This window comes from Coffea arabica, chromosome 8c (assembly GCF_036785885.1).
Source record: "Coffea arabica cultivar ET-39 chromosome 8c, Coffea Arabica ET-39 HiFi, whole genome shotgun sequence".
In the NCBI taxonomy this organism is placed as follows: Eukaryota; Viridiplantae; Streptophyta; class Magnoliopsida; order Gentianales; family Rubiaceae; genus Coffea; species Coffea arabica.
In genome coordinates, this window is record NC_092325.1 from 5883619 (window position 1) to 6027797 (window position 144179).

The 144179-nt window shown below is 36.6% G+C and overlaps 10 protein-coding genes, 1 non-coding gene and 1 pseudogene across 11 annotated transcripts; 4 read left to right on the forward strand and 8 right to left on the reverse strand.

Annotated features, from left to right (window-relative positions):
• Positions 1-8465: 8465 nt before the first annotated feature.
• LOC113706585 (probable disease resistance protein At5g45510) lies at positions 8466-12240 on the reverse strand. The gene is made up of 2 exons (XM_027228509.2): positions 12025-12240; positions 8466-10901 (listed from the first exon to the last, which is right to left on the reverse strand). The coding sequence occupies exon 2, from the start codon at positions 10594-10596 to the stop codon at positions 8629-8631; it is 1968 nt and encodes a 655-aa protein (XP_027084310.1). The 5' UTR covers positions 10597-10901; positions 12025-12240; the 3' UTR covers positions 8466-8628.
• A 6811-nt stretch (positions 12241-19051) lies between these two features.
• Positions 19052-19399, reverse strand: LOC113705708 (uncharacterized). Its single transcript, XM_027227627.2, has one exon. It carries the CDS (start codon positions 19397-19399, stop codon positions 19052-19054), a length of 348 nt encoding a protein of 115 aa, XP_027083428.1.
• Positions 19400-19429: 30 nt separating this feature from the next.
• On the reverse strand, positions 19430-23137 carry LOC140013346 (uncharacterized). Its single transcript, XM_072062600.1, has 3 exons — positions 21760-23137; positions 20450-21024; positions 19430-20179 (listed from the first exon to the last, which is right to left on the reverse strand). Exons 1-3 carry the CDS (start codon positions 23135-23137, stop codon positions 19430-19432), a joined length of 2703 nt encoding a protein of 900 aa, XP_071918701.1.
• A 6405-nt stretch (positions 23138-29542) lies between these two features.
• LOC113706644 (PI-PLC X domain-containing protein At5g67130) lies at positions 29543-31751 on the forward strand. Its single transcript, XM_027228575.2, has 4 exons — positions 29543-30561; positions 30656-30793; positions 30867-30953; positions 31353-31751. Exons 1-4 carry the CDS (start codon positions 30556-30558, stop codon positions 31407-31409), a joined length of 288 nt encoding a protein of 95 aa, XP_027084376.1. The 5' UTR covers positions 29543-30555; the 3' UTR covers positions 31410-31751.
• Positions 31752-52335: 20584 nt separating this feature from the next.
• LOC113707555 (small nucleolar RNA R71) lies at positions 52336-52442 on the reverse strand. Its single transcript, XR_003452278.1, has one exon. It is a non-coding gene; the product is annotated as a small nucleolar RNA R71 (small nucleolar RNA).
• A 4105-nt stretch (positions 52443-56547) lies between these two features.
• On the reverse strand, positions 56548-58568 carry LOC113705525 (uncharacterized). The gene is made up of 3 exons (XM_072062601.1): positions 58078-58568; positions 57803-57883; positions 56548-57637 (listed from the first exon to the last, which is right to left on the reverse strand). Exons 1-3 carry the CDS (start codon positions 58566-58568, stop codon positions 56548-56550), a joined length of 1662 nt encoding a protein of 553 aa, XP_071918702.1.
• An 8463-nt stretch (positions 58569-67031) lies between these two features.
• Positions 67032-68876, forward strand: LOC113705711 (uncharacterized). The gene has a single exon (XM_072062602.1). It carries the CDS (start codon positions 67032-67034, stop codon positions 68874-68876), a length of 1845 nt encoding a protein of 614 aa, XP_071918703.1.
• A 10757-nt stretch (positions 68877-79633) lies between these two features.
• Positions 79634-85734, reverse strand: LOC113705523 (putative disease resistance protein At4g19050). Its single transcript, XM_027227401.2, has 2 exons — positions 85290-85734; positions 79634-84152 (listed from the first exon to the last, which is right to left on the reverse strand). Exon 2 carries the CDS (start codon positions 84134-84136, stop codon positions 82616-82618), a length of 1521 nt encoding a protein of 506 aa, XP_027083202.1. The 5' UTR covers positions 84137-84152; positions 85290-85734; the 3' UTR covers positions 79634-82615.
• A 2843-nt stretch (positions 85735-88577) lies between these two features.
• LOC113705713 (PI-PLC X domain-containing protein At5g67130-like) lies at positions 88578-99681 on the forward strand (annotated as a pseudogene).
• Positions 99682-109847: 10166 nt separating this feature from the next.
• Positions 109848-112260, reverse strand: LOC140013347 (uncharacterized). Its single transcript, XM_072062603.1, has 3 exons — positions 111808-112260; positions 110726-111667; positions 109848-110207 (listed from the first exon to the last, which is right to left on the reverse strand). The coding sequence occupies exons 1-3, from the start codon at positions 112258-112260 to the stop codon at positions 109848-109850; spliced, it is 1755 nt and encodes a 584-aa protein (XP_071918704.1).
• An 841-nt stretch (positions 112261-113101) lies between these two features.
• On the reverse strand, positions 113102-113485 carry LOC113705715 (protein VACUOLELESS GAMETOPHYTES-like). The gene has a single exon (XM_027227633.1). It carries the CDS (start codon positions 113483-113485, stop codon positions 113102-113104), a length of 384 nt encoding a protein of 127 aa, XP_027083434.1.
• A 22901-nt stretch (positions 113486-136386) lies between these two features.
• Positions 136387-139431, forward strand: LOC113705716 (uncharacterized). Its single transcript, XM_072062604.1, has 4 exons — positions 136387-136640; positions 136745-136905; positions 138609-138719; positions 139325-139431. The coding sequence occupies exons 1-4, from the start codon at positions 136387-136389 to the stop codon at positions 139429-139431; spliced, it is 633 nt and encodes a 210-aa protein (XP_071918705.1).
• Positions 139432-144179: the final 4748 nt, after the last annotated feature.

Sequence of the window (144179 nt, forward strand, 5' to 3'; positions counted from 1 at the left end):
TTGAGACCTTGCACTTTCAACCCTTTGTGCCTTCTCTAAAGCCTCAGTAAATGTAGAGATTTGGGCTGCAGCCAGGCCCTCTTGTATCTCCACATTAAGTCCTTGAACAAACCGTCTAATCCTTTTTCGCTCATTTGTCACCAGTTCGGGAGCATACTTTGAAAGTTTAGTAAATTTTCCTTCATACTCCGCTACACTAAGGGTTCCCTGTTTAAGTTTGATAAATTCATTCTCCCTCTTTTCTTGGATTAAGGGCGGAAGAAACTTTTCATTAAATTCCCTTGTGAAATTATCCCAAGTCCAAGGGGTTTGAGTTCTCTTCCATTTTCCTTTTATCAAATCCCACCAAGCACGGGCTACCCCCTCAAATTGGAAAGCAGCGAAATTCACTCGCCTATCCTCAGTGTAGTCTAAAGCAGCGAATATATTGATCATCCTTTCCAACCAATTCTCCGTCACCTCAGGATCAGGTTCGCCAAGAAACTTAGGCGGGTTAAATTTCAAGAATCTCTCTAAGGCTCTATCCATTCCTCTCTCCTGACCCCCAGGTTGGTTGAACGGTCCAGGGTCCTGTCTATCAGCCAAACGCTCTAGGATATCAGTCATCCTATTAATGGCAATAGCCACTTGATTACCCTCAATATTTTCCTGACCTTGGATCGGTGTAGTTGCCGATCCCTGGTCACCCCCTTGAGGTTGTGCCTGACTAGTCCCTCGCCCACGACCTCGACCACGGTCTCGACCACGACCTAGACCACCTCTTAGTCCTTCCATGACCTAGGCGTGTCTAGTGCAAGAAATAAATAATTATGCGATGCAAAAATAGAAAGCAGGAACCAATCAAGAAAACATTGGAATTAACAATAATTTACATTAATTAGCATATCCAGTTCATACAATTAGCAAGTCATGGGGTAGTCACAAAAAATATAGCACACAGGTGCCACAAGAGTACTTTTAGTCACAGAAGACTAAAGTAAAGCTAATGCCTCAGAAATAGGCCACACAATCATGCAAAATACAATGGTCTCACCACTTAGCATCACCCCTGCTAATACTAGTCAAAAAGGGTCAAAAGACGTCGATCAATCTAGACCTAGTCCGCAGCAGGACTATCAGGAGGAATCTCCTCCTCGAGATCCTCCACCTCAGCATCAGGAATCACCTCAGTAGCGTCCTCAACCAATCTAGTAGCATCAGCCAGGATCTCAAAAGCCCGGTTACGGACATCCCGTCCTAGTCTAGTGAGTCGAGCCCTAGTATCCCGAAACTCCTCATTAACCACTGCAGATGTGGCTACCTCCCCCTCAATCACCTCCTCGAGCTCGGCAATCCGCTCACCCTGAGCGCTAACCATCTGCCGAAACTCGTCTACCTCAGCCTGTAGATCGCGGTTGGCATCCACCAACTGACGACGCTCGTCATCCAGAGCAAGCACTAGATAGTTCGGGTAGGCGAAAGTCAACCTACACGAGCATCGAGGGTATCTATCATATGGTGAGTAGCGTACTCGAGCTCCTCCCGCTAGAGCTCGGTAGAAGATAGTCCTAAGAGTCTCATAATGACCATTCGCATGGTCATTCCCGTTAGCTGTCGGGGCTCCATTTCCGTCATCCATCCCTTCAAAATAACAATACTTTTCAGGTTAGAAACTTAAATCACTACCTAGTTCCAATATCCTGCAATGCATGCCTAACTTAATCATTGGTTCATCCCGATTGTCACTTGAGGTAGGACTAACTTAGTTGCTAGCTCGCCTCAAGTATCACTTAGGGTATGATTAAGTCATCCCGTATCGAGTCTTAAAGGTAGAGTATCTAATATGTCTCCCATATAGACCTCTAACCTGGCGCTCTGATACCAACTGTGACGCCCCCACTTCTCCCTAAGGCGAACCAAAGGGTATCCACGGGACGCCTGCCAAACTCTCGCCAGGACTCAAACAATTACATCCAACTTATATCCGAACCACACAACACAAATCGATAACTTAAATACAATAAATGCGGAAGTGTTCAAACTTAATAACAGTCATCCACTCTCCAAACCACACGTCAGTATACATAATACATTTCGTCCAAAGGTTACATTTCCATACCAAAAGTACAATCCAAAACCAAAGGCATAACCAAAAGTAATGGCAAGCCCTAAAACAAAAATATATCAAGAGGGCTGCTCCATTTTACCTCCGAATTCAAACCTGTTAAGGAAAACAAGTCTACAGGGTGAGCAAAACGCTCGTGAGGCCAAGAACACACATGCAGACACCTAGTTCAAATAACAAACCCAATTAACAATTCGGTAATAGCTTGCAAGTAATTAATAACGCCAACAAAAATGTAATCAGAAACAATTCAAGGATATAGAAGCTCTCAGGAGCTAAGTTCCACATTTGCCGATGTCATTTGTATATCTCCCCGTGATGGCTCTCCGTCACCCGGGTTGATATTTTCATATCCGTAGTTCACCACTTACTTCTCATCCGTTCACCATACACCACTTCGGGCCCGCACGACATTTATAAGGCGATACTTTACGAGTATGCCAAGCGAGATCTCTCAATAGATCAAGCTTATCATGTGAATCTCATGGTTCACCGAGGTTCCCGACCAATCCCATGCCGGCTCGGGTTCCAAGGTCGGCCTATGAGTTTGGGCGTCCCCCATGTATCATGTAAATGTCGAGGAGATTCACTCCATCGACGTATGCAATCGTAGCATACCATGTCATATATTCAAGCATTTGACAGTTTTAATCATGTATTTCAAGTCATATAAACCATGCAAAGCATGTCAAACATGAGTCATTTGTTCCAAATGAGAACGAGTGCGATTAAGTACACACTCGACTCCATTTTTCAAAATCCAATAGACTAAGCATGTAATCAGGTAAGTCAAACAGGAATCAAGTCTTTAGAGTTCAAGTAGGCATACACTTGACACTCACCAAGTTATGCAAGCAAGTAAATTGGAGGAAGAGTTCAAACTTCCACAGTAGGGTCCTCTTGGAGGTCCTCGTGCGTGCCTGAGCAAATAATAGTGAATTATCATCTATATCCCAAATAACGAGGAATAATTCGTTCACTAGTATTACTCTAGGGAATTCCGTGAAAATGAACCTCAATTACTCGTAAATCGAGATTCGAGAGAGGTTTGATAACATTCAACAATATTTAAGTCTTTATCTAGGAAATCGGGGATAAAACGTTTAGATAATATCAAAAGAATAAAGAGTTCTTGAAAAACTCTATTTTCTTGAAAGTTGGAAAATTTCAGTTTTGTTATGAATATTTGAAAAATCGTAACTCACTCGGCATAAGTCGAGAATTGGAAAAATTTATACCGTTGAAAACCTCTTAGAAAGTACTGCAAGTTCCTAGAAGACACTTTTCCATGAATCGAAGTGGAAAGTGCTCAAAAATGAGCCTAAAGTTGCTGTTCCAAATCACCCAGGATTGAGCCGGGGTTGGTTTTTCGCTAACTTTGAAAATTCGGAAGAATTCACTCGTTGCAAACCAGCCCTTGAAACTTATAGCTCAATTAGAGGTGCAAGTAAGGTTTAGGGAAGAACAAACAGATCGAGAATCGGAGTTTCGAGCACCAAGATATGGTAGCTCAAAGTTGGGAAAAATTCAAGACTGTTACAAAATTTCCAGATTTGGTTCCGACTTTGGACCTTTTGTTAAGTGTCGAAACGGACTTGGATTGACACCAAATTTTGCAGTATACTACTCCTATATGAAGGGTAACTCTCTATCAAATCTCATGGAAAAATACCCTCGGAAAGGTGGTTAATCAATCAACCAAAGTTTGGAAAATCCTTAAGGCAATCTGTCCAAAGCTAAGGTTTTCAAAAATGAGGCAGTTTCCGTGTATTGATCATAACTCCCTCAATTTAACTCGGAATTGGAAATGGTTGATAGTGTTAGAAAATACATTCATAGGGCTACAACTTCACAGAAGAAATCGTTTTAAGTTTCAGCATGCAACTAGTTCAAAATCAAGTCTCAAGTTGCAGTATCATCAAATCATTTCGGCAGAACGGAGAAACAGGACAGCCGAATTCAGATGAATGGTGTGGCTCACACACCTAAAACCAGAATGTGTATTATACACCGTTGGAAACATGGAAACGTCTAGTTTCAAATGCGGCAAACGGTACTTGATTTCAACATCGGAGTAAGGAGTTGTGGACAAAATACAAACACTGGTCTGGATTACGGCGAAACCGTTTTCCAGATTACTAGTTTTTGAAATAAATTCGTTTGACCCACCAAAACTCAGTATTTTTCAATGAAAATTTTTACACAACTATTACAACATATAGAAAACACAATCAAGCCATGAAATCCTCAAATTTCTGCATTAAAGTGATCGAACAGAACAGGGGTAAAATGGGAACTTTTTGCTTCAAGAGTTCAACAACGTTTCTGGCCACAATACACCTTTAATCTACTTCCTTAAGCTCTAATTCCGCAATAAAACCATCATCAAATATCATCACAGCCATCAACCCAAAGTGGGAGTTCATAGAGCCCACATTTCCAACAATACAAGCTACTAAAGTGAAGATTCCAACTCAAATGCATAGATCAACTTCCATAAGACAAGTTTAAGGTTCTTGATTACTACCTACTTTGATGGTTGGTTTGGACACATTTTTCGACCGTTTGAAGCTTGAAGAAACCGTGGATAGCTCCTTCCTTTTGCAGCTAAGTTGTTGTCCAAGTGAAAAGCTAAATGAATGTGAAGTTTGGTGAGAATCTATGGAAGTTTTGGTAAGGATTTGGATGAGTTTTGGAAGAAAGGAATGGTGAAGCTTCGGTTGTCCCTTGCAGCTGCTAGCCGTCCGTTGCAGTAGAAGAAATGAAATGAAATGAAATGCGGTTCTGAAGCCTTTGCGTACGAAAGACGCTTGACGTCAAATCTTTTAATACGTCAAATCAATTATAACTAGTACCCTACGCGCGCGTTTTGTGTTCGATTTCTCTTACGTTTGTTGTACTAGTGCACTAAACCTCTAAGACACTTACATTTATATAAATATTTTTCATTCTTAATTGTCCCAAAATAATGGTCCAAAGTCCCCCAATTAAGCGCGCACGTGAAACCACGTATTTCTAATTTAGGCGCAATAAAAATTGAAACCTTTGAGAAATTCCTATAACGATTGTACCACTAGCTATCACTTGTGTAATTAAACCTAAAATTGTCTATTTTAGGACCATTGTTTAGGTCTCAAATTTTGAGCTTATTGTACTCCCAATTGGCTAAAGTTTTGAGATACGTTTTCATTTTTTCACTAATTAAGCTTTTATGAAAATATTTATTTATTTATCTATATTTTTATTTTATTTTATTTTTTCGAAATGAGACATTTTAGAAATATGACGAAACTATAAAATCATGTACTTTGGTCTAATAAAGCTAGAAAATATTATTCGTGGCAATAATCCAAATAAATAATTATTTTAGCCAAAATTAGGGATTTAAAAAAAATAATAGAATTTTCGAATCCTCACAGAACAAACATGTAAAAGCACAGAACAATCTCCAATTTCTAAAGATCCCAACAGGGGTGATTCAATCCCAATTCTTGTCAGCTTTGGTAATCCCCACAGGTGAACTTCAGCTAGATGAGGCAATTTGCAGTTGTCTGATGTCAATCCTTCAAGCAAATTGCCCAACTCACTACAATTTCTGACTTTAAGGACCTCAAGTTTTTCTGGTACATGACGTGAAGATAGCATGTGTCCAAGCATGGGACACTCGCCTACTTCTAAACTTTGTAGAGACGGCATTATACACCCAATGCTTTCCAGTTTTGGTAGTTCCCACAAACGCAATGTTCGTAAGTTTGGCAATTTATGCTCTTCTACATAATCTCCAAACAAAGCCACCAAATTCTCACAAAATCTGACATGAAGAATTTCAAGCATCTGCAGCAGGTGGGATGAAAAGAAAACACTCAACAGCTTTGGGCAACAATCTAGATACAAGCACTTCAGATTCTGAAAGCTCCCCAACTGCAGGTTTTCGCTGTATATGCTCCTTAAACTCGATGCATTTGAAATCCATAAAATCTCAAGTTCTATCCCCCGTTCGCTACTGTCTACTGAGTCATTCGTCTCGATAACGAACTCCATATTTTCACATCCCTCAATCCAACAGCCTTTCAACGTCTTGATGTTGCCAGCACCTAAATCAGAAAATGATTTGAAAAACAAACTATCAAACAAGAATATATACTCAGCATTATGAAGTACAGCCTCAATGCCCTCGGAAAAACCACTCAGATGATGAATCTCCACTAACCGCCCTTGAGATTTAGAGCAATGCCTACTTAATAGATAGACATCTCTAAAAACCAATTCATCCTTGTGGAAGAGCATGTCCCCTGCACCATTTTGTACCTCAGTAGGATGAACAAAGAGATGGAAATGATTTGAGGTTGAGTCCAACACAGAAGGATTGCAGTCCAGAAATTCAAGAAATAGTGAACTGTTATAAGAAAGTAAAGATTTGCTAGTGTTTGGTACTGTTCGATCCACAATGGAGAAGGACCAATGTGATGCACTAGGCTTTTGCTTCCAGCTAGTTACCTCATTGGTGTCAGCTACTTGGATGTCTTCCTTCATACTGGGTAAAGCAAGATGTTGCAGCTGAGTCAATCTTGAGATTCCACAAGGGAGATTTTCAACTCCAGAAGTGTCAAGCAGCTTGTGGTTTTTAAAGTTTTCCAATTTTGAACAGTCCCTGAGCAACAGTTTATGCAGGTTACTCAAACTTCCTACAAACGGCAGTTGCCTCAGTGCTGTTTGAGAAAGATCACTAGTCTCAAGGTTGTGAAGTACTTCCAAGACAGGGAGAACCTCTAGTTGTCCACAGCCCCTCAAAAACAGATGCTTAAGGCTTTTGAGATTCGTTAAGGGCGGTAGCTCTTTAAGCAAGGTCTCGGAGAGGTTTAGAACCTGAAGTTTGCTCATGTGTTCTATGAAATCAGCTCCGGTAAATGATTTAACACCACTCAAATTTAGCTCCTCAAGATTTGAGAGGGAGTTGAGTTCTGGTAAGTGTACAATCTTTGTTTGAGAGAGGACAAGCTGATGAAGGCGAGGTAGATGCTCAAAAGATTTATCTTCTATCATTGTCATTGCCTTACAGTCAGATAGATCGAGCTCTTCCAATTTGCTTGAAGCCAACCTTGGCAACTTCTCCAGATTCAGACAACATGAAAGTAACAGCTGATGGAGGTTGTGGAGAGCAGAAAGGGATGGTTGATCTTTGTTCCTGACAGGTTGAGAACTCGGAGATTTTCTAAACATTCAAAGAACTTTCCTTCAATTTTTACAAGATTACAGGCACCTGAAAAATCAAGTATCTCTAGTTCTTTGGAAGATTCAATACAATTCATGTATTTTATCTCAGAGCATTTTTTCAAATAGAACTCACGAGGTTTACTGATGTTATAAGGTAATGAAGGAATAGCAGTTCCAGATAAGTCAAGGATCTTCAGACTTGTATTATTTTGAAATGACTTGTCCTGGAACTCTACTATGGTTGATCATGAAAGATCAAGAACTTGCGAATAATAGAGTTCTTGGCAACTCAATAATGACAATAACAGAACAAATAAATCAAACAGAGAGACATTCGGTCCAATTGACCTACGTCCACGGGCGAAGGGGTAGCAGATTTACTATAATAGAAAGAGAGTACAAAAGAGAGAGTACAAAACCTTAGGAAATAATTTCCAGGTCCAAAAGGCACCTAAACTGAAAACACAAAAGAGCCTAAATAGCACTAAATGTTTAATGGCCCAAAGGCCCATGACTTGCTCTTTTGGTTTGATGCCAAGTCAAAACCTCTCTTAAACTGGGGCGTGAGCCCCCTAAAAATTCTCTTGGACTGGTGCACATGACACTTGAGCTAGTGCCCATGGCACTTGGGCTGGTGCACTTAGCACACTCACTTAAGTGCACTATATTTATAACTACCGCAAGAAGAGCTTTCTTTGTTAAACTTCCGATGTGGGATACAAAGACACACTCAATAAATCTCCACTTTGGCATGTATCCAACATCGGCAAATAATAGACGAATAGCAAACAAGCTCCACTTTCTCCATAAAAGTCCCAACGGATCTCAACGAACCACAAAAGTCCCAACAAACCACCACGAGCCACCAACGAATCAGAATGCAAAAGGCTCAATAGGTCCCAACGAGCCAAATTTCACAAAAGGTTCAATAGATCCCAACGGGTTAAAAGCCACGAATATAGTAATATTGCTCCACCATCTTCTCCAAACCCTTGACGAGTTCCAACGGGCCAAATAACTCTTCTTCAACACCCAACAGAACTCCAACGAAAATTTTTTTTTTCTTCTTCACTCTCTGTAGCACCCAAAACTTGTTATTGTCATCAAGAACCCAAAATCTAACCATGACCCAAAACCTGAAGCTGAATCGGGAACCTGAAACTCTGATACCATGTAAACTAAAAAAAAGGGAGAGAAAAATACTCTTCTTCATCTCATTCTTGGACTACACAATATACAAATATATATACACAAGTGGATACTAGTATCATGTGATTATAGTATCATATATTAATTAGGTAATAGTATGATTATAGTATCATATGATTATAGTATCCACTTGTGTATATATATTTGTATATTGTGTAGTCCAAGAATGAGATGAAGAAGAGTATTTTTCTCTCCCTTTTTTTTAGTTTACATAAACATTCAAAGAACTTTCCTTCAATTTTTACAAGATTACAGGCACCTGAAAAATCAAGTATCTCTAGTTCTTTGGAAGATTCAATACAATTCATGTATTTTATCTCAGAGCATTTTTTCAAATAGAACTCACGAGGTTTACTGATGTTAAAAGGTAATGAAGGAATAGCAGTTCCAGATAAATCAAGGATCTTCAGACTTGTATTATTTTGAAATGACTTGTCCTGGAACTCTACTATGGTTGACCATGAAAGATCAAGAACTTGCAGATTAGTTAGAGACCGAATGCTGGGCACTCTATCCATGTTGGTACAACCACTAACTGATAGATGAGTAAGCTCTCCAGTTTCATGAAAAATAGGCAAAGATTTGATCTTGGAGCTTGAAGGATTTAATGTTTGAAGTTTCGGCAATGATTTCAAGTTCTTTTCTGGAAAAGTTGGCAAGGAGGCAGCACCAGAAAGATCAACAACCATAAGGTTTTGACACTCTTTCAGGCTCTGCAACTTTGTTAAATGAGAAAACCTTTTTAGAATGAGCCAGCTGAGTTCTGTAAGGTGATAAAAAGAATCAGGCATGACTTCAATCTGAAAGTCGGAGAAGTGGAGGCTACGAAGTTTCTTCAGGTGCTGAAAAAAGTTTTTGGGCATACTTTTCACCAAGCCAGAACCAGATACTTCAAGGACAGTTAATGTCACTAGTTCTCGAATGTCATCGATCTTTTCTAAGAAATCACGGTCCCTGAGCACAAGAACATTCAGTTTTTTGAAGTTGTTGAAAGAATGAGGAAAGGATGCAATTCTGAGGCTGAAAAGACGCAGAATCTGCAGCTCCTGATTGCTGAGTAAGAGATTATTTGGGTTTTCCCTGCTGAGACAGTTGCCATCTAGTAAAAATGTTAATGGTTGCTGCACTCTTTTATAACTGCCAAGTGTTCTGATCATACCATCCACCTTTGTGAGTTTTCCAATACCCTGCCAATCATTACTTTTAACAAGCACATTAGCCAACCCCAGATTAGCTGTTCCTCCATAACCACGACGATGATGATAAGAAACATCTCCAGTTACTCTCACCATGTGGACGAAATCATCATTCACTTCTTTCAACATTTGACAGTCCATGAGCTGCATCAAAATGCGGTGCCCCTCCTCATAAGCCTCCTCAAGACTATTAACAGGACCAAGATATCCTTCCAGTATCCAGTATGATATCAACTCACTGTAGTGAACAGATCCATTATCACGGAAAAAATGGCTGCCCTGCCAAGAAAAGTCAACTAAAACACCATCTGACACCTTTTCATATCCACTTAAGAGCAGCTGGGTGCAGTTGTAGTTATCACCATACCATGCTTCTTCCAAAGTGTGTTCCAGACCCTGCAGTTCAGAAACTTGTTGATGGTAACTTAATAGTTTTGCTAGCAAGGATACTTCACCAGGTGCAAGATCTGTTTTTCTATTGATGAACTTTGCAACTACACTTTCTACACCTGAAATTTCAAAAACTTTTGCCGCAGCTCCTTGCTTTAACAACAAAATTGACATTTCTGGAGTCAGTGGCATCATTTCAACCACTTTCTTACCCCCCTGGGTTTGGTGCCTTCCATCTTCATTTCTAGAAGTTATCAGCACCTTAAGTTTTTGCTGTCCATCTCCATCAGCAGCTGTTGTTGAATGGTGGTGGGAGTTCTGCTGGATAGAGTGAAAGACTTGTTCTAAGCCTCCATCCCCTTCCCTCATTTTGTTTCCTTCATCATCCGAAATTACAAGAACCCCCCGAAGAACATTATCAGCTGAAAGTCTTGCGCGTACCTTTTCTTTCAATCTCTCCAAGGTTTTCATCCTTACCAACATTATTCTCTACCTCCTGGATATCATAATTTTCCAGCTCCACAGAAGTGGAAAGTAGAGATAACTGATGAGCAATATGCTCATAAAGAGACGTCTCATCATGCCTAATACTCAGAGAAATCCAAAGTGTAATGTCAACTACTTTCTTTTTGACTGCCAGCAGACCAACTTTTCTTGCCATCCATGTTTTCCCACTTCCTGATTTCCCAGAAAGAACAATTGTTGACACATGTTTTTCCTTGAGAAGTTCAAGAATTCTTTCTGCCTGCAGTTCCACACTATTCTGGTCCATGGCCGCTGCAAGACCCCTGTTTGGTGGTATAAATGATTACTCATTTTAGAAAGAAAGAAAGAAATTGTAATACTATAGCATGAATTTGAAATCTGCTCAGGAATGAAACAATAATATTATCACCATCAGATCAAGTGCCTGACCAATTGATACAAGTTATTTGTCCACCAAATACTTTGTAACATGCTAACATTTATGTGCACATTAACATGAAGTACATGCCTATTAGCTCACGAGTGTGTGTACATGAACAAAAATTAAATGCCAAGTTTTCATTTTCCCCCTTTATTTATCTGCACATGCACCTTTTGGTTATCCATCGATCTGGTATAGATATTCCCCAGTTCCTTATAAAAGTCATGGATCATGCCCTTAATCAACATCTTAAACAGAGGAAGATTATAATGTAAAGCTAAACTACTGATGACAAAGCAATGCAATGAATACTTCTCCACTAGCTCATGGATTCCGGATATAATTGTTAGCATAGCTAAAGCAAGTGACTTCAAGGCTCTAGGGAAAGTGGTGCAGAAGATACGAATAAGTACCACAACAAAAACTAAACTAATTCTTGTTTCAAATGACCACTATTGCCTATGTTTTAATGATGCATTAATCTAAGATTAAAGAAAGGTTACATGATTAATGGCCATCTTTTCCAACATTAGTAATCCAATAAACTAATCCAGACCACTCTCCCTCCAATAAAAACTTTCAGATAGTCTTTATTGATGCTCATAAGTGGGATCTTTGATATTTTTTTTTTAGCCAAATTATCCTCCAATATAACAGCATTCTCGGTTACAGGGCTAAAAGGCACTAAATTTCATTTTCCAAACAGAATCGTAGCTTCCTGCAATTGAAGTTACAGCTTTAGCGATCAGATTTTACGTATAATTATTTCTGACCAAAATTTATGTATATCATGCATGTTGAAAAGATCCCTTTTGTATTAGTGATGATTTCTTCATGTTTTTGAAACTTCTATTGAACAATTAACCGCATAATTTTGCTACACAAAATATACTACGATACTCTAAAGTTCTGCAAAAGGGCACGCATACAACAGCTTAGTTGAACGATTTTAGCTGACATGAAAGTGAAATGACAAAGAAAGACCAAGAAAATTAAATACAAACCTGTGAATCTCTGTCTTCAGTTTCCAATTACCTGCTGCTTGTTGCTTTGTGCTTGATAGAATGATTCAGAGACTAAAAGAGTGCTTCTATGAAGAAAAAGTTTTTTCTTTCTTTTTTTTCGGTTTGGACAAGGAATATTCCAATATAATCAGATTTAACTATAAATGCCTTATTGCCAGAGTTGTTACTTTAATAAAGGAAAAGGGCGGAGGAGAAAAGGACTTGACGGTGCAGACCATACCATCCCCAAGGGACACCAAGCTCCTTTAAATTCAAGAAAGGAAGATTATGAATTTGGGGTATAGTGTAATTCCTCAGCTGAAGCTAACTTAGGTCAAGGAATATTCCAATATAATCAGATTTAACGAAATTCCTTAGTAGACAAAAATGTGATTGCTAGAGTTGTTACTTTAATAAAGGAAAAGAGCAGAAAAAGAAAAAATTGACTTGACAATGCAGAGCATATGATTCCCAAGATCCTCACTTACGAGTGTAAATTAATCAAACTACTCGACTTAGATTTGTGAGTAGGTTAGTCAAAGGTTCGACTTGAACTCGGTGTTGATCGAGTTCGAGTTGACTTTGAACTATTTCATAATGTAATTAAGTTGAGTTTGAATAAAAAAAAGTTAAAACTAAAACACTCATCAAGCCAAATAGTACATTTACAATATAGTTTATAATTATTTATTATAAAAAATATAAAATTTACTAGAAAATAAAATTTAAAAACTCAATTGGACTCGATCAAATTCGAGCAAAGCAAACTTAAACTTAAACTTAAACTTAAACTTAAACTTAAACTTAAACTTGATTTCAAGTACTTTTACTTGAGTAAAATACACTACTCGAACTCAACTCGACTCAGTAGCAACTCTCCCCTCACCCCCTTTGAATTCAAGAAAGGAAGATTATGAATTTGAGACATAGTGTGTAACTCCTCAGCTGAAGCTAACATAGGATCCTCCTTCCGCTCTTTTTCTTTTTGAAATGGGCCCCTGATCAACAGCTTTGACAGTTGGCTTGGAGCTAATGGTTAGAAGAGTTTTGGGAAAATTTTGATGTAACCGTATCAATAATGCAAAACAGTGAAAGTTTTGGGAAGAGTTTTTATGTAAATGCGAAATTGAAAACAATTTATGCTAATAAAAGAACATTTGATACTTTGTCAAATGCATTAATTATCTATTATCTTAACCCAGTAGTACCACGTCAGCTAAGACGAAATGTTACGTGTCACGTTGACGTAAGGAAATGAGACCAACCTATTGACATGGCATCTAACGTGGAATGACATGTGGAAGTATAGGAGACCACTAATTACATTGCAGTCAAGATTTTAAGACAAAATACTTCACATGAGTTTTAAACTCATGACCTTTTGTTTCAAAGAATGTAAGCAAAACTAAATTAAGTCAAAAAATAATAACGGGATTGAGTGAAATCTAATTTTCCTTTTCCTAATTCATTAAATTCAAAAATTTAAATTTTACACCAAGGAAAGTTTTTTTTTACCGTCTCTTTTCTTGTCATACTTAACTGTCAAGTATAAAATTCGAATTTTGAATATACTAGTGAAAAAGACTTTAAGAACCCTTCTCTTATCATTGTACTAACCTCAATAGTTTAACATTAAGGATTATTTTTTTTCTACTTTAAAGAATGCAAAGATTTCTTTACAAGAGGAAGTTGACACAAGTGATACATGTACAAAAAGAGAAATTCAAATTTGAAGACATTATCTATCACCCGTCTAATTATATGTATAAAAAGAAATATTTACACTGTTAGTGCAAGCAAAACTAGATATAATCTAATAGTTTAATTCATAGATATTAAAAGAATAAGTTACACAACAAATTGTTGTTGAGCTTTGATGTCTACTACCGTGTTAGCCATGACTTCTGTTTTCTTATTTAATTTTCCACTAAGGGAAAAAGATGAGATTTAAAAAATAAAGAAGGAGAAAGCAGAATTTAAACTCAAAACTTTTAAGATTTGATTGTGTTAAAACTCAAGATGCAATTCAATTGGTTAAGGAGGGAGGAGCAGAGGGAGAGAGAGAGAGGAAATGAAAAAGAGGAAAAGGCAAGATAGCGGTGGCGGCGTGCAGTTGAGGTGGGAGGGTGGTGGTAGAGGAGGGAGGTAGGCGTGTATTTTTGGGTATTTTAGAATGTGTATTTTAAAAATTTTTATGATTTTTAGAGATTAAATTATTAAAAAATTTGTAAAATAAAAACACCCCAAAAACTAGGGTGTCGAATGGAGCCAATATTTATTCTTGGTCATTTGTTTTGGGCATCTTTTAAAGCATGTTATATTACTTTTTCTATCGCACAATGTACTATAACCATGTGTATACTTTCATAATTCATTAATGATTAATTGAAAACTGAATTGGGGGACTTCTGTCACTTTAAAGCATGATTGGTTCAGAAGTACAAAAAAAAAAAAAAAAAAGCAGCTTTGGTTATGTATAATCGACAACGAATCAGCATAAAAAAAATGTAGGACGAAAGAAACAAGCCTAGGGAAGATATTTCAATCTTATGACATTGATCCTACAGTTTTTGTCTTTTGGGACCGCTAACTTTTCAATCTTGTTCCTTTTCTTCTTTAGGGGACTGCTAAACTATTCAATCTTGCTGAAGATAAAACCAAACTAGTCTTTTGTTTGACAAAGAAATTTCTCATGTGTCTTTGCTATCTATTATCACCTACGTCCAAGAGCAGGCCCTCACGAACCATCAATACACAAAAATTCTTCTGCTAAAAACGTTACTTAAAAATGGTGAAGATGATAAAATTGTATAAAATTGAGCAATTGTGCAATAATCACCTGGCGTAACACGTTTGGGAGAAGAAATCCAATATTGCCAGTAGTAGTAATAAGGTGACCGTCTTTGAATACAAAATAACAACTGGAATTCGATTTTTTGTGGATTTAATATCTATGAATGTCTTACCCATAGCTTCCCAATGATTGATCATAGAAGTTAGAGTTATCATAGAGCAATGCACAAATAACACATGATTTGGTATTTTCTTCCTTCCAATCATTTGCTTCTCACCTCTTCAAAAATTGAAAGTACAATTGAAACAAAACTATCCAATCTAAGAACATTAACTACAAAGACCATGTCAATGCTATCTCTTACTTAAGGATACGAATGTGTTTAGCTTTTGATCTTTATTATTGTTATAACAGATGCAACAAATAAGGAAACAAACAAGAACACAGGAACAGTTTTAGGGAAAATCAGATTTTATTAGGGTTGTAATCGGAATAGAATACAAACTGAAGATAAGGTATATATATATATACAACCAAACGGATTGGACCCAAAAATAGGCCCAAAACCAAGACCCAAAATAAAACACACCCCCGAATAACTCAGCGAAGGTCGAAGATCTAATTCAAGGCTGTAGCGGCCCCACTTCCCCCTAAGACGAACCAAAGGGTTGGCGGGTCGCCTGCCTAACTCTCCCCAGGACTCACTCACTCTAGCAACTAATATCACCAAACATAAATCGAAAATAAACCTTACTCCTCGAGCAAGTTAAGTACTTAAATAAATCATACAATTCAACTTATACAGTCCGAAAATACAATTCCAAGTACCAACGAAAACGTCGAGCTTAAAATACTTAATTTACAATTTAAAGTTCCTAATCCAGGGCACAGAAGCACCACAGGATTCACATTTTCCCAAAGGCACAAGAAAATCATCCAAAAGATATTAAAGTATCTCCCAAAGTACAATTACAAAAGTGGGCATTCAAAATATAACATTTCTTTTTTAGTTCTCCAAGGCTTCATGCATTTCAGAACCTGTCAAGGAAAAAAAATTGGAAGCGATGAGCCAATAGTTCAGTGGTGCTTCGAAACATGCAATTCACATAGGGCAATTTAACAAGTACAAATGGACAAGTAAGCAATTAACAATTTAGGAAAACGAGGTAACATGACAAAAAAAGGATACGGGGCTCTCAGGAGCCAAAGTCCTCGCGCTTGATCAAGTAATTTATAGTAGTTGACACTCCGTCAACTTTCACAACCTATTCTCCATGTAGACATTTTCCCCAATCTACACGTCTCCTATCAACGACTTCCCCCTTATTTTCGGGCCCGTCTCCAACATGAATTTTGCAAGCACTTTTACCAAGATGGCAGAGAGGTACCTCCCACTCTAATAGAGCGTGGTACGTGCATCCGTTTGGTTTATTTAGTCGACGAGACCACGCTCCAATCGACATTACAACACTTGTACTTGTGGTATTTCACGCAATCACATAGCATATAACATTTCATGGTATCTCTAGCAAGTACTTTTAACAAGTAGTTCAACTAGCAATTAAACACGATTCATGCAAAAGATACTCACCTTAAGTGAAGTGTCTAGAATTCCAAACTTTGACCGAGGTTGTGCCCTTCACCAACTCCTAAAAACATACAAATAATTCACGTAAATTTCTACTTTTGAGTTGGCGAGTTTACTCAAGTCTTCTAGCATTTAATTTCACTCAAAAATCCCAAACTAGCATTAATTGTTTTCTCAAAGTGAAATCCACAAATTTCAAGTGAAATTAAATTTTGAGGTTTCTTTAAAACAAAAAACTTGCTAAATTCGTCAAATATTCCAATAACCAAGTTCTAGAGTCGTATAAGCAATTAACATCCCTTTGGTGTCACAAGTTGAGAAAAATCACATTTAACCATTTAGAAGAATTTTCCCCTCTAATTTTCCCCAAAAATATCTTGGGAAATTCTTTTAAGAGGAAATCATATAAACCAAGTAAAACTAGCCGTTGGAATTTCTATAAAATAGAAACTCCTTAAGTTTGCCAGATTCCATTGATCAACTTGGTTCAAGAATTTTCATGAAGGCAAAAACTTGAGTTTTCAAGAAAATTTCCAAATTTAGCATATTTCTCGAAATAGGGCATTTGGTCTAATAAAATTCAAGGTTATTGACTCAAAATGGACCTAGTAACAAAGGTTAATGCTAGAAAACATTTTCGGGACAATTTAGTTCACATTTAATCAAAATGAAATCCAAACGTCAAAATTATTTCTAATTTCAAACAAAATTTCTGTTTTGGTAGTCTCGTGAAGAATAAAATTTTGGCCCACTTTTCAACGTAAACTCTACTAGATTTTGTCCCCAAATGGAGTTATACACACCCCTTAACTAAACACAAGTCAAATTGGGTTCGTGTTAATGTGAAAATTATTCAACATGTCTCATGCAAAGTTGGGAAAATTTTCAAGTGCATTCGGTACAAGCAGTCCATTTCCTCTTCAATTTGTCCAAAACTTTTCAACTACCCAAAAGCTACATTTTCCCCCAAACAATACTACACATATTGGTAAACATGTAAACAGCCCAAATAGTTCACAAATTTGTCGAAATCAATCCCCAAAAATTCGACCAAAATCTGGAAAATTTCCAGAATTTTCGGGTAGCTCAAGGGGCATTTTTCTCTTTGATTTTTCAATGAAATTTCCCATTGTACCAAAGCTGCATTTTCACCAAAACTACTCTACACATATAGGTGAACATATACATGATTTAAATAGCCCAATAACTTCACAAAATCCAGCTCAAAAATTCGGGTAAAAATGGAAGAAAATCAAGCCTGTTTGTGCGGCTATAGCAGAGCAGAATTTTCTCCTCTTTTTGCTCAACCATTTTCAACTTATAAGTCATACTTTAAGTCCATAACAATCACAACTAACTAGTCTAACCTCCCAACAAGCAATCCAGTTCATTACCTAAGTAAAAATTGCAAAACAACAACCGGTAACCAAGCTAGAATTTTGCCTTCCCATTTCGGCCAGCTCTCCATTTTCATTCTTAAAATTTCCCAAACATTTACCCACCACAAAACACACATATAAACATATAAAACACCTCTAACTTCATCAATCATTAGCTTAGAGGTTCAGTAACCCAACAAGTTTCACCAACGCAAGTTAACATTTCAAGAACCACAAGCTGCAAAATCTGAAATTTTTGGCTAAGGTGCTAAACTGGAGTTTGTTACCTTCAAGTGCGTTGTTTACTAGCTAAATGTATTGTTTAGTTCCTCAAGTTGATCCTAGAACCACAGAGGATCAGCCAGCTCCCTTGCTCTCTGTTTCCCTCTCGGTCTGGTCAATCACCGCAGCAGCACAGCAGTGACTGAAGATGAAGAGGGCTGGGGTTCTGGGGTTTTTGGTGAGATTGAGGTGGTTCTGTGGTTGGTGGAAGGAAGAAATAGGAAGCTGGTTTTTCTCCTTCATCCTGGTTCGAACAACCCAGCAGTAGTAGCAGTGGCAGGAGCAGCGAGATTAGCAGCAGCAACAACGATCCTCTCCTTCCTCTTGCTCGATCTGGACAGCAGCAAGAAGTGGAGGTGGAAGCTGAAAAGGGAAGCTTGAAGACTGGGTGTGAGTGGCTGAAGATGAGAGGCTGTTGGAGCTTGGAAGGCAGCGGTTTCTGCTTCTTCTTGCAACAGAGGAGCGGAAGTTTAGAGGGGTAAGAAAAGGGTGGTAGCTGGTGACAAGATGGGAGGAAAATTGTGGTAGTCTAGGGAGTAGTCTAATTGACTTTTGGGCATGCTAATAATGGTGGAAAAATTTTGAATTGAATCGCGTTTACGCGCGAGAATTTTCTCTACTGATAGGAATTCCCCATTTAACACATTCTCAAATTAGTTGTACATTTTTATAACCTCTACATATCTTACATTTCAACTTAGGGCTACATTGCGCGTCAATGTGCAAAAATTTACCCTAATGCTTAGTCAAACGCGAATCGTCAAATAAATTTTTAAAAATTCATGTAAATTAAAATATAACATTTTTATAAGTGAAAACATCATTACTAATATAAATACACATTATTAAATATAAATACATATTATTTAATAATTTCAACATTTAAATAATATTTTAATTTTAATTTTCAAAAATTAATGAAATTTTGAGATCCTCACATCCTTCCCCCCTTAAAAAAATTTTGTCCTCAAAATTCTTACCTGTTCAAGTGAATAACTCTGGGTATTGGTCCTTCATGTCCTTCTCTACCTCCCAAGTTGCCTTTTCGACGTCGTGATTTCTCCACAAGACTTTGACTAAAGCAATCTTCTTATTTCTCAATTCTTTAATTTCTCGATCCAAAATCTTAACTGGTCGCTCCTCATAGGTCAAAGACTCGTCTACTTCAACTTTATCTAATTGAATCACATGACTTGGGTCGGGATGATATTTCTTCAGCATAGATACGTGGAAGACATTATGAATCTTGCTCATACTAGGAGGTAAATCCAGCTGATAAGCCACTTTTCCAACTCGTTTAAGAATTTCAAAGGGTCCAATGTACCTCGGCATTAATTTCTTTCCCTTCTTGGATACTACCCCTCATTTCATAGGTTTCACTCTTAGAAAGACTTTGTCCCTTACGTCAAATTCCAAGTCTTTTCTTCGGTTATCCGCGTAACTCTTCTGACGACTTTGAGCGGTCTGAAGTCTTTCCCTAACCAGTTTAACCTTCTCGTAAGCTTCTTCGATCCATGGGATAGCTGTCGGATCTAAAACTCTTTTCTCTCCTATTTCATCCCAATGAATCGGGGATCGACACCTTCTACCATAAAGCGCCTCATACGGTGCCATTTGGATTGAACTCTGATAACTGTTATTATAAGTAAACTCTGCCAACGTCATGTATTGGCTCCAACTCCCTCCGAAATCTAATATACAGGATTTTAACATGTCCTCTAGGGTTTGTATGGTCCTCACCGACTGTCCATTTGTTTGTGGATGATATGCAGTGCTCAACTTCAACTTAGTCCCCAAAGTCTCCTGAAATTTCTGCCAAAAGCGGGAAACGAATCTAGGGTCTCGATCAGATACTATACTTACAGGAATCCCATGCAATCTCATAATTTCTTCTGTGTACAACTTGGCTAATTTCTCCAAAGAGTAACTCATATTCACCGGTAAGAAATGTGCAGATTTAGTAAGCCTATCCACTATCACCCAAACCGCATCATGTCCCCTTTGACTTCTAAGTAAACCCGTCACAAAATGCATGGTAATATGCTCCCATTTTAAATCAGGGATTTCTAAAGGTTGTAACAAACCAAAAGGCTTTTGATGTTCTGCCTTAACCTGCTGACATACTAGACAAGTCTGTACAAATTTCGCCACATCCCTTTTTAAGCCATCCCATCAATAAAGCCCTTTCACATCCTGATACATCTTGTTAACTCTAAGGTGAATAGTATACTTGGATCGATGTGACCCCTCTAGAATTTCTCTTTTCAAACCCTCTTCACTAGGTACTACTATTCGATCCCTAAATCTCAAAATGCCTTCAGGTCCTAACTTAAAATCTAGGGTTTCCCCCCTTTTTACTTTTTCCAAATAACCTTGTACTACCGGATCCTTCCCTTGAGCCTCCTTAATTCTTTCTAACAAAGGAGATTTTAAGGATAGATTTCCAAACAAGATTTTCAACTTTTCTAAACGAGAATTCCAACCACTCGTTTCTTCTAACATATCCCATTCTCTCACCATTAGACCCGCTACTTGAGCCCTTCTATTTAGTGCATCTGCAACCACATTTGCTTTTTCAGGGTGATAATTGATTGAACAATCATAATTCTCAAGAAATTCTACCCAACGCCTCTGTCGCAAGTTCAACTCCTTTTGTGAAAACAAGTACTTAAGACTTTTATGGTCGGTGAATACCTCAAATGTCACCCCATACAAGTAATGTCTCCACTTCTTCAAAGCAAAAATAACAGCAGTTAGCTCTAGGTCATGGGTCGGGTAATTCATATCATGAGGTTTCAATTTCCTAGAAGTATAGGCCACAACTTTTCCCTTTTGCATTAGAACACAACCTAACCCTTCTTTAGAAGTATCGGAATATACTACATACCCATCAACTCCCTCAGGTAGGGCTAACACTGGAGGCGTAGTCAATCGCCTCTTCAATTCTTGAAAGCTCGCTTCACATTTAGGGTTTCAAATGAACTTATGATTTTTCTTAGTTAACTCCGTCATTGGCCCAGTAATTTTTGAGAAATCTTTTATAAAACGACAGTAATAACCCGCCAATCCCAAGAAACTTTCTAATTTCAGTTGGATTCTCTGGTTGTTTCCACAAAGTAACTGCCTCCACTTTAGTTGGATCCACCGCGATTCTATTCTTAGAAATTTTATGACCCAGAAAAGAAATTTCTTCTAGCTAACATTCACACTTACTGAACTTAGCGTAAAACTTGTGTTCCCTCAACACTTGTAAAACTATCTCCAAGTGCTTGGCGTGATCCTCTCGGGTCTTAGAATATACTAGAATATCATCTATGAATACTACCACAAATTGGTCCAAATATTTCTTAAAGATTCTCTGCATTAGATCCATGAAAGCAGTTGGAGCATTGGTTAACCCAAAGGGCATTACCGCAAATTCAAAGTACCCATATCTATAATTAAAAGCAATCTTAGGTATGTCTTCTTTTTTAATCCTCAATTGATAGTACCCTTGTCTCAAATCTAACTTAGAGTATACCACTGATCCTTGCAATTGGTCAAATAATCCATCAATCAATGGCAAAGGGTACTTATTCTTAATAGTCACCTCATTCAAACCTCGATAGTCAATGCACAATCTCAAACTCCCGTCCTTTTTCTTTACAAACAAAACTGGAGCTCCCCACGGTGAGTCACTTCTTTAATAAAACCTCTTTCTAGCAGGTCCTGCAACTGGATCTTTAGTTCTTTCAACTCCGCAGGAGCCATTCTATAAGGAGTCTTTGAAATTGGGGCTACTCTTGGAACTAAATCAATTTTAAACTCTATCTCCCTTTCAGGTGGCAAAGATGTTAATTCTTCCGGGAAGACATCCGAAAAATCTCGCACGATTGGCACATCTTCGAATTTCACTTGATCACTAGGGGCGTTAATTAAGAAACCTAAGAAACCCTGGACTCCCTTGTGAAGCATTTTCCTAGCTCGAATCCCTGAAATCAAAACAGACGAAGCTAATCTACCCCTTACATCTAGCTTGAGAGTTGCCTCGCCTGGGATGCAAAATTCCACCACTTTAGCTCTACAATCTAGCTTAGCATGGTGGTAAGACAAAAAGTCTATTCCTATAATCACATCATACCCCTTAAGGTCCAAACTCACCAAGTCAACTAGTATTTTTCGATCTCCAACCCAAAATTCACACTCCTTATACACTAAACTAGTGAGCATGCTCTTATTACCCGTAGGAGTCCTAACTTCCAAATCATAGGGTAATCGTACAGGCTTTACATCAATTCCACACATAAAAGCAAGATTAACAAACGAATGAGTTGCACCAGGATCAATTAAAACCTTAGCTAATCGATGAAAGATTGGAAGTGTACCTTCGACTACCTCCGAAGGGTCAGGTACAGGTTGACTATCTAGGGCATAAACCCTGGCCGGGACCTTTGGCCGACTCCCTCCAGAAGCAGTTTGCCTAGAACTTGTGGCACCTCCTTGGCTTCCCCCATTCTCGGAAATCTTAGGACAATTAGCAATTTGGTGCTCAGCACTCCCACACTTGAGGCACTTACCATCCTTTCTCCAGCACTCATTTGCAGTATGATTGGCTTTTCCACAGTAACCACAGGTTATCTGAGGGGTTGACACTTGTACACCTTGTGGAGCACTCCTAGGAGGTCCCCTTCCACTTTGACCTCCTCTCACTCCAGATCCTCTCGCCCCAGGGCCTCTAGCTCCAGCACTCCTTGCTAAAGCACCTCTCGATGCACTAGGGATATTCACTACCTCAGTTTCTCTACCCATCTTAGGCGGTGGGGCACTTGTGAAAATTGGGTCCCTGCTACCACTAGGGGCATTCCTTTTCCTAACAAAGAATGACCTAAATTGGGCTCTAACCGTCTCAAACCTCTGAGCTTTCTCTACGGCATCACTATACGTGTTAATTTGAGCAGTTGCTCGCCCCTCTTGAATCTCCACATTGAGCCCTTGCACAAATCTTCTAATGCATCTCTGATCAGTGGCTATCAGGTCAGGGGCATATCGTGCTAATTTAGTAAAGTTGGTCTCATACTCTGCTACACTCATGGCCTCTTACTTTCACTTAATAAAGTCATCCTCCCTTTTCTCTTGAACTAGAGGTGGAAGAAATTTGGTATTAAACTCATGGGTGAAGTTTGCCTAAGTACTAGGGGTATGGTCTCTATCCCACTTATCCTTAATTAGATTTCACCAAGACCGTGTAGCTCCGTCAAATTGAAATGACGCAAAAGTCACATTCCGCGTCTCAGTGTAATCCAATGTGGCAAAAATATCAGATATTCTCTCCCACCATCCCTCAGCTATTTCAAGCTCTGACCCACCTTGAAACTTAGGCGGCCCAAACTTCAGGAACCTCTCCAAGGCCCTATCTTCAATATCTACCTGCCTCCCAGGTTGTTGATGCACTGGTCCAGGACCTTGACGGTCCGTCAAACGCTCTAGCACTTCGATTATTCTATTAATAGTGGTGGCCATTTGATCTCCGCCCCCGCCCTCGGGTCCCCGATTTTGGTTCACTTCCGATGCTCTATCGCCCCCTTGATCACGAAGGGGTTCAGCCCGTCTCCCTCGACCTCGACCTCGACTTCGGCCCCGGCCTCTACCACGGGGATCCATACCTAATTATGCCTAACGCAAGACAAGAAGTAAGTATGCAGAAATTTACGCAAAGTCTAAAGAGCAACGCAGGAAATTACGAAAAATTGAGAAGCAAAGTAGAAAATTATGCCAAATGAAGATCAACTTGAGGGCGATAAAAATAACTACAACTAACACATATATTAACATTCGAAATTCCTACAATTAGCATTTCGTTGGGATTTTACAAAAATATAGCACAAATGTGCTACAAGGTGCAACTAGTCATTCATAATTAAAAGAAGTGCAACACCACAAAAGCAAGCCATATAGTTACAAAAATACAATGGCCCAAGAGTTAGCACCATCTCAACCAATGTTTACAGATTACAAGTCAAAAGAGAGTTTAACTAAGCCTAGTCCTCAGCGGGCCCATCAGATGGATTCCCCTCATCAGGATCCTCTTCTGGATCCTCCTCCGGGTCCTCCTCTGGATCCTCCTCAGCACTAGGAGCTACCTCTGAGACCTCGTCTATCATCTTATCCACCAACATGGTAGCATCCGCTAATATCCCAAAAGCTCGCTCATGAACCATGTCTCTCATCCTAGCCAGGCTGTCCCTCGCTCTCTGCAGCTTCTCACGGTCTGCCTCAACCCTAACTCTCTCCTCTATCACCCGTCCAGTCAGCTCTGTTACCCTATTCTACAGATGAGTCACCATGGTACCTAACTCATCCACGTCCTGAATCAGGGTCAGGTTGGAATTCACCAATTGGCAGCGCTCATTGTCTATAGCCAGAACTAAGCGGTTGGGATAGGAGAAAGTCAACCTACAGTCACACCTAGGGACTCGGGTGGCGGGCGAGTACTGAAGGCGAGCTCCACCACCCAGAACTCGGTAAGAAATAGGCCTAAGAGGCGACACGTGACCATTCGCGTGCCCGTTACCATTAGCAGCATGTCCATTCCTGTTAGGGTTCTCCATACCTACAAAACAGCCAAAACTTTTAAAGTTAGACATTTGCACCATTAACCTAATCAATTACACCTAAGAACACCTAAGTATCTCATTCCTATTCCTAGGAATAAAATACCTAACAATTCTCCCAAATACGTTCTAACCTAATGTTCTGATACCACCTGTAGCGGCCCCACTTTCCCCTAAGGCGAACCAAAGGGTTGGCGGGTCGCCTGCCTAACTCTCGTCAGGACTCACTCACTCTAGCAATTAATATCACCAAACATAAATCGAAAATAAACCTTACTCCTTGAGCAAGCTAAGTACTTAAATAAATCATACAATTCAATTTATACAGCCCGAAAATACAATTCCAAGTACCAACGAAAACGTCAAGCTTAAAATACTTAATTTATAATTTAAAGTTCCTAATCCAGGGCACAGAAGCACCACAGGATTCACATTTTCCCAAAGGCACAAGAAAATCATCCAAAAGATATTAAAGTATCTCCCAAAGTACAATTACAAAAGTGGGCATTCAAAATATAACATTTCTTTTCTAGTTCTCCAAGACTTCATGCATTTCAGAACCTGTCAAGGAAAACAAATTGGAAATGATGAGCCAATAGCTCAGTGGTGCCTCGAAACATGCAATTCACATAGGGCAATTTAACAAGTACAAATGGACAAGTAAGCAATTAACAATTTAGAAAAACGAGGTAACATGACAAAAAAAGGATACGGGGCTCTCAGGAGCCAAAGTCCTCGCGCTTGATCAGGTAATTTATAGTAGTTGACACTCCGTCAACTTTCACTACCTAATTTCCATGTAGATATTTTCCCTAATCTACACGTCTCCTAGCAACAACTTCCCCCTTATTTTCGGGCCCGTCTCCAACACGAATTTTGCAAGCACTTTTACCAAGACGGCAGAGAGGTACCTCCCACTGTAATAGAGAGTGGTACGTGCATCCGTTTGGTTTATTTAGTCGACGAGACCACGCTCCAATCGACATTACAACACTTGTACTTATGGTATTTCAAGCAATCACATAGCATATAACATTTCATGGTATCTCTAGCAAGTACTTTTAACAAGTAGTTCAACTAGCAATTAAACGCGATTCATGCAAAAGACACTCACCTTAAGTGAAGTGTCTAGAATTCCAAACTTTGACCGAGGTTGTGCCCTTCACCAACTCCTAAAAACATACAAATAATTCACGTAAATTTCTACTTTTGAGTTGGCGAGTTTACTCAAGTCTTCTAGCATTTAATTTCACTCAAAAATCCCAAACAAACTCAAGTCTTATAGCATTTAATTTCACTCAAAAATCCCAAACTAGCATTAATCGTTTTCTCAAAGTGAAATCCACAAATTTCAAGTGAAATTAAATTTTGAGGTTTTTTTAAAACCAAAAACTTGCTAAATTGGTCAAATATTCCAATAATCAAGTTCTAGAGTCGTATAAGCAATTAACACCCCTTTGGTGTTACAAGTTGAGAAAAATCACATTTAACCATTTAGAAGAATTTTCCCCTCTAATTTTCCCCAAAAATATCTTGAAAAATTCTTTTAAGAGGAAATCATATAAACCAAGTAAAACTAGCCGTTGGAATTTCTATAAAATAGAAACTCCTTAAGTTTGCCAGATTCCATTGACCAACTTGGTTCAAGGATTTTCATGAAGGCAAAAACTTGAGTTTTCAAGAAAATTTCCAAATTTGGCATATTTCTCGAAATAGGGCATTTGGTCTAATAAAATTCAAGGTTATTGACTCAAAGTGGACCTAGTAACAAAGGTTAATGCTAGAAAACATTTTCGGGACAATTTAGTTCACATTTAATCAAAATGAAATCCAAACGTCAAAATCATTTCTAATTTCAAACAAAATTTCTGTTTTGGTAGCCTCGTGAAGAATAAAATTTTGGCCCACTTTTGAACGTAAACTCTACTAGATTTTGTCCCCAAATGGAGCTATACACACCCCTTAACTAAACACAAATCAAATTGGGTTCATGTTAATGTGAAAATTATTCAACATGTCTCATGTAAAGCTGGGAAAATTTTCAAGTGCATTCGGTACAAGCAGTCCATTTGCTCTTCAATTTGTCCAAAACTTTTCAACTACCCAAAAGCTACATTTTCCCCCAAACAATACTACACATATTGGTAAACATGTATACAGCTCAAATAGTTCACAAATTTGTCGAAATCAACCCCCAAAAATTCGACCAAAATCTGGAAAATTTCCAGAATTTTCGGGTAGCTCAAGGGACATTTTTCTCTTTGATTTTTCAATGAAATTTCCCATTGTACCAAAGCTGCATTTTCACCAAAACTACTCTACACATATAGGTGAACATATACATGATTTAAATAACCCAATAACTTCACAAAATCCAGCTCAAAAATTCGGGTAAAAATGGAAGAAAATCAAGCCTGTTTGTGCGGCTATAGCAGAGCAGAATTTTCTCCTCTTTTTGCTCAACCATTTTCAACTTATAAGTCATACTTTAAGTCCATAACAATCACAACTAACTAGTCTAACCTCCCAACAAGCAATCCAGTTCATTACCTAAGTAAAAATTGCAAAACAACAACCGGTAACCAAGCTGGAATTTTGCCTTCCCATTTCGGCCAGCTCTCCATTTTCATTCTTAAAATTTCCCAAACATTTACCCAGCACAAAACACACATATAAACACATAAAACACCTCTAGCTTCATCAATCATTAGCTTAGAGGTTCAGCAACCCAACAGGTTTCACGAACGCAAGCTAACATTTCAAGAACCACAAGCTGCAAAATCTGAAATTTTTTGCTAAGGTGCTAAGCTGGAGTTTGTTACCTTCAAGTGGGTTGTTTACTAGCTAAATGTATTGTCTAGTTCCTCAAGTTGCTTCTAGAACCACAGAGGATCAGCCGGCTCCCTTGCTCTCTGTTTCCCTCTCGGTCTGGCCAATCACCGCAGCAGCACAGCAGTGACTGAAGATGAAGAGGGCTGGGGTTCTGAGGTTTTTGGTGAGATTGAGGTGGTTCTGTGGTTGGTGGAAGGAAGAAATAGGAAGCTGGTTTTTCTCCTTCACCCTGGTCCGAACAACCCAGCAGTAGTAGCAGCAGCAGGAGCAGCGAGAGTAGCAGCAGCAACAACGATCCTCTCCTTCCTCTTGCTCGATCTGGACAGCAGCAAGAAGTGGAGGTGGAAGCTGAAAAGGGAAGCTTGAAGACTGGGTGTGAGTGGCTGAAGATGAGAGGCTGTTGGAGCTTGGAAGGCAGCGGTTTCTGCTTCTTCTTGCAGCAGAGGAGCGGAAGTTTAGAGGGGTAAGAAAAGGGTGGTAGCTGGTGACAAGATGGGAGGAAAATTGTGGTAGTCTAGGGAGTAGTCTAATTGACTTTTGGGCATGCTAATAATGGTGGGAAAATTTTGAATTGAACCGCGTTTACGTGCTAGAATTTTATTTACTGGTAGAAATTCTCCATTTAACACATCCTCAACTTAGTTGTACATTTTTATAACCTCTACATATCCTACATTTCAACTTAGGGCAACATTGCGCGTCAGTGCGCAAAAATTTACCCTAATGCTTAGTCGAACGCGAATCGTCAAATAAATTTTTAAAAATTCATGTAAATTAAAATATAACATTTTTATAAGTGAAAACATCATTACTAAGATAAATACACATTATTAAATATAAATACATATTATTTAATAATTTCAACATTTAAATAATATTTTAATTTTAATTTTAAAAAATTAATGAAATTTTGAGATCCTCACAAAGGCATTCCAATAATTATGTATTTAATTCTGTGCCACAAGCTATGCATGAGAGTGCATGCCCAGAAGGGGCGAACCATTAGCACTTTGAGATGCCAAATAAGTTATTAATGACATGAAAGTTGCATTCAATGGAAATTATGCCCAAAATATGGCTATATCGTTGGCATTACGTCCTTTCTTCACCCAACATTGATTGCGGAAAAAAAATTCCCTTCTATCATGAATTAATCTGTTAGTTTATTCTAATACCTAGAACATAATATTTACTTCTTGTGTTCAGACACTGACCATTTGCCTCTCTATTTAGCTTAATGACATTAGTGTGAAACCTGTGCAATATCCATACCTTATTGAGATATATCTGTCCTCATTTCATAAATCAATCTTAATTTCTTAATTTGGATTGACTTGACTGTCAATGTAGTTTCATGTGTAGTAGTGGTCTGGAGCCAAATCTTCTGATGATCAAGTTTGATGCTGGAATGAATATGAAAATACATTAAAAAAAAAAAGATGAAAAAAAGAAGCAATCAGCCTAGCCAAGGTTGGTAGGACAAAGGCAAGCCCATGTGCACGAGGCCGATATGGATAAATAACAAAGAAAACACAATAAAAGTCATCAAAGTAGAACAGCTGCAGGCAAATCTGTAGGCTGGAGAGAGCAAGAAACACACACACACACCCCCACCCCCCCCCCCCCAAAAAAAAAAAACACAAAAATAAATACACTCTAATTGCAGCAGTGGCTGTCACAATTTGCACTGTTCATTTCCCTTTGGCTACTTCCAATTGTAGGTAAGCAAAACTATATATCCATCAGTATAGCTTGGTGGGGTGTTTTGCAGAAGACTACTGCCGCAGTATCAGTATGGGCAAGAGGTGCAGCAACTTCAACATCATCAGCAGCATCGGCAGAAGGGCTGTCAAAACCTTTGCTGAAAATGGAAACAGAAACCAACCCTTTTTTATTTTGCTACTTGTCCTACTTTCGTCTGTCGCCTTTATCAGCTCCAACGCTTGCTCCACAGGCAATTACCAAGTTTACTTAGTTCCTGGTTTTGATTTTTCAGTTTCCAATTCAGAATTTGCAGCTGAATTTTGCAACATTTGACAGCTTTTGGACTCTTGTACCACTTCAGCTGATTGTGGGCCTGCCTTACATTGTGGAAGCTGCCCATCAATAAGAAAGACTCGATCATTCTGCGCCAGGGGAAAAGCCATCATCCCTACTTCAATTGTAATAATCCAATGCCTCATCCCCTTTTTTCTCTCTTTCCATGATTGTAGCACTTGTCTTTCCTAGTTCACATTATTTGTTTACAAGTCTTGTTGTCTTGTGAAATTCTCTTAGAGCAATGGGCTTCCATTTAACAAGTACACATGGCTGGTGACTCATAATGTATTCTCAATTGTGGATGCAGCATCTTTAACAGATGCTGAAAGAGTCACATTTTACAATCAAGAGGATAGCATTACTATTTACTAATCAATTGAGAGTATGTGTTTCTTATTCCTTGCTCATTCTTCACTAAGATGCAAAGCCACATTTTTATTAGTGTATTTTGAATTTGATTTATTGTTGTTGTGTTTTTTTAATGCTCTTTAGAATGGAGTGAGGGGATTGATGTTGGATGCTCTTTAGAATGGAGTAAGGGGATTGATGTTGGATATGTATGATTTCGAGGATGACATCTGGCTCTGCCACTCGTTTCGTGGCCAGTGTTACAACTTCACCGCTTTTGTGACTCTACTAATCATACTCTCTGTGTTCATGATTTGACTGGTTTAATTTGGTTGTTGATTATGTATATCTTGTGATAAGATTATATGCATTTCTCTTAGGAGCCTGCAATTGTCACATTAAAGGAAGTGGAAGCATTCTCGAATGCAAACCCAACCGATATTGTTACCATCATAATTGAGGACTATGTTCATGCCCCCAAAGGCTTGACAAAGTGATTTGCCAATGCTAGCTTGGACAAATATTGTTTTCCTCTTTCTAAGATGCCCAAGATTGGCTGGGGCTGGCCGACTATTACTGACATGAAAAAAGCAAATTACCGGTTTCTAGTTTTCACTTCTGATCCCTCCTAGGAAGAAACTGAAGGAATTGCTTGTCAGTGGAATCACATGGTGGAAAATGAACGTATGTGTTCTATTTGTAGGAATGTTGTTCATTGTAAATGTGGTCTGTATTTCAATTTGTGCATCAGCAATTTACTAATTCGTAAAGGTTTCAGCCAGAGATCTGGGAGTGGTGCCTGGTTCATGCCCAAACAAGAAGGAATAAAAGCCACTCAACTCGAACAGTTCATCCCTTTTTCTCCAAAGCAGCAGGCAACATCATGCCAAATATTTTGGCCATCAATTTTTACTTGGTATGTAAATTTTATTTCAACGAATTTCTTGATCCTGATAGAGGACTAAGAATTGGGACTGGAGCTTTTGCAGCGTAGTGATGGAGGAGGTGTATTTGATGCTGTGGACAGGATGAATGGCCAAACATTATGTGGATGCACTACTGTAACTGCCTGTCAGGTTTGTCAATATATTTTCTGCAGAAGGTCTTGATTTTGCAATGATAAAAGTAAAATTTTCAGGGAAAACACAATTACACTCATTTAGGACTCTGATTTGATTATCAGACTGCAATATCAACTGTATTGATTATTGGGCTGTGAAACATATTAGGAGATTTATATTATCTCATGTAAAACACTTCACAGAGCAGATAGTTGACTCATATTAATTCAAAATGACTTTGCCAGAGTTTAAAACCATGGTTTTGATTTGTTTCAGCATCCTTTATTGCTGAGAGAGGAAAATTACGAGAAGGGATTATCTATTTTCCTGTTCAATTAGCTGCTAATATAGCATCTGCAATTGCACTTGCTCTAAAACTCTTAACTCTCAAAGATCTAAAAGACAACCTTGCAGGCAGGGGCGCGCCTTGTGGAAGTTGCAAGAGTTTTCCTGCATCTAATACAACTCTAGCTGCTATCAGTTCTGCTGCAAGTTTCCTTAAGCCTGTGCGGTCAACAGGAACTGCTGCAACTATCCAGTTTTCCAGTGTTATGGCAACGTTCTTGTATGCTATGGCCATCATGTTTTTGCTATTTTTAAAACTGGACATGTTTCAACAGAATATTTGCAAGAACTGAAAAGTCACCTAACAAGGACTAGAACAGAACTGCTCAGAGGAACCCAAAGAAAATCAGCAAACCCAAAAATCCTGTTAGACCTCAAAATGTATTCATTTTAGGCTTTTCCCACTCAATGTTCTTGTTTTGGGTCACAAGGGTTTGCTGAAGTATTTTTCTACTTAATTTGTTTAAATGCTGCAATTAATAGAATAATAGTAATAAATAGATGAGTTTGCATTCTCTGTTTGACTCTGCTTGATAAGATAATTTTGAATAGAATAAAGACGATCATGAATTCGTGTGTTCTATTATCAAGTTGCTGAACTGTTCAATGTTTAATGGCTTCCAATTGCTGAATGAAAATTGAGTGATTCATCAATAAGGCGTGTATATCTCAACTCACTTATTTACACGAGATGAACAAGTCCAGCCCCCAAAACGAATTTAAGTTTCCCCAAACAGAAACGTAAATCAGTATTGAAAACTCTATGCATCATATTGCATATAAAGCTCAATTAGACAGTGTTCTGTTGAGTTATCAATAGCAATTGTTGTACACGTGCAAGCTGTAAAACTACTTCTATGTAGTTTCAAGTGAGTACTCAAGGATTTAGAACTGCCCTTTTGCAAGCACAATCTGCACAGAGACAATAGCTGCACTCTGTGCATTGAAAAGCCTCTTCCCCATTATCAAAACTATTATCACAGCCATAGCAGAATGCTTGGTCATATGCCTCGGGCATATGGGAGAGAGGGTGAGAGTGCTCATCTACATACATGGCACGCCAAACTTGGTATTTTGATGAATCTGGGGAATGCACCAAGGATGAAACAATTGGTCACATTCGTGACAGTGGTACATCCATTCATTGGGATTCATTTGGAGGTCACAGATCGCACAGCAAAATTCATCTGGATGCTCAACAAAAGGAGGATAAGTTAACACGAGCACATGCTCGTCCCATTTCTGTTTGGTTGTAGGCAGCATCAGGGCACACTCGCAGTCCAAATAAAAATGGCAATCTTCACAACCAAATCCAAAACTACCTCTGTCAAAGCCACAGGCATTGCACGTTATCCGATTTGTGTTTTCAACCTGAGTTAAGAGATGCTTATGAGAATTGTGCAAAACAGCTGATGTCAAGCTCGCACTCACGCACTTGATACAAATGTAGAATTTACAGCATTTGCATTCATAGTAGAGACAATTTCCCTCCTTTAGACAGGCATGACACCTAAAGTAGCCAGCAACAGCCAATACTGTCATCGGTGTAAGCGAATGCTCGGGATGTTTTGGGGTTTGTAGTTCATCAGGAAATTGATAACAAGTCTTATGGAGAAAGTAATCGCCTTCAGCGCAAGGATAGTGAGGATCAGACAAGAGAATAGGCTCAAGCATAGTGAGGATCAGTCACAAATTGATCGTATTGCTTCTTCATGATCAGCAGCAGCAGCACTCTTAATCTCATGTTTGGTTTGCATCATCTTGGAAGGAACAAGTGGGTGATTGTGCGTAGATACTACTATCTTTTCTTCAGTACTCATTTTTCTGAGACTACTAGTAATGCTGCACTGAAGAAGAGAAAGTTTGATGAAGTTTTGTGCTGCATCATTGGAGGACAGTTTGACCAAATTTCTGCCTGGATCTCCCAAATCTGATTGTCCTTCTCTAGCAAACCTACAAGAAAAGAAAATTCAAAAATCAGAATAATATGATGCCACTTTTATCTTTTTAGGGAAAAGGGCCACCAAATAAAAGAAAAAAGAAAAAAAGAACACATAACATAATGAATAAAGGGATAATTTCAGAAACCTCCCCTGAGGTTTCTGACACTTTCACTGACATCCCCTGAGGTTCTCAAAATTTCACTTACCTCCCTTGATAAAAAATTGGGCCCCTTTTCTGACGTCATCAGGGCCAAAATTACAGATATATCCCAAGTAGTTGGGGTTAATTACTACCGTTTAGTTACATAATGGCATCTAATATGATTAATTAAGCTTAACAACAATAATAGAAACTTGATTTATATAATATTTTTAAAACCCTAATACATCTAAATTTGATTTTATTTTTCAAATTTATAAGATTTTTATTTAAAAAAATGGGATACGGATAAGATATCCGATTGGTTCGATTTGCATAGGTGCATATGAGAATATCCGAATACTCCTGAAACCCGCAAGCGGGATTCTGTGTTTTTTCTATTTCAAGGTTAGCTCGCATGCGGGTTAATGTTATATTTGAGCGCGAGAAGAAAAAATTGGTAATTAGACTCTTTGGGCATTATAAGTAAATATTTAAATTAATGGCAGTTTTATTACACCAATATTATTGTATTATCATTATTATGATTATTGTATTATTTCTTATGCAAATATAACATTTAATTATCCAAGCAGTTTGATTTTATTTTTACAATTTATAAAATTTTTATCACTTATATAATATTTTTAAAACCCTAATACATCTAAATTTGAATCTAATTTTCTACAAGTCATACTTATAAATGCGAAATCTAACAAAAAAGTTAAATACAATTTTTGCAGGTCAAATTTAACAAATGCGAGCTATTTGCAAAATTTTAAATATTTGCAACATTTTTTAAAACAAAAATTAGAAGCTTTCTGCAAATAATTCCCTACCTCTCAAAAAATACCAAAATAAAAAAGATAAGAGCTCGCATTTGCTTCCTAGAAATAATTCCCTAGCTCTTAAAAAAGGAAAAAAAAAATTGAGAAGAGCTCGCATTCGTGGAATGCGAGCTCAATAACCAGAGCTCGCATTCCACGAATGCGAGCTCTTGTAAGCTCGCATTTGTGAATTTCACAAATGCGAAGACCCCCCTGACGGAAATTAAACCCAAAATCACCCCTTTTGTAGAATTTTTTTAAAATTCATCACAAAGTTGGAAATTTCTCAATAGAAATACAACTTGTCTGGATTCCTTTCACTCTCTGATATCATTACGGTTGCTTTGCGATTACAGCGGCAAAACCTGTTTTTAATGGAGAAAGATGTAGGTGAATTCCATGATTCTCCCCTATGGCTTGAAGAGGCCATGGTTGCAGCTAAAACTTTTTACTCAGAGCTCTAATTGTAGCACAGCAAATGCACTTGTTAGCACTCCAAATTAATAGCAAAGAATGTTAATAGCTTGAAACCTCAGAGGTAGTTAAGTTGCTTTGCTTTATATGCTATTGCTACTGAAACAGCAAACCTTCTGGCCGTTGCAATTTGCAGCTAGCCGTTGCAAAATCTGCCAAATAACTGTTGCATGGCACATCTGGTGCATGCAATTTTTTGTATTGCACTTACCCCCCCTCAACTTTACTAATTAGTCCAAATCATTTATTCTTCTTTGAATCTTCTACTAATACAACTTCTGCAAAGGGTAGCTATGGAATAAAAATACCTTCTCACACATGAAAATAATATTTTAATCTGATTTGGACTGGATTGTTACCACAAAATCAAAAGCAAGGGAGGTAAGTGAAATTTTGAGAACCTCAGGGGATGTCAGTGAAAGTGTCAGAAACCTCAGGGGAGGTTTCTGAAATTATCCCATGAATAAATAGATAAATACGGGGACGTATAGTTAATGAATAAATAAGGGTAAAATACAGTTTAAGCCCTCAACGTTCTCCTTATGCCAATTTGCATCCCTTATTCTTTTGATTACATCACATATTTAACCCCCTTTAATTTTCAATGTGATTCAAGTGCCCTTCATTTTGTGAATTTTCTGCCATTTATATCAACTAAGGGAAAAATCCACTTTTCATCCTCAAACTTTGTGACCAAGACACATTTGGTCCCCAAACTTTTCGTCAGAACATATTGAGTACATGAATTAACGATTTTTCGCCACATTTAGTCAAAAAACGGGAATTTACTCAATTTGAACGGTGAAGACCACGTGGCTGTTAACAAATGTTCAAATATCAATATATAACCAACATGCCACCAAATAAAAGAAAAAAGAAAAAAAAGAACACATAACATAATGAATAAATAGATAAATACGGGGACGTATAGTTAATGAATAAATAAGGGTAAAATACAGTTTAAGCCCTCAACTTTCTCCTTATGCCAATTTGCATCCCTTATTCTTTTGATTACATCACATATTTAACCCCCTTTAATTTTCAATGTGATTCAAGTGCCCTTCATTTTGTGAATTTTCTGCCATTTATATCAACTAAGGGAAAAATCCACTTTTCATCCTCAAACTTTGTGACCAAGACATATTTGGTCCCCAAACTTTTCGTCAGAACACATTGAGTACATGAATTAACGATTTTTCGCCACATTTAGTCAAAAAACGGGAATTTACTCAATTTGAACGGTGAAGACCACGTGGCCGTTAACAAATGTTCAAATATCAATATATAACCAACACAAGTCAACTTTTTGTGGACATTGCACAATTCCTTGAACAAGTTGTCCATTTTGGTATTATTTTAAGTTCTTACTTAATAGGCATTACCTATTCAAAATACTAGCTTTTGTGGACATTTTACTCTCAAACATTCAATTTATAACAAATATATAAATATTTTTAAGTAAAATTCAAAAAGTGTTACAGTAATTTCTTACGAAAAAAACTAGTAGGTTATCTATTTAACATAAATTAAATATTTTTAAAAAAAGAAATATCCCATAAAGTACCAACTCTTTACGGTTTTTCTCTATTACATGAACCAAGTACCAGGTTTTTATCGGCATTTTATTCTGAATCATTTAATTTATGTTAAATACATAAATATTTGCAAATAAAATTCAAAAGCCGTTACACAAATATTTTTACGAAAGAAAAACTAGCATGTTTTGTATTTAATATAAATGAAATATTTGAAAGTAAAAAAAATTGTTCATAATATACCAGTTCTTTATGATTTTTTTCCATTATATGAATAAAATACTAGCTATTTATGAGCTTTTTACTTTGAATCATTTATTTTATATTAAATACATAAATGTTGATAAGTGAAATTCAAAAAGTGTTACACTAATATTATTATGAAAGCAAAACTAGTAGATTTTATATTTAACATAAATTAAATACGTGAAAGTAAAAAAAGAAATTACCCACTTTTTACTAGCTCTTTACGGGTTTCTTCTATTATATGAATAAAGTACTAGCTATTTATAGGCATTTTACTCTGAATCATATAATTTATGTTAAATACATAAATGTTTGTAAGTAAAATTTAAAAAATGATATACTAATATTTTTACGAAAGGAAAACTAGTAGGTTTTGTATTTAACATAAATTAAATAAGTGAAAGTAAAAAAAAAAATTACCCATAACATATCAGCTCTTTATGGGTTTCCTCTATTACACGAACAAAATAATAGTTATTTATGAGCATTTTACTTTGAATCATTTAACTTATATTAAATATACTGGATTGGGAAAAATTTGTTGAATCACTCCATTAACTCTGCTAATCTCAAGCAGCTTTTCACTTCATTAGCTCGGTGAGAAAGGGGGAAACTTGGAGAAGAAAAGCAGTGGATTAGAGAGAGAGTCAAGTGTGGACTTGTGTCTGACTTGTGTTGGCTATAAATTGATATTTGGACATTTGTTAACAGCCACGTGGTCTTCACCATCCAAATTGAGTAAATTTCCGTTTTTTGACTAAATGTGGCAAAAAATCGTTAATTCATGTACTCAATGTGTTCTGACGAAAAGTTTGGGGACCAAATGTGTCTTCGTCACAAAATTTGAGGATGAAAAGTGAATTTTTCCCTATCAACTAAACTAGTACGAAAAAAACTAAACCAGAACGTCCTGCCAAAAAATGAAATTTGAAATTAACATTTTTATTAAAAAATCTCGCAAAAAAAAAGTGCACTTATTTCTATAGCTGTTGGAGGTAGTCAACCTTAAATAGGGGGAAGTCAGTATAGGTAAATTTGCCCTGGGAGCTAACATCGGTAACAAAGACCAGTTCAGATAAACTTATTAATGAATCATTGACAAACTATGTTAGATTCATCAAATTTTAAAGTTAAAGAGGGGTTAAATATTGCAATTTGAAATAATAATGGGGCAAAATTGAAATTTAGAGATCTTCTAGGGCCGCTTACTATATGTTACCCCAATGGCCCCCAAAAAAAAAGAGGTGAAAAAAATGACAATGAATACTAGTAAGAAGTAAGAACACAACAAATTAAATTACCAAAAACATAAAACGCAATCGATAATGAAGACTCAATCAATATTGCCTCACCGATCTTGAGAAGCACACGATATATCGAGATCAAATTTGCAAAAGGAACAATTGTAGGTGAAAAATTTCCAACCCTTTTGGCCACAAGCATGACAAGTACAACTACCAGAAGAATAAGGTGGCTCCCTATGGAGGACTAATGGATGCTTGGGATGCATCGGATGAGTAATCTGCAAAGGAATTTCTGCACATGGTTTGTGGAGAAAGAAATTGCAGCTGAAGCAACAATATGCTGTAGGCTCCAAAATTTGTTTTTGACACCCGTAGCAGATTTCTACTTTCTTATCATCTCCATCACCATTATCATTGTTTTTCTGCACTTCAATCATGATCAGAGGGTGCTCATCATGACTGAAATGTTGAATTCCCTCTTCCTCCATATACTTGAATCTTTGGAGTAATTTTGTACTTGTGGTATGGTATCTTCTTGAAAGATTTGATGGAAGAATTCAGACAAGAACCAGACAAGGGGAATCAAAATCTTTGAATTAGCAGTTAGCCGTAGAGTCAACGGATAAATATCAGTATAAAAATTTGTGGGCTGTATTGACTCATTCTTCGAATAATCCGTCTACCACATCTAAGCTTGACGCAGTAGACGTTCAACACAAGGTGGATTACTTTGTCTTGAACTGCTTCAAAACTGAAATTAATTGATCTTATATATACAGCTGTTTATGAATTAATTACATGAAATGCAACTTGACAGGAAAAAAAAAACATTATTCTAGTTAGAGTACTTAATCTGGATTGAAAATTTATTATATACAATTGGGATATCATATTACTAAGTATTAATGCATCTACTAGGATTATTCTCAATAGTCACAGTATGATTATAAATTGATTGAACGTACGCTTTGTTTTAAATTGATTGAATGCGTCCAACTTGGAGGCTGCGGGGAAAATGCTTTTCATTCTTGTATTTAAATATAGATAGTGTAATCATTTGGCAATCATAATGATATTTGACAAAAAATTTCCAAGCAAAGTATGGGACTTAAGAATCGAAGGGGACAGAGAAATTTGAATTTAAAACCTCTAATTCTTGGAATAATTACAATGATATTTAGGCCCTCAACAATCCCTTTTCTTTTTTAATTTAAAAGAATGACGTAAGCACTTGCATGTATAATATTGCCCATCTGTATCTTAATCCTTTTTCCTTGTAATGGTGAAATATCTGTAAATGCTTTTAATTTGTGGGCTTACAAGTTAGGCTGTTAATTGACTTATTCTTAATGATGAAATATCTGTAAATTTTTTTAATTTGTGGGTATACAAATTAGGATGTTAATTGACTAATTCTCCGCATAATCCGTCACTAGATAATACTAGATCTAATTTACCAAAAAAAAGAGAGATAATAATACATCTAAGCTTGGTGAATTTTCAACACTACTTGTATTACTATTTTGTGAACTGCTCTAATACTCAAATTTGATCTTTATACAACTGCATTTACTGTAATTTGATAGGTAAAGAACAAAATTGTTTTAGCCATACTTCTTCTGCATATAGTTTAACTGCATTACCTGTAATTTGACAGGTAAAGAACAAAATTGTTCTTGCCATACTTCTTAGATGGGATTGAAAAAATTATTGGTCTTAATTAGGCTATCATATTCTACTGGGATTATTGTCAATAACCACCGCATAAGATTACATATTGATGAACAGATTTTTTTTTAATAGTGTAAGTTATAGGACACGAACCCAATACCTCTCACTTACACTTTAATAGTGTAAGTTGAAGGATTCGAATCCGAAACCTCTCACGTATACTGGATTCTCACCACTCAAGCCATCCTTGCCTCTTGAAAGATAGTATAAGCTTTTTGGAATTTTACCCTTAGTTGCACCTTACCCCTCTCACCTCAATAAATAGGCACTTTGCTCCCCAACTTTATGTTTTATGACAAAAGTGCCCCATCCATATTAATTATTGTTTTATTTTTTTGGAAAAATCGTCCAAAACGTCCCTCACATTTTGTAAAATAACTTTTTTCGTCCTTCACTTTTAAAAGTGTAATTTTATATCCCTTACATATTCACATCAGATAAATTTAGTCCCTAACTAGGTTTCCGATCATTTTTTGGCCGGAATCCAACATGTGCAAGGCACATGATCATTTTTGAAGGGTAAATTTGTCAAATTATATTTTACATAATCTCATCTATAGTCCTCCACATTTTATAAAATAAATTTTTTCGTCCCTCACATTTTATAAAATGATTTTTTTCATCCCTCACATTTCACAAAATAAATTTCTCCATCCCTCACATTTCAAAAAATGAAATTTTCATTTCTCACTAATTATGTGTGTGAATACATTTTTTAAACACATATATATGTCTATTTGATTTTATTTAATAATAATAGTATAAACACATGTACGTAATTGGGCCCAACTTGTGGGCCGTCTTCTCTTTTTGTATGATTATGACTAATATTTACCAATAGAACCTTAATTTGCATATTCTTATTGTATTTTGACCGAAAATAGCTTTATTGGCCAATTGGATAATGAATGCAAGATTATTTACTAGCTAATACCAGATGAAATCAAATAATCACGTATAATATATGGTATTCGTATTGTTAAGTGAAATCAAATAGACACATACACATATTTATGCTATTCGTATTATTAAGCAAAATCAAATAGACATATATTTGTGTTTAAACAAAATGTATTCACACACATTTTTTTTTAGGGTTTCCCTCACATACATAATTAGTGAGGGATGGAAATATTCATTTTTTGAAATGTGAGGGATGGAGAAATTCATTTTGTGAAATGTGAGGGATGAAAAAAATCATTTTATAAAGTGTGAGGGACGAACAAATTTGTTTTATAAAATGTGGAGAACTATAGATCAGATTATGTAAAATATAATTTGATAAATTTACCCTTAAAAAATGATCACGTGCAAGGCATGTGATAGATTCCAGCCAAAAAATGATCGGAAACCTAGTTAGGGACTAAATTTGACCGATATGAATATGTAAGGGACATAAAATTACACTTTTAAAAGTAAGGGACGAAAAAAGTCATTTTACAAAATGTGAGGGACGTTTTGGACGATTTTCCCTATTTTTTTCTCCTTTTTTCCCTTTTTCTACTTTCTTTTTTCTTTATATTTTTAATTTGTCTCCTTTCCCTCATGTGATTGACTACCTTTTTACTTTGTTAGTATTATCCATATATTAATTTTATTTGTCTTAAACTTTTTTTTTATTTATTTCTATCTTTTTACTTTTTGTTATTGGAAGTAATAATTATCATAAAGTCTATGCTACAACACAATATATGATAGCTATGCACATACACTATTTCATATATTACTTAAATCAATAAATCTAAAATTTTTAAGAAATTAATTTTTAATAACAATAATAACAAATTCAAATTGTAATAATATAGTGGTTAATCAACTATACATCAATAAATAAATAAATAAAAATGTTACTTACTTTATTTTTTGGGATATATTTTTAACTATTAAGTAATTTAAAATTCTAGTTTGCTAATATTTTTTTTAAATAGTCAAATTGTCAGTAATATACACTTTTTGATTAGTGATAATTTGAGAAATCTCCCTTGAGATTTTTCCAACAATTGCAGAGAGCTTCCCTAAAGTCTTAAAAATTACACCTACCTCCCTTACTTTTAAGGTTTATGTAACAATATAGACCCAATAGCCTATACTTTTTAACAAATATCCTAAAATGCCATTCTTCTCGAAAACAAGACAAAACAAAACAAGCTTCAAATATTTAACTTCTTGCACGTGTCATACTCAGGCGAACAGAGTCCAGCTACTCTAATTCATCTCAAAATCCATTACTTACTAATTTTTGTCTAATGCAACTTGCTATCACCACTACGAATGCTAAACCAAGAAATGCCCTCATGTCCCTAAGAACATAATTCATCATTGTTCTAACACTCTTAGAAATAAAGACAAAATTCTACCTTTATAGTAAAACCACAATCAATAAGTAGAAATAAAAGAGACAACCAATGAGTTTTTTAATTGTGAGACTTTTTTGCCTAACAAACATAATAGCTATTTCTTTATCTTCCAACTCTCAATTTCATTTTTTTCCCTATATCACCTCCACCTTTTCCATCTTCCCTTAGTTTGACAATAAAAATCCACAATCTGCACCTTGCTAATTTGGTAACTTCAATTGGCTAACATTTGTAAAGAGTAAAATTATTGAAAAAAAAGGTCTAAAATTTTTATAGTAAAAAAGAGACAGGAAGAAAAAAAAATACATATAAATTTTAGAAATGGTAAAAAATTGATAGTGGTGTGGTTGGTAACAATGTAGCGCAATATTTGGTAAGAGATAGAAGTAGTTGTAGGAGGAAAAGGGGAGAAGTGTATGAAAGAGTGAGGAAGAGATAAAAATTAGAAAATGGATGGAGATTGTTCTTTAAGATTAGAAAATAACAAATAGAATAATAAGTATTTTTTAGTTTTAAATGCCTCTTTATGAATTAACTATTAAGTGGAGGGCATTTTAGTCATTTGATTGGACCAAAGAAGGTCTATGAAATTATTGAAACCTAAGGGGAGTTGATTAGTGAAATTGTCGAAAACCTCAAGGGGGTTTTTTGAAATTATCCCTTTTGATTATGATAGGCATATATTAATTTTTTTGATGCTATACAATTTGTCTTGAATTTTCTGATATTGTAAATAAATAAACAAGAATGAAATTATAAATAAAAAATATAATAAACATACAAATTAATAATATTAATACGAAAGTGAATCAAAATAGTGACATAAGAGAAGTGAAAAAATTAAAACAAGAAAAAATACAAAAAATAAAATAATAAGGGCACTTTTGTCTTAAAATATTAAATAGGGGTGAAATGCTTATTAAATAAAAAAAATAAATGCACTTTTCTTATTAAATAGAAGGCGAAATGCTTATTTAATGAGTTCAGGAGGGCAAAATGCAACAAAGGATAAAGTTCACAAGGGTTTAATGCATTTAATCGTAACATTTAGACATTGCATTCCATTTCTTTTTTTTTTTTATGGCCAAAAAAGAATGACTTAAGCACTTACTTATAGAGTTAGGTTACAACATTGCCCTTCTAGATCGTAATCCTTTTGTCTTGTAATGGCGAAAATAACTTCAAACTTGTTCCTAGGAACTGATGGACAAATTACCATTTTATCTAATTTTGTGAAGATACTAAATTATTAAGCAAATGAAAAAAAAATTTGATTACGTTAAAATGTTAGTAATATCAAGAATTTGTTGAAATTAAGTAAGAACTATAAATAGTGAATGCATTCTTGTTAACTTGAAGCAAGAAAACAGAATGCAGCATTTATTCATGAAAGACATTAATCTGTACAAGATGATTAGCCTAAACAAAGACTTACCTTCAAGGAAAAGTACCTAAAGATTTTCCCCTTAAGTGAAACATAAAGCAAAGCTTATTATGAATGAATTTTGAGTAGGTCATGCCCTTAAACTGTTGCAGAAGAGTACACGAACAACTTCTGATTTTCAAGCTAACCACTTTGAATTTGTCAGCTACTAAAAAGTTCTGTAGGACTGAGGCGTGTAGAACGCTCTCTTTAAGACGATATGCACCCCTACGGTATTTTTTTAAACCGATGCAAAAAAAATCTAGTGTGCCGCCTCCAGGATACAACAACCCAACTTTGTAGTTGTTGCTTCCCTTTGATCTGCACAACCAAGAAAAGCAGAAGCTTCCAATATCTTTCTTTGCCCAAAGAAAACAGAATGAGAGAAAAAGAAATGAGTGTGAGGAAAATAGTATTTAGAATGATCTTTTGTTGAGAGAAATGTGTATTAAAATTTCCAAAGAACTTCACTATTTATAGGCTATAAAAGCCTTTAGAAAAATGGTTGAAAGTCCAATGTATAACAGTTTTTTTCATATTAAATTGTAGTTAATTGATAGAATTTGTAACCTAAAAATTGATTCACATTTGAATGGCTTATAAAGACTCAATAATTCTTCAATTGACCAAATAATTCATTTGTAACTCTTATTCAAATAATTGTACAATAACTCCATTCAAAATGCATTGTAACTCCCAAAACTATAATTCCTATAACTCCCAAATAAATTCTATTATAACTTCTTGTAAAGATTTGGTCAAGAAACAATTAAGATTTTATTAAAATACACCAACATTTCCCCCACTTATTTTAATAAAATCTGAAAGAGATAAAAGGAAATTTGGACAAAGTGAGAACATCATGCATAGTGAAAGTGGCATTGCCTTGAAACCATCATTTAGTGTTTCCATAATCCTCATATTAGAGTCAAAGTAGACTAAAGCCTTGAAACTAAGACTACTTAAAGATATGTAAGATTATATCACACACATGATATTCAAGATATTAATTAACAAAATTCTTAAACCAGCACATTACGGCCTTGTGCTTTATCCCAGATTCATGAGTGCTTTAGAGAATTAGCCAAATTCTCATAGGAAGTGGCCTTTACTTCCATACTTATATAGGTGAGTCTATCAAGCATACCCCTATGTCTAAGGCATCCCACCCATAAAGGGCTATAGAACTCATTAAAAGATTTATATCAAATCTTAACCTTTTTTTCATCATAGAATCCCTTCCCATGCTTTACACCTTAGGAAGGGATTTAATAATTTTATAATCTATGCATGCTTTTCACCCAAACCATTCTATGATTCGTTTGTCCCTGATCTAGTTCTTGGGATTTCCAATCTCTAGGTAGTTGTATCCTTACAGATGATTCCAATTTAAAACTTTTTAGGCTCAAGTCCTATTCCCTTTGATGTTTGAAAATTTTTTTCTCTAGCTAAAGTTTTCGTTAATGGATCAGTGAGATATTCTTTTGATCTCACATGGTCTATATTATAACACCATCACATAAATATAATCTCATGGTACTATGTTTTTTTCTAACAGCTCTAGACTTTCCATTATAATATTTGTTATGTACTCTACCAATTGCAGTAGTACTATCATAATATAAAAGTATAGGTGGTACTAGTTTATCCCAAATGAGAATTTCAGATAATAAATCTCTTAACCAACTGTCCTCTTCACCGGCAGAAGTTATAGCCATAAGCTCTGCTTCCATAGTAGATTTAGCAATAATGTGTTGTTTTCTAGATCTTCAACACACAGCTACACCACCTAAGATAAAAATATAGCCAGTGGTAGATAATGAGTCACCAGATTGAGAATTCCAATCTACATCACCAAACCCTTCTAGAATAGCAGGGTAATTTTTATAAAGTAAACCATAATTTATAGTACCTTTAAGGTATTTCATAACATGAGTAATAGCATTCCAATGATCATAACTAGGTTTACTTGTAAATCTACTCAAAATATTTACAGCATAAGTGATATCTGGTCGAGTACAATCAGTGGCATATCTCAAACTTCCAATTATGCTTGCATATTCATGCTGATTTAACACACATGCATCATTCTTAGTTGGATATAAATGCACACTAGAATCAAAAGAGAGGAAACTGGTTTCCAATCATAATATTTATATTTTTTAAGTATTTTTTTCAATATAATGTGCTTGATCTAACATAATTCCTCTAGGGTTTCTAGTAATTTTCATACCAAGTATCACATTAGCTTCACCTAGATCTTTCACATCAAAATTATGTTTTAGTAACCCCTTGGTATTTTCAATAATATTCAAATCAGTCCCAAAAATTAAAAGATCATCAACATACAAGTATAGAATAATATGAGTATCTGCAATCGATTTATAGTAAATATATTTATCACTCTCATTTATTTTAAAATTATTTGATATCATGCTCCTATCAAATTTTTCATGTCACTGTTTAAGAGCTTGTTTTAAACCATAAAAAGATTTTGTTAACTTACAAACTTTGTTTTCATGAACAGGTTATACAAAACCTTGTGGTTGATCCATATATATTTGTTCTTCTAAATCTCCATTCAAAAAAACTGTTTTTACATCCATTTAATAAATTTTAAGATTATGAATGGCAGCAATAGCTATAAGCAATCTTATTGATGTAACTCTTGTTCCTGGTGAATAAGTATCAAAAAAAGACTACATTTTCTTTTTGCTTAAACTCTTTAGCTACAAGTCTTGCTTTATATTTATCTATTGTACCATCTGATTTTAATTTCTTCTAAGTGCCAAATTGCATCCAATAGTTTACAACTAGTAGGTAAATCAACTAACTTCCAAGTTTTGTTTGATAATAAAGATTCCATCTCTTCATTTATAGCTTCTTTCCAAAAAATAGAATCAGGTGAGTTTAAGGCTTCTTCTATAGTTTTTGAATCACCATCTACGTTGTAAACTAAATAATCTAGTCCAAAGTCTTTTTCTAATCTAGCTCTTTTGCTTTTTCTCAAATTTGCATTAGTTCCAAAAATTTTTTAAATGTGTAGAGCTAGTTTCACTTTCATTTATTATTTTTTCCTCTTCACCCCCACTGTTTCTTAATTTAATGGAAACTTATCTTCATGAAAAATTGCATCAAGTGATTCTATTATAATGTTACTTTCTATGTCATAAAATCTATAAGCTTTATTGGTTAAGGCATATCCAACAAATGCACACTTTTAGTTCTAACTCCTAATTTAGGAATTTTTGGATCAAGTAATCTAACATATACCAAACAACCCCACACACGAAAATAGTTTAAATTTGGTTTTCTTTTATTCCATAATTCATAAGGTGTTAAAAGAGTTTGTTTTCTAGGCACTATATTCATTATGTAATTAGCTGTCAAAATTGCTTCTCCCCAAAAATTCTTTGGCGCATTTGCATTCACCATTATTGCATTTATTAAATTTATTAAAGTTCTATTTTTACGTTCTACTACATCATTAGATGCAGGTAAATAAGGCAGCGTAGTTTCATGAACAATTCCTAAAGATTTAATGTAATCAATTAGTCCCAAAGTTTCATATTCATTTCCTCAATCACTTCTAAACTTTTAATTTTGCTTGTCAAAATGATTTTCAATTTCTTGTACATATGCTACAAGTATTTCATGTGTTTCACTATTATGTTTCACAAGATATACATAAGTGATAAGTGTTTATTATGTGTAATTTTTAGTAGGTTTTTAGACTCATTTTAGGTCTAATTTAGAATTTTGAAGACGTAACTTGCTCCTTAAACTTCTAAATTTTGTGAACTTCATTTGAGCAACCTAATGTGCAAAAATTGGTTATATTTGAAGGAATTATCAACGTCAAATCAAGTCGGACATATTTCGACACTATTTGAGTTTGATTCAATATAACATTGGAAAGGAAGCTACTTATTCAAGTCAATCACTCTTGGAGTAAGGCATGAATACAATTGAGGGCATCGTGTTCTAACCTTTAGAATTGAATTGGAGCAGAAATGAAGCAAGGAAACGATTAAAAAGAAGAATACGCAACCTTCAATACATGACTTGAAGTTGCGTATTGACAAGTCGTGTATTGTAGCCTGATTTCTGCAACTTACTCTACCACTTGCTCTGTTTCCACACTATTTTTCAGTTTAATTTCTGAACAGAATTTCAGCTGCACATGCTCAAGAGTCCTAAAGGAAGATAAAAGAAGTTTTATGTCTTGTCTTAACCCACTTTTTGACTCTCTTAACAAGATACATGTAAGAATCATTAGACAAGAGAGAGAGGGAGACATTAGAATTAGTTCTCATTGGATGTTAGCATTAGAGCTTAGTTTTAGTTTTTCTTGTTCTTTCTAACAAGAACTTGCAAGACCAATTAGAGTCTTCATTGTATCACTCACTTTTGTTGAAGAAATTGAAAATCATTGGGAGCTTTTTCATCACATTTGCTAAGTTTTCTTTATCTATCTTTTTACTTGTGACACAATATGTGTTTATGCTATGAAGCTATGTTCTCTTTTGCGATATTTCATATGAGCAGTTAAACTCCTAGATCTAGGGAGTAGCTGAAACTTATGACTATTTGATATGAGTTGAATATGAATTACACTTTTTACATCTTGTATTAACTTGTCTATTTATGCATACTTTATCACTTGTTGTTACTTGATCACCAATAGCAAGTTATTAGTTGTTATTATTCAATAAAAGTTGGTAATAATGATGGAACAACATAAATAGGACTTAAGTAGTTGACTCATGAGAATAGAGATACACTTAAGTGGATTAACCGTGCATTTCATGAAGGAAACAATAGTAGATCTAGTTATTCACCAAGAAAATAGGGAAAACTAGTCTAGTTTAGGCCATTTCATCATGAGAATGAGATTTAGTAATATTGGAAATAAATCCCTAATTAAACAAGAGTTGTAACAAGAGGTAAATCTATTCATTTGTATCTTTTATGCCATAAGTGAAATCTACATCCCTAGACTCAAGTATTTAGTGAATTTTCTCCATTGTTACTTTGCAAGTTATCTAGTTAAGATTAGTTAGATACGAGTAATTACAATTTCTCTTACTTTAATTGATTATTAGTCTAAATAATAGAGTAAGTATGGTCTTAATACTTGGAAAGTTGCTCCCTGTAGGATCGACCTAATATATGGCATAAACTACTAATTGACCTGTATACTTACAGTCAAAACGGGTGTAAATTGGATTTAAACTTGTACACATAAAAAAATCCGTCAAGTTTTTTGCGCCGTTACCAAGGAGCGGCAATATTAGGACCAAGTAAGCTTTATTAATATAGACACTTTCTTTTAATTTTAGTTAAAACTTTTGTGTGGTATTTGTATAGATTTTTCAATCACTTTTTGGTATAAAATTACTAATTTTGTTATTTTCTTTTTGTTTGTAGTGTATGCACCAAACTTTAAAGATAGTTGCACCTTTTGATCCAGAAATTGAAAATTGTGACGGCCCCATCGCACCCAGAGGCGTACCAAAGGGCTTAGCGCACCGTCTGCGTAACTCGCACCAGGACTCGAAAACGCAAAATAATAAAAGTTATATAAACCGAAAGAGTACTATTCATAATATATACATTGGCAAAAGAGTTCTATTTACACCCTCAAAAGTAGATATCCAGACCACTACATCACCTTATGATAATGACCAAAATTAGAAAGTAGACCCGAAGAAGGGTCCTTACACGAATCACTATAACAAGAAGAACCAGCTTAATTGTCCGGTTATTACAAACTAAACCTAGCTATACTAGTGACAGTGTCAAAGCGTCTCCCGCGTCGGCCCCTGTTAAGGAAAACAAAGGGAAAGGGGTAAGCTATAAGCTTAGTATGTAAACAGGGGTAAAAACGTAAATGGTACATCAAGATGAACAATTACGTCACAAAGATGCCAAGTCAAAAGCAAAAGAAATAACAGCACAAGTTAAGGATATAGGTTGGCTCCAAAGCCAAGTCATTTGCCACGTGTGACCTCCTATCGACACTTTGTCGACCACAAATAAGGGTTCGTAAAACTCCACTTATACTCCCACCGTACCCTTTATCACCCTCACTGGCCAGTCAACCGCACAAAATGGCTCGAGCAATCAAAACAAAATCAAGACTAGATTTGACTGATTTCGAGCAAGCCCCGGCCGGCTCGAATAGTCCGTCTAGGTCTTGAGATCAGGTCCCAAACTCATCATATTTCATAACTCACAAAAGTCACCCCGAGTGACAAGCTCAAGGGGTTCAGTCCCAAAACAATTCATATGCACATGTCATGTATAAATACAGGTGCAAATTAGGGCTTAGGTCGAGTGTGATAAAGTACACCCTCGCCTAAGTACCCTTTCATCCACATTAAAGCACATAAGCGATTTATACATACAAGCGGCCCGAATACTTACGTAAAGAACAAGTATAGTAAAAGTGCGAAAATCACGTCGCGTGCGACAGCTAATAGGTCCCACTGGCTCCGCCTAGCCTGCTACCGTCTGCAATAGAAGGTTGTACCACATTATTCCACAAATGGCTACTAAAATGTATAAATCAAGCAAAATGGCAAAACGGACACGCGCGCAGGCGGAAACGGCGAACGGAAACGGAAACGGAAACGGCCGTCACAAACAGAAACGGCAGATTTACCACCCCAAACCGTTTTGACCATAAGTTAGGCTATGAATATTGGATTAAGGTGTATGAGACACCGTTTCGAAGCTAAAAGAACGAGTCACAACTTTCATGAAGACATCAAGAGCTAAAATAGACCTCTTTATCATCAACATAGACAAAAACAATAGCCACTAGAAACTGTCTTAGGCAATTCAAACAGTTTAGAGTGTTTGGATCGTTTTGTATGCTACCAAAGTCCAAACACTCTGAAATTTAGCAGTTAGACAGATCACCCAAAGCTCTACAACTTTCATGAAGGCCCTTCAACCCAGATCTCAATGGAACTAGCGTAAAAATGCACGAAACAGTCCCAACAGTTTATGTTCAGGTTGTCGGGCAGGCCCTGTTTGAATGACCATAACTCAGGACTCGTAGATCCGAATCAAGAAATTCCAAAAGCATTGGAAAAATCAATTATAAGGCTATCACTTTTGTGTTTTGGCCAAAAGCTGAGTCAGCATGGATCCCCAATGAAAAATGGAACCAAAGCTGCAGGATCGCACTGTCCTGTTTTTCTTTTTTCTGGGTTAGTTAATTTCCGCGGCGCAAACGCGTGGTCCAAATGCAAGCATCGCATGCAAGTTTTCTAACCATTCCCACATCAATACAACACACATATACCATCTCCTAATTGTTCTATAAGAAACCTGAAATTCCTTCCCCAACTTAACCTCAAAACCTAGCAAACACTAACCATATTCTATGCTCTAACCTTACAAGCCCTAACTAACTTTGTCTATCCATATACCAATCAAACCCTAATTATTTAAACCCTAGCTAAGCCAACCTAACTCCCTTTAAACTAGGGTTTCATGACCAAATTGAATTTTGCTAAGAACCAACCATACAAGTGCAATTATCACACCAAAATTCCATTGGCAAGCCAAGTAACCACCCAAACCAACTTAAGGAATCATGAAGCAAGGAACCCTAACTTCTCCTAGTTTTAGCCAAAATTCATGCAACAAAATACCACCAAAATAAACCATTAAACTACTCTACAATCACTATGTATACCATAAGAGTTCACAACCACAACAAGAACATCACTTTCATGGCTTCAAGACTCAATCACCAAAATTTAACTTTCAAGTGAGATGTTTTACCTCTAACCAAGCTTTGCAAGTGATGGAATCACAACCATCAAGTGCCAAGGCTGTTTCCCTAAGCTCCAAGATCAAGATGAATGGCTAGAAGTAGATGAATTTGGAAGAAATCTCTCTCCTTTCTTGCTCAAGGCTCTCGGCCCTCTCTCTCTCTCTCTCCCTTTGATGTTTGTTGGCTTAATGACTTATGTTTATCTTGTATTTCCTATGATACAATATAAGTCAAAGCCCATAGAAGATATTTTCACCTCAACCAATCACACAAAAGCTTGCATTTTGCTTCTTAGCCTTTACAACTTCACTTTATCTTTCTTACTCTCTTGTCCACAAACATATGGAAGTCTTTCAATTAACTCCATAAGATACATACTTAATCTAGTTTAAAATGCTTAATCCCACTTAATCGCTTCACTAATCACCCTCCTATCTTAACCACCCCTTCTTAATCATACCTTATCCTACATATAAGCAACTAAACAACAACCTTTTTGACATTAGCAAAATTAGAGGTTTTAAACCCAACTTAGGGTTTCTAATTTATTAGAACACTAGAGGTTTTACTAGTTTAGGGTTTTCTAACTTTTTAAACCTACTTAACCTTTGTAAAATAAATCAAATCCTATACTTACCTATACAAAAACATACATTAGTATGCCTAATATTAACTCCAGCATGAATTTGTGATTAATACGAAAACTAGGGTTTTAGCAATAACCCAAATTAGGATTTTCTAAATATTTAGAACAAAATAACAGTTAAAGGATTACCACCAACCCTAAAACCACATTTTGCAGCAAAAATGACACTAATGTTCTTTAATTCACATAGTATCCAAATTAAGGACTAACTGGGGTCTCGTAAAAATGACATTGCGTTGACAAAGAAGGCGTACACTAAAACAAGAAGAAGAAGAGGTTTAACAACAAATAGAGAGAATCGCTGTAGAGCTACCTTTTGAAGAAGAAATGGCGGAAAACGAAACAAATAGGCGAGCTCGTAAAGATTTTGCTCTACCGGGGACACAAGGATCTCAAACAAGTATAACAAGACCAACGGTAAATGCTAACAATTTTAAGATTCAATTCAACAATCTCAAGTTGGACGTAATGTCATTGAGGATCCAAATGCACACTTAGTCACATTTTTGGAGATATGTGATACAATCAAAATGAATGGAGTTAGTGAGGATTCTATAAGGTTAAGGTTATTCCCATTTTCATTGAAGGATAAGGCTAAAATTTGGTTACATTCTCATGCTCCTAATACTTTCACTACTTGGGATGATTTATCAAGGGTATTTTTGAATAAATACTTTCCACCGGGTAAAATGGTTAAGTTTAGAATAGATATAACTAGTTTTAGTCAACTAGAGGATGAATCATTATATGAAACATGAGAAAGGTTTAGAGAGTTATTTCGGAGATGTCCACATCATGACTTCTGGATTGGCTCATTGTGCAAACTTTTTATAATGGTTTATATTTTTCTACTAAAACTTGTAGATACCAAAATTTTGCGTCATTTATTTTATTCATATTATTTTATTTTATTTTATTCTATTTTTATCTTTATTTTTTGTTTTTATTTCTTAATTTTTCTAAAAGAAAGTCTTGTCACTTCATTTTTTTCAGTTTAGTTTTAGTTTTATAGAAAAATTAGAAATCAGAAAGAAAAGAAAGAAAAGGAAAGAAAAAAATCAAATCAAAATCCGATTTTCAAAAAAACAGAAAAAAGGAGCCACGCATGCGCGCGCTGGTTTCTTCTCCGGCAATACATGGCCATGGACGAGGCCATAGTACAGAAATTGCAGCTACATTTTCATCCAATTTTCATGCATTTTTTTGCATTTTTTCTTTCCATTCAAGCCCCCAATACATGGTCACCTGGCCTTAATCCAAACACCAATAATTTTCTAGAAAAATTAGAAATCAGAAAGAAAAGAAAGAAAAGGAAAGAAAAAAATCAAATCAAAATCCGATTTTCAAAAAAACAGAAAAAAGGAGCCACGCATGCGCGCGCTGGTTTCTTCTCCGGCAATACATGGCCATGGACGAGGCCATAGTACAGAAATTGCAGCTACATTTTCATCCAATTTTCATGCATTTTTTTGCATTTTTTCTTTCCATTCAAGCCCCCAATACATGGCCACCTGGCCTTAATCCAAACACCAAGAATTTTCTAGAATAAATGCCATCTAATGGCTCAAATTTTCTAAAGAAACCCAGCCTTCATCCTCACCTTTGAGGTGAGGGTTTTGGGGATTTTTATTCTTATAAAAAGCTTAAAAAAAGCAGCACTAGGTCAAGAACGAGAAGAAAAACAAGAGGGAGATGGCGGAAAAGCAAAAAGGAAGAGAAAAAAGAGAAACAAAAGAAATATCAGAGAGAAAAAAAGAAAGAAAAATTTCTGGAAAACTTGATACTGGCTGATGCACCAACCCTCTTGCTTTGATTTTAACCCTTTGAGTGATCCTTTTGTTTCTACATTATCTGTAAACTTTCCCCAAGAAACATTGTTAACTCATTTGAATCCGAGCTCAAAATCACGAGGTTATCAGCATTGCAAGGTCTACAACGGAACTTGTTCGGCTTCATTTCAGCGATTTTTTGCGGGATTTTTCAGCTTGTCTTACATCGATTTGAGCCTCAATCATTGGTAGATGATGATAGTTTTCCCTCTTAATCTATTTAACGTTATTTCATGACATTGTTGGGTCATTACATGAGCTGGTCTGCATGAATTAGGTTCTTAGATTTTTTGTGATTTGTGATGCTTTAGATTATTTTGATGGGTGGAATTCGCCCAAAAGGGTTTGAAGATGCTATCATGTTTGATGATTTGATGGTTTGATCAGAAAATCTTCAGCGTCCTGTGAATCTATTCCTTGGTTCCACCATGAGTTGATTTCACGTTCTTCTTGCTTGTCTTTCTTCATTTGATCTCCAAGAAATGGAATTTGTAGTTGGGTTTTGTTAAATAAAAATGGGCTGAAATCCTGGTGCTGGGTTTTTGGTTGGTAAATCGATGGTTTTTTTTGTTTGAGTTCAAGTAGGAATTGTTGTGATAGAATGGGTTGCAAAGTTGCAGAAGAAGAAAGGTAGAAGAAAGCTGCGATGAGCTTGCATGAATAATCTAGAAATTTTGCATTTTGGCCCCCTAATTTTTAAATAATTCTACTACAGCCCAAAATCTGAAAATTTTGAATCAATTTTGCCCCTATTAAGTTTTAATCCTCCTTTTTTATATTTTAAGTAGGTTTTTGGGTAGATAATTTTTCGATTTTAGGGTATAATTAGACATTAATAATTTTTAGTTGATTTATTATCTTATTGGGTTTTAGTAAAATAATTTAGGTTTAGGGTTAGGGGTTTTTTGCTTGGGTTATGATAGTGGCTTTTGTTTTCTTTTTCTGGGTTTTGACTTGGGTTTGGAGGATGAAAGTCCATGCAATTTGATTGGATTGATTTGGTAAAAAGAGTAGGCTTGGCCCGATCTTTTCTTGGGCCTTTTCGTTCGGCCAAATGGCCTTGGCCCAAGAAATAGTGAAAAGGGCCCAAGAGGCCTTTGTACCTCGCAAGACCAGAAACGGGAATTGCATTCCCATCCTTGGTCTTTTGAGTAGTTTTTCTGTGGCCCTAAAAACTTTGATTTTATTTCAATTAGGTCCCTAGACTTTATTTTTCTTTGATTTGGACTCCTATTTTTGTAATAATTATAATTTAACCCTAAAAACTTTCTTAATTTTTGTAATTAGGTGCTTGACAGTTTTGGCTTCTTAAATATAAGTTACTTATCTTCTTTAATTGTTAATTATACTTCATTTAAATGCTTTTAATTGGTAGATTTTATGATTATTTCATTTCTTTATAATTTATTTATTAATTAAATTAGTGTCTTGACCATTTTGTTGATTTTTGGAGTATAAATAGGATAAATTTCACCCCATTTAATCACCACTTTAAGGAAGGTACCTTCTTTTATTATTTTAAATCCTCTTATGTGCTCCTATGTCTTTTTTATGTGTAATTACATATTTTGAGTGCTTTTTCCTTTAATTACTCATTTTATTCATTTTAACTTTCATTTATTTTATTTAATTTTGATGATTATTTGTGAGGCATTTAAATGTTAAAATATAATAGATAGGCGCTCATGTTATGTATTTAGCTAAATTATGTAATAGATAGGTTTAATTTTTGTTAAGAATGTAATTAGTTAGATAAATATAATAGTTAGGTTATTATTTTTAAAATTTCCCCCTTTTAGATTGTAATTAGGATCCCGAATGTAATAGTTAGGCTTTATTTGTATTTATTTGCTTGTATGCTTGCATACTTGTGTGCTTACGTGTTTATTCGCTTTCACTAGTGTCTTTCTGCACCTTAGCTGCAATGTTGTTGAGTTATATGATCCCACCAATGGGCCTAATTATAATCATCTATAAAGAAGAATAAAAATGGTGTGACTTGAGAAATATATATATTTCCTCATTTTCCTTATCAGAGATAATTATATTCAGTTAAGTAATATTTGTGATCCATAATTGTTCTTTTTTTTCCCTTTTGGATGACGTGTGGCTACAAGCATTATATTGTTGCTTCAAAAAATAAACTTAGGTTTTGTTGGCTAAAATCATGTATGAAAGTGATAAATTACCTGAAACTACCATTGCTCGGAATATTCAGTGTAGACAAGTATGAACGAAAAATCTCCAATAGTCTCTTATTCTTCCAAAATCTCCAATTTTCTCCTAAGGCAAATGATAATGCCTTTATTCCAATTTTATTTCACAGCAATTTTTGTAAAGATGACAAAAATACTCCTTTGAATTTCAAGTCTAAGTTACAAATCAATGGAAGTTGAACCTCCAGCAATGGTGGCAGCAACGTTGTCTTGATTAACACTCCTCTTTGATGCATTGTTGAAATTTGAAATTTAGCTATTAGAAATGGCAATGTAGGCATTTGAAAGTGGCGAAGTTTTGGGAAAATTTGTAATGTTAATTCCATAATATAAGTATAGAGATTTGTTTTAATTAAGTTCAATTCTAAGCATGTAAATGCTATATCTATATATAAAAAGAAAAACGAAGAAACAAAAGAAAAAGAACAAACAATCCTTCAAAGAATAATCAAACTCTTAGAAGTTCTATACCTTGTAAACACGGTGGAAGTTGATAATTGCATTCTCGTGCTTGAATTAATATTTCACTTGAACTTTTTAATCATGTGAAAAGACAAAATCAATTATCTCTACCTTTCATTCTAATTGTATTTTACAAAAAATTGAGTGGTTTTGATAGAAATGAAAGATGGGGATATCATAAATCTTTTACAATATTGAAAGATCAGGAGAGTGCAATTACCAGTTATTGGAGCATTAATACGAGATCTGTTGCATAAATTACAGACCAACAAAAGACAACACCAATCAAGTAGTGATCTACAAGTTGACTAATTACTTTAATTATTTGAACTTCCAAGCAATTCATAAGTATTATAAATGAAAGTAAGATGTAAAAATCTGTAGTTCGTGCGATTCTTCATCACCACTCATTAATGGTTACAACAGGCAATTCCCTTTGACGAGCACAAAATGGGCAGAGATAAAATTTGCACGAATCGCATTCGAAAGCCTCTTCCCAATCCAACCTCCAATTACAGCTCCCACAAAAGGATTTGTATTTTGCTTCGGGAACATGAGTGAGAGGATGAGAATGATTATTCACGTTCAGGGAGCATCCAAATTTCACACGTCTGAACAAATTAACTTGAGGAATGCACCAAGGATGCAATGAATAGTCGCATTCACGGCAGTGATACATCCAATGATTTGGGTTGATTTCTGTTTCGCAGAGCACACAGTAGAATACCTCAGGATGCTCGTAATATGGAGGATATATCAGGAAAAGTGGGTGCTTATCCCATCTCTGCGTAGTTGCAGGAGGCAGCAAAGCACAGTTATAGCACACATAGAAATGGCAATCCTCACAGGCAAACCCAAAACCACCTCTATATATATAGCCGCATGCCATGCAACGTGTGAGATCTGAACTTTGAAATTGAGTCAAGAGGTGCTTCTTGTGACCATCGTAATTGACACTACTCGTGATCATGCTAGCACTTGCACACTTGATACAAAAACTTAGTTCACAAGGTTCACAATTATAGAAGCTAGCATTGGTCCACCAGGGACATGCCCCGCATATAAAAACACCAACTGCACTCGATTTACACGTCAAGGAGAATGTGTGCTGGGGATGCTTTGGAATGTGCAATTTATGGGGGAGGTTAGAGCAAGTTAAATGGACAAAGTAACCACACTCGACACAAGCATAGTAGTGAAGATCGTCAGATGAGCAAATAGGTTCAATGCACACGTCACATACTAACAATGCTTTTGCTTCTTCCTGATCGTCATTAGTAGTATTCTTTATTTCATCTAAGTTTTGTACTTTCTCTGAAAGAACAAGCGGATGCTTCCTGTGTGAATCCATAAATATATTTTCTGGAATATTCGATTTGCCTGAGTCATTACTGCTACTGATCTCATTTTCCTTGAGAAGAAAACGGGTGATCAATTCTTGAGCTGCGTTATTGGATGGTAGTTTCACCACATTTTGATCTTGTTCTCCTCTAGCAACCCACAAGACAAGAAATTTAGAGGATAGAATGTCAAAAGTATTTCATCATGATTATGGTAGAAGTGTAAAAAACTAAATTTTTGGAGGCGGGAAAAAAAAAGCTAAAGAATCAACCATTGCGTTAACAATAGCAAGCAAAACAAAGAAAAGCTCTTACGAGATAGGATATTCAATATCTTCACTTAGCTGCCCTTCATCCTCTTGAGAGATCACAACGTATGTAATATGGACGAAGTATCTGCAAGGACCGCAATAATAGACCCAACGACTCAGTTGTACCTTGTCGCGACAAACAGGGCAATATTGTCGAAAACTGCGGTGCTCAGACGGAAGAGAATATGCCAGACGGAGTAAGTGATTATGATCCTTGTGCTTCACAGTTGTTGGCCGCAAGGCGCATTTTTGTGGATCCAAAATGGACAAACAGTGCACAGATAGGACGAATCTTCATCAAGCTCACGGCAAGCATCACACCAGAAAAAAGCAGGTTTTTTTAGTTGTCGAAGAGGGTGGTCATGACAATGGAGCTTAATTTCCAAAATAGCACACGACACATCGAGATCAAATTCGCACCGGGAACAGTGGTAGGTGAAAAACTTCCAGCCACCTTGGCCACACGCATCGCAGATACAACTACCCGAGGAATAAGGTGGCTTCCCAAGGAGGACTAAAGGATGCTGGGAGTGCATCGGATGCGTAATTTGTCGCGGAAGTTTCGCACATCTTTTGTGAAGAAAGAAATCACAAGCAAAGCAGCAGTATGCTGCAGGATCCAAGATTTGCTCCTGACACCCATAACAGATTGCTGACTTTTGATCAATGCTACCGTCATCGTTTTCCTTCTGCAATTCACACAGGATCAGCGGGTGCTCCTCATGACTGAAATGCTTAAGATCTTGAGTTCGGTATGGCTTTTCCTCCATATCTCTTATGACTGTTAGGATCTTGAGTTCGCTATGGTTTTTGAAAGACTTGAAAGCAGAGTAAGAAACAGAAAAAAATGACAACTGTGGAATAACCAAAGAAAAACCGCTTCAAAATTTTACTTTGTCCTTTGAACATTTATTTATTTATTTATTTATTTTGCAATTGTCAATTTCATCTAAACTTATTATTCTTTACTTGAAGGTAGTAAAAAGACAACAGTGGACTAACCAAATTTTGTTAGATGCTGCTTTCTATAACCAGGAACATATGATCCCATACATGCTTTTAGTTTCTTCTGATTAATTTACGCTGCCTTTGTTTATTCTTTTCTCAGCGATTGAATTGGTTCCTTAGTCTTCGCTTATTCTAAATTCATATTCAAAGGTAACTTATTATTCTTTACCTAAAGATAGCAAAATAACAATCCTGAAATAATCAATTTATGTTTGTTGGTACTTTGATTGACTGGATTACACAAGCAAGGTATGATTCCATGCGTTCTTCTTGTCTCTTTTGCCTATTCTACATTGCCTTTATTTATTTTTTTTCTCTATGGTATTCTAGCATTCTAGCCAAACTTCCTTTACTTGTTAAAATTTTTATATTCTCTTTTTAACTTTAGGTTCTTCTTGTGACTTGTTGAGAAAAGAGAATATGATTCGAAAAATTTTTATTGGATGAGAAAAAAGTGAGAATTTTTAAAACTAATTAGACTTGCAAGAGTTATAGTGCAAATTGTACATAATCTATAACGTACCAACAAGAAATGGTGAAAGATGATTTTTTATTGCTTGAAAAAAATAAAGCTAAATGAGTGTGGAGCGATATCTAATAAGGCAAATTTGGAGTAGTAGTGTAGTGAAAATCGTGAAATCTTCCACCTCAGGAACTAGGGCGCTTTTTAATTGAGGAATTAAAAATTAGACCAATCAAGAAAACAAGGTTCATATTATGCATTTTATTTCTTACTTGATTTTATTTGTTATGTCTTTGAAAGTTTGTGATGTTAAAAGAAATAAATCATTTGAAATGGGAAAATCGTGCTAGTTACATTTAATTACTTTTGTACTTTTTTAGTTCCCTATTCTTAAGATCAAGCATTTTGGTTCCTCATGTTTGACATTTTTTTGTGGCATATTTTTCATCTCTCAATTTTAAAATAAAAAATTTGATCCGTCACATATATCCACAGTGCACCATTTTTGCTTTGAAACTAATTATTGATCACATGTTTTCACTTGAAATGACTAAAAGAAATTTGTCAACATATTGAGATTATATGTGTAAAATTGGAAGATAGTCACAAAATTTACTAGCTATGCAATTTAAAGATAAAACTACAGCTAGAAACTATGCCTCAGTTTGTGTGTTTCCAATTTAGATAAAAAGTAAGAATACTCAAAAAATAAAAAATAATTTACAATGTTCCTAAATTTCAACCAAAATATTTTAACAATAAGGGAAAAAATATTTTATTATGCTAGTAGTATACAAAATAATCTTTTGTATGCTGAAATCTCCTCAAGTCATAATTTGGATATAAAACTGAGCATTTTACTTTTTTCTAGTTAAAATATCTTACAAAGAAAAAAACAATCAAGCGTGAAAATTTCCTAGCTTTTAGAATTACACTCAAGAATTTGAAAAATGAACATCGGTACTTCAAGTGCTACTTGTTGAGCTTTGATTCAAATTATGTCAAACATTTTACAATTGTTATCAAAACTGGATTTTGGGACAAAATGCTGGATTTTGGACATATGATGGACCAAATTATTATTTTAAGAGTAAGAGACGTAAAAAGGTACAAAACAAAGTGAAAAACGTAGGGACCAAAATGTATCATTTCAAAAGCAAGAGAATAAAGTACAAAGTTCACGTATGTGCTTGAGGTCCGCAAAGTGTTTATAAATTTTAGGACAAATTACATTTTACCCCCTATGATTTAGTACTTTTTTACATAACCCCTCTATAGTTTCAAAAACTATACATAACCCTCTTATGGTTTGAATTAAAGTGTCAAAATAACGGAAATAGTCATTCCTAACGGAACTTTTAAAAATATCAAAATTACCCTTATAAATACATGACACACTAACCCCGCATGGTTTTTATATTTTATCATATAATCCCCTTATGGTTTAATGTTTACCATATAACCCCTTATGGTTTTCAAAATATATACATAATCCCCCTTGGTTAATAAATAATTTTCAACTTTACATTAGGGTTGTTTTGACATTTTAGATGACTCCGTTACGAATGATCATTTTCGTCACTTTGACACTTTAACCCAAACCATAAGAAGGTTATATATAGCTTTTGAAATCATAGGGAAATTATGTAAAAAAATACTAAACCACAAGGGGTAAATTGGAGTTTGCCCTAAATTTTACGTTGTCCATTGAATTTTATTTTTTTTTGGTTGAAAATGTCAATTTCTTCCATTGACTTGTAACTAATGTTCTTTGTATTGGTCATTCTCTTCATTTATGCTACCTAACTACATGTCACACGTATACCATCATCCAAGGACAAATTTTCCATTTTCTAGAAATCATGGAATATATTTAGAAGTTCAGCGGATGAAATTACACAAAAACAAAAAGACATAAGGTCCAATTGGTAAAATAAAACTTTGAAATGATGGTGTGATATGGATTTTTTTGGGAAATAGACCGGCTTTGGGCAAGAAAGGATTATTGATAGGGTGCATTTTAGCGGGGTATTTTGGGCATTATTGTACAATTATTTGACTAAATATTTTCATTAATTGGGTGGATTCTACTGATATTTTGTTTTGGTACTAACTGCAAGAATTGGTACTAAAAAGTGCTTGAAATCGAAATTTAGAAGATTCGTCGCACGGGAGCCACTTCAAGTACTGAGGTCCGCTCAAGAAGTTGAAGAAACTTAATTGTAATAAATATTATTTTATTCTATTTTGAGGGAGTCTGGTTGCAATTTTGAGAAAATAACAATTTTCGGAGAGGCTGGCTCTTGAATTAGATTAGGAAGCCGCAGCTTTGTAGTGAAAAAAAGGTAGCAGACAATAGCCACTTTTGTTGACCTTGGGAAATGGCTTTTTCATCCTTGGTTGACCGAAGATAGGAAACAAAAAGAAACATTCTCTCGTAAGCTTTGGAGGAGACTTGTTTTGGGAGTCTTAGTAGTTTCCTTCTCCTATTAGGTATCTATCATGTGGGCCGCGAAGGCGATAGCAGGGAACATTTAATTATCCCTTTGGCTTGGTAGTGGGGGATAGTTCGAATTCCATCGGGTTTTTCTTCCTTCGAATGGGGAGAAGAATGCCGTGGGCTATTATTTTTATTCTTGCACAGCTAGTTCTCCATTAATGGAGAACTAGCTTCTCAATTCTAGTCAAGGGGATAATTGAAGATTTGATTCAACAATTACTGTGAGATCTAATTTACTTTAATTGCTTCCTTCATTTATTGGTATTCATATGTTTCCTGCTTTTAACCGTTATAGTTCGTGTGGATGATTGATTAGTGCACAATAATTAATTATTCATATAGGCTATTTTGCTAAATAGGGGTAATTGAATCCGTAATTGTTCGTTATCTCTATCTCAGTAGCAACTGGTGTAATTGGGTTTATGTCAGGGGAACATACGATCTAACTTAAACAAACCCTCGTAGCGTGTTTGTTAGTTAGGATTGGGCCTTTCTAATTATTAATGCAATCTAGAAATTAAATCCTACGGTCGTACCTAGGGTTGTTTTTGGGTTAGAGAAATAGTAAATGGTCGTACCTTAACTATCGAGAAAGTAAGAAAAGGTTGGTTGTTTATCACGTGTATGACAACTATAACCAATCTATTAATAAATGTGGAATTATCTGTGAATCGATGATCAGTGCATGAACCATTTCTGAAGTGTGCCCTTGGCTAGAGTTTTCCCTTAATTATTTCTCTTAATCAATTATTTTCTGCAGTTAATTTATTTAGTTAGCATTTAATCCAAAACCCCCCATATTTTGGATTCTAGAAGAAACGAATTATCACCAGTCCCTGTGGATTCGACCCTACTCACCGCTATATACAAAATCTGTATTTTTCTCGAGTAGGTATTTATTATTGCACAGGTTCGGCACCTGTCAATTTTTGAGGATTATGCTCCTAAGTGATGGTGTGCATCTCATTAGTATTTACTCCTGTTAAAGATGATATAGGCTAACTGACAAGCTGACCAAATTAATAGTGCATGTTTTGAAACTTAATGGATGAATCGACACAAACAAGTTCAATGGATAAAACAAAATTTTGAAATAATTGGAGACTACGAATACAATTAGTTTCGCTTTCTCAGCCATCATTTTTTCAAGATTCATATGCAAAGGTAGTTTGTTATTCTTTACTTGAAGGTAGCAAAATGACGATTTTGAAATAACCAATTAATGTTTGATGCTACCTTCTTTCCTATGGTACCAAGCAACATATGATTTCATTTGTTCTTTTGTCTCTCTTGCCTGATTTGCATTGCCTTTGTCTAATCTTTTTCTCAATGGTATTCCAAGCATACTATTAGTGCAATTTAAAGACAAAATTATGGGTGAAACTACCTTAGCTTGCATGCTATCGATTTAGAAAAATTAACTATAAAATCTAAAACAATTTATAATGCTCCTAAATTTCACCCAAAGTATGTTAACAGAAGAAATTTTTTTTAATGTTAACGAGAAAAAAATCTTTTGTAAGCTGAGACCACCTCAAGTCAAATGTTAAACATAAAGCTTAGCATTTCACTTCTACCTAGTTAAAATATTCTCTAAAAATTTTCTATTCGAACTAAAAATTTTTTGACATTTAAGAATTACATACCAGAATTTTGATCGTCAGGTACCTCAACTACTAGGTAGTTTTTGTGCTTTGATTCAAATTATGTCAAAATTACAGTTTCATGGACGTCACTAACAATTAGTTTTGGGTAAAATGATGTATTTTAAACATGTGAGTGTGATGGACCAAACCCATATTTTATAAGAGATTTAAATGGGGACAAAATCTTAAATATAGGGACCAAAATACATCATCTCAATAGTGAGGGACTAAAGTACAAAGTTCATGTTAGTTAAAAAGATTGGCAAACTTTTCTAAAATATTTATTTTGTGCACTGCACTGTTCTTTTTTTTTTTTTTTTTATGAAATGTCAATTTCACTCATTGACCTTTATATGTTTTTTGTATTGCTCATTCCCTACATCCATCTTATCTAACTAAACGTCACATGTATGCCATTATGCATGGAAAATTTTGACAATTTTCAAATTCCCTAGAGTACGTTTAGATGTTCAGTGGTGAAATGACATAAAAGGAGATCAGTCAGAGGAAATAAACTTGGAGGAATTCTTTGAGAAATGAGCTGGCTTGGGCTAGGAGGGATTGTGCTTCTAGATGGCGGTAGATATCTCTCATTTGTAATTACGCCTATTGAAGATGATACAGGCAAACTATCAAAATCACACACTAGTGCACATCAATGTTTTAAAACCGGACCGTTAATTGAACCGGTGAAGTGAAAGGGTCGAGGTTCAACCGGTCGGACCGGTTCAATCTCGATTCAATGAATTTTTTAAAAAATAATTTATATAAATATATATATGTACAAAATAAGACATGTAATGGACTAATTTAATATTTTATATGATGAAAAGTTTACTATTTTTTAATAACTTGGATTTTTAAAAATAAATTTTTTAAATTATAAGTTAAAACAAATAAATTTCATCTCAATTTCAATTATATCTAAATCCAACCCCAAAATATCACAATATTTTGAAATTATACAAAATTCATGTATCTGAGAATTTAGATATTATGAATTTAAATTTTAATTTACGTTTTGAGATTTAGATATTGCAATTTAAAAAAGAAAATTTGGAATTCGAAGGAAATCAAGAAAATCGAAAATAGAAATGTAAACTTGATAAGAAACAAAAAATAAGATAAAAGTGAGTGGTTGTGGCATTAAATAATTTGAGATAAAAAAATTCTTTTTTAACTTTTTTCAATTTAATGGATAAAAACAAAATTAAAAGATGGAAGAAAACATTAATAAATTAAAAATAAAGAGGTTTGATTAAAAAGGGAGTGACAAAAGAAAAGATGATAGAGAGAGAGAGAGAGAGTTGAAAATTAAAAAGAAAGAGCCATGAGGGGATGAGATTTTGTAAGAAAAATGGAAAAAAGAAATATGAGTATTTGCTTTATATAAATAAGTTATCAAAAAAAACTAATAAGATGTGATGGTGCAACGGTTAATACATTGGTCTTTTATTACAAAAGTTTTGGGTTCGAATCTTGATTGTTGCATTTTGCAAAACTTAAAAAAAAAAAAAAAAAAAGGGGAAAGCTGAAAACCGGAAAACCGCCGGTTCAATCCGGTTCGGCGGTTTTCACGGTTCAATCGGTCTTTGACCGGGTTTCTAGCAAAGTCAACAATGTCATTGAACCGGACCGGTGCCATGGCCGGTTCGCGGTTCAACTGGTCGAACTGGCCGGTCCGATCCGGTTTTCAAAACATTGGTGCACATTTTGAAATTGAATGGATGGATCGAATCATATACAAGTTCATTGGACAAACAAAATTTTGGCATAATTTGGCGATTACAAATTCAGTTGATTTGGCTTTCCTAGTTTTTACGTCATCTACATTCATGCGCAAAGATAGCTTGTTATTCTTTACTTTCTTTCTTTACTCTAGTTTCTTTGTATGACTTGCTAGAAAAAAAAAGGAATATGATTGGAGACATTTCTATTGGATGAGAAAAAAGTAAGAATTTTGGCCAATAATTAGCCGAGCAAGAGTTATTGCACTAATAGTACAGAATCTACAGGGTACTGATAGGGTATAATTTGTTAGTAATTTTATTATTAATTTTCCCTTCTATTCCGGACAAATATTGTGTTAATTGCTGATATTTACTCATATTTGATATCTGGACCAAATTCCAGGAGTGGAGCAGATAACTACAAAAAGAGGGACTTTTGGATGCAAATTTGGGAGACTCCAGCAGAAAGCCTCAATTGGCTGGGACCACAAGAGCTACAAGAGCTAGTAAAGGCAACGTACAAAGCCTTAGGAACAAGAAGTAATTCGGCAGCTTGTGGCCAATTGGTGGGGACCGCGCAGAGGCTCAAAACAAGGAGATGAATTCGGCAGCTTGTGTCCAATTGGTGGGGACCACTGGATATCTTTCTTTTGGCTTTAAATAGGGAACAAACGTACAGAAGACGGCTGGCTTTTATTTTGATCTCTAGTTTTAGTCTTTTAGGGTAGTTTTAGTTCTTCCTTCTTTTGACTGGCCTCTGACACACGCCAGGTGTTCGACAAAATTCCCCAACGGGAAAAACATCCTTTATTCCTTACTTGTTAGTAAAAAGAACAATGCCTTGGAAATTTATTAATTCGTGTGGTGATTTAATTATGCGGCTTGGCTAAGTCTTCCATCTAGTCAAGGGTCAACTCGACGGCGCAGTCCCGAAAATCTGTGAGATCTAATTAGTTTTCACGTGTTCCTTTATCTATTAATATTTGCATGTTGCCTGATTTAATTTTCATGGGATTGTTTTATTAATTGGATGTCCAGGGCCCGATGTTCATTGTGATATATTAATCTCGTGCCAATTTAGTCAATTAAATCCGTAATTGTTTGATTGATTAATATTAGTGGCAATTGGTGTGTTTACACATTAGGGGAACGTACGATCTAATTTAAATAACCCTCGTAGCGTGTTATTGATTAGGGTTAGGTTTTTCTAGTTATTAATGCAATTGAAAAATTAATTCCTATGGTCGTACCTGGGAGTATTTGCTGATTAGGGGTAATCAACGGTCGTACCTTGGTTATCAATAATTTAAGGAAAAATTGGTCGTCGGACTATAACTAGCCTATTAATAAATTAAGTGAACCTCTGCTGCATCAATGATCAGATAAAGGGACTGTGCTTGAGTAGTTGTATCCTTGGCTAGAATTTATTTATTCCTGATTAAATTCCTGCTATATTCGTGCTAGTGATTTATTCACTTTTTAATTAAATTGTCTGATTATTTTTAGTTTCATTCCAGTAAAATCCCCCCTTATCAATTGGACTTTTAAAAGAAACAAATATCTCCAGTCCCTGAGGAGACGACCCTACTTGCCACTGTCTACTATTTAGTAATTTTTGTCAATTAATTAATTCTGGTATATCGGATTAAGCAAACTCTTCGGGAACATGGTGAATCAAGTAACCCATTGCACACCTAGAGTCCCTGCTCCAGTACCTAGGATTAATTATTGACTGCTCTTAGTGGTAGCTAGGTTCTATATTTATTATTATTATTGCACAGGTTGACGACCTGTCAATTTTTGGCGCTGTTGCCGGGGACTAGCGTTATTATTTGTTTCTTTTTAAATTCAATTTTTGTCCTAATTTTCTGGTTTTCTTCTAGTGTATGCCTCGATCTTCTCGCACAGGTGATTTGGTTTTTGACCCTGTGGTAGAGAAGACCGCGCGTAGAACGAGAAAGGAAACCAGACAGCTCAGAGAAGAGCACTCTAGTGCTACATCTCAAAGACCTGAGTCAGAAGTTGAACCAACAGATTCGTTTGGTAACACTTCGAGTGACTCTGACCAGGAGGAGTTCACCATGGCTAATGCACAAACATTAAGGGAGTTGGCTGCTCCTGATTTAACTCAGCAGCCTTTGTGCATTACTTTCCCCGCTTTAAATGACAACATTCCATTTGAACTAAAATCTGGTCTGATTCAGCTTTTACCCTCTTTTCATGGTTTACCAGGTGAAGAGCCGTATAAGCATCTGCAGGAGTTTGATGTCGTGTGCAATAGTATGAAACCCCCGGGAATCACAGAAGAGCAGATAAAAATGAGGGCATTCCCCTTCTCCTTGAAAGATTCTGCGAAAGACTGGCTGTACTACCTGTCACCAGGTAGCATCACCACGTGGGGCCAATTGAAGAAAAAATTTTTGGATAAATATTTTCCTGCGTCCAGGGCTGCAAGTCTAAGGAAGGAAATTTGTGGGATCAAGCAGCATCCAGGGGAATCACTTTACGAGTATTGGGAACGATATAAGAACTTGTTGCGCAGGTGCCCCCAACACCAAATAAGTGATCAGTTGATCATACAATATTTTTATGAGGGGCTCATTTTTAGAGACAGGAGCATCATTGATGCTGCAAGTGGAGGGGCACTGGTGAACAAAACCCCTCAGGAAGCACGGGAGTTAATAGAAGGGATGGCAGAGAATTCACAGCAATTCAGTACAAGAGAGGATGTCCCAATACGTAGGGTGAATGAGGTAGAGACATCCTCTATACAGCAGCAGTTAAATGAGTTGACTGCGTTTGTTAGGCAACAGGCTGTGAGAAATGCATCACAAGCCAGGGTATGCGGGATTTGCACTGGTGTAGGCCACTCTGCAGACATATGCCCAATGATTCAGGAAGAAACTGCAGAACAGGTGAATATGGCTGACCACGCGCCCGCGCCAAGGAAGCAGTACGACCCTTACTCAAACACCTACAACCCCGGGTGGAGGGATCATCCCAACCTCAGTTATGGTGGGAATAGGCAACCCAACTTCACGCCGAACAGGCAGTCTAACTTTGTGCCAAATAAGCCACCAGGGTACCAGCAGCAATACCAACCCCGACCACCTCAATTCCCTCAATCTGGTTCATCTACGGAGGAGATGTTGAAACAAATGATGACAACCATGGCGCAAAATCAGCAAAGGACGGAGGCAGCTATTATGCAAAATCAGCAAAAGACGGACTCCGAAATGCAGGACATAAGGAATCAGATAGGTCAAATAGCCACCAGAATCAACCGTTTGGAGTCCCAGAACCAAGGGAAGCTGCCATCTCAACCGGAGTTGAATCCGAAGAACGTGAGCGCAATGACCCTAAGGAGTGGGAAAGAAATTCAGGGGCCTGAACCTGTGATTCCCAAGGACGAGGATGAAGAGAAAATCGAAAATGAGCTCGAAAGGGAGGACAGCAATGGTGCAGATCCAAAGGTACTTCTTGACCCAATAATTACAGTTAAAACTAACCCGCCTCCTTTTCCTAGCAGGTTGGAAAAATCAAAGAAACAGGATAAGGAGAAGGAGATTTTGGAGGTTTTTCACAAGGTTGAGATAAATATCCCCCTCTTAGACGCCATCAAACAAGTACCAAAATATGCCAAGTTCCTAAGGGACTTGTGTGTTAACCGAAGGCGATTGAGGGGAGATGAACGGGTCATAGTTGGGGAAAATGTGTCTGCGGTCCTGTAGAGGAAGCTCCCACCAAAGTGCGGGGACCCAGGTATGTTTACTATTCCCTGTAAGATAGGTAATACTGTGATCAGAAGGGCCATGTTGGATCTGGGAGTATCAATAAATGTCATGCTTAAGTCTATCTATGCTTCTCTAAAATTAGGTCCATTAAAAGAAACTGGATTAATCATTCAATTAGCTGACCGAACTAATGCATATCCTGATGGGTTGGTTGAAGATGTGTTGGTAAAAGTTAATGATTTGGTGTTTCCAGCTGATTTTTATGTATTTGATATGGATGATGATCACTCCCCTGATCCCTCACCTCTGTTATTGGGTAGACCTTTTATGAGCACAGCACAGACGAAAATTGATGTTAATAAGGGTATTCTGTCCATGGAGTTTGATGGGGAAATTGTGCATTTTAATATTTTTGATACTATGAAGTACCCCTCAAACTCCAACTTTAGCTCAATTTTTTCTGTGAGTGCTATTGACCCTGTAGTGCAGGAAGTGTTTGAAACTGATGGCAGGGATGAGCTGGAGGTGGCTTTAACCAAGCACCTCGAGTTGGAGACAACTCCTCAGATGGAGTGGGGTGAGGATTTAAAATGCACAATAGGGGCATTACACTCGTTGCAGACCACCACGAAGAGGTATGAAGTCTTACCTATTTTTACTCCCGAGCCTCACCAGAGGGTATTGCCATCTGTGGTGCAGGCACCTGTACTGGAGTTGAAACCTCTACCAGAGCACCTGAAATATGCATATCTAGGTGATAATGAGACACTCCCGGTGATTATCTCATCAGCACTGTCAAAAATCCAGGAGGAGAAACTGATCCGGGTCCTTAGAGAGCATAAAGAGGCGATAGGTTGGACAATTGCAGACATTAAGGGAATCAGCTCGGCCGTCTGTATGCATCGGATTAGACGAGAAGAGGATGCCAAACCTGTACGGCAGGCTCAAAGGAGGCTCAATCCCCTCATGATGGAAGTTGTAAAGAAAGAGATTTTAAAATTGTTAGATGTAGGGATCATCTTTGCAATATCTGATAGCCCTTGGGTGAGTCCGGTCCAGGTAGTCCCAAAGAAGGCAGGAGTGACGGTAGAGGCCAACCAAACGGGTGAACTTGTGCCAGTGCGTAAGCCCACTGGGTGGAGGCAATGTATAGACTACCGTAGGCTAAACGCCGTCACCAAAAAGGACCATTTCCCTCTCCCTTTCATTGATCAGATGGTTGAACGTTTAGCTGGTAGAGTTTATTATTGCTTTTTGGATGGATTTTCAGGATACTTTCAGATAGCAATTGCCCTAGAGGATCAAGAGAAGACAACTTTCACGTGCCCGTTCGGGACCTTTGCTTATAGACGAATGCCATTTGGGTTATGCAATGCACCTGCAACATTTCAGAGGTGTATGGTAAGTATTTTTTCTGAATACGTGGAGAAAATTATTGAAGTTTTCATGGATGATTTCAGTGTGTATGGTGATAGTTTTGATACGTGTTTAGATAACCTGAAATTGATCCTGATAAGGTGTATAGAGACTAATCTTGTGCTTAATTGGGAAAAATGTCATTTTATGGTTGAGCACGGGATAGTCCTGGGTCATATTGTATCGTCTAAGGGCATAGAAGTTGACAAGGCTAAAATAGACATTATTTCTGCATTACCTTACCCCGCGAGTGTGCGGGAGGTGCGCTCTTTTCTTGGACATGCAGGTTTTTATCGAAGGTTCATCAGGGACTTCTCAAAAATTGGAGCCCCGTTGTTCCAACTCCTATAAAAAGATGTAGCCTTCGAGTTTGATGATAAGTGTGAGAGAGCCTTTAACAAGCTGAAGGAATTGTTGACTTCACCCCCAATCATCCAATCCCCCGATTGAAATTTGCCATTTGAGATCATGTGCGATGCCAGTGATCATGCTGTTGGGGCTGTACTGGGGCAAAGAGTAGGGAAGGCAGCTTACGTCATCTATTATGCATCCCGAGCATTGAATGGAGCCTAATTGAATTACTCCACCGCTGAGAAGGAGCTTCTTGCAGTTATTTTTGCTTTAGAAAAATTCAGATCATATTTGCTAGGTGCTAAAGTAATTGTATTTTCTGACCATGCAACATTAAGGTACCTAATGACCAAGAAAGATGCAAAGCCGAGGTTCATCAGGTGGATACTGCTACTACAGGAATTTGACCTGGAGATAAGAGACAAAAAAGGCTCAGAAAATCTAGTAGCAGACCATTTAAGTCGCATACCAATTGGGGAGGATAATGAGCCATTGAAGGATGCATTCCCTGAAGAGCATTTATTTTCCTTAAATTCTCAATTGCCTTGGTATGCTGATTTGGTCAATTATCTAGTAACGGGTGATTTTCCTGCAGGTTGGCCAAAAGCGAAAAAGGATAAATTGAAGAGTGACGCCAAGTACTTCATTTGGGACGACCCGTACCTATGGAAGAGATGTGCAGACCAAATAATGAGGAGATGTGTAAGTGAAGTGGAATTTCAATCAATTTTAGCTTTTTGTCATACTTTTGCCTGTGGAGGTCATTTTGGACCCAAGAGAACTGCTCATAAGGTTTTAGAAAGTGGATTTTATTGGCTTTCATTGTTTAAGGATGCCTATGTGTTTTGTAAGTCATGTGATCGCTGTCAAAGGGTAGGTAATATAGCCCATAAAGATCATATGCCCCAAGTTCCGATGATTTTTGTAGAAATTTTTGATGTCTGGGTATAGATTTCATGGGCCCTTTTCCTACTTCATTTGGTTTTCTGTATATTTTGTTGGCAGTTGATTATGTGTCTAAATGGGTGGAGGCTAAGGCCACTCGAACTAATGACTCGAAAGTGGTTGCAGATTTTATCAGATCTAATATTTTTGTGCGATTTGGAATGCCAAGAGTTATTGTCAGTGATAGGGGAACGCACTTCTGCAACAAAACCGTAGCTGCCTTATTTCGCAAGTATGGTGTACTCCACAGAGTCTCGACGTCGTATCACCCCCACACCAATGGTCAAGCGGAGGTGTCGAATCGGGAGATAAAGTCCATCTTGGAGAAAATGGTGCGCCCCGATAGAAAAAATTGGAGTCAACGGTTGGAAGATGCACTCTGGGCCTATCGGACGGCATACAAGACACCTATAGGGATGTCTCCCTATAGGTTGGTATTTGGTAAGCCGTGTCATCTTCCAGTAGAGTTCGAGCATAAAGCATTTTGGGCGGTTAAACAATGCAATATGGATATTGAGGAGGGCGGAATCCAAAGGAAGTTACAATTACAGGAGTTGGAGGAGATTCGCAATGAAACTTATGAGAATGCGGTAATTTATAAGGAGAAAAATAAAATTTTTCATGACCAACAGATCTCAAGTAAGACATTCGAGTGTGGGCAAAAAGTTCTGCTATACCACTCCAAATTGCAGTTATTTCCAGGTAAATTACGTTCTCGTTGGATTGGCCCTTTTGTTGTGACTAATGTCTTCCATTATGGTGCAGTCGAGATCCAAAGTTTGAAAGCTGAGAAGAAATTTGTAGTGAATGGTCATCGTTTCAAGCCGTATTATGAAGGGGTTCCAACTGAACGGGTGGAGGTGATGCACTTGGAGGACCCTACTTGCTTAGTTTAAGCAAATTTTTGGACAATGTCTAGCCGAAGACATTAAAGAAAGGCGCTCATTGGGAGGCAACCCAATTGTTCCTTTTAATTGTTTATTGGTTTCCTGTCATTGTTTGAATCTGTTTTCCTTAAATTTGACTGATTTTGGGTGTTAGTTTTCGTTTTTACTGGTTTGTAGGCGACCTTCAGTCATGACGCGCCCGCGTGATGATGTGCAGGACGCTCACGATCAGGAAATTCTGAAACTTCTGGGAGCTCTCCTGCCCTCATGACGTGCCCGCGTGGTGATGTGCAGGACGCTCACGATCAGGAAATTCTGAAACTTCTGGGAGCTCTTTTGACCTCTTGACGTGCCCGCGTCACGTTCGCAGGAAAGCCGAATCCATTCATCGTCGCCCGCCACGCCGCTGTCCGCGCGCCGCCGCCAGTCAGCAGATCTCTCTCTCCATCGCCGCCCATCTCGCCCGCGACCCTCCCTCCACCACCAGATCTCCCCCGTCCACCTCTACTGCTGCCAGCCAGCCGCGGCCCACCACTGCCGAACGCAGCCAGAAGCCCACAGGCGCACGTCGGCCGTCCCTCTCCCGCTGCCCAAGCGCACCGTCCGCCGCTGCTGCACGAAGCTCGCTGCAGTCCACGGCCGCCTCTGCTGCTCACGTCGCCGCTGCCCTGCGCACGAAGCCCACAGCGAAGCCCTCCGTCATTCGGCCACGGGGAGAGGTCAGTGCTAGGGACATTTATTCAAACTTTTGGGTTGGAATTTGGCAGTTGTCTGGGATACTTGGAAGGCCTCTCGGGCAGGGTAGTCGTCTGTGTTCAACTTCTGAGTTAGAGAGGCTCTATTTGTGTTTTGTTTTCCTCCTTTGTGCAAATTGCTGCTCCCGTTGACTCCCTGTTAGGCACTGGGTATTTTTAATTTGCTGGTGGTTGGATATCTATTTGACGGGCTATTTGTCTTGCTGCTGTCCACTTTTGCTGCTTGCTCCGTGTGTCGGCCAATTTATATTTGGGTCTTATAATTGTTGGAAGTTATATGTCTTGATGGGAGGATGAATTGCTATGATTGTTTGTTGCCTTTGGGAGACATTTTAACCCTCACGTTACTTGTAGACATTGGCTACCTCGTTGTGAATTGCTGGGCATTATTTTGCTTGAATTGCTGGATAATTTGCTGAGGTTCCTTTTGGGTTTTTAGTGAGTTATTTCTGAAATTTCTTGTTGCTTTAGAGAGTCTGGCTGCATGCTCTACTTGTTGAGGTTGGTAGTATTCGGTTTAATTACTTGTTGAATTGCTGATTTGGAGGAGCCGTACTGTATCGGGTATTGGGCATTGCTACTTGTTCAAACTCCCCTTTTTGTCTAGATTGGGTTACTACTGGGCATTCTTGCTTTGTTCTGCTGAGTTTCCTTTGCTAGTTACATTTGCTGGTTTCTATACCTGTTGAAGCTTCTCGTTGGTCTGAGTTCATTGTTGGGGGACATGGTGAGACCAACATCATCCTCTAGGTCTAGGGCCTCTCGTTCTCAGCCCCCTCCACAGGCCTCTATTCCAGTCAACTCACCTACCAACCTCCCCTCTTCTTCTAATGTGCGAACCCGTTTGGGTAGGGGTCGGGGTGCTCAGGTAGATACTCCTACTCACTTTGGGGGACACTTAACCTTCACTAGACCCGCTGATCAGCAGCGATATGCTAAGGTCTGCGAGCGGCGGATTACACCAAGCAAGACTTGGGAAAAATTAACCGTCATGGGACTAGGCATACGAGAGGAGGTCGAGCAGATGTTTACAGCCATCGGGTGGCGCTCATATCTCGATGTCTTATGCCCCGCCTTTGTCGAGCTGACTCGGGAGTTTTACTCCACCTTTGAGTTCGAGTTACCTACAAGATACACCGTTGACACACCACAGGTCATTCATTTCCGGCTCATGGGTCGAGAGTTCAATTTCTCCATTACCCAATTCAATCGGGCATTTGGGTTTATCACTAGAGAGTATGCTGGGTCTAGGGCGTATGCAGAGAGTGCCTGTGACTACATAGAGCCGTTCCTCTCCCACTACCATGATGTATGGGAGGACATGTCCGTCGATCAGCAGCGCTACGATCCTTCCCGGTCTAGGAGCTCCTTTCTTAAGGACCCTAGTGCCCGCTATGTCCAGCGGTTCTTAGCCTACAGCTACTCGGGGCGCAAGGACAGCTCTGGCATACTCTCTCGCCCTGAGTTCTTCTTCCTATGGAGTATGAAGAACAATATCAAAGTTAACTTGGGGTATTGGTTGGCCGCACAGTTCAAGACCGTCTTGGCCAAAAAGAACAAGCCCCTTATCCTTGGGTCCTATATCACCCACTTGGCGATACAGTTGGGGGTTCTTGACCTGGATGACCATGACCTACATTTGGCGTGCGAGATGGAGCTCTTGGACGTAGACTGCTTGGAGAGGATGGGAGTCATCGAGCGCCTGCCTGATGGTTCCTACCAGTTCATGCCTCCTGGACCACCTAGAGCTCCGGGTGCGCATCATTCGTCCCGGGCAGGGCCCTCCTCCTTTCCTGGATCAGCAGAGGACACAGCTGGGCCATCTTCTTCTGCGCCACCTCCGCCGCATGGGACTACTGAATGGCAGCAGCTCCGGGAGCAGGTTCAGACTATGCAGGCTCGGATGGTCAACGTTGACGCCAATGTCGCCGGCATAGCACAGAATTTGGCGCAGTTTCTGATGCATACAGGCTTTGCACCTCCGTTTCCACCTCGCCCTCCGCTATGACCCGATTTCAGGGAAGTTTGGCTGATTCCCCTCTCTCTTTTGCTTCACTTTTGGTTATTATTTGTCACATTGAGGACAATGTGTCCTATAGGTGTGGGGGGAATGGGTCTAAAGTGGTGCTAGTGTTTTCCGTTTTTAGTAGTTTTTAGTTCTTAGTAATTTTTAGTTTTCAGTTTTAGTTCTTAGTTTTTAGTAGTTTTTAGTTTTTAATAGTTTCTAGTTTTATTAGTTTTTAGTTTTAATTCTAGTTGTTTATTTTTCTTTCTTTGTGGCTATTAATTCTAGTTTTAATTCTTAGTTTTAATCCTATGTGACTATAAAAAAAAAAAACAAAAAAAAATTTTGGTTTATTGACTCTAGTTCTACTTTTGCCAAGTTCTTTTTAAATATAATGTATCGGGTTAGTGTGGTTGGATTCGAGATGTCTCCTTGGTGAATATCGGACTGTTTGGTTCTTTTGATTTCTGTGTTAACTTTTCTAGGCATTGGGAATGACTGTTGGCATTTTAATGTGAACTGGTCCAATATTGACTCCAGTTCTCCATGTTTGGCAATAATGAGGCGAGCTGCCCCTATGTTTAGTTGTTAGTGCTGTTATTTTGCGTTTCTGCTTTGATTAGCTGTGAATAAGCTTGACTGTACTCCTCTATTGGCTACTACCGAGTAACCGGGAATCTGCACCTAAAAGTGTCGATTCTCGCGTCAAAAGGTGGTACTTAATATGAGTACGTGGTTGCATAGCGGTAGGAGTTGAGTAACCGGGCTCCTTCATCTAAAAATATTGGAGTTCGCGTCAAAAGGCTCCGGCGGCTAGAGACTAAGTTTTCGTGTGTCAAATATTATTATGTGCTTTAAAAAAAAAAAAGAAAAAAAAGAAAAAAAAAGGGAAAAAAGAGAGAATACATAATAGGGAAGCTTGCTGGTTTATGGACTCAATATGGGGACTTGTGTGAATATTTGGACCATTAGCTGATAAATGCTGTGTGTCATTCCTTTTCCTTAGACTAGTTAATTTGGAAATTGAAGGAGTTTGCGGTAGAGGCTAACTGGGGGGGATGTTTCTCGGATTTTAACTACTAGTGCCCGACATATGATTTTCTCTTGAATCTCTTGGCAATGTGGTAGATTAGAGTGATGACCGATATATGATTCTTGGGGTCTGTCCACTTTTCCCATGCTTGAGGGCAAGCATGATTTAGGTGTGGGGGGAATTGATAGGGTATAATTTGTTAGTAATTTTATTATTAATTTCCCCTTCTATCCCGGACAAATATTGTGTTAATTGCTGATATTTACTCATATTTGATATCTGGACCAAATTCCAGGAGTGGAGCAGATAACTACAAAAAGATGGACTTTTGGATGCAAATTTGGGAGACTCCAGCAGAAAGCCTCAATTGGCTGGGACCACAAGAGCTACAAGAGCTAGTAAAGGCAACGTACAAAGCCTTAGGAACAAGAAGTAATTCGGCAGCTTGTGGCCAATTGGTGGGGACCGCGCAGAGGCTCAAAACAAGGAGATGAATTCGGCAGCTTGTGTCCAATTGGTGGGGACCACTGGATATTTTTCTTTTGGCTTTAAATAGGGAACAAACGTACAGAAGACGGCTGACTTTTATTTTGATCTCTAGTTTTAGTCTTTTAGGGTAGTTTTAGTTCTTCCTTCTTTTGACTGGCCTCTGACACACGCCAGGTGTTCGACAAAATTCCCCAACGGGAAAAACATCCTTTATTCCTTACTTGTTAGTAAAAAGAACAATGCCTTGGAAATTTATTAATTCGTGTGGTGATTTAATTATGCGGCGTGGCTAAGTCTTCCATCTAGTCAAGGGTCAACTCGACGGCGCAGTCCTGCAAATCTGTGAGATCTAATTAGTTTTCACGTGTTCTTTTATCTATTAATATTTGCATGTTGCCTGATTTAATTTTCATGGGATTATTTTATTAATTGGATGTCCAGGGCCCGATGTTCATTGTGATATATTAATCTCGTGCCAATTTAGTCAATTAAATCCGTAATTGTTTGATTGATTAATATTAGTGGCAACTGGTGTGTTTACACATTAGGGAAACGTGCGATCTAATTTAAATAACTCTCGTAGCGTGTTATTGATTAGGGCTAGGTTTTTCTAGTTATTAATGCAATTGGAAAATTAATTCCTATGGTCGTACCTGGGAGTATTTGCTGATTAGGGGTAATCAACGGTCGTACCTTGGTTATCAATAATTTAAGGAAAAATTGGTCGTCGGACTATAACTAGCCTATTAATAAATTAAGTGAACCTCTGCTGCATCAATGATCAGATAAAGGAACTGTGCTTGAGTAGTTGTATCCTTGGCTAGAATTTATTTATTCCTGATTAAATTCCTGCTATATTCGTGCTAGTGATTTATTCATTTTTTAATTAAATTGTCTGATTATTTTTAGTTTCATTCCAGTAAAATCCCCCCTTATCAATTGGACTTTTAAAAGAGACAAATATCTCCAGTCCCTGAGGAGACGACCCTACTTGCCACTGTCTACTATTTAGTAATTTTTGTCAATTAATTAATTCTGGTATATCGGATTAAGCAAACTCTTCGGGAACAGGGTGAATCAAGTAACCCATTGCACATCTAGAGTCCCTGCTCCAGTACCTAGGATTAATTATTGACTGCTCTTAGTGGTAGCTAGGTTTTATATTTATTATTATTATTGCACAGGTTGACGACCTGTCAGGTACCAAGAAGTGGTGAAAGACAATTTTTTAACCGTTTTGCATAAATAAAGATAAATAAATCTGGAATGATCTAATAAAGACAAATTTTTAATTGTTTGGAATTTGAAATCTATTGTGTTACTCGGATGTAAGGTGTTTGAACCCTTCACCCCATTGGTTTAAGCTTAATACGAATGGCAGTTCTAGAGGGAATTCGAGAATTAGAAGTGGAGGAAATATGTTAAGGAATCCGGATGGAATTTTGTTAGCTTTTTCTACCAGGTTGGGTTACCTGTCAAGTTTACAAGTTGAATTTCACGCTTTGATTCACGGTCTGCAAGTTTGTTTTCAACTGTGTATCTCAAAGATTGAAATTGAGCTGGATTCCAATGTTCTAATGCAAATGATCTCCGATAAGTTTGTTTTCAATTGGTACTTGATAAAAGTTTTGCTATTTTCTTAGAGAAGGGAATTCTGCACCAGATTTAATGGCAAGTTGGTCATATGGGTGTTGTACTGACACTGATTTCCATATTTTCCCGTGTAATTAGAAGTAAGGTTTATGTTCCCTCTGTTGTATTTTTTGATTGAAGTTAATAAGTGGGTAGAGTTTCGTGCCAAACCCCTCAACATAATAGGCATTTTATAAAGAAGAAAAAATGAAAAATTTGTTGCAGTACTGTAGTGAGTTAGGCTCAATCTAACGGAAGGAATCAAATTTTAACAGTAAAAAAAGACAAGGTTCATATCGAGTATTTTATTTTTTACTTGATTTTATTTATTATGTAAGTTGAAAGTTTGTGATGTTAAAAGAAATAAAGCATTTGAAATTAGAAAATCATGTAAGTTATATTTAATTAGTTTTACACCTTTTTAGTTTTTTATTCAAATAATAAGTTTGATCTCTCACAGATTCAAAATGTACCATTTTCATTTTGAAACTTATTTTCTGTCGCATTTTCACTTGAAACAGCGAAAAGAAATGTGCCAATATATTTTGATTATATGTGTAAATTAACAAAATAGACAAAAAATTACAGTTAATGCAATTTAAAGATAAATTATTATAGTGAAAAATTACCTAAATTGGTTTAGACAAAATAATGAAAGCACTCAAAAACTCAAATAATTTACAATGCTCTAAAATTTCACCAAAAATAAATGTGTTAACAGCAAACAAATTAATCTGGTTTGGAACAGTTTGTACCATGTTAAGAATACATTACTCTTACCATTCACAGTGCAGCTAACATCCTGCGATGTGGCCAATCTAAAATTTAAAGTTCTTAACTTTAAAAACGTATCAAGGTTTTAACTCGATAAATATTAACTACTTTTTAAGTTAGAATATACAATTATTTTTTATTTAATTTAATTTAATTTTTTTAAAAAAAGAATTTTTTATTTTTGCAAAAAAGGAACTAATTTTTTTCTTTTAAAGCTTTATTAACAATTAGTTAAATGCAAGAAAAAATAAATTATTAAAGGTACTAATTGGTTTTTTCCTTAAAGCTTTAGTAACAATTAGCTAAATGTTAAAAAATTATTATATAGTAAAAAAAAGAAATTTTTTATGTAAGGAAATATTAGTTGGAAACAATTCTAATTCCTAATGAATTCTTCTCTCATACAAACAAAGAATTTGGAATTTCAAATAAATTCCGTATCAATTCTCTGCATTTCCCAAACGAAAGAATTGAAATGACTTGGAATTCCAATTCATAGAATTCCAATTCTATAGAATTTCAATTCTAATTCAATTCTAATTCTGTAGAACCAAACGTACCCTAAAATAATTTACAATGCTCCAAAATTTCACCAAAAATGTGTTAATAGCAAACAAAGAAATCTAGTTTGGGACAATTCCTGCCCATGTTAATAGCAAACAAGGCAATCTGGTTTGGAACAGCTTGTACCATGTTAAGAATACATTCCTCTACCATTCACAGTGCAGCTAACATCTTCCCTTTAGCATTTGTTAGGAAATTATGCCATACAAATCCTGCGATGTGGTTAAAGAGCTGGCCAATCATGACACCGGGAGAGCTAGTTTGGGACAGTCCCTGATAATGTACTTCTGCAGAGGTGGCAATCTGGCACCAATGCCGACCAGCTTTGGTAAACCCCAAAGATGAACTGTATGTAAGCTTTGCAGTATGAAATTTTCAGATGTCATGCCAACAAATATAGCTTCCAAGTTGTCACAGAATCTGACCTTGAGGACCTCCAGGTTTTCTGGCATATCCGTTCGAGAACTAACATGTAAAAGCACAGAACAATCTCCAATTTCTAAAGATCTCAACAAGGGTGATTCAATCCCAATTCGTGTCAGCTTTGGTAATCCCCACAGGTGAACTTCAGCTAGATGAGGCAATTTGCAGTTGTCTGGTGTCAATCCTTCAAGCAAATTGCCCAACTCACTACAATTTCTGACTTTAAGGACCTCAAGTTTTTCTGGTACATGAAGTGAAGATAGCATGTGTCCAAGCATCGGACACTCGCCTACTTCTAAACTTTGTAGAGACGGCATTATGCACCCAATGCTTTTCAGTTTTGGTAGTTCCCACAAACGCAATGTTCGTAAGTTTGGCAATTTATGCTCTTCTACATCATCTCCAAACAAAGCCACCAAATTCTCACAAAATCTGACATGAAGAATTTCAAGCATCTGCAGCAGGTGGGATGAAAAGAAAACACTCAACAGCTTTGGGCAACAATCTAGATACAAGCACTTCAGATTCTGAAAGCTCCCCAACCGCAGGTTTTCACTGTACATGCTCCTTAAACTCGATGCATTTGAAATCCATAAAATCTCAAGTGCTATCCCCCGTTCGCCACTGCCTACTAAGTCGCTCGTCTCGATAACGAACTCCATATTTTCACATCCCTCAATCCAACCACCTTTCAACGTCTTGATGTTGCCAGCACCTAAATCAGAAATTGATTTGAAAAACAAACTATCAAAAGAATATATACTCAGCATCATGAAGTACATCCTCAATGCCCTCGGAAAAAGCACTCAGATGATGAATCTCCACTAACCGGCCTTGAGATTTAGAACAATGCCTAGTTAATAGATAGACATCTCTGAAAACCAATTCATCCCTGTGAAAGAGCATGTCCCTTGCACCATTTTGCACCTCAGTAGGATGAACAAAGAGATGGAAATGATTTGAGGTTGAGTCCAATACAGAAGGATTGCTGTCCAGAAATTCAAGAAATAGTGAACCGTTATAAGAAAGTAAAGATCTGCTAGTGTTTGGTACCGTTCGATCCACAACGGAGAAGGACCAATGTGATGCACTAGGCTTTTGCTTCCAGCTAGTTACCTCATTGGTGTCTGCTGCTTGGATGTCTTCCTTCATACTGGGTAAAGCAAGATGTTGCAGCTGAGTCAATCTCGAGATTCCACAAGGGAGATTTTCAAATCCAGACATGTCAAGCAGCTTGTGGTTTTTAAAGTTTTCCAATTTTGAACAGTCTCTGAGCAACAGTTTATGCAGGTTACTCAAACTTCCTACAAACGGCAGTTGCCTCAGTGCTGTTTGAGAAATATCTAGAGTCTCAAGGTTGTGAAGTACTTCCAAGACAGGGAGAACCTCTAGTTGTCCACAGCCCCTCAAAAACAGATGCTCAAGGCTTTTGAGATTCGTTAAGGCAGGTAGCTCTTTAAGCAAGGTCTCGGAGAGGTTTAGAACCTGAAGTTTACTCATGTGCTCTATGAAATCAGTTCCGGTAAATGATTTAACACCACTCAGATTTAGCTCCTCAAGATTTGAAAGGGAGTTGAGTTCTGGTAAGTGTACAATCTTTGTTTGAGAGAGGACAAGCCGACGAAGGCGAGGTAGGTGCTCAAAAGATTTGTCTTCTATCATTGTCATTGCCTTACAGCCAGATAGATCGAGCTCTTCGAGTTTGCTTGAAGCCAACCTTGGCAACTTCTCCAGATTCAGACAACATGAAAGTAACAGCTGACGGAGGTTGTGGAGAGCAGAAAGGGATGGTAGATCTTTGACTTTTGTTCCTGACAGGTTGAGAACTCGGAGATTTTCTAAACGTTCAAAGAACTTTCCTTCAATTTTTACAAGATTACAGGCACCTGAAAAATCAAGTATCTCTAGTTCTTCGGAAGATTCAACACAATTCATGTATTTTATCTCAGAGCAATTTTTCAAATAGAACTCACGGGGTTTACCGATGTTAAAAGGTAATGAAGGAATAGCAGTTCCAGATAAATCAAGGATCTTCAGACTTGTATTATTTTGAAATGACTTGTCCTGGAACTCCACTATGGTTGACCATGAAAGATCAAGAACTTGCAGATTTGTTAGAGACCGAATGCTGGGCACTCTATCCATGTTGCTACAGCCGCTAACTGATAGATGAGTAAGCTCTCCAGTTTCATGAAAAATAGGCAAAGATTTGATCTTGGAGTTTGAAAGATTTAATGTTTGAAGTTTCGGCAATGATTTCAAGTTCTTTTCTGGAAAAGTCGGCAAGGAGGCAGCACCAGAAAGATCAACAACCATAAGGTTTTGACATTCTTTCAGGCTCTGCAACTTTGTTAAATGAGAAAACCTTTTTAGAATGAGCCAGCTGAGTTCTGTAAGGTGATAAAAAGAATCAGGCATGACTTCAATCTGAAAGTCGGAGAAGTGGAGGCTACGAAGTTTCTTCAGGTACTGAAAAAAGTTTTTGGCATACTTTTCACCAAGCCAGAACCAGATACTTCAAGGACAGTTAATGTCATTAGTTCTCGAATGTCATTGATCTTTTCTAAGAAATCACAGTCCCTGAGCACAAGAACATTCAGTTTTTTGAAGTTGTTGAAAGAATGAGGAAAGGATACAATTTCGAGACTGAAAAGACCCAGAATTTTCAGCTCCTGATTGCTGAGTAAGAGATTATTTGGGTTTTCCCTGCTGAGACAGTTGCCATCTAGTAAAAGTGTTAATGATTGCTGCACTCTTTTATAACTGCCAAGTGTTCTGATCATACCATCCACCTTTGTGAGTTTTCCAATACCCTGCCAATCATTACTTTTAACAAGCACATTAGCCAACCCCAGATTAGCTGTTCCTCCATAACCACAACGATGACAATAAGAAACATCCCCAGTTACTCTCACCATGTAGACGAAATCATCATTCACTTCTTTCAACATTTGACAGTCCACGAGGTGCATCAAAATGCGGTGCCCCTCCTTATAAGCCTCCTCAAGACTATTAACAGGACCAAGATATCCTTCCAGTATCCAGTATGATATCAACTCACTGTAGTGAACAAATCCATTATCACGGAAAAAATGGCTGCCCTGCCAAGAAAAGTCAACTAAAATACCATCTGACACCTTTTCATATCCACTTAAGAGCAGCTGGGTGCAGTTGTAGTTCTCACCATACCATGCTTCTTCCAAAGTGTGTTCCAGGCCCTGCAGTTCAGAAACTTGTTGATGGTAACTTAATAGTTTTGCTAGCAAGGACACTTCACCAGGTGCAAGATCTGTTTTTCTATTGATGAACCTTGCAACTACACTTTCTACACCTGGAATTTCAAAAACTTTTGCCATAGCTCCTTGCTTTAACAACAAAATTGACATTTCTGGAGTTAGAGGCATCATTTCAACCACTTCCTTACCTCCCTGGGTTTGGTGCCTTCCATCTTCATTTCTAGAAGTTATCAGCACCTTAAGTTTTTGCCGTCCATCTCCATCAGCAGCTGTTGTTGAATGGTTGTGGGAATTCTGCTGGATAGAGTGAAGGGCTTGTTCTAAGCCTCCATCCCCTTCCCTCATTTTGTTTCCTTCATCATCCAAAATTACAAGAACCCCCTGAAGAACATTATCAGTTGAAAGTCTTGCGCGTACCTTTTCTTTCAAGCTCTCCAAGGTTTCCTCCTTACCAACATTATTCTCTACCTCCTGGATATCATAATTTTCCAGCTCCACAGAAGTGGAAAGTAGAGATAACTGATGAGCAATATGCTCATAAAGAGACGTCTCATCATGCCTAATACTCAGAGAAATCCAAAGTGTAATGTCAACTACTTTCTTTTTGACTGCCGGCAGACCAACTTTTCTTGCCATCCATGTTTTCCCACTTCCTGATTTCCCAGAAAGAACAATTGTTGACACATGTTTTTCCTTGAGAAGTTTAAGAATTTTTTCTGCCTGCAGTTCCACACTATTCTGGTCCATTGCCGCTGCAAGACCCCTGTTTGATGGTATAAATGATTACTCATTTTAGAAAGAAAGAAAGTAATTGTAATACTATAGCATGAATTTGAAATCTGCTCAGGAATGAAACAATAATATTATCACCATCAGATCAAGTGCCTGACCAATTGATGAAAGTTATTTGTCCACCAAATACTTTGTAACATGCTAACATTTATGGGCACACTAACATAAAGTACATGCCTATTAGCTCATGAGTGTGTGTACATGAACAAAAATCAAATGCCAAGTTTTTATTTCCCCCCTTTATTTATCTGCACATGCACCTTTTGGTTATCCATTGATCTGGTATAGATATTCCCCAGTTCCTTATAAAAGTCATGGATCATACCCCTAATCAACTTCTTAAACAGAGGAAGATTATAATGTAAAAGATAAAACTACTGATGACAAAGCAATGCAATGAATACTTCTCCACTAGCTCATGGATTCCGGATATAATTGTTAGCATAGCTAAAGCAAGTGACTTCAAGGCTCTAGGGAAAGTGGTGCAGAAGATACGAATAAGTACCACAACAAAAACTAAACTAATTCTTGTTTCAAATGACCACTATTGCCTATGTTTTAATGATGCATTAATCTAAGATTAAAGAAAGGTTACATGATTAATGGCCATCTTTTCCAACATTAGTAACCCAATAAACTTTCAGATAGTCAAAACAGAAAAGTTCCAATTAAATATATCCTTATTCAAATCTTTATTGATGCTCATAAGTGGGATCTTTGATTTTTTTTTTTTTTAGCCAAATTATCCTCCAATATAACAGCATTCTCGGCTACAGGGCTAAAAGGCAGTAAATTTCATTTTCCAAACTGAATCGTAACTTCCTGCAATTGGAGTTACAGCTTTAGCGATCAGATTTTACATACAATTATTTCTGACCAAAATTTATGTATTTCATGCATGTTGAAACGATCCCTTTTGTATTAGTGATGATTTCTTCTTGTTTTTGAAACTTCTATTCAACAATTAACCGCATAATTTTGCTACACAAAATATACTACAATACTCTAAACTTCTGCAAAAGGGCACGCATACAACTGCTTAGTTGAACGATTTTAGCTGACATGAGAGTGGAATAACAAAGAAAGATCAAGAAAATTAAATACAAACCTGTGAATCTCTGTCTTCAGTTTCCAATTACCTGCTGCTTGTTGCTCTGTGCTTGATGGAATGATTCAGAGACTAAAAGAGTGCTTCTACGAAGAAAAAGTTTTTTTTTTTTGTTTGGGCACGGAATATTCCAATATAATCAGATTTAACTAAATGCCTTAATAGACAAGATTGTGATTGCTAGAGTTGTACTTGTTACTTTAATAAAGGAAAAGAGCAGAGAAGGAAAAAAGGACTTGACAGTGCAGGCCATACGATCCCCCCAAGGGAACCCAAGCCCCTCTAAATTCAAGAAAGGAAGATTATGCAATTGGGACAAAGTGTAATTCCTCAGCTGAAGCTAACTCAGGGGTCCCCTGTCCGCCCTTTTTCTTTTTGAAATGGTCCCTTGATCAACAGCTTTGGCAGCAGGACAGCGGAAGAGTTTTGGACATCGGAATGGTCAGAAGAGTTTTGGGAAAATTTTGGACATCGGAACCGTATTAATAAGGGGGAAGGAAGATTTAAATCCAAAATTTCTAAATTTTGACTCTCATAAAACCCAAGATGCAATTCAATTGGTAAATAGAAAGGCATTTTCAAGATACCTATGAGGTTTCTAATTTAACTTTCAACCTCACATGACTTACTTAAAAAAAAAATTATTGCTACTCAATATGTGTTTAGATAGCAAAATTATCCTAAAAATTATTAAGTTTACATCATAAACATAATTTCAATCAATTTTTTTATCTTTTCAAACACTGTTTTTTTTATCTAACATATATAATATTAATAAAAAAATTATTTTACTTGCGTCTAAACACAAATTTTTATCAAATTTTTATCATTTCAGATACCTTTTTATTTTACATTTATTACATCATAAAAAGAACTACAAGGATAATTCCAAATAATATTTCAAATAATCTCCTATCCATTTGTTTTAATTAGTACTCGATAATAGTATAAGTTTGGATTGTAAGTTATTTGCCCAAATATATTTGCTTACATCATCATTACAATTTTCAATACACTTTTTTATCTTCCCAATTACCTTTTTATCTCACATACATCACATCACAAAAAGTGCTACAGTAAAAATATCTCAAATAACTTACAATCCAAACACACTTTCAACAAAAAAAAAAAGTACTCGATAATAGTATTTATATATTTTTGGCAAGCAAGATTGAGTCCCTTCACAACAATATTTTTTAATGAAATAAAAAAACAACAATATTTATTCTTGGTCATTGCTTTGGATCTATTTTAAAACTTTTTGTATTACTCTTTCATGTGTATACTGCATAATTCATTAATGATTAAATAAAAACTATAATGGGAGACTCCTGTCACTTTAAAATATGGTGGGTTAAGAAGTACACCAAAAAAAAAAAAAAACTATGGTCATGCATACTATGACTTATTTTAGGTAAAAAATGATCAATATTATTGAGTCCAATTAATTAACTAAACAGCAAAATTGACAACAGATCAGCATAAAAAATGTAGGACGAAAGAAAGAAGTCTGGGATACTTCAATCTTCTAACGTAGATGCTTCAATTTTAGTCTTTGGAGTGCTAAACTATTAAATCTTGTTCAAGGAAAAAAAACAAACTAATCTTTAAACTGAATTGGGGGACTCTGTCACTTTAAAACATGGTGGGTTAAGAAGTACAAAAAAAAAAAAAAAAAAAAAAAAGGCAGCTTTGGTCACCTATACAATGACTCATTATAAGTACAAAACAATCAATATTATTGAGGACTAAACCACAAAATTGACAACAAATCAGCATAAAAAAATGTAGAACGAAAGAAACAAGCCTAGGGATGATATTTCAATCTTACAACATTGATCCTTCAATTTTTTTGTCTTTTGGGAGCGCTAAACCATTCAATCTTGTTCCTTTTCGTCTCTGGGGGACTGCTAAACTATTCAATCTTGCTCAAGAAAAAACCAAACTAGTCTTTTGTTTAAGAAGGAAATTTCTCATGGGTCTTTGCTATCTATTCTCACCTACGTCCAAGAGCAGGCCCACACGAACCCTCAATACACAAAAATTCTTCTGCTAAAAACGTTACTTAAAAATGGTGAAGATGATAAAATTGTATAAAATTGAGCAATTGTGCAATAATCACCTGGTGTAACACGTTTGGGAGAAGAAATCCAATATTGAGAGTAGTAGTAATAACGTGACCGTTTTTAAATACAAAATAACAACAGGAATTCGATTTTTTGTGGATTCAATATCTATGAATGTCTTACCCATAGCTCCCCAATGATTGATTATAGAGGTTAGAGTTATCATATAGGAATACACAAATAACACATGATTTGGTATTTTCTTCCTTCCAATCTTTTGCTTCTCAACTCTTCAAAAATTGAAAGTACAATTGAAACAAAACTATCCAACCTAAGAACATTAACGACAAGACCATGTCAATGCTATCTCTTATGTATCTTAACGATACGAATGGGTTTAGCTTTTGATCTTTACTATGTATTTAATTCTGTGCCACAAGCTATGCATGAGAGTGCATGCCCAGAAGGGGCGAACCATTAGCACTTTGAGATGCCAAATAAGTTATTAATGACATGAAAGTTGCATTCAACGGAAATTATGCCCAAAATATGGCTATATCATTAGCTTTACGTTCTTTCTTTACCCAACATTGATCGCGAAAAAAAATTTCCCTTCTATCATGAATTAATCAGTTAGTTTATTCTAATACCTAGAACATAATATTTACTTCTTGTCTTCAGACACTGACCATTTCCCTCTCTATTTAGCTTAATGACATTAGTGTGAAGCCTGTGCAATATCCATACCTTATTGAGATATATCTGTCCTCATTTCATAAATCAATCTTAATTTCTTAATCTGGATTGACTTGACTGTCTATGTAGTTTCATGTGTAGTAGTGGTCTGGTGCCAAATCTTCTGATGATCAAGTTTGATGCTGGAATGAATATGAAAATAAATAATAAAAAAAAGATGAAAAAGAGAAGCAATCAGCCTAACCAAGTTTGGTAGGACAAAGGCAAGCCCATGTGCACGAGGGCGATATTGATAAATAACAAAGAAAACACAGTAAAAGTCAACAAAGTAGAACAGCTGCAAGCAAATCTGTAGGCTGGAAAGAGCAAGAACCCCCCTAAATACACTCTAATTGCATCAGTGGCTGTCACAATTTGCACTGTTCATTTCCCTTTGGCTACTTCCAATTGTAGGTAAGCAAAACTATATATCCATCTGTATAGCTTGGTGGGGTGTTTTGCAGAAGATTACTGCCACAGTATCAGTATGGACAAGAGATGCAGCAACTTCAACTTCATCAGCAGCATCGGCAGAAGGGCTGTCAAAACCTTTGCTGAAAATGGAAACAGAAACCAACCCTTTTTTATTTTGCTACTTGTCCTACTTTCGTCTGTCGCTTTTATCAGCTCTAAGGCTTGCTCCACAGGCAATTACCAAGTTTAGTTACTTCCTGGTTTTGTTTTCTTCAGTTTCCATTTCAGAATTTGTAGCTGAATTTAGCAAAATTTGACAGCTTTTGGACTCTTGTACCTCTTCAGCCGCTTGTGGGCCTGGCTTACATTGTGGAAGCTGCCCATCAGTAGGAAAAACTCGACCATTCTGACCCAGGCGAAAAATCATCATCCCTATTTCAATTGTAATAATCCAATGCTTCATCCCTTTGTTTCTCTCTTTCCAAGAATGTAGCACTTCTCTTTCCTAGTTCACATTATTTGTTTACAAGTCTATTTTTGTCTTGTGAAATTCTCTTAGAGTAATGGGCTTCCATTTAACAAGTACACATGGCTGGTGACTCATAATGCATTCTCAATTGTGGATGCAGCATTTTAACAGATGCTGAAACAGTCACATTTTACAATCAAAAGGATAGCATTACTAATCAATTGAGAGTATGTGTTTCTTATTCACTGCTTCACTAAGATGCAAAGCCACATTTTTATTATTGTATTCTGAATTTGATTTATTGTTGTTTTTTTTTTAAATGTTCTTTAGAATGGAGTAAGGGGATTGATGTTGGATATGTATGATTTCAAGGATGACATCTGGCTCTGCCACTCGTTTCGTGGCCAGTGTTACAACTTCACCGATTTTGTAACTCTACTAATCGTACTCTCTGTTCATGATTTGACTGGTTTAATTGGGTTATTGATTATGTATATCCTGTGATAAGATTATATGCATTTCTCTTAGGAGCCTGCAATTGACACATTAAAGGAAGCGGAAGCATTCTTGAATGCAAACCCAACCAAGATTGTTACCATCATAATTGAGGACTATGTTCATGTCCCCAAAGGCTTGACAAAGTTATTGGCCAATGCTTGTCAATGCTGGCTTGGACAAATATTGTTTCCCTCTTTCTAAGATGCCCAAGAATGGCGAGGACTGGCCGACTGTTACTGACATGATAAAAGCAAATTACCGGCTGCTAGTTTTCACTTCTGATCATGGTTCAAAGTCTCGGCCGAGACCGAGACGACTCGGCCGAGTCGTCACCGTCTCGGTCTCTACCGATACGATACTGTGACGAAACGATACCGAAATACTTGACTCGCCGAGAAATCGGCCGAGTCGTCACTGCGACGGATTGACTCGGCCGAGTTACACCGAGTCACTCCGAGTTATCCCGAGTCAAGACGAGAAATCAACCAAGTCACACCGCGACGGATTGACTTGGCCGTTTCTTTTGCTATTTTTTAATTATTTTTATTTAGCATACATTTTTATATTATTAACAATTTTTAGAATATTAAATACTTTAAAATTTGCGTCTCACCGAGACCGCGGCCGATATGCCGAAACCGATGTGGAACGTTCCGGGCCGCGACTGATAGGTTGCAATTGTATCATTTATTTTATTATTAATTCCTCCTATTACCTGACTTGATGTGGATTAATTGCTGGATTCTACTCACTTTTCGTAAATTGCATTTATTTCAGAGAGTAGAACGGAAATATGATAACAGGTACCAATTTGACAGAAAAGGGATTCAGATGATAGAGCCTGTCCAAAGGGTATTTTTGGAAATGAAGATATTACGCCCATTCTGGTAAATTCCGCGAGGGAAGGACACCTTGGAGGGCTTGGTTCTGCTGATGTGCGCCGCATTTAAAAGAGAGTGAGAAGGAAGTTTAGCGGCTGGCTTTTTTCTGAGCTTTCTCGGCTGTAGCTTAGCAGAAATGCTTGACCTTTCCCTTGGATTTTATTTTGAGCTTTAGAAACTCACGGATGATAGGAAAAAGCATTGGTTAGCTTTGAGCTTTGACTTTTCTTCCTTTATTTTGAATCCTGCGCATGGCAGGAACAAAAACTTGGGGAAGCTCTTGACTTTTCTTCATCTTTGAACCTTTAGTATTTACGTTTCTTTCCTTGGTACGTGGTTCGAAGAAAAACAGAGGGCTACCTCTTGTAACTTCGCTATTTCTGTGATAATGGCCGCGGCTCTCTTTACAATTTCTTGGGGGTTTAGTTCACCAATTATGAACTAATTTTCCAACTTTAGTCAAGGAGCAACGAAGGCTCTGGTTCGCCTAAAAATTGTGAAATCGATCTAATTTAATCTTTTCCTTTTATTTATTGGTATTCGCATATTTCTTGATTGCTATACTTATGGTTATTTAATTAATTGATTGTCTTGGATCCGGATAATTAATTGATTTGATAATCTCTTGTCAATTAGGGCATTAAATCCGTAATTGTTTAAATTGCCTTAAATTAGCGACAACTGGCACGATTAGATTCGTGTCAGGGGGATACGCGGACTAATCTAAAATAACCCTGGTAGTGCGTTATTTGGTTAGAATAGAGCTCCTCTAATACGTAAGGCATTTGGGGAATTAAATCTTACGGGCGCACCTAGGATTGTTTTTTCAATTAGAGAAGTGATTAACGGGCGTACCTTGATCACCGACACAGTAAGGAGGGGTTGACTGTCATCGCTTGTCTGGCAGTTATAACCTATTTATCAGTGAATAATTGAAATTGCCTTTGTTTCAATGATCAACTAGGTGAACCATTGCTGAAGTTATTTCTTGACTAGACTTTTAATTAATATTACCTTAATTTTAGTGAATTACCATTTGACTTTTAGTTGCCTACTTTATTTTATTTTTAATTGCTTCCTTGTTTTAATTGATTTAGGCCTTTAATTATTGTTACTCTAAGTTCAGTGAACTGTGGTTTAAATTCTAGTTAGTTACTTATTTTTATTTTCTTATTTGAATTTATTTAATTGTCGTCGTTCCTACAAAATCACCCCCTGTGTTACTTTGGATTTCTTAAGAAACAAATATACCCAATCCCTGTGGATACGACTCTACTTGTTCTGTCTACAAATTCATAATTACTTGTGAAAGGAAATAACCATTCCATTCGGGTATATCGGATCAAGCAAACTCTTCGAGAACAGGGTGAATCAAGTAACCCATTGCACACCTAGAGTCCCTGCTCCAGTACTTGGAATTGGGTTTTGGTCATTTTAACTGGCAAATAGGTTTAATTTTATTATTACACAGGTTTCGACAACCTGTCAATTTTTGGCGCCGTTGCCGGGGACTGGTGTCAGATTAATTTGTTTCTTTTTGAGTTCACAGTGTTTTCATTTTTAATTTATTTTTCTCTTATTTTTTTTATATAGCTTATGGCTTCTAACACTTCGTATTTTGGTGATATAATGGATTTTGTTTCCGAGGAAGGCGATGAGACTAGTTTTTCTGCTAAGTCTACATATGCAGAGGCACTAAACTCTATTAGAGAAAGAATGGCTGCTGCAACCTGTAAAATTTGTTATGCCAGGGATCATTCAACCGGTATGTGCCCCGAATATCAAGATAATCTGAGTGTCCCATTCAATAATTATGGAGATTTTTCACCCTGATCTCAAACGTGGTATAACCCTAATCCAAACGGGTATGATCAAGGATGGTGGGATAACTCCAATTATAATTATACAACGGGGCCAATGAATTTTCAGCAGTATGAGTCTCAAGAATCGTCATCTATGTCAGGTATGTCTCTTGAAGAAATAGTTGAACCAATAGCTACTAATACATACCAATTCCAACAGGAGACACAAATGAGGAATGAGATGATGAAGGATGCAATGAGTTATCTGGCAGATCAACCATGTCTATTGACATCCAGAATAAATCGATTGGCTTCTCAAATGGAAGAATTGCCCTCGAAAACCATTGTTGATCTAGAAGAAAATGAGAGTGCAATTTGCTTGACTAGTGGTGAGGAGATGCAAGAGTGTCAAAATGAGAAATCTACAGATGCAGTTGAAAAAGAAGCCGAAAAGGAAGAAATGGAACCCCAACCGCAACCCATTCAAGTGAAAGAATCCAGTGAAGAATCATCAAATATGGTGACACCACCTCCATTCCCTAATCCGCATTTTCTTAACTCTTACTCCATGATTTCTGTTAATGAGATTGATTTTGTTATACCGGAAGTTTTTGAGTCTCATGGCAGAAATAAGTTAAGAGTAGCTATTGTCAAATATCTTGAACCGTTGAGTGCTCTTGATGGAGGAGTGGATGAAAAATTGAGATCACTGCTTGATTATTTGGCGCCATCAACTAGTCCATGGAAGGCCGTAACTCGTGTGTTCAAAGATTACTCCATCCATGAGGGTTACCAGGATCACATTGAAGATAAAACATTAAGACGAGCCACAAGATTTTATCCTCCATGAACAAAACATGATGATGTCTAGCCAAAGACATTAAAGAAATGCGCTCATTGGGAGGCAACCTAATTCCTTTTAGTTATTTGTTCATTTTTGTTCATTAGTTTAAATATATTTTTCCTTGGATTTGATTGATTTATAGATTTAATTTTCGTTTTTTATGATTTATAGGTGTCCTTCCCTCATGACGTGCCCGCGTCATGTTCGCGGGAAAGGTAAGTATTCAAAAAACTCAAGAACGATTATTGATTTTCTGTTAATCTCTACTTTTGGATTTCAAAAATAAATTTTGTCCATATAAAAAAAAAAGAAGTTATATATATATATATATATATATATATATAAAGGGGGAGAGTCTTCCCATAAAAAAAATCTTCTAAAAAGAGAAAAAAATAAAATGAAAAAAAAAACTATTTCCTTTTTCTTTTTCTTTCTTCCCTCTTCTTTCTTTTCTTTCTTTTTCTTTCTTTCTTCTCCTCTGTTTTTCTCTGCGTCGCACGCCGCTCGCATCCTGCTCGCAGGCCGCCGCAGCTGTTGAAGATCCCACTGCGCACCGCCAGCGCAGCCACCTGCCGCTGCCACGCGAGCCTCCAGCAGCCACCTCTGCAGCAGCCCTAGCTCCACCTAGCGCGACCCTCTCTCTCTCTCTCATCCGCAGCCGCACGCAGCGGCCCACAAGCCCGCAGCCTCCACGCCGCGCGCCAACCGCTCCTTCCCCAGCCACGACCGCCGCTCTCCCTCTCCGCTCGGTCTCCCCAGTCGCGCGCAGCCCACCGCGTTTGCGCACGCCGCCCACAGTCCCTCTGCTCGCGCATCTCTGCCCAGCAGGCAGCGCCACCAGCAGCTGACGCCTTTCTCCCTCTCGATCTCACCCTCCACCCACAACTACTACCGTTGAGCTCCACTACTACCACCAGCTCAACCGAGCGCCCTCGCGTCGCCATCACCGTCTCCACTCTAGCTCTCTCCTGATCGTGCGCCGCTTCATACCTCAGGCCAACTAGCTCGCCCACCAGCTAGTCCACACTCTCTCTCCTGGCCGCACCCCACCACCGTCCACTGCCGCACCTTCGCTCCATGTAGGCATCAAGGTGGAGGTATTCGTCTAACTCCTGTTCTTTAACATGTCCAACAACCCGTGTTGGTAATTTTGCAATTTCAAGTGCATAGGGCAATGTTGGAATCGATTGGGATTTGTTTTGCTGCGTTAGTTTTTGCGTAAATTGAAGTGATTTGCTGGACTACTATGAGCATCCACTGAGCGCTGCTTCACTTGGGTTTTTGTTGAAATTTTTGCTGATTCGGTTGGCTGTTTGGGATATTTCATTTACTGGGGTTTACCCCCAGTGGTACTGGTGGGAATATTTTCAATTGAATTTGTTTACCCCTAGTTGTTTGGCGGAGTTCTTATTGACAAATTTTTGGGTTGTTACCATTGAAATTGCTAATTTTTGGGTGAGCTGAAATACTGTGATTGCTTGTTGAATTGGGGAGTTTCTATGACACTTACTTGGCTTATTCACGTTGAGTGTATTTAATTGAGGTTTCTACTGAGATTTTGGTTAAATTATTTCTGATATTGCCTATTGAATTGGGAGCCTGTGCCGCTTAATTTGCCCTATTAGGAGCTAGTTTGCTTGTTAGAATTTTCTGTGACGGTTGACTAACGTGTTCATCTTAGTGACTTCAACTGTTTTGTCGGGTGGAAGTGAATTCTGTGTGGTGAACTGTTGGGTCGTTGAGATAATTTCACTTGCTTTTGTTTATTCTTTTTGGGTGGATGCCTGATTGCCAGTTGAGGGTATATATTGAGTCGTTATTGCCGAATCACTGCACTACTGTTGCCTGACTTGTTGACTGCTGGGGGCAATTGTTGAGCTTTTGGGTGCAATTGTTGAAGTTCTTGGGTGGGCTGGAATTTTAACAATTGTCTGTGATATTTTGGGAAGAATCTCGGCCAGTGTTGTGCTTGTTGAAATTTTGGTTGATTTAATTCGGCAACTGCATTCCTTGTTGGCATTAGTAGTTTTTAATCGAGTTTTTGAGGACATTTTGGATGTTGGTTTATATTGCTGATTTGGAGGAACAGTGTCTGTGATTTTGGTCTGATCATTTGTGCAATTTGTTGACTCATTTGCGGACTTATTTGTTTCCTGGGTTTGTTTATTGACTTCGGTGAACTGGGTTCCCACCTATGGTTCCTCTACTTGCTCTATTTATTGGAATTCTAGTCGCCTATTGCTCTTCTTTAGAGGTTTAAAATCTTTCTTGTGACTAGATTAATACTTGGGGCTATTTCTTTACTACTACTCTACTCTACTATAGCAATTTCATTGATTTTGAACTATGTTTTGCACTAATGATACTGGTTGGAATATTTCCCCTTGCATGTGTCAGTTCTACTTGGTTGGATACTTGATTGACTGCTGGGCATGTGTGACTAGGTTGTTCTTGTGCAATTGGAGATATTTAGAGAGATTTTGGGTGGGCAAGTTGTGTCGCTCTCTATTGATATTTGGGAGGCACCGATGGCTATTAAATTGTTATTGCTTTGAATTTGCTGTTTACATTATCTGTGGGCAGTTTTTGTCTCTTGTTGATTGAAATGACATTTGGAGAAAATGGTAAGACCCGAGCCCTCTTCTTCTGCGTCTCCCCCACCGATGGCCTCTGATGTTAAGTCGCACCACTTGCGGGCTCAGATTCATCACGTAGTTGAGAGAGTGACGAACATCACCCGCCAAGTGGCAAGGATGTCTCAGAACTCGGCTTCCCTCCACTGTTCCCTCCTATCCCTTAGCTGTTCAACAGGGAAGTTTCATTGTTCTCTTCGCTTTAATTACTTTATTACCTCCATTGAGGACAATGTAGGATTTAGGTGTGGGGGAGCAGTTATGGTGCTAATGTCTTTCGTTCATTTTCTTTTTCTTCTTTTTTAGTGATTGGCTCGTAAGTGCATGCCAAGGTTTGATGTTGGATTATTGCCTCTATTTCTACTTTTGCCAAGTTTTAATAATAAAAGGGTGTCAAGTTAATGTGGTTGAATCCAAGAACATCTCTTTGGTGAATATCGATGATTGTTTTACTCTTATAATTTTTTGGTTAACTCTCCTAGGCATAGGGAATGACTGTTGGCATTTTCATGTGAATTGGTCCGGTCATTAACCTTAATTCTCCATATTTAAAAATGAGACTAGCAGCTGCAAAGTTCCTTTTGATTTTTGTGTTATTTTGAATTTTTGGTATTATTTGGCTGTGAATAAGAGTTGACTGTACTCCGCTAGTATTTACTACCGAGTAATCGGGGATTTTCACCAAAAAGTGTCGATTCTCGCATCAAAAAGTAGTAATTGCTATGAGTACGTGGTCACGTGGCGATAGAAGCTGAGTAACCGGGCTCCTTCATATGGCCAATGTTGGAGTTCACGTCAAAAGGCCCCGACGGCTAAAGACTAAGTCTTTTTGTGTTAATTATTATTGCTACCAAAAAAAAAAAAAACCAGAAAACGGAAAAAAAAAGAGGAAGTGAAAAAGAGAGAATAAATAATAGGAAAAGCTTGCCGGTTTATGGACGTAATATGGAGACTTGCGTGAATGTTTGGACCATTAACTGATAAATGTTGTGTGCCATTCCTTTTTCTTAGAGTAGTTAATTTGGAAATTGAAGGATTTGTGGTTTAGAGGCTACCTGAGGGGATGCTTCTTGGATTTTAATTACTATTGCTCGATATATGGTTTTTCTGATATCTTGGCAATGTAGTGGATAGAGCGATGACCATTATCAAATTTTGGTGTCTGGCCACTTTTCTTATGCTTGAGGACAAGCATAGTTTAGGTGTGGGGGAAATTGATAGGTTGCAATTTTATCATTTATTTTATTATTAATTCCTCATATTACCTGACTTGATGTGGATTAATTGCTGGATTCTACTCACTTTTCATAAATTGCATTTATTTCAGGGAGTAGAAAGGAAATATGATAACAGGTACCAATTTGACAGAAAAGGGATTCAGATGATAGAGCCTGTCCAAAGGGTATTTTTGGAAATGAAGATATTACGCCCATTCTGGTAAATTCCGCAAGGGAAGGACACATTGGAGGGCTTGGTTCTGCTGATGTGCGCCGCATTTAAAAGAGAGTGAGAAGGAAGTTTAGCGGCTGGCTTTTTTCTGAGCTTTCTCGGCTGTAGCTTAGCAGAAATGCTTGACCTTTCCCTTGGATTTTATTTTGAGCTTTAGAAACTCACGGATGATAGGAAAAAGCATTGGTTAGCTTTGAGCTTTGACTTTTCTTCCTTTATTTTGAATCCTGCGCATGGCAGGAACAAAAACTTGGGGAAGCTCTTGACTTTTCTTCATCTTTGAATCTTTAGTATTTACGTTTCTTTCCTTGGTATGTGGTTCGAAGAAAAACAGAGGGCTACCTCTTGTAACTTCGCTATTTCTGTGATAATGGCCGCGGCTCTCTTTACAATTTCTTGGGGGTTTAGTTCACCAATTATGAACTATTTTTCCAACTCTAGTCAAGGAGCAACGAAGGCTCTGGTTCGCCTAAAAATTGTGAGATCGATCTAATTTAATCTTTTCCTTTTATTTATTGGTATTCGCTTATTCCTTGATTGCTATGCTTATGGTTATTTAATTAATTGATTGTCTTGGATCTGAATAATTAATTGATTTGATAATCTCTTGTCAATTAGGGCATTAAATCCGTAATTGTTTAAATTGCCTTAAATTAGTGACAACTGGCACGATTAGGTTCGTGTCAGGGGGATACGCGGGCTAATTTGAAATAACCCTGGCAGTGCGTTATTTGGTTAGAATAGAGCTCGTCTAATACGTAAGGCATTTGGGGAATTAAATCTTACGGGCATACCTAGGATTGTTTTTCCAATTAGAGAAGTGATTAACGGGCGTACCTTGATCACCGATACAGTAAGGAAGGGTTGACTGCCATCGCTTGTCTGGCAGTTATAACCTATTTATCAGTGAATAATTGGAATTGCCTTTGTTTCAATGATCAACTAGGTGAACCATTGCTGAAGTTATTTCTTGGCTAGACTTTTAATTAATATTACCTTAATTTTAGTGAATTAACATTTGACTTTTAGTTGCCTACTTTATTTTATTTTTAATTGCTTCCTTGTTTTAATTGATTTAGGCCTTTAATTATTGTTACTCTAAGTTCAGTGAACTGTGGTTTAAATTCTAGTTAGTTACTTATTTTTATTTTCTTATTTGAATTTATTTAATTGTCATCGTTCCTACAAAATCACCCCCTGTGTTACTCTGGATTTCTTAAGAAACAAATATACCCAGTCCCTGTGGATACGACCCTACTTGTCCTGTCTACAAATTCATAATTACTTGTGAAAGGAAATAACCATTCCATTCGGGTATATCGGATCAAGCAAACTCTTCGGAAACAGGGTGAATCAAGTAACCCATTGAACATCTAGAGTCCCTGCTCCAGTACTTGGAATTGGGTTTTGGTCATTTTAACTGGCAAATAGGTTTAATTTTATTATTGCACAGGTTTCGACAACCTGTCAGTGACCGCGACTGCGACCGTGACTTTGAACCATGCTTCTGATCCCTCCAAGGAAGAAACTGAAGGAATTGCTTATCAGTGGAATCACCTGTTGTAGTTGTAGGACCGTTGTTCATTGTAAAATGTGGTTTGTATTTCAATTTATGCATCAGCAATTTACTACTTCGTAATGGTTTCACCCAGAGATCTGGGAGTGGTGCCTGGTTCATGCCCAAACAGGAAGGAATCAAAGCCACTCAACTCGAACAATTCATCCCTTTTTCTCCAAAATTACTTCCCCACAATTCCAGACCAAGATCAGGCTTGTAAAGAGCAGTCGGTTCCCCTGACTGACACCTGTTACAAAGCAGCAGGCAACATCATGCCAAAGTTTTTGGCCATCAATTTTTACAGGTATGTAAATTTTATTTCAACGAATTTCTTTATCCTGATACAGAACTAAGAATTGGGACTGGAGCATTTGCAGCGTAGTGATGGAGGAGGTGTATTTGATGCTGTGGACAGGATGGATGGCCAAACATTATGTGGATGCATTACTGCAACTGCCTGTCAGGTTTGTCAATATATTTTCTGCAGAAGGTCTTGATTTTGCAACGATAAAAGTAAAACTTTCAGGGAAAACACAACTACACTCATTTAGGACTCTGGTTTGACTAACAGACTGCAATATCAAATGCATTGATTATTGGGCTGTGAAAAATATTAGGAGATTTATATTGTCTCATGATAAACACTTCACAAAACAGATAGTTGACAAATATTAATTCAAAATGACTTTGCCAGAGCTTAAAACCATGGTTTTGATTTGTTTCAGCATCTTTTATTGCTGATAGAGGAAAATTACAAGAAGGGATTATCTATTTTCCTGTTCAATTAGCTGCTAATATAGCATTTGCTTTAAAACTCTTTTAACTCTGAAAGATCTAAAAGATCAAAACCTTGTAAGCAGGGGGATCTTATGGAAGTTGCAAGAGTATTCCTACATCTAATTAATACAACTCTAGCTACCATCAGTCCTGCTGCAAGTTTCCTCAGGCCTGCGCAGTCAACAGGAACTCCTGCAACTATCCAGTTTTCTAGTGTTACGGCAACGTTCTTGTATGCCATGGCCATCATGTTTTTGCTATTTTAAAAGCTGGACATGTTTTAAGAGAATATTTGCAAGAAATGAGAAGTCACCTAACAAGGACTTGAACAGAACTGCTCAGAGGAACCCAAAGAATATCAGCTGATCAAAAATCCTGTTAGTCCTCAAAATGTATTCATTTTAGGCTTTTCCCACTCAATGTTCTTGTTTTGGGTCACAAGGATTTGCTCAAGTATTTTTTCTACTTAATTTGTTTAAATGCTTCAAGTAATAGAGTAATAGTAATAAACAGATGAGTTTCCATTCTCTGTTTGACTCTGCTTGATAAGATAATTTTGAATAGAATAAAAACGACCATGAATTCAAGTGTTCTATTATCATGTTGTTGAACTGCTCAATGTTTCCAATTGATGAATGAAAATTGAGTGATTCATCAACAAGGCCTGTATATCTCAGCTCACTTATTTAGACGAGATGAACAAGTCCAGCCCCCAAAATGAATCAAGTTTCCCCAAAGAGAAACGCAAATCAGTATTGGACCAAAAAATCTATGCATCATATTGCATAAAAAGCTCAATTAAAGAGTTTTCGGTTGAGTTATCAATAGCAATTATTGTACACGTTCAAGCTGCAAACCTTCTTCTATGTAGTTTCAAGTGAGTACTCAAGGATTTAGAACTTCCCTTTTGCAAGCACAATCTGCACAAAGACAATAGCTGCACTCTGTGCATTGAAAAGCCTTTTCCCCATCATCAAAACTATTATCACAGCCATAGCAGAATGCATCGTCATATGCCTCGGGAATATGGGTGAGAGGGTGAGAGTGCTCATCTACATACATGGCACGCCCAAACTTGGTATTTTGATGAATCTGGGGAATGCACCAAGGATGAAACGATTGGTCACATTCGTGGCAGTGGTACATCCATTCATTGGGATTCATTTGGAGGTCATAGATCACACAGCAAAATTCATCTGGATGTTCACAAAAGGAGGATAAGATAACACGAGCATATGCTCATCCCATTTCTGCTTTGTTGTAGTTGGCATCAGGGCACACTCGTAGTCCAAATAAAAATGGCAATCTTCACAACCAAATCCAAAACTACCTCTGTCAAAGCCACAGGGACTGGTTATTGCTTGCCCACACCTGAACCATGCTTGCCCTCAAGCATGAAAGCAACAATCAAACACCAAAATTTGACAATGGTTATTGCTCCAATTATCATATTGCCAAGATACCAAGAAAAATATATATCAAACATCACAGGTCAAAATCCAAGAAAAATCACGCCAATTAACTTCCAAACCACCAACACCTCCAAATTAAGGCAAACTAATCTAAGAAAAAGGAATGGTCGCTCAACACTTATCAGCAAATGGTCTAACTATTAACTAAAATTTCAACATTAAATTCACAAATCGGCAAGCTGACTTTCTCACACACTAAAACAATCTTCGCCATTTTATCACGTTTTTTTTTCTATTTTTCTCTTTTTTTTCTTTTTTTTTTCAATAATAACAAAAGATTTAGTCTCTAGCCATTAGAGCCTTTTGACGCGAACTTCAACATTTGCCAGATGGAGGAGCCCGATTACTCAACTCCGATCGCTACACGACTACGCACTCATAGCAATTACTACTTTTTGACGCGAGAATCGACACTTTAGGTGAAGATCCCCAGTTACTCAGTAGTAACAACTAGCGGAATACAGCCAACTTTTATTTACAATCATATAGCACAATAACTAAAAATAACACAAAAATAACAGCAGTCAGCCTCAAATTTCCAAACATGAAGAACTGAAATTAATAATTGGACCAATTCACATGAAAAATACCAACAATTATTCCCTATGCCTAGAAAAGTTAACCAAACATTAGAAGAATCAAGCAATTACTGATATTCACCAGAGAGATGTTCTTGAACTCAACCACATTAACTTGATACCCTTTTATTACTAAAACTTGGCAATATCAGAATTAGAGACAACAATCCCAGATCAAAACTTGGTATTCATATAAGAACTGACCACTAGAAAAAAGAAAAGAAAATAAACGAAAGATGGACAAAAAAAATTAAAAATAAAGGAAAAACCTCTAGAAACTAAAAACTGGAAAAACTAGCACCACAACTGATCCCCCCCACCTAAATTACACATTGCCCTCAATGTGATAAATAAACAGTAATAGTAAGAAGAAGGGCAACGGAACTTCCCTGAAGTCATCAAAACAGTGGCAGGTCAGGTGGAAATTGAAGAGCAAGGCCCGCATGGTGCATAAATGCTGCCAAATTCTGCGCCATGTTATGCATGTTAACGTCAATGTGGGTCATTCGAGTCTCTAGTCGCTCAACTCGCAGCTGGAGCTGGCGCCATTCGTCAGCCCCTGGGGTAGGAGGAGGCTATGAGTGTCTAGGTGTCCTAAACCTAAAAGCGGATCTTGGCCTCACCATGGTCTCTAGATGTCACTCTAATCACAAGGGAAGGGTAGACAAATACCCCAACACTGATAGCAATTGCAATCAATAGGCACTTGCGGTCCAAATGCAGTCAAATTCCGGATCAAGGCAGCTCAAAATCGTAGCAAGTGCCCCCAATGAACTAAATAATTGAAAGTCTTGCTAGAATACTCCCAAACAAGGCAATTAGACTCAAATAATGCCCAATTGGACACAAACAACAAATTTCAGCAATTAGACACAATTCCACCCAAAATCTCAACAATTGTCTCCAATTGAACAGTCAATTGCACAACTCAACCAACCAAAAGTTCTAGCAACAGCAGATCAGAATTTGAGCAACAACTTAATCACAAGAACTTGAACTTCCAAACAAGTAAGCATCTGACCAAATATAAGCAACAACTATAGTCGAAAGACCCCAACCAATACCACTGGTTATCACACAAGGAAGAATTAAATCAAATTGATTCGATCGACAGCAAGGGCACCCAAATTCAATCAACAACAAGTAATCCAGACAAACAAAAGCAAAAGGGAAATACAAACAGGACCAGATACCACTCAAACAAAAGCCATTGCCTACAGTGAATAGAAAAACACCAAAAAGCAAGAGACCACTGAAGAACCACAAAGGGAAGAATGGACCGGACACCAGAATTGGATTGAGAAGGGTAGCGGCGGTGCGCGGGGGAGGAGATGCAGGCGGCGATCGCCACTAGCGGTGCGCGGTGCTGCATGCTCGAGGCCTCGCGGGTTGGAGAGAGATGGGAGGTTGGCGGCGTGCGGCTGGAGAAAGAGATCCGCGAGGAGGGAGCTTAGAGCGGCGGTAGCGTGCGAGGTGGGTGGTGGCGGATGAATATTCAGCCAAAAGAAGAAATAAAAGAAAAGAGAAGCAGGGCAGCGGGGAAGAAAAGGGAAAGAAAGGAGGAAGAAAGAAAAAGAAAGAAAGAAAGAAAATAAAGAAGAGAAGAAGGAAAAAGAAAAAAAGAAAAAGAAAAAGAAAGAAAAAAAGAGAAAACAAAATAGTTTTGGGATTTTTTTCTTTTTAAAAAAAAATTTCAATCTTTTTTTTTTTTCAAATTTAAATTTTCAAAATCTGAATTTTTGAAAAAAACAAAGCTGAAGGTAAAAAAAAAGGAAAATAATTTTATTTTTATTTTTCTAAATTTTTTTTTTTGGTTTTGGGTCGTCAAACACCGCGTAGACACGCCAAGATTGGTAGACGTCCACTGACTTCAGGAGTCACTATTGCGTGCCCTCACCGAGTGGGCACGCCAAGATTCCACTTTCTGCCAATGTCACGAGATGTCGAGGTTTTACCAATATGGCGTGGGCACGCCAAAATTGGCAAACGTTCACTGACCTTTGGAGTCACTGACACTGTATGGGCACGCCAAGATTCCTGTCATGATCACAGTGAAGGAAAACATTAAAACCAACTACTGCCCAAATGAGAAACGACAAAACGAAAGAATGGAACAACGAAAAATAATAAAATCAATATTTGAGTTGCCTTCCAAAAAGCGTCTTTCTTTAACGTTTTTGGCTAGACATTGTCATGTTTGTTCAGGGAGGATAAAATCTTGTGGCTCGTTTGAGTGTTTCATCTTCTATATAATCCTGATAGCTCTCGTAAATAGAGTAATTCTTGAACACACAAGCTACGGTCTTCCATGGACTAGTAGATGGCGCCAAACAACTCAACAATAATCTGAATCTCCATTCACTCCTCCATCACGTGTATTTATTGGTTCAAGATATTTTGCCATCGCTACTCTTAACTTATTCCTGTCATGAAATTCAAAATTTTTTGGTATAATAAAGCCAATCTCATTAATAGGAATTGAAGAATAAGAGTCAGGAGAATATTGATTAAAAAATGGAGGAGATGTCACCGCATTTGAAAATTGTTCACCGGATTCATTCACTTGAACGAGTTGATATTGGGGTCTCATTTCTTGCACTTCAATTTCCTTTTCAATTGCATCTTTAGATCTATTTTCTTGAGACTCTTGTAGCTCCATGTCACTTGTCAGGATAAAAACATCATCATCTTTCTTAACGTCGATGATGGTCTGTGAGGGCAATTCTTCATAATTTGAAAAATTCAATATGCTCAGTGTAGATGCCAATTCACGCCTTTCATCTTCCATTTCTTTTTGAATTTGATCTTAACTCTTATTCTCCAGAACCGTAGGCCCTTTAATTTCTTTTTCACTTCTGAGGGTCATGGCACTCATGTTCTTTGGGTTAACTTCAGGTTGAGATGAAAATCTTCCTTGGACTTGGGATTCTAAGCGGTTAATTGCTATCACCATCTGACTCACCTGACTCTGCATTACTTGCACCTGTCCCAGTTGATTCCTCATACTTTGTATGTCAGAATCCGTCTTTTGTTGACTAGCAATTAACTGCTTCATCATTTCTTCTAGAGACGGACCTGGCATGGATGATGGTTATTGAGACTCTTGCTGTTGAAAATCCATTGGCCTGGTCGCATAATTAAAATTGGAATCATCCCACCATTCTCGATCATACCCATTTGAATAAGAGTCATACCACGTTTGATATTGAGATGAAAAATCTCCAAAAGTATTGATTGGAGCACTTAGGCCATCTTGAAATACGGGATATATGTCGGTTGAATGATCTGAGACAAAATAACTTCCACAATTTGCAACGTCCAATTGATCATTAGAAAAAGCATGAGTCTCATGATCCCTTTGAGAAATAAAATCCAGCCTATCACCAAAATACAGAATGTTAACAGCCATAAACTATATATAAAAAATAATAATAATAATAAGAGAAAAAAAAAGAAAGAAAATAAGATGAACTCAAAGAGAAACAAATTAATCAGGCACCAGTCCCCGGCAACGGCGCCAAAAATTGACAGGTGCCGAACCTGTGCAATAATAATAAAAATACCTAACTACCACTAAAAGCAGTCAATAATCAATTCTAGGTACTAGACCAGAGACTCTAGGTGTGCAATGAGTTACTTGATTCACCCTACTCCCGAAGAGTTTGCTTAATCCGATATACCAGAATTAATTAATTGACAGATTTTACTAACAAGTAGACAGTGGCAAGCAGGGTCGTCTCCTCAGGGATTGGGGATATTTGTCTCTCTGAGATTCCAATTGGTAAAAGGGGATTTTATCAGAATGAAACTAAAAACAATTAAGCAATTTAACTCAAAATAAATAATTAACTAGCACGAATATAAGCAGAAATTAAATCAAGAATAGATAAATTCTAATCAAGAATACAACTACTCAAATACAATCTATTCATCTGATCATTGATGCAAAAGAGGTTCACTTAATTTATTAATAGGCTAGTTATAGTCGCCGACGAACTCTAACGATCAATTTTTTTTTTTTAATTTATTGATAATCAAAGTACGACCATCGATTACCCCTAATCTGAAAATACTCCTAGGTACGACCGTAGGAATTAATTTTCCAATTGCATTAAAAACTAGAAAACGTAACCCCAATCAATAACATGCTACGAGGGTTATTTAAATTAGATTGCACGTTCCCCTAGTGTGTAAACACGCCAGTTGCCACTAATATTAATCAATCAAACAATTACGGATTTAATTGACTAATTTGACAGGAGATTAATAAGTCGCATTGAACATCGGGCCCTTGACATCCAATTAACAAAATAATCCCAAGGAAATTCAAGTAAACAACGTGCAAATATTAAAAAATTAATGAACGCATGAAAACTAATTAGATCTCATAGATATTCGGGACTGCGCCGTCGAGTTGATCCTTGACTGGGTGAAGAGATTAGCCACGCTGCATAAATAAATCTCCACACAAATTAATTGATTGCAAAGGCATTGGGTTTTTCACTAAATAATCAAGAGGTGAAAGATATTTCTCCAGTTGGGACTTTTTGTCAAATAATCGGCGTGCCCGAAAGGAAAAGGGAAGAAAACTAAACTATTGCTAAAGGCTACCTATCCCTAGCCTCTGTACTTTCTTTTCTATTCTACGCAAAAGTATGACTCCTTGATGCTCTTTGTGGTCCCCAACGAATTGGGGGTCCAAGTACAAAAAGAAAGCTCTGCTGAATTTTTCTCTACTTTTCGTTTCCTGTCGCCCATCAAAGACTTCAACTCCGAATCAGCAAAAAAGAAATGCCATCCGTTTGTAGCACCATGTGGGCTCGGTTGTTTGAAGTCTCCATTTTCTTCAGAAAATCCCTCATTTTTTGTAGTTTTCTATTCCATTCCCTGAAATTGAGTCCAAATACCAAATATAATTAAATATTAATAATTAAAACAATATTTGGCAAGGATAAAAGGGGAAATTAATAATAAAATTACTAACAACTAACACCCTATCACTCATAGTCCAAATAAAAATGGCAATCTTCACAACCAAATCCAAAACTACCTCTGTCAAAGCCACAGGCATTGCACGTTATCCAATTTGTGTTTTCAACCTGAGTTAAGAGTTGCTTATGAGAATTGTGCAAAACAGCTGATGTCAAGCTTGCACTCATGCACTTGATATACAAATGTAGAATTTACAGGATTGGCATTCATAGTAGAGACAACTTCCTTCCTTTAGACAGGCATGACACCTAAAGTTGCTAGCAACAGCCAATACTGTCATCGGTGTATTCGAATGCTCGGGATGTTTTGGGGTTTGTAGTTCATCGGGAAATTGATACCAAGTCTTATGGAGAAAGTAATCACTCTCGGCGCAAGCATAGTGAGGATCAGACAAGAGAATAGGCTCAATACCCCAGTCACAAATTGATAGTGTTGCTTCTTCTTGATCAGCAGTAGCACTATTAATCTCATGCTTGGTTTGCACCATCTTGGATAGAGCAAGTGGGTGATTGTGTGTAGATACTATTATCTTTTCTTCGGTATTTATTTTTCTGAGACTACTAGTAATGCTGCACTGAAGAAGAGAAAGTTTGATCAAGTTTTGAGCTACACCATTGGAGGGCAGTTTGACCAGATTTCTGCCTGGATCACCCAAATCTGATTGTCCTTCTCTGGCAAACCCACAAGAAAATAAAATTAAAAAATCAAAATGATATGATGCCATTTTTATCTTTGGGCAAATTATATTTTACCCCCTGTGGTTTAGCATTTTTTACATAATCCCCCTATGGTTTTAAAAGTTATGCATAACCCCCTCATATTTGGATTAAAGTGTCAAAATGACGGAAATAATCATTCGTAATGGAAATTCTAAAAATGTTGAAATTATCCTTATAAATATATGACACATTAACCCCATATGATTTTTATATTTTGCCATATAACCCCCTTATGATTTTCAAAATATACACATAACTCCCCTTGGTTAATAAATAATTTTCAACTTTATACAAGGGTATTTTTGACATTTTAGGTGACTCCATTAAGAATGATCATTCCCGTTACTTAAATACTTTAATTTAAAATATGAGGGGGTTATGTATAACTTTTGAAACCATAGGGGGTTATGTAAAAAATGCTAAACCATAGGGGGTTATATCTAAAAATGTTGAAATTATCCTTATAAATATATGACACATTAACCCCATATGATTTTTATATTTTGCCATATAACCCCCTTATGATTTTCAAAATATACACATAACTCCCCTTGGTTAATAAATAATTTTCAACTTTATACAAGGGTATTTTTGACATTTTAGGTGACTCCATTAAGAATGATCATTCCCGTTACTTAAATACTTTAATTTAAAATATGAGGGGGTTATGTATAACTTTTGAAACCATAGGGGGTTATGTAAAAAATGCTAAATCATAGGGGGATAAAATGGAATTTACCCTTTATCTTTTTAGGGAAAAGGGCCACCAAATAAAAGATAAAAGAAAAAAGAACACATAACATAATAAATAAATAGATAAATAAGGGCACCTATAGTTAATGAATAAATAAGGGTAAAATACAGTTAAGCCCTCAACTTTCCCTTTATGCCAATTTGCATCCCTTATTCTTTTGATTACATCACATAACTAACCCCCTTTAACTTCCAATGTGATTAAAGTGCCCTTCTATTGGAATTTTAGAGTAGAAAAAGTAGAACAAGAGAATCAAAACTTTGTATTATAGAAGTCTGATTTTATTGAGTCATAAGCCATGCTTTTATACAGCAAAAAGAAAACAAAATTAGAGAAAATCTGGAAAAAAATCTGCTAAAGATAAGATCCTAGAATCAAAATCATATCAAGTACTTTGACTTATCTATGGCCTAAAGAATAGCAAAGTGAATAGCAATCTGTTAGCAGTTCCACAAATCATGCTATTCAACACTCCTCCTTGGTTTTGGAACTGCATACTCCAAGATTTTGCCTCAAGAACTCAAATCTTTCCTTAGCAAGAGCCTTTGTAAAGATATTAGCACTTTGATCTTCTATTTTGCAGAAAATCAGCTGCACTTCTCCCTCCTTTTGCACTTCTCTTAAAAAATAAAGCTTTATCTTGAAATGTTTCGCTTTGCCATGGAACACTGGATTATTGGAAATAGAAATTGCAGCCTCATTGTCAACAAATATCTAAGTGCAATCTTCCTGTTTCATGTGTAGATCAGTCATGAATTTTCTTATCCAAAGTGCTTGATTCACAGCAGCAGCGGCAGCTACATATTCTGCTTCTGCAGTGGATTGAGCTATGACATCCTGCTTCTTTGAACACCATGAAAAGATTCCAGACCCAAAAGTAAAATAGTAACTTGAGGTGCTCCTCATATCATCAGCACATCCAGCCCAATCACTATCAGAAAAAGCAGGAAAATTGAAGTTGTTAACTTGACTGAACCTTATTCCATAATCAACAGTACCTTTAACGTATCTCAAAATCCTTTTTGCTGCTTGAAAATGAATTTCACAAGCACAGTGCATGTATCTTGACAACAAACTCACTACCTGCTTGATATCTGGCCTGGTTGCAGTCAAATACATTAAACAACCTATTAAGCTTCTATACAGCTCTTCATCAACTTTTTCAGCTCCATCTTCTTTGCAAAACTTCTCCTTTTGATTCATTGGAGTCGCAGTTGATTTGCATCCTTCCATGTTAAATTTTTTCAAGACCTCCTTTGCATACTTTTGCTGGCATATAAACACTTCATTTTGCTTCTGTTGTATCTCCATACCAAGAAAGAATGACATCATACCAATATCAGTCATTTCAAAGACATCTTCCATCTCCTTTTTGAACTTATCAATCAACTCCTTGCCGCTTTCTGTAATAAGAAGGTCATCAACATATAAAGATATCACAAGTATTTCACCATCAACCTTTTTGATATATAAGGTAAATTCACTCAAACTTTTTTCAAAGCCTAAGTTCATCAAGTGTGCATCAATTCTGCTGTACCAAGACCTCAGTGCCGGTTTTAAACCATACAATGCCTTTTTTAGACGATACACCTTATTTTCTTTTCCTTGAACAGCAAATCCTTCAGGTTGCTCCACAAAGATTTCTTCCTCCAGGTATCCATTTAGAAAAGCTGACTTAACATCTAATTGATGTATAAGCCAGCCCTTTTGTGCAGCAAGAGCCAACAATATTCGTATGGTATCCAATCTGGCAACTGGAGCAAACGTTTCAGAGAAATCTACTCCAAACATTTGAGCATATCCCTTAACAACGAGTCTTGCCTTGTGCTTGTTTACAGAACCATCAGAGTTGAATTTGGTTCTATAAACCCATTTGACACCTATCAGCTTTTTGTGTGTAGGCCTGTCCACCAACTCTCAAGTTTGATTTTTGTCTATCATTTTGAGCTCCTCCTTCGTTGCAACTATCCATTTCTGATCAGTTGCGACTTCTTTATATCTTGCAGGCTCTATAACGGCAACATTACATCTCTGATAAATGTCAGAGAGTAATCTGGCTCCTCTAACAGGTTCTTCATCGATATCATCATTCTCTACCTGCAATTCAAATTTATCTTCATTTTTCCAACTCCAAGTGTCTGACTCAAGGAATTTAACATCCCTGCTCACAATTATTTTGTTGCTTTGTGGTGAGTATATTCTGTAGGCCTTTGAAGATGAGCAATAGCCTACAAAAATCCCCAGCTCGGCTTTCTTGTCTAACTTGTCTCTTTTAACCTGAGGAATATAAGAGTAACACAAGCAACCAAAGGTTTTTAGATAAAGCAATTTTGGCTTGTAGTCATACCATGCTTCAAATGGCGTCTTTTTTTGTAGAGTTTTCGTTGGCAATCTGTTTAGTAAAAAAATTGCCGTATTCATAGCCTCCGCCCAAAATTTCTTTGGTAGCCCTTTATCATGCAACAAGCATTTTGTCATCTCCAAAAGCGTCCTATTTTTACGCTCCACCACTCCATTTTGCTAGGGGGTGTAAGGGGCTGTCAGTTCGTGCTCTATGCCTCTTCACAAAATTTGTTGAATTTTTTTGAGGTATATTCAGTTCCATTATCGGACCTGATCACTTGCATGCTGCAACTGTTTTGATTTTCAACCCACGCTTTAAACTTCCAAAAGATGTTAGCAACCTCAGATTTGAATTTCATGAAATAAATCCAACACATTCTAGCGTAATCATCAATGAAGAGAATATTAAACTTACTACCATTCAAAGATGGCCTTTTTTGAGGTCCTCCTACATCTGTATGTATTAATTGCAGCTTATGTGTAGCTCTCCATATTGTATTTTGGGGAAAAGGAAGCCTTGATTGCTTCCCATATTGACAAGCAGCACATGTAGGAAGCTCTTCATCTAATTCAGGCATACCTTCTACTAAGTTGTTTTTCTTCATGAACATCAGAGCAGCATGATGAAAATGGCAAAATCTCTTATGCCAAAGCACTGCATCGTTAATTTCTTTGTGTACAGCCGCTTGCTCCTCTCTCATCAGATCCAAAACAAAACTTTTGCCTTTCATTTGAATTCTGAACATTTCTCTGCCTTCTGGATCTTCAATTATGCAATTTTTGTCTTCAAATAGCACCTTATAATCCTTTTCCAATAACTGAGGAATATTCAAAAGGTTTTGATCAATTTCTGCAACATATAAAACATCAGAAATTAATTTCAAACCTGTGTACCCTTCAATTGCCACTGTTCCTATGCCTTTTACAGCAAGATAAGCTCCATTTCCAATCCGGACTCTAGTTGTAGCAGTTTTATCAAGCTTCCTGAAAAGCTCTCGATCATAAGTCATGTGGTTTGTAGAACCGCTATCTATAAGCCAGCTTTCCATGGAGCTATTAGTAGCAAAACATGAAGCTGCAAACAATTGCTCCTCCTGAGGTTGATTCTCAGCAGCCTTGGCTTCTCCTTGTTGCTGTTGAGACTTGCATATCTTTTCCATATGCCCTAACTGACCACATTTGTGACATCTTACATTTGGGTTCCACCAACACCTTTTCTGCGGATGATTGGTTTTTTTGCAATAAGGGCAAAGTGGATATACTTGAGATTTGTTATTTCCAGGCATCTTTTTGTTGTTTTTCTTGTTCTTGCCCCTGTTGTTGTTTTGTGATATGGCTTGAAAGGCATCTTCCACCGATCCTTCTTGCCTCATCAGCCTCCTGTGTTCTTGTGCCTGCAGTGCATTTAACAATTCTGCCAAGGTGATGCTTGACAGATCTTTTGAGTTTTCCAAGGCCGTGATTGTAGCCTCATACTTTTCAGGGATTGTAACTAGAATTTTTTGGACTATTCTAGAATCAGAAAAATCAGTACCAAGGAGTCTACTTTATTGACTATGTCAAGGAGTTTGTCGGAATAGGCCTTGATAGTTTCTGATTCCTTCATCTTCTGCGTCTCAAATTCTCGAATCAAGTTCAACACTCGCATTCCTTTGATTTTTTCATCTCCTTCATATTCATTCTTCAAGAAATTCCAGATCTCATGTGCTGTTTTTAACGTCATGATTCTGGTAAAGATTGTGAATGTGACAACTGCATATAAACTTGCTCTGGCTTTCGATTTCCTTTGTCTCCTCTCATTATGGTGTTTCATTTGAGCAACAGTTGGATTGTTTGGAAGAGGAAGTACTTCATAATCATCTTCTACAGCCTCCCACAAATCATTTCCACCAAGATAGGCTTCCATTCTGACAGCCCACATTTGATAATTTGTTCCATCAAATATGGGAGGTCCAAGTTGATAAGTAGAGGAAACTTCTGGATTCATCGTAATAAGGGTAAGTGTTTAAACTCTCTCAATCCTCACAAATCCCTCAAGATAAAAGCTCTGGTACCACTCTGTTGGAATTTTAGAGTAGAAAAAGTAGAATAAGAAAATCAAAACTTTGTATTGCAGAAGTCTGATTTTATTGAGTCATAAGCCATGCTTTTATATAGCATAAAGAAAACAGAATTAGAGAAAATCTGGAAAAAAATCTGCTAAAGATAAGATCCTAGAATCAAAATCATATCAAGTACTTTGACTTATCTATTGCCTAAAGAATAGCAAAGTGAACAGCAATCTATTAGCAGTTCCACAAATGATCATGCTATTCAACACCTTCATTTGGTGAATTTTCTGCCATTTATATCAACTAAGCTATTATGAAAAAACTAAACTAGAACGCGTTGCCAAAAAATGAAATTTGAAATTAACATCTTTATTAACCTTTTTTTCATTAAAAAATCTCGCCAAAAAAAAGTGCACCTATTTCTATAGCTATTGGAGGTAGTCAACCTTATATAGGGGGAAGTCAGTGTAAGTAAATTTGACCTGGGGGCTAACATCGGTAACAAAGGCCAGCTCAGATAAACTTAATGATGAATAATTGACAAACTATATTAGATTCATCAAATTTAAAAGTTAAAGAGGGGCTATATATTGCAATTTGAAATAATAATGGGGCAAAATTGAAATTTTGAGATCTTTTAGGGCCACTTACTATATGTTACCACAATGGCCCCAAAAAAAGGAGGTAAAAAAAATGACAGTGAATACTGGTAAGAAGTAAGAACACAACAAATTGAATTAAAACGCAATCAATAATGAAGACTCAATCAATATTGCCTCACCGATCTTGAGAAGCACACGATATATCGAGATCAAATTTGCACAAGGAACAATTGTAGGTGAAAAACTTCCAACCCTTTTGGCCACAAGCATGACAGGTACAACTGCCAGAAGAATAAGGTGGCTCCTTATGGAGGACTAATGGATGCTGGGGATGCATTGGATGAGTAATCTGCAAAGGAATTTCTGCACATGGTTTGTGGAGAAAGAAATTGCAGCTGAAGCAACAATATGCTGTAGGCTCCAAAATTTGTTTTTGACACCCGTAGCAGATTTCTACTTTCTTATCATCTCCATCACCATTATCATTGTTTTTCTGCAATTCAATCATGATCAGAGGGTGCTCATCATGACTGAAATGTTGAATTCCCTCTTCCTCCATATACTTGAATCTTTGGAGTAATTTTGTAATTGTGGTATGGTGTCTTCTTGAAAGATTTGATGGAAGAATTCAGACAGGAACCAGACAAGGGGAATCAAAATCTTTGAATTAGCAGTTAGCCATAGAGTTAACGGACAAATATCAGTATAAAAATTTGTGGGCTGTATTGACTCATTCTTCGGAATAATCCATCTACCACATCTGAACTGGACGGAGTAGACGTTCAACACAAGGTGGATTACTTTGTCTTGAACTGCTTCAAAACTGAAATTAATTGATCTTGTATATACAGCTGTTTATGAATTAATTACATGAAATGTAACTTGACAGGACAAGAAAACATTATTCTAGCTATAGTACTTAATCTGGATTGAAAATTTATTATTCTTAATTGGGATATCATATTACTAAGTATTAATGCATCTACTAGAGAACAGTCACAGTATGATTATAAATTGATTGAACAGATGAACTGAAAAGTTCTACTACCTACGCTTTGTTTTAAATTGATTGAATGCATCCAACTTGGAGGCTGCGGTGAAAATGCATTTCATTCTTGTATTTAAATATAGATAGTGTAATCATTTGGCAATCACAATGACATTTCAAAAAAAAAAAAAATCGAGGGAAAGAATGGGACTTAAGAAACAAAGAGGGACAAATAAATTTGAATTTAGAACCTCTAATTCTTGGGGCAACTACAATAATATTTAGGCAGTTGCCATTCCATTTTCTTTTTTAACCTAAAAGAATGATGCACGCACTTCCATGTATGAAATTGCCTTCTGTATCTTAATCCTTTTTCCTTGCAATGGTGAAATATCTGTAAATGTTTTTAATTTGTGGGCTTACAGTTTAGGTGAAATATCTGTAAATGTTTTTAATTTGTGGGCTTACAGTTTAGGCTGTTAGTTGACTTATTCTTAATGGTGAAATATCTGTAAATATTTTTAATTTGTGGGTTTACAAATTAGGATGTTAATTGCCTAATTCTCCACATAATCTGTCACTAGATAATAATAGATCTAATTTATCCAAAAAAAAAAAAGAGATAATACTACATCTAAGCTTGGCGAATTTTCAACACTAGTATTACTTTTTTGTGAACTACTCTAATACTGAAATTTGATCATCATGCAGCTGCGTATAGTTTAACTGCATTACTGTAATTTGATAGGTAAATAATAAAATTGTTCTAACCATACAAAATTGTTCTTGCCATACTTCTTAGTTGGGATTGAAAACATTATTGGTCTTAATTAGGCTATCATATTCTATGAGGATTATTCGCAATAACCGCTGCATAAGATTTCATATTGATGAACAGATTTTTTTTTTTTTAAATAGTGCAAGTTGAAAGACACGAATCTGAAACCTCTCACTTATTTTTAATAGTGTAAGTTGAAGGATTCAAATCCGAAATCTCTCACTTACACTTGATTCCCAAGTACCATTCAACCCGTCCTTGCCTCTTGAAAGATAGTATAAGAATTTTGGCGATAAAAATATCATTTAGGGTTAAAAGAACTAAACTCCCTTGAATACCCTGAGTTGCATTTTACGCCTCTCACCTCGATAAATTGACACTTGGCTCCCCTGCTTTATGTTTTATGCAAAAGTGCCCCATCCATATTAATTATTATTTTATTTTTTCTCCTTTGTTCCCTTTTATGGCCAAAAAAGAATGACTTGAGCACTTGCTTATTGATAGGGTGTTAATTACTAGTTATTTTATTGTTAATTTCCCCTTTGTCCTTGCTAAATATTGCTTTAATTGTTAACATCTACTTATATTTGGTATTTGGATCTAATTTCAGGAAGTGGGGCAGAAAAGTGCTAAAAAATGGAGATCTTCTTGCGACAAATACTCCACACGTGGGAAGTGCCTAAAAGTAATTACAAGCCAGGCTCCACAGGATGCTACAAACGGATCTCCCATCTTTGTGTGGATAAAGAGTTGACATATACTAGGAGTCCTACTAGGACTACAAAATGAAAAAGAAGGAATCTCTCGGGGAGTGCTGGAAGCTTTTTGTTGTTGATTGTTCCTTATCCGGCAGGGACCACGGAGAGAAGTTAGGCAATTGTTTTAGATTAGAAACAACTTCGTTCTTTTGGGGCTTCGTCCAATTCCTTCGTTTTATTTTATTTTCTTCTTTTCCGTCTCTTCGAAGGGAACGAGGGGAACATAGCTTGTTTTTTATAATAACTTCTGCAATTTCGCATGGGATTTCCTCCATGTAGATGAACTAAGTTTCTCATCTAGTTGAAGGCCAACTTGAAGGTACAGTTCCAAATATCTGTGAGATCGAATTAATTTTATTTATTTCTTTTATTCATTGGTATTTGTACGTTTCCTGATTTAATTGCTTATGCTTGTTATGTTATTTGAATGTCAAGGGCCCGATATTCGAATTAACCTAATAATCTACTGTCACATTAATTGATTGAATCCGTAATTGTTCTATTGATTAATACCAGTGGCGACTAACGCGATTGGTTTTATGGTCGGGAAACGTATGATCTAAATTAAACAAACCCTCGTAGCGTGTTTGTTAGTTAGGGTTGGGCTTTTCTAATTTTAATGCAATCAAGGAATTAAATCCTACGGTCATACCTAGGGTTATTTCTTGGTTAGAGAAATAGTTAACGGTCGTACCTTGGCTATCGAAAAAATAAGGAAAGGTTGGTTGTTTATCGCATGTATGACAACTATAACCAATCTATTAATGAGTAATTGAATTATTTTTACATCGATGATCAGTTGAATGGACCGTATCTGAAAAGTTGCACCTTTGGCTAGAGTCATATTGGTTATTGATTAATTCTTATTTATTTTTATTAGTTGTTTCACTAGTTAGTTAATTAGTAATTTTATATTTTTCAAAAATCTCCCATGCGCTGAACTCTAGAAGAAACGAATTATCCCCAGTTCTTGTGGATTCGACTCTACTCACCGCTATATACAAAATTTGTATTTTTCTTGAGTAGGTAATTATTATTGCACAAGCATCGACACCTATCAATTTTTGGCGCCGTTGTCGGGGACTGGTGCCTGATTAATTTGTTTCCTTTTGAGTTCATCTTGTTTTCTCTCTTTTTTTTCTCTTATTATTTTTTTATATATAGTTTATGGATGCTAACATTTCGTATTTTGGTGATAGACTGGATTTTATTTCTAGAAGGGGTTATGAGACTCATGCTTTTTCTAATGATCAATTGGCTGTTGCAAATTGTGAAAGCTATTTTGCCTCAGATCGTTCAACTAACATATACCATGCATTTCAAGATGGCCTAAGTGCTCCAATCGATACTTTTAGAGATTTTTCACCTCAATATCAAACGTGGTATGACCCTTATTCAAATGGGTATGATCGAGGATGGTGGGATGATTCCAATTTTAATTATGCAACCAGGCCAATAGGTTTTTAACAGCAAGAGTTTCAACCGCCATCACCCATGTTCGGTATGTCTCTTGAAGAAATGATTGAATTACTAGCTGCTAATACATATCGATTTCATCAGGAGATACAAGCGATGGCGGATCAAGTGCATCTATTGACATCTGGGATGGCGGATCAAGTGCATCTATTGACATCCAGGATAACGCAATTAGCTTCTAAGATGTGTGAAGAATTGCCCTCACAGACCAACATTGACCTTAAAGAAAATGAGAGTGCAATTATTCGAACAAATGACATGGAACTGCAAGAGTTTCAAGAAAACGGATCTAAAGATGCAGTTGAAAAGGAAGTAGATGTGCAAGAAATGAGACCCCAATATCAACTCTTCCAAGTGAATGAATCCAATGAACAATCTCCAAATGCGGTGACATCTTCTCCATTCCTTAATCAATATTCTCTTGACTCTTATTTTTCAATTCCTATTAACGAGATTAACTTTATTATATCAGAAAATTTTGAATTTCATAACAGGAATAAGTTAAAAGTGGCAATAGCAAAATATCTTGAACTAATAAATGCGCGTGATGGAGGAGTGAGTGAAGAATCCAGATTATTGTTAACTGGTTTGGCGCCATCTACTAGTTCATGGAAGATCGCAGCTCGTGTGTTCAAGAATTACTCTATTTATGAGGACTATCAGGATTATATAGAGAATAAAGCACTGAAACGAGCCACAAGATTTTATCCTCCCTGAACAAATATGACAACGTCTAGCCAAAGACGTTAAAGAAATACGCTTTTTGGGAGGCAACCCAAATATTGATTTTATTGTTTTTCGTTGTTCAATTCTTTCGTTTTGTCGTTTCTCATTTGGGTGGTAGCCGGTCTTACTATTTTTCTTTACTATGACCAAGAAATGCGATCTTGGCATGCCCATGCCTTGTTAGTGCCTCTCGATGAAGTGCAATCTTGGCGTGTCCAAGCCGTGTCAGTGCCTCTCGAGGTCAGTGGACGTTTTATAATCTTGGCATGCCCACGCTGTATTTGACAACTCAAAAACAAAGGAAATATTAAAAAAAAAATTTAATTAAAATAAAATTATTTTCCTTTTTAACCTTCAATTTTGTTTTTCAAAAATTCAGATTTTGAAATCTGAATTCTTAAAAAAAAATTCTTTTCTTTTTCTCTTTTCTTTCTTCTTTTCTTTCTTTCTTTCCTTCATTTTCTTTCTTTCTTCCTCTTTTCTTTCTTTCTTCTTCCCCGTTTCTCCCTTTTCTTCTTCGGCCAAAATTCCTAGCGCTGCCACCACCTTGCGTCGACCTCCTGCAACCCAGCCCACGCGACGCACCATGCGCTGCCAACTCGCCATCTGCCTAGCCGCACCTACCTCGCTGCTCTCCCTCTCGCCAAACCCTCCTCCATTGTTGCCGCCTCTTCCCTTCGCCACCTCCCTCACGCACGACTGCCAAGCGCTGCCACCACCTCTTGTACTCGTTGTCGCTTCACCAAGCACCATTTCCGCCTCACCCACTGCTATGACACCGATTTCAGGGAAGTACCGTTGCCCTTCTACTTGCTTTTATTGTTTATTTGTCACATTGAGGGCAATGTGTCATTTAGGTGTGGGGGGGGAGGTCAGTTGTAGTGCTAGTTTTTTTTTTCAATTTTTAGTTTCTAGAGGTTTTTCCTTTATTTCTTTTAGCTTGTTTTCGTCTACCTTTCATTTATTTTCTTTTCTTTTCTTTTTCTAGTGATTAGTTCTTATATGAATACCAAGTTTTGATGTTGGGTTGTCGTCTCTAATTCTGCTATTGCCGAGTTTTAGTAACAGAAGTGTATTTAGTTAATGTGGTTGAGTTCAGGAACATCTCTTTAGTGAATATCAGTAATTGCTTGACTTTTCTAATTTTTGGTTAACTTTTCTAGGCACAGGGAATGATTGTTGGCATTTTTCATGTGAATTGGTCCAGTTATTAATTTTAGTTCTCCATGTTTGGAAATTTGAGGCTGTTTGCTGTTACTTTTGTGTTATTTTTAGTCATTGTGTTATATGATTGTAAATGAGAGTTGATTGTACTCCGCTAGTTATTACTACTGAGTAACCGGGGATCTTCACCTAAAGTGTCAATTCTTGCTTCAAAAAATAGTAGTTGCTATAAGTGCGTGGTCGTGTAGTGATCGGGGCTAAGTAACCAAGCTCCTCCATCTGGCAAATGGTTGAGTTCGCGTCAAAAGACTCTAATGGCTAGAGATTAAGTCTTTTGCTATTCTGAAAAGAAAAGAAAAAAAAAAGAAAATAGAAAAGTGTGATAAAAAAAAAGGTGAAGATTGTGTCAAAATATGATAAAAGTCAGCTTGCCGATTTATGAGTTTAATGTTGAGATTTTGGTTAATAGTTGGACCATTTGCTGATAAATGTGAGCAACCATTCCTTTTTCTTAGAATAGTTAACCCTAAATTGGAGGAGTTTGTGGTTTAGAAACTAACTGGGGTGATGTTTCTTGGAACCTGATCACTGATGCGTGATAGATGTTTTCCTTGGTATCTTGGTAATAGGGTAGATGGAGCAATACTCATTTTCAAATATTGGTGTTGTTTGTCGTTCTCATGCTTGAGGACAAGCATGATTCAGGTGTGGAGGGAATTGATAGGGTGTTAATTGTAAGTTATTTTATTGTTAATTTCCTCTTTGTCTTTGCCAAATATTCAAATATTGCTTTAATTGTTAACATATACTTATATTTGGTATTTGGATCTAATTTCAGGAAGTGAGGCAGAAAAGTGCTAAAAAATGGAGATCTTCTTGCGATAAATACTCCACACGTGGGAAGTGCCTAAAAGTAATTACAAGCCGAGCTCCACAGGATGCTACAAACGGATCTTCTATCTTTGTGCTGATAAAGAGTTAACATATACTAGGAATCCTACTAGGACTATAAAACGAAAAGGAAGGAATCTCTCGGGGAGTGCTGGAAGCTTTTTGTTGTTGATTATTCCTTATCCGGCGGGGACCACGGAGAAAAGTTAGGCAATTGTTTTAGATTAGAAACAACTTCGTTCTTTTGGGGCTTCATCCAATTCCTTCGTTTTATTTTATTTTCTTCCTTTCTGTCTCTTCGAAGGGAATGAGGGGAACATAGCTTGTTTTTTATAATAACTTCTGCAATTTCCCATGGGATTTCCTCCATGTAGATGAACTAAGTTTCTCATCTAGTCGAAGGGCAACTTGAAGGCGCGGTTCCAAATATCTGTGAGATCGAATTAATTTTATTTATTTCTTTTATTCATTGGTATTTGTACGTTTCCTGATTTAATTGCTTATGCTTGTTATGTTATTTGAATATCAAGGGCCCGATATTCGAATTAACCTAATAATCTACTATCATATTAATTGATTGAATTCGTAATTGTTCTATTGATTAATACCAGTGGCGACTAACGTGATTGGGTTCATGTTAGGGAAATGTATGATCTAACTTAAACAAACCCTCGTAGCGTGTTTGTTAGTTAGGGTTGGGCTTTTCTAATTCTTAATGCAATCGAGGAATTAAATCCTACGGTCGTACCTAAGATTATTTTTTGATTAGAGAAATAGTTAATAGTCGTACCTTGACTATCGAAAAAATAAGGAAAGATTGGTTGTTTATCGCGTGTATGACAACTATAACCAATCTATTAATGAGTAATTAAATTATCTTTGCATCAATGATCAGTTGAATGGACTGTGTCTGAAAAGTTGCACCTTTAGCTAGAGTCGTATTGGTTATTGATTAATTCTTGTTTATTTCTATTAGTTGTTTCACTAGTTAGTTAATTAGTAATTTTATATTTTCCAAAAATCCCCCATGCGCTGAACTCTAGAAGAAACGACTTATCCTCAGTCCCTGTGGATTCGACCCTACTCACCGCTATATACAAAATTATTTTTCTTGAGTAGGTAATTATTATTGCACAGGCATCGACACCTGTCACTTATAGAGTTAGGTTGCAACATTGCCCTTCTATGTCGTAATCCTTTTGTCTTGTAATGGTGAAAATAACTTCAAACTTGTTGCTAGGAACTGATGGACGAATTAGCGTTTTATCTAATTTTGTGAAGATGCTAAAATTATTAAGCAAACGAAAATTTTGATTACGTTAAATGTTAGTAATATCAAGAATTTTTTAAAATTAAATAAGAACTATAATTAGTGAATGCATTCTTATTAACTTGAAGCAAGATAACAGAATGCAGCATTTATTCATGAAGGACATTAATCTGTACAAGATGATTAGGCTAAACAAAGACTTACCTTCAAGGAAAAGTACCCTAAGACTTTCTCCTTAAGTGAAACATAAAGTAAAGCTTATTATGAATCAATTTTGAGTAGCTCATGCCCTCAAACATTTTGCTACTGTTGGAAATCTTAAAAATTTAACAAGATACCAAAGTAATTACAGCTCTCCTGGCAATAGTAAAAGTATATTGCTAGTCATTTGCAATGAAATTTCTATTCTTTATCATTTGCTAGGATTTCATAACGCGTAATGGCAGCAGCTCCCGCAGAAGCAATTATAGAAGCTCAGGACCCAATGATTTTACAAAGATAAATTAAAGAAAGGAGAAGACACATTAGTCTTCTCCAAGAGGTTTCAAAGTGTTAGGTCTAATCCGAGGAAATTAATCAACGAGAATAATACGGTGTAAATACACAAAACATAAGTGCAAATTAAGCAGTAGCATGAATCAGATTACAAAATTACCCTTAGACTTCTTGTTACACTTCTTTAAAAGTAAAATGCTTAATTTAGTTTATATTCAGAAGGGTTTATTATAATATGAACTCACGGAGAACAATAAAATTATAAAGAGACAGTGAATCTAATATGAAAGACAAAGAAAAGGTACAGCAAGCGGCAACAACTAGCAAAGAGGAAAGATAATCGGCCTAAAATAGCAACATGAAACACACAAATAAGTTGTGATTTGTGGATCCAAACTATAAAAGACTAATTTCTCTTTTCACCCCCAAAAATATTCCATCAAGTACATTCTTTTGGAACCTATATAATTTTTTTTTGAATTATTTGCACCTTAAAGATATCTAACAATCCCAAGTTACTCCAACCACTGAAACTGCTAATCAAATTAGAGAAAAATATGAGCCTTTACTCTTTTTTCTTTTGGAACCAAGTTTTTAAGATTAGCGGGATATATATATATTGGCATTTGTTGTTATACTACTTTTATTTACAAAAGGAAAGATTATATAAATTTGGAATGAATAGGTAAGTTTAGGCTTCAACTTGTCCCAAACGGAAGTTTGAAATGTGATGTGGCAAATAATTAGAAAATGTAGATGCAAAAGCACTCTTGAAATGTAAAACAAAAATTAGGAAATCCATTTGATTATACTTATAAATGTGTATTATATAAGCATAACATGAGTTTTAGTTAGCTTCCGAAGTATATACACAGTATTCAGCTTTATGTACAAATTACAAATTGGCATATCTACCAATTCAATTTTTTTTTCTAGCTTTCTTGTTGGCTTTCATTCACAGTTACACCGGCAAGCTAATACTTACCCTGCTGCAAGAAATGCCAGCAATTCTAGTTATCGCAGTGTAAATGGTGCTTCACAAACCTCAATTAATATGGTGATTATGTTATTTGTCAATTAATATGCACTAATTCATAATCAAACTGCGGAATAAGTCTACTAAACAATCCAAAACATTTCTAATATCCTTATCAACTACAATAAGAAGTGCTTAATATCCATTAAAATATTTTCATCCATTTTTCTAAATATATAATAGTAGTATCTAAATTTATATGTTATATTGTAACACCATAAATATTTTATTTGTGTAATCGAAGAAAATATTTGTATTCACACAAATAAATATCTGTGCATACACCCATTATGTTTATGCAAAAATATTTTTATACATTAAAAAATAAAATAAGCTCGGCGCTCGGTTTCCACAGGCAGTGCGACGATCCACATCAAAAGCACAAAAGTACACTTAAAAGAAACCAATTACAAAGCTAATTAGCTAAGTACTAGTAAAGATAGTAGGACTAAAACTCCAATCCTGTGCTAACTCAGGTGGAACTTTCAGCAAATAATAATAAATATAATTTTTTTTTTTAGAAATTAGTTTTATACTTTAAACAAAAACTCAACGAAGTTTCTATCCTCAGGTTTACACATACACACATATATATACATACATACATACATATATATATATATAAGTTTACACACACACATATACATATATACATACATATATATATATATGTACACACACATACATGCATGCATACATATGTACGTATTTATATATATATATATATATATATATATATGTATATATAAGAAGAAGTAAGATATAAATTTACTTCTGGGCAATGAATCCGTGGCTCTAGGGTTATCTACCAAGGGAGGAAAAAAGTGATACTTCTTCATCAAAAATTCTGGAAGCCTTGTTGTTTTAGAGTTATACGATTACAATTTAGGCATGACTCTACGAGATTACGGTAAGAGTGAATTTAGTAATTTGCCCTCGTTAGTATCTACTTCCTCCTAAGGACCCACTTGGCATCTATATAGGGTAAAAACTTTTGCAATATCATTAATCATAAAAACTTTCTCCAATGGTGATAACAAATACTTTTGCAAATCGCCTTCTTTTGGGGCATAACAAGGTACGTATATATCGTTTCTGCAGGTCTTTTTCCCTATTCTTTATTCTTTTAAAGCTTTTAATCTTTTCGTTGACGTGGGCCTGCATGATTAACATTATATTCACTGGTTTTGTTTCTTTTTCTGATCATGCTAAAATTCGAGACATGTTTTTGTTTCCTGGCTTGCACAGATAATGGAGTACTAGGGTAGATTTTCTACTCTATCCACTTCCAAGTCTTTTTTGTGCATTACTATTGCTTTTAAACTTAGCATTAATTTTAGTTGAGATTTCCAGACTAATTATGACCTGTGTGGATATGAATCCCTCACGGAAAAGTACAAAATCAATTTACATCAATCTACACTAGAACCTTTCTCTATAGCTCGACTCGTGATCAGCAATTAATATTTCTGGATGAGAATTAGAAAATAAAATAGTATGCCTATGCTCGTATGGGAAGGCTTTCTCCAAATTCCCATGTTTTGGATCTGCGTCGTTCTGTAAAGTTAAACATAAAATCTAAGACTTATTATTTGACTATATAAAATACTCCATCCATCCTATAAAAATAGCGTAACTTCCACTTTCACAGAAATTAAGAAAGGCAAGTTAATGTAGTAACAATTTTTTTTGCTTAGTGCTTTCCTCATATGTCCTTACATCAACACAAGTTTTAATATAGTATGTTTATTAGACCTCTCACTGATTCAAACAAGAGAAGTAACAATTGCTACACATTCAACCTTTGTAGTTGTAGCAGTCTTTGTTCAACACATTCAACCTTTGTAGTTGTAGCAGTCTTTGTTCAAACAATTGTGATGCCTTTGTTGGCCTATAGAGATTGAATGGTTATTTAAGGAGTGCTAGAGGAGCTTTTTGGATTCTTTTCATTAAAGGGGGTTACCAGCGAGAGGAATGAGTGTGAGATGATGTGGTATTGTTTTAGTGGTGAAATGTGGACCAAATTTTGGTTCTTAGTAAGAGGATGGGGATCAGAGATATGAATAGTGGTTGATGAATGCTTAGTGGTTGGGGCTTTGATGTTTTGGAGAGTGAAGGAAGAGACGTGGATGCTTGATTTTACTTTTACCTTTTCATTTTTTTAATTTTGCTTTAGATTTAATGTTGTTTCTTGATGTTAGCTTGGCGTCCATATTGTTTTCCGAGGAGTCAGATATCGGTTAGCATATCACTACTCACCACTTTATGTGATGCGATGGTGTATAAGATAAAAAAAGTGACTAGAAAATAAATTTACGACGCAATTGATAAATTTTAACAATCTTAATTTTTTTTACAGAGCTTAATCCTAATAGTCAATGACAGAAGTTATTTTGGATATTTCAGGTATTGGCAGATAAAAAAGAGATATGCGTCCAGCCCACTCCACATTAAAGATTGACTCGTTTTCATCTTTTGTTGAGATGCTGAAAAAAACTGGATTAAACAGTTACAAATCAGAGACTTTTGAAGCTTGCGGCCATAAATGGTTGAGTTGAATCCTTTTTCTCAAGTTTCATTTACTTCCCATTATTTTTGTTAATAAGTTGTTGAACTTGGACAAAAATGGCTAAAAGCGCTGAATCTACTTCAACAGAGAAGTCATTCTGGAACACTTTGTTAATTCCCCTATATCATTTGTGATTACCTTTTTATTTATCTGAAGTACTATTTTGCATGAATTAATCGTTCATACATGACAATCTATACAACGACAAATTTTGGATATATGATACATAGATAACATTCATATTTAAACTCTATATTTTGCATATTTGGCATGTATTTGATCCTGTTAATATATAAACTATTAATGTATGAAAGTTCATGCATGACACATCTATACACGCACATATATATATATATATATATATATATATATACACACACACACACACAAAATTATCAAAATTTATCTTGTCTTTTTTTGTTGGAAGGAAATTGTCTCTCTATCCAAATGGTGACAAAGAAAGAAATGGAGCTGGATACTTGTCCCTGTTTTTTATTCTTCAAGAGACAAGTGCTCTAGCCCTTGGTTGGGAGATCAACGCAAACTTCAAATTTTTTTGTTTGATCAAGTTCGGGACAAGTACTTGACTATCCAAGGTTGTCTTCTTCATGTTTCTTTACAATTATGTGTGAGGGCTGGCCCAAGAATAAACAAACTAAAGTTAGAATAAAATAGGCGGTATAACCGACCATATAATAGATAGGCGGTAGACACCAGCCATATAATAATTAGGCGGTAAAATCGACCATATAAAAGATTGTGGCAACCCAATAAAGACAAATAACAAAGCAAAATAAAAGACACCAAAATTTATGTGGTTCGGTCAAATTGACCTACGTCCACGGGCGAGGAAGGAGCAATATTTCTACTATGAAGAAGAAAATACAAAAATCGTAGGAAAGTGGTTCCTAGGCTAATAAGGCACTTACAAAATGTTTAAGAAATATTTCTAAACTCAAAACAAGAGAGTCTAAAATATTTGACTATAAATGGGTTAAATGATCCAAGAATCTAATAACCCATATAATACTCTCTTGAGTGGTGCAAGTTAAAACCTTCATAAGCCCCCCTATTTATAGGAAGCAAATGAAAGGTTTCCTTAGCCTTTCATCGATGTGGGACGAAGGAAATGAAAAATTATGCCACAAAGTCAAAGTTTGCGGCTTTGACAAATCAACAAATCTCCACCTTGGCATAATTTTAGTTCCACCATCAACAATAATAAAACTACTCCAACTTCTCCACATAAGCCCCAATGGGCGTAAATCACCAACAATGAATACCAATCAAGTCCAAGCACTGCTTGAACTTGTAAATTGGAAGAGGCTTCGTAAACATGTCAGTTGGATTGTCCTTGGTATTGATTTTCTGAATAAGGACCTTTCCTTCAGCAATGATATTCCGAATGAAGTGATACTTCACATCAATGTGCTTCGTCCTCTCATGATACATCTAATCTTTAGTCAAGTGTATGGCACTTTGACTATCACAGTGAATATCAGTAACACCTTGATGTAGACTAAACTCACTAAATAAACTCTTCAACCACAAGACTTCTTTGATTGCTTCGATTACAGCCATATATTTTGCTTCTATAGTAGACAAAGTTACGACAGGTTGTAGAGTAGTTTTCTAACTGACAGCACAACTACCAATGCAAAATACATAACCTGAGAGTGATCTTCTTCTGTCAAGATTCCCAACGTAGTCTGAGTCTACAAAACCAACCAAAGTGTTATTATTTCCTCCAAACTCCAAACATGCATTTGAACTACCTCGCAACTATCTGAGAATCCATTTCACAACCTGTCAATGTGTTTTATCAGGGCAAGACATATATCTACTAACAATACTGACTGCATGTGAGATATCTGGACGAGTACAAACCATTGCATACATAACACTGCCGAGTACAAACCATTGCATACATAACATTGTGGTGATTGAACAGTAGAAAGCCGAAAATGGCTAGTGAGAGGAGTAGATACTGGTTTAGCATCTTTCATCCCAAAACGCTCCAAGACTTTCTCAAGATAATTTTTCTAGGCCAAGAATAATTTTCCTACTCCTCGATCTCGCTTGATATTCATACCAAGAATTTTCTTAGTTGGTCCCAAATCTGTCATTTCAAATTCACTACTTAACTGCAGTTTTAAAGTGTGAATTTCTGACACATTCTTGGCAGCAATGAGCATGTCATCAACATAAAATAGCAAATAAATGAAAGAACCATCATTTAACTTCCGGAAGTAAACACGACTATCATACATGCTCCTCAAATAATCATGACCCATCATAAAGGAATCAAACCTTTTATACCATTGCCTTGGAGACTGATTCAATCCATATAAGAATTTCTTCAACAAGCAAACATGGTCTTCCTTACCTTCAATCTCAAAACCCTGGGGTTGCTTCATAAAAATTTGTTCTTCAAGTTCGCCATGTAAGAAAGCTGTCTTAACGTCGAGTTGTTCTAACTCCAAATTATACATGGTTACTAAAGCAAGCAAAATGCGAATAGAGCTATGTTTAACAACATGTGAGAATATATTATTAAAATCAACACTTTGTACCTGACTATAGACCTTTGAAACCAATCGTGCTTTATACCTTGCATATTCAATTCCTGGAATACCTTCCTTTTTCTTGAAGATTCACTTGCAACTAACTATTTTCTTATTTGACGGTGGCTTTACAAGAACCCAAGTTCCATTCTGATGAAGAGATTTAATTTCTTCATTCATCGCAATCAATCATTTTGCAAAATCATCACAAGAAACTGCTTCTGAATAGGTAGAAGGCTCACCAACTGCATCAATTTCTTTTGCAATAGACAAAGCATATGCAACTGAATTTGCATATCTTTGTGGTGGTCGAATGTCTCTTCTTGATCTATCTCTGGCTATGGAATACTCTTCTTCTTCTAAATTATCTTCAACAGTATATTCAGGTGCATCTACTGGTATTTGTTGAATAGAAGATTTGGTCTGAGAAGGACCAGAACTGTCAATATCAAGGTTCACCCGCTTCTGTGTACTATCAGTAGTACAACGACTAGAAGACTCCTTTTTAGAACATAACATAGACAATTCATCAAAAGTAACATCTCTACTCATCACAAATGTTGGAGATGTGGGATCAGGACACCATAATCTGTATCCTTTCACCCCAGAAGCATACCCAAGAAAAATGCACTTTTTAGCCCTAAATTCCAATTTTTCATCATTTATATGCATGTATTCTGGACACCCAAAAACTTTTAAATTGGAATAATCAGCAGGAGTGTCTGACCAAATTTTCTCAAGACTTTTGAAATCAAGAGATGCAGAAGGAGAACGGTTGACAATATAACAGGCCATATTGATTGCCTCTGCCCAAAAGTTGTTTGTTAACCCTGCATTGGAGATCATACATCTCGTTCTCTCCAAAAGCATTTTGTTCATACGTTCGGCCACGCTATTTTATTGAGGTGTCATTCTGATAGTGCGATGCCGAACAATTCCTTCATTTTTGCATAATCTATCAAATTCATCTTTACAAAATTCCATGCCATTATCTGTTCTCATCCGCTTAACATGTTTTCCTGTTTGTTTCTCAATCAAAACTTTCCATTGCATGAAAGTTAGGAAAACATCATTTTTATATTTAAGAAAATATACCTAAACTTTCCTTGAATAATCATTAAAATCTATGGTTCAAACTATATTACAAATCCAGAAAAAAAAAACATGATTTTTGGTATCAAATGGGGGGAAAATGAGTGAAGTCAAAATTTTGATCAAATCATAGTGAAAGTGCCGCACAACAAAAACAATATCCAAAGCAAAGCAAAGACCAAAGCAGCGGAACACATTCTGAAAACAAAAGCAACGAAACACTTGGTCTGAGAGCTGAAACAAACAAGCTTCTGCACTGAGCACAAAACAGAGCTTCCTATACATTTTCCCCAATTTTTCCAAATCCCTAATATTCTACTACATTTTCCCCAATTTTTCCAAATCCCTACTACATTTGCTTTTCTCCTTTTTTTTTCCAATCTTTTGCCCCCTCTATTTATGTCGAGGAAGCACAGAGGAGCAAGGTGTTGGAGCTGAGAGGAAAAAGATTGAAACAAGAAGGAAAAACTGAGAAGAGAAACCGAGAGAGCCGAGAGTAAGGCTGAGAAATTCTAAGCAAAAGGAAAGGGAAAGCAGCGAGTGAAGGAGAAAACCATCGCTTTCCATCATCATCGTTGAAGGGCAACTCTGTCCGCTAAAGATCTTTCCAATCCGCTTCATTTTTGCTGTCCAGGTATGTTACTTCTTATCTATCTGTTTGACGATGACGAGGTAGCCTTGCCATACTTATGATTTTAAGGTTCTTGGTACAGTCTATGATGAGCCCATGAGGTCTTTCGTTGGATGTTTATGGTTGCCCTCTTATGTTTTGACAGGCCAAAATCAGAAAAATCACATAAATTTCCTGTTTCAACGTTCCATTCCTTTACTTGTGGTAGTGATTAATGGTTTTGTTAGAACCCCTGCAACAAGATGAAACCTTTTGCTTGTTGCAACTGTTTCCGGTACTTTTTTTTTTTTAATCTTTTTTTGCCTTTCGGTCGCTGAGATAGCGTTTGATGTGATGCTGTGTTTATTGTTTGATCCAAAGGTTTTAACTTTCTCCAATCTGGTAAGCCAAAGACTACATCTTTGGTCCTTATTTGCATAACCTGGGTCTGTTAGGGCCTTTGGAGTCCAATCGAAGGATGCGCTGCGACAAGCTCGAAGTTATCGGCTTGTTGCAGCAGTCTTTTCTTTCTGGGATTGCTAAAGTTGTGGTTTCATTTGATAATCTTGTTTTCGTTTGCAACTGGAGTGGGATACTATGAACATATCAGCTATCAGGGCTGTGTTTAGAAAGTCATTAGCCTTGAACTAAAGGCACACTGTCCTCTTTTCCCATTCCCTCGCTGTTATGCGAGCAATTCCAGTAGTTGAGAGTTGCTGCAACAAGGACGGTGCTCCTTGTCCTGCTGCAGCAATGTAGACAGATTAGAGCCCTATTCTCTATTGCAGCAATAAAAATTTTGATCTTTTGAATTGTTGAAGTTTCTGGAATGGTTTGAATTTCCTTTTTGGTTGGTTTGTTGTTTGATAATAATCTCATATATGAGTATGCTACGATTTAAAACAGCAATCAGTAAGCCTGCTACCTTCTGTTGTGCTCCTGTTCGTTCACTTGTTTAAGTAACTGTTTTCTTACGTTTCTGTGGAGTTTTGCTTAAGAGCCCGTTTGAGAGATTTTGACTTGCTTTACCATGAAACAAGACTTTCACTGCTGTTTTCCTTTTCATAATGCCGACCAGTGTGTGAGTGTTAACTTGTTAAGTGAACTCCCATAGGTAAATTCAGAACTGGTGGAGACCTTTTGAATGAATTAGAATTTGCAAACTTTCACTTTGTTAGCTCTTATCCTCTTGTATGTACAACATGGCATTTTGATTATGAGTTTACGAAAGTTAATGTCGGTTTGGCTGCTGAATCTGTTTGGGTTTGAGCTGCAATTGTTGCAGCAGAAAGAGCTTGCTTTGTGGGAGCAAAGAAAGCTTCGGTCTGCCGGAGCCCAGAAACCTTTAGGAAATTTTAGGAACCTGAAGTTTTGGATGCTCCTTTGTTCTTTCTTAAAGCTGTGCTTTGTATCTTTTGATGGGGAGCTTATGTATATGGTGTATCAGTTTCTCCCGTGAAACTGAAGTAATGTGAGCTGCTAACTTTGGGTTGTTTTCACTCTTGTCCATGATTTAAGTTTGTTTTAAGGGCCTGTGATTCAAAGCTGTAATTGCTTGGATGTAGGCTGTGTTCGACAGTCCTTTTTTTTCCTTTCTTCTTTCTTTTTGATTCCAAGCTCCGGTGTTTTCTGTTTAGTTAACAAATTAATCAAGTTTTTCTTGGTTTGTTCGCATGAATGCATCTAAGTTGAATAAAGAAATTGCATGAGAATGGTTGGGGAAGAAAAGAAAAAAATTTCTGAAGTATAGAAAGTAGTTGCAGAGGTTTGTTTCTCAGTTAATTTGCATAATTGCCTTGTCAGGTGTTGTTTAGTCTTGTTTTAATTAAAGTTAGTTCAAAGTTTCGCTTGCTGAAGGTTTATGAATGAAGCTTGCGGATGAAATCATAGGGAATTCACTTTTTAGCATGCTGGAAGTTGTTTTTTTTTTGGTTTGTTGCTGCAGAAGCTGGGTCGTAGCATTTTGCATGCATTTTGCATGGGAATGTTCAAAAAATTGTACTTTAACCCCTTAATTTGGGTTTAGTGCTACTATGGCCCATAAGATTGAAAAGATTAATCATTTTTATCCTTTTGACATATTATTTTTCCTTGGTATGTTTTCATTTGATTTGTGGATAGATTTTTCATGAACTTTAGGATGAAATAGGAAAGTTTAATGGTTTTCTAAAGAACTTATAGTTTTGATGGTGCTACTATGGCCCATAATAACTCAATCACAGCAAATGCTGGATGAAGACTGTCCTTATTGAGGAAATATTTCACTCGTTTTCTTCTTATTTTTATCTTGGATTTGTGTATCAATTTGCTTTCAAAGCAAATCCAGATTAAAAAAAATGGGATGTTGACTTGTGGAAAATGTGAAGCAATTAATGTTGAATATTGATTTGAGTCCCATTTCGAATGGTTTTGTTCCTATCCATTTATTATCATCACTTTTTTTTTGGAATAAAGCAAAGTGGTCATATTGTGAAGCTCACATTATAGTATTATACTTAACAAATTTGAAAATTAGATAACCTTCATGTATTTGTGACATGTTTGACAGTTAGTTTCCTTTTTGTATTTATGAACCAAATGTGTAGTTGTGACATGTTTAAATTTACTAATAGCTGAGGAGGGACATTTAAGAATTACTTCTGTCAACACAAGGTTCTAATCAGATGGTGTTTTGATCCTGGGAGTACATTTGTGGCTTTATCATAGCTTTGTTATCATGAAACAATAACATTACACAAAAAAAAGCTTCAATAGTGTTTCTGTTTCATGATATTAATTTGAGGAGCACAGAAGGGCTAAAGAATAGAAAAGATTATCATTGTCATTTGGCCAATGAGTTAGCTAAAAACTTTTCATGGCCAATGAGTTAGCTAAAAACTTTTGACGGAACAAGATATACAGTCCCAAGTGTTAAGTGAACAATTTAATCAATCTCTGACTTGTGTTGGGTTGGGAGAATACTGCATTTGATTACGTGAACATTTTATCAATCGCTGACTTGTATTGTAAGATTACTGATTTGATTACGTGACTATTCTAAAAGGAATATTCCTCTTGTATAGCAGAGTGGTAGTATAGTAGTGATGGACGAACAAAACAGAAGATTTATTCATCTTTGACAGTATTTTGACAGATTAAAGAAACATTGCTGATGCCAAAATTGGTCTTCATTTGTGACAAACCTCCTCTTTACAACCGTTAACACTCCTCGTTCTTTGGTAGTCAACCAAGGCATCTTGTGTAGTAGATAAGGCCTGCAATTATCACAGCTCCCAGTTTTTCCCTGTTTCCATCCATTGCAGCAAAAACATATCATTTCTTGACATCCAGGCAAAATTTGCAGAAACAAGATTTTTCTACCCCACCGATGTCTTCAGCAATCAAATTCGGATCATCAATCCAATCCACCAACTCTTTCCTCCTACACACACTCCTGTGCACTAATTTTTTTTTTCCCACAGACCATCAATCCATTTACAATCCTCCGGATGGCATGCAGGGTGGAATCCGATTCAGCTCTACAGATTTCAGTTCTAAAGATTGCTTTTTCTTCATTGGGGTAAACAATTTTGTTATGTCTTACTAGCCATGAGAAGAACTGCCACCTACCTACCTAGTCCTCCTTGCTCACCTGTTACACATACTCTCCCCTTCTCCATCTTCTCCCCTTCCATTAATTTGTGTCCGTCTAGCCTTTAATACCAGTATAGTACTGTTTGGTCTCTCTGCAGTGGATTGTCAGTTTCAACTTGAAGAATTAATGTATTTCTAGTATAGTATTTCACTTGAAGAATACCAGTTTAGTACATGCGAAATGTATTTCCTTCAAGTAGTTAAAGGGAATCTTCCTTGTTAGTTAGACTGTTGTGCTGAGTCAACAATCAAGTAGTTATTTTGTTATTCTTGAGCTGTATAAGAATGCAGAAATCTGGATTGGGCAACATGAAAAAATCATTTTGAATAATATCTCTCTTTCTTCTTCCTCAAGTCTAGTTTCTCTCCCCCTTATCACTCTATTTCTGCTGCAATTGCTGCATTCATTACGGTGGTATCATATTAGTGAATGCTTGTTACTTTTGTTGTTTATTTAGCAATTAGAGACTGTTTTGCTTTTGTCACCTGATAACTTTACTAATAACTTTACTACTTTATTGCAGATATATTGCTCATTTTGGAGGTTTCGAAGAAGATTAGCAGTACGGCTTACATGTCGGCTCAAAAACTGTGGTTATAGTGCTGTCTTAAGTTTAGAAAATGTTTCAGAAGCGTGGGAAATGTTTTGGGACTTGGAATATGTTTTTTAGTGCAGCCTTGACTTGTATGAGTAGTATTTGTTCTACTCAAACTTATGAAACTATTTGTACTATGATGTTGCACTTATTTATGATATTTGAATATTTAATATATTATTTTGGCATATTCTATTGTAACGGTGCCTACATTTGTTATTTATTAAACATTGCTGATATTTTCATTTTTTAGATATTATTGTAGTAGGAAAGTCATGTGTAAGGTGTTGTAAATGAGTAGTATTTTTCTAGGCAAGATGTCTTTATTGACAATTGTTATTGTCACTCAATCAAAACTGTCTATTGATAAGGGAATGTTGTCACAGTTGATCAGGGGTTTATTGACAACAAAGTCGTCACTAATTCCCCTATGCCCTCACTATCGTCCCTTCATGCATCACTTGCATCACTGACAAGAGAAGGTGTTGTCACTAGATTTATAACTTTTATTGATGACATATGTTGTCATTAAAAGTTTCATTCACTGATGACTCTAAGGTCGTCACTGTATAATTTCATCTTTTACTGACGACATAGATTGTCATAAAAAAGGTTCTATTTACTGACGACTTTAAAGTCGTCACTGTATACTTTTACCGACGGAGATTCAGTGACGACCTTGCGACAACTGAAATGTTGTCAATAATGGTCATCAGTGACGACTTTTTGATTATTTGTGACGAAAAGTAGTTATCACTGATGACCAAAATTCTTGTAATGATCCAATAGACTCAAGAGTGCTCAAAGAGATGAGATTTTTCTTCAAATCTGGAACATGTCTAATATTTGTGAGCGTCATTACAATACCATCGTACATTTTAATCCGGATTGTGCCTTTGCCAACAACTTTACAAACGGCGTTGTTACCTATTAAAACAACTGCACCTTCAGTTGATTCATATGTTGAAAACCAGTCCCTATTGGGACACATATGATATGAACAACCCTAATCTAAAATCCACTCATTATTAGATCTAAAATTATTTTCTGTTGCACAGAAAATGGTTCCATCATTCTCATCAGCTGCTATACTAGTTTCAGCGGATTCAGTATTTTTCTCAAAAAATTTCCCTTTTTGCTTTTTTTTATTTTTCAATTTAAAGCAATCAAAGATAACATGACCCTTCGTTTTACAATAGTTGCACACCACATTTTTATGTCTGGACTTGGATCTATTTCTATTTTCTGTGTTTTTCTTTTCAGATCTACCCCGAACAAATAAGCCATCGGCTTGACTTCCACTAGTCTTCCCAGTAATATCCCTATCTATTTACTTTTTAGATTTTAATGCTGATTTAATTTTTTGATACGAAATTATTTCCTTTTCATAAATCATAGTATCACGAAAATACTTAAAGGATTGGGGAAGGGAACACAAAAGTAATAGATCCTGATCTTCATCATCAATTTTCGAATCTATATTCTCCAAATCCATAATAATGGAATCAAATTTATCAAGAGAGGAGAATATAGATGTACCTTCAGACATCCGAAACATATACATGCTCTGCTTCAAATATAGCCGATTCTCAACTGCCTTCTTCATATACAAGGCCTTAAGTTTGTCCCACATGGCCTTTGCCAAAGTCTCAGTGGCTACCTCCCGCAAAACCTCGTCAGAGAGATTTAAGATAATACTGAACCTTGTCTTCTTATCCATCTCAGTAAAATTTGTATCTGTCACATCCTCTGACTTTTTCTCGATTCCGTGTATCGCTAGGTCAACTCCGTCTTGAACCAAAATGGCCTCCATCTTGAGTTGCCACATGCCGAAATTGACATTCCTGTTGAATTTCTCGACAAACAACTTTGTTATCGTCATTGTTGTCACAAAATCTGTAACCTAAAGTTTGTCTCAAAAACTGATCAAACGGATATGAAAATCTCGTGAGTGGGCCCTACGGGATGAGCGGGCCCCACAAAGTAAGCAAGCCCTACAAGGTGAGCGGGTCCCATAGGGTGAGCAGACCCCATGAGATGAGCGAACCCCACGGGATGAACGGGTTCTACGAGATGAACCTGTTTTACAAAATGTATCAACCAACTCTGATACCAGTTTGTTAGGACTGGCCCAAGAATAAACAAACTAAAGTTAGAACAAAATAGGTGATATAACCGACCATATAATGGATAGGCGGTAGACACCAGCCATATAATAATTAAGCGGTAAAACCGACCATATAAAAGGGTTGCGGCAACCCAATAAAGACAAATAACAAAGCAAAATAAAAGACATCAAAATTTACATGGTTCGGTCAAATTGACTTACATCCACGAGCGAGGGAGGAGTAATATCTCTACTATGAAGAAGAAAATACAAAAATCGTAGAAAAGTGATTCCTAGGCTAATAAGGCACTTACAAAATATTTAAGAAATATTCCTAAATTCAAAACAAAAGAGCCTAAAATATTTGATTATAAATGGGTTAAATGACCCAAGAATCTAATAACCCATATAATGCTCTCTTGAGTGGTGCAAGTTAAAACCTTCATAAACCCCCCTATTTATAGGAAGCAAATGAAAGGTTTCCTTAGCCTTTCGTCGATGTGGGACGAAGGAAATGAAAAATTATGCCACAAAGTCAAAGCTTGCGGCTTTGACAAATCAACATAATGTTTTCCATTTTCTGTTACTATTTCTTTTTCGCTTTTATTTATTTAGCAAAATTAGCCATACATCCCCTTGCTCCGTTAACAACATCTACTCTTTTCTTACATTTAGATGCTAGTGAAAAGGTGAGACGATTCAATGAAATGAACAAAGAATGGGGAATTGCTCGGTTGTTGTCGCAAAATGTTTTTAACGACTCTAAAAAAGGGTACCTTATTCAAGATAAATGTATGTTTGGTGTGGAGATTTTTGCCAATCGTTGCACCGGTAGAGGAGAATGTCTAGCATTTCCTGAGAAAATTGATAGCATTCCTTGCACATGGAAAGTAAATGCTTTTTCTGCTTTGAGTAATGCAACGTATTCTTCTGATGAGTTCACCATGGGGAGCTACAAATGGTATGCACTCCATTTTTCTGTTTCCCAATCTAGTCTTACATAATTGCCATTTGGTTTAATTTCCAGCTTAGGCTTATGTAGCTTCATACTTTTGTTGATTTCAGGAAATTATTGCTTTATCCCAAGGGAGACTGTACGCAGGAGGGGCGTAGAAATCTTTCAATTTTTCTAACATTAGCAGACATGAAAACTGCAGCAAGAGTGCACGCAAAATTCACACTAAGCATAGAGAATCAAAAGGATAAGGAGCACAAGAAGTTTACAGGTCAACTTAGCAATCAGCATTCTTGAAGATACAGATTCTGATATTTCTTTTTTTTTGAATTATTTTCATAGTCGCCTGGTTTTGAAAAAGTGTTACTTTGCAGGTAATCAATTTTTCTCCGCTTCAATAATAGGTTACAATTTTATCATTTATTTTATTATTAATATTCCCTATTACCTGACCTGATGTGGATTAATTATTAGATTCTACTCACTTTTCGTAATTTGCATTTATTTCATGGAGTAGAACGAAAATACCACAACCCAAGCCAATTTGACAGTCATCGAGAAAGAATTCAAATGGAAGGCATTCAGGGGAATTTTTGGAACAAAGAGACACAAGTCCTTTTTGGTAATTTGGCCGAGGACAGCAAAAGAAAAAAAAAAAAGAAAGCAAGCTTGGGCAATCTTCGTGGGCCTACGGATTGGAGCCGCCGCACGGAAGTAGTATGCATTAGATACGAACTAGAAGTTGCAGAGGATTAGCACTCCTTTAGTTTTTGAACTTTTCCTTTTTGCTTTTAAATAGTTTTTCTTCTTCATATGGAAGAAAAAGGGAAGGCAATTGATCACTTTCCGTAGTGTTGCCTTTTTCCTTTGACTTCCCAGCGAATTAACTTTGCTTGATAGGAGACAATGTCCGTGAATAGTATTTCTGAATTCTCGCGTGGGTTCTTTTCATTCGGGATGAACTAAATCCCCTTTTTCTAGTCAGGGAACAGTGGAGGCTTTGGTTTGCTCAAAAATTGTGAGATCGATTTAATTTTATCTTTTCCTTTTATTTATTGGTATTCGCATATTCTTTGATTACAGCGCTTACGATTGTTCAATTAATTGATTTTCTTAGATCCGAATAATTAGTTAATTGGGTAGTCTATTGTCAATTGGGGCATTAAATTCGTAATTGTTTAATTACCTTGAAATAGTGACAACTGGCATGATTGGATTTGTGTCAGATGAATACGTGGGTTAACCTAAATAACCCTGGTAGTGCTTTATTTGATTAAAATATGGCTCCTCTAATATGTAAGACAATTGGGGAATTAAATCTTATGAGCGTACTTAGGATTATTTCTCAATTAGACTAATGATTAACGGGCGTACTTTAATCACCGACACAGTAAGGAGGGGTTGATTGTCATCGCTTGTTTGGCAGTTATAACTTATTTATTGGTAAATAATTGAAATTACCTTTGCATCGATGATCAATTAGGTGAACCATTGTTGAAGTTATTTATTAGCTAGATCCTTAATTATCACCCATTTGATTTTAGTAATTTGTTATTTAATTTTTAGTAGTTTCTTAGATTTTATTTGAATTTCTTTTATTGTCACCTTGTGCACAAAAACACCCCCTTTGTTACTGCGAATTTAAAAGAAACAGTTTCACCCAATCCCTATGGATTCGATCCTGCTTACCACTATTTACAAAAATTAACTTTAGTTGAGCAAGTTTTTATTATTGCACAGGATCGACACCTGTCAATTTTTGGCGCCGTTGCCGGGAACTGGCGCTAGTTATTTGTTTCTTTTTGAGTTCATCTTGTTTTCATTTTTTTATTTATTTTTTTATATAGTTTATGGCTGCTAACATTCCATATTTTGATAATAGATTGGACTTTATTCCTGAATGGAGTCATAAAACTTGTGTTTTTCCTAATGATCAATTGGCTGTTGCAAATTGTGGAACTTATTTTGTTTCAGGTTATTCAATCGACATATGCCCCGCATTTCAAGACATCATAAGTGCTCCAATTGATACTTTTGGAGATTTTCACCTTGATTTCAAATGTAGTATGACCCTTACTGAAACAGGTATGATCAAGGATGGTAGGATAATTCGAATTTTAATTATGCGATCGGGCTAATGGATTTTGTTATTTAATTTTTAGTAGTTTCTTAGATTTTATTTGAATTTCTTTGATTGTCACCTTTTACACAAAAACACCCTCTTTGTTACTGTGAATTTGAAAAGAAACAGTTATATCCAGTCCCTGTGGATTTGACCCTGCTTACCACTATTTATAAAAATTAACTTTAGTTGAGCAGGTTTTTATTATTGCACAGGCCCGACACCTGTCATTCAACTCTAATCTGGGGTTGGTCAGCCTTCTTGCCACTGGATGATCTTGAAGATTCTTCCAAAGGCTTTCTTGTGCATAATACTTTGATCATCGAAGCTGAAATCACTCCTCTCTCAACACTAAAGAGTTTTACCTGAAATTTCTGAAAAGGGACTTAATCATATGCATTTGAGGAAAGAAAAGAAAAAAAAATAGCTTGATTGCATGGGACATTGCTTTTCACAGTTTTGTTTTGCTTTTCAACAGCAAGAGTCTCAACAACCATCATCCATGTCAGGTATGTCTCTTGAAGAAATGATTGAATTACTAACTGCTAATACATATCGATTTCAACAGGAGACATAAGCGATGGCGAATCAAGTGCAACTATTGACATCCGGGATGGCGGATCAAATGTATCTATTGACATCCAGGATAATGCAATTAGCTTCTCACATGTGTGAAGAATTGCCCTCACAGACCAACATTAACCTTGAGGAAGATGAGAGTGCAATTATCTGGCCAAATGACATGGAACTGCAAGAGTTTCAAGAAAACGGATCTAAAGATGCAGTTGAAAAGGAAGTTGACGTGCAAAAAATGAGCCCCCAATATCAACTCGTCCAAGTGAATGAATCCAGTGAACAACCTCTAAATACGGTGACATCTCCTCCATTCCTCAATCAATATTCTTCTGACTCTTATTCTTCAATTCCTGTTAATGAAATTGACTTTATTATACCAGAAAATCTTGAATTTCATGACAGGAATAAATTAAGAGTGGCGATGACAAGATATCTTGGACCAATAAATACATGTGAGGGAGGAGTAAATGGAGAATTCAAATTATTGTTGACTTGTTTGGCGCCATTTACTAGTCCATAAAAGACTGTAGCTCGTGTGTTCAAGAATTACTCTATTTATGAGGGTTATCAGGACTATATAGAGGATGAAGCATTAAAACGAGCCACAAGATTTTATCCTCCCTGAATAAACATGACAATGTCTAGCCAAAAACGTTAAAAAAATGCGCTCATTCGGAGACAACCCAATTTCTTTTAGTTATTTGTTCGATTTTGTTTGATAGTTTAAATATGTTTTCCTTGAGTTTTACTGATTTCTGATTTCAATTTTCGTTTTTGATGATTCGTAGATATCTAACTGACATGATACGCCCGCGCCAACTGGGCGCGTGGCACATTGCGACTTCCTGGTGCTTAGTGAAAAGGGTTTCGATCCCCTTGACATGCCCGCGTCAAGTCATCCGGAGAGCTCATCGTCAGAAGGGTTCTGACCCTCATGACGTGCCCGCATCAAGTCACCTAGAAAGCTCTTCATTTCGTACCTTCATGACGTGCCCGCGTCACGTTCGCAGGAAAGGTAAATATTCAAAACTCGAGAAAAATTTTTGATTTCCCGTTAATTTCTAATTTTGAATTTCAAAAATAATTTTGTTAATAATATAACAAAAAAATAAAAAATTTTAAATTAAAAAAAAAACTATTTCTTTTTCTTTTTCTTTCTTTCTCTTTTCTTTCCTTCTTCTCCCTTGTTTCACTTTCTCTTGGCTGAAATCCACAAGCAACTGCCGCCGCACTCCTCTCCTCTCTAGCCTCGTGCGCCTTTCTCTTCCTCTCTCGCTCTCCCTCTCCACCGCACCCTCGACGACGCGCACAGCCGTAGCCCCACTCTCTCGCGCACTGCTCGTTGCACTCCAGGCCGCCATCGTTGTACGCTGCTCCATGCATTCGCCTCTCTTTTCCCTCGCACGCAGTCGAGTTCCTCGTCGTAGCCAGCTCACGAGCGCGCGCTGCCACCCTTCCTCGTTCCCTTGCTCTCGCACCACGCCGCGACCGCTACTCGTAGCCCACGGACGGCCACCACCATGCACTGCCAGCCCTCTATCTCCCTCACGCGTGGCGTCAACCACGCTCCACCAACTCTCACCATCTGTCTAATTTTGACACGTGGAGGTATTGTATTTTTCCTACAGTTAATTAATCCTCTGGGTCATCAATTTCTAAAATATCGTTCGTTAATTGTTGTTGCCCTTTTCTTACTTGGTTGCCCTGTACTGCACTGATAGGGTTGATTTGTTTGATTTGCCATCTGTTATTTGGGAATTATTTGGGAGTTATGTGCAAATTGATTGCCATTTTGATTTCCTCTAAATGCTGGTATTGTTTGGTGTTGGTCGGGATTTCTCAGTAGTATGGATTGACTGGTTGATTTGTTGATTACCTGTGCGTGCTCCAGTGGTATTGGTTGTGGTAGTTTGCATATAATTTATTACTCCTCTGTGATTGGCTACCTAATTGACCGCTGGACATTTGTGACTGAGTTGTTCTTGTCCAATTGGAGAATTTGTTGAGATTTTGGGTGGACAGAGTTTTGCATTTGCTGGTTGAATTGAGTTGAGATGTCTCAGAACTTGGCCGCATACTTCCATCACATCGGTTTTACTCCACTATTCTCCTATCCCTTAGCCATTCGACATGGAAGTTTCATTGTTCTCTTCGCTTTAATTACTTTATTACCTCCATTGAGGACAATGTAAGATTTAGGTGTGGAGGAGCGGTTATGGTGTTAGTTTTTCTAGTTTTTAGTTTTCAGATATTTTTCTTTTATTTTTAGTTTGTTATTTGTCTAGTTTTCGTTTACTTTTTGTCATTTATCTGTTTAGCTCTCCTATGACTGCCAAGTTTGATGTTGGATTATTGTCTCTGTTTCTGCTATTGCCAAGTTTTAATAACGAAAGTGTATCAAGTGGATGTGATTGAGTCCGAGAACATCTCTTTGGTGAATATCGGTGATTGTTTGACTCTTATAATTTTTGGTTAACTTTTCTAGGCATAGGGAATGATTGTTGGTATTTTTCATATGAATTGATCCAATTATTAACTTTAGTTCTCCATACTTGACAAGATGAGGCTAGCTGCTGCTATTCTTCTTGTTTTTGCAGTGTTATTTTGAGCTATTATGTTATTTGGCTGTGAATAAGATTGACTGTACTCCACTAGTTGTTACTCCTGAGTAACTTGGGATCTTTACCAAAAGTGTTGATTCTCGCGTCAAAAATTAGTAATTTCTATGAGTACATGGTCGCATAGTGATAGGAACTGAGTAACCGGGCTCCTTCATCTGAAAAATATCGGAGTTCGTGTCAAAAGACTCCAATGGTTAGAGACTAAATCTTTTGTGCTATCTTAAAAAATAAGGGGGGGGGAAATACATAATAGAAAACGTGAAAAAAAAGTGTAGGTTGTGTTAGTGTGTGATAGAAGTCAGCTTACCAATTTATGAATTTAATGTGGAGATTTTGGTTAATATTTGGATCATTTGCTGATAAATGTTGTGCGTCATTCCTTTTTCTTAGATTAGTTAACTTGGAATTGAAGGAGTTTGTAATTTAGAAACTAACCGGAGTGATGTTTCTCGAATTTTGATCACTGATACTTGATATATATTTTTTCCTTGGTATCTTGGCAATATGGTAGATAGAGCAATAGCCGTTATCAAATATTGGTGTTTGTTTGCTGTTCTCATACTTGAGCACAAGCATGATTTAAGTATAGGGGGAATTGATAGGTTACAATTTTATCATTTATTTTATTATTAATTTCCCCTATTACCTGACCTGATGTGGATTAATTATTAGATTCTACTCACTTTTCGTAATTTACATTTACTTTAGGGAGTAGAACGAAAATACTACAACCAAGGCCAATTTGACAGTCATCGGGAAAGAATTCAAATGGAAGGCATTCAGGGGCATTTTTGGAACAAGGAGACACAAGTCCTTTTTGATAATTTGGCTGAGGATAGCAAAAGAAAAAAAAAAAAAAAGCAAGCTTGGGCAATCTTCGTGGGCCTATGGATTGGAGCCGCCGCACGGAAGTAGTATGCATTAGATAGGAACTAGAAGTTGCAGAGGATTAGCACTCCTTTAGTTTTTGGACTTTTCCTTTTTGCTTTTAAATAGTTTTTCTTCTTCGTATGGAAGAAAAAGGGAAGGCAATTGATCACTTTTCGTAGCGTTGCTTTTTTCCTTTGACTTCCCAGCGAATTAACTCTGCTTGATATGAGACAATGTCTGTGAATAGTATTTCTGAATTCTCGCGTGGGTTCTTTTCATTCAGGATGAACTAAATCCCCTTTTTCTAGTCAAGGAACAACGGAGGTTTTGGTTCGGCAAAAAATTGTGAGATCAATTTAATTTTATCTTTTTCTTTTATTGATTGGTATTCGCATATTCTTTGATTACAACGCTTACGATTGTTCAATTAATTGATTTTCTTGTATCCGGATAATTAGTTAATTAGGTAGTCTATTGTCAATTGGGGCATTAAATCCGTAATTGTTTAATTGCCTTGAAATAGTGACAATTGGCATGATTGGATTTGTGTTAGGAAAATACGTGGGCTAACCTAAAATAACCCTGGTAGTGCGTTATTTGGTTAGAATAGAACTCCTCTAATACGTAAGGCAATTGGGGAATTAAATCTTATGGGCGTAACTAGGATTATTTCTCAATTAGAGTAGTGATTAACGGCCGTACTTTAATCACCGACACAGTAAGGAGGGGTTGACTATTTTGCTTGTTTGACAGTTATAATCTATTTATTGGTAAATAATTGGAATTGGCTTTGCATCGATGATCAATTAGGTGAACCATTGCTGAAATTATTTCTTGGCTAGATCCTTAATTATCACCCATTTGATTTTAGTAATTTGTTATTTAATTTTTAGTAGTTTCTTAGATTTTATTTGAATTTCTTTGATTGTCACATTTTACACAAAAACACCCTCTTTGTTACTGTGAATTTGAAAAGAAACAGTTACACCCAGTCCCTGTGGATTTGACCTTCCTTACCACTATTTATAAAAATTAACTTTAGTTGAGCAGGTTTTTATTATTGCACAGGCCCGACACTGTCATTCAACTCTAATCTGGGGTTGGTCAGCCTTCTTGCCGCTGGATGATCTTGAAGATTCTTCCAAAGGCTTTCTTGTGCATGATACTTTGATCATCGAAGCTGAAATCACTCCTTTCTCAACACTGAAGAGTTTTACCTGAAATTTCTGAAAAGGGACTTAATCATATGCATTTGAGGAAAGAAAAGAAAAAAAATTAGCTTTGAATGCATGGGACATTGCTTTTCACAGTTTTGTTTTGCTCAATCAAAAATGTCTATAAACTACTGTCTGGATT

Excerpts from the sequence above, each read along its gene's own strand:
- LOC113705523 (XM_027227401.2), bottom strand. The coding sequence starts at position 84,136 with ATGGACCAGAATAGTGTGGAACTGCAGGCAGAAAAAATTCTTAAACTT.
- LOC113705711 (XM_072062602.1), top strand. The coding sequence starts at position 67,032 with ATGCCTCGATCTTCTCGCACAGGTGATTTGGTTTTTGACCCTGTGGTA.
- LOC113706644 (XM_027228575.2), top strand. Across the intron at positions 30,794-30,866 it reads TGGCCATCAATTTTTACTTG|CGTAGTGATGGAGGAGGTGT; the intron begins GTATGTAAATTT and ends GAGCTTTTGCAG. Across the intron at positions 30,954-31,352 it reads CTACTGTAACTGCCTGTCAG|GCAGGGGCGCGCCTTGTGGA; the intron begins GTTTGTCAATAT and ends ACAACCTTGCAG.
- LOC140013346 (XM_072062600.1), bottom strand. The coding sequence starts at position 23,137 with ATGAGTGTAGCAGAGTATGAGACCAACTTTACTAAATTAGCACGATAT. Across the intron at positions 21,025-21,759 it reads GCAGGACCTGCTAGAAAGAG|CGAGCTTTCAAGAATTGAAG; the intron begins GTTTTATTAAAG and ends CTAAATGTGAAG. Across the intron at positions 20,180-20,449 it reads AGGCTCAAGGGAAGGATCCG|GTTAAGGCAGAACATCAAAA; the intron begins GTAGTACAAGGT and ends GTATGTCAGCAG.
- LOC113705715 (XM_027227633.1), bottom strand. The coding sequence starts at position 113,485 with ATGGAGGAAGAGGGAATTCAACATTTCAGTCATGATGAGCACCCTCTG.
- LOC113705708 (XM_027227627.2), bottom strand. The coding sequence starts at position 19,399 with ATGCCGAGGTACATTGGACCCTTTGAAATTCTTAAACGAGTTGGAAAA.
- LOC113705716 (XM_072062604.1), top strand. The coding sequence starts at position 136,387 with ATGAACAAAGAATGGGGAATTGCTCGGTTGTTGTCGCAAAATGTTTTT. Across the intron at positions 136,641-136,744 it reads ACCATGGGGAGCTACAAATG|GAAATTATTGCTTTATCCCA; the intron begins GTATGCACTCCA and ends TGTTGATTTCAG. Across the intron at positions 138,720-139,324 it reads TATGACCCTTACTGAAACAG|GAGACATAAGCGATGGCGAA; the intron begins GTATGATCAAGG and ends CGATTTCAACAG.
- LOC113705525 (XM_072062601.1), bottom strand. The coding sequence starts at position 58,568 with ATGGAGGAAAAGCCATACCGAACTCAAGATCTTAAGCATTTCAGTCAT. Across the intron at positions 57,884-58,077 it reads GATGAAGATTCGTCCTATCT|ATACTTCGTCCATATTACAT; the intron begins GTGCACTGTTTG and ends CGGTCCTTGCAG. Across the intron at positions 57,638-57,802 it reads GATATTGAATATCCTATCTC|AGGAGAACAAGATCAAAATG; the intron begins GTAAGAGCTTTT and ends GTGGGTTGCTAG.
- LOC113706585 (XM_027228509.2), bottom strand. The coding sequence starts at position 10,596 with ATGTTGGTAAGGATGAAAACCTTGGAGAGATTGAAAGAAAAGGTACGC.
- LOC140013347 (XM_072062603.1), bottom strand. The coding sequence starts at position 112,260 with ATGAATCCAGAAGTTTCCTCTACTTATCAACTTGGACCTCCCATATTT. Across the intron at positions 111,668-111,807 it reads TCAATAAAGTAGACTCCTTG|GCACAAGAACACAGGAGGCT; the intron begins GTACTGATTTTT and ends AATGCACTGCAG. Across the intron at positions 110,208-110,725 it reads TGCAATTAATACATACAGAT|GTTAAAAGAGACAAGTTAGA; the intron begins GTAGGAGGACCT and ends TATATTCCTCAG.